The sequence below is a fragment of the Rhinoraja longicauda genome, chromosome 14 (genome assembly GCF_053455715.1).
Source record: "Rhinoraja longicauda isolate Sanriku21f chromosome 14, sRhiLon1.1, whole genome shotgun sequence".
Taxonomy (NCBI): Eukaryota; Metazoa; Chordata; class Chondrichthyes; order Rajiformes; family Arhynchobatidae; genus Rhinoraja; species Rhinoraja longicauda.
Window position 1 is genome coordinate 42,640,375 of NC_135966.1, and position 109,704 is coordinate 42,750,078.

Genomic DNA, 109,704 nt, shown 5'->3' on the forward strand with positions numbered 1-109,704 from the left:
CCTCACGATCATGCCCGCGACACCCCGGCGAAAGCCTAGTCACCGGCAGTCGCCTTAAAATCGCCTAAGTGGGATAGGCCCGTTTAGAGCAGGGGAAAGGGAAACGGGAGACATAGACGGTGATATAGAGATAGCACAAATGAATGAAAGATACGCAAAAAAGTAACGATGATCAAGGGTACAGGCCATTGTTAGCTGTGGGCTGGGTGAAAATTAGTTACAAAGAGGGTCAACAAGACGGCTTTGAATCTAGTATTCTATACTCAATACCTTGACTGTTTAAGGCTAATGTAGCAAAACATCATTACCACGCAGTCTACCCGTGACATCACTTTCAGAACAATGTCCTCTGCTCTACAACACTCCACAGCGCCCTGTCATTCACTGTGAAGGTTCTGCCCTATTAACCTCCCAAAATACACCTTCCACTTAGCTACGTTAAAAAAAACTGATCAAGAACCTGCTGTAACTTTTGATGTCAATTTTCACTGTCTACCATGCCACCAACTTTCGTGTCATGCCTTCAATATTCTCATTCAAATTGACATAAACAAATGCCAATGGGTTTGGCAATGATCCCTGAGGTACACCACTAGTCAGAGGCCTCTAATGTAAAAAACAACCTTCTACCATCACCCTCTGCTTCCTTTCATGAAGCCAATTCTGGATCCAGTTACCCAGCTCTGTGGATCCCATGTGATCTACCGTCCCCAACAGCACTGTTGTAGTCAATGGGGCTGACATTCAAGCCTGGGGTCAGCAGCTCCATCTAGTGTCTGTTCTGGTCACTACACGTTAGTGCCGATTATATATTTTTTTCTTCCAATTTTTGTATCCGTTCTTACTCTTGTTAACCCCTGCAATTTCAACATATCTACAGAGGTATATGGCTGATATATTGAGCATGCGTTTACAGTATCTTAAGACTGGAATTTCTCACTTTCTCTAAAATAAATGGTCGATTCATAATGGTTTCCAAGGCTTGGAATTTCCAGCAACTGTTACAGAAATACTTGTAATAATTTGGATCTCATTTTCTATTCTAATATGTATCCTGTGAGCTCAATTCTTAAACTGTTCCTTCTATTTTGAACAACAATTAAAGAAACTTTCATTTTCACGGGCTATCCTTGCTTTATCTACAATCTTTCCCATAAACCTGATCTTGCTGTCAGTTGATGGTCTCCTTAGAGAGCCATACAGTTTCAAAACAGGACCTTCAGCCCAACTTTCCGACACCGACCAACATGTCACATCTACACTACTCCCACCTGCCTATGTTTGGCCAATTTCCCTTCTAAACCTATCCAATGCATTTACCTGTCTAAATGTTTCTTAAATGTTACAATGGTACCGGTCTCAACTCCAGCTCACCCCATACACCCACTGCCCTTTGGTGAAGAAGTTACCCCTTGGGTTCCTATTAAATCTATCCCCCCTCACCTTAAACCTATGTCCTCTGGTTCTCGATTCCCCTACTCTGGGCAAGAGACTCTGTGCATCTACCCAATCTATTCCTCTCATGATTTTATACATCTCTAAGATCACCCCTCCTCCTCCTGCATTCCAAGGGATAGAGTCCCAGCCTACTCAACCTCTCCCTATAGCTCAGACCCTCGAGTCCTGGCAACATCCTCATAAATCTTCTCTGTACCCTTATTTCACAATCTGAGGAAGGGTCTCGACCCGAAACGTCACCCATTCCTTCTCTCCTGAGATGCTGCCTGACCTGCTGAGTTACTCCAGCATTTTGTGAAATAAATACCTTTGATTTGTACCAGCATCTGCAGTTATTTTCTTACACCTCTCTGTACCCTTTCTAGCTTGACACCATCTTTCCTATAACATGGTGCCTAAAATTGAACACAATGCTCTAAATGCGGCCTTACCAACATCTTATACAATTGCAACATGACCTCCCAACTTCTAAACTCAATACTCTGACTGATGAAGGCTAGTGTGCCAAAAGCCTTTTTAACCACCCTATCTATTTGCAACTCCACCTTCAAGGAACCTTGTCCCTGCACTCCTAGATCCCTGCTCTATAACACTCCCCAGAGTCCTACCATTCACTGCGCAGGTCCTGTCCATGTTAGACTTTCCAAAGTGTAACACTTCACCTTTCTCCGTGTTAAATTCCATTGAGCATTCCTCAGCCTACCTGGCCAATCGATCAAGATCCTGCTGCAATTTTTCACAACCATCTTCACTATTTGCAAAACCACCCACTTTTGTATCATCAGCAAATTGCAAATCGTGCCATGTATGTTTTCATTCAAATCTTTGATATAGATGACAAACGGTAATAGGCCCAGCACTGAATCCTGAGGCACACCACTAGTTACAGGCCTCCAGTCCGAGAAGCAATCTTCCACCATCACCCTCAGCTTCCTTCTATGAATTTTCTATCCATTCTGCTCTATCCTTGGATCACATGCGATTGAACCTTCCAGAGCAGCTTACCATGAGGTACCTTGCCGAATGCTTTGCTGAAGTCCATATATACAACATCTACAGCTCTGCCCTCATCTACCTTTTTGGTCACATCTTCAAAAAACTCCATCAGATTTGACCTCCCACGTACAAACCCACACTGACTATTCCTTGTCCATCTAAATGCATGTGTAAATGCTAGTATTTATTTTGAGAGGGCTTGTATACAAAAACAGGGATGTAATGTTGAGGCTCTATAAGGTGTTGATCAGGCCACATTTGGAATATTGTGAGCAATTTTGGGCACCATATCTGTGGAAGGATGTACTGGCTCTGGAGAGGGTGCAGAGGAGGTTTACAAGAATGATCCCAGGAATGAGTAGGTTAACATATGACGAGCTGGAGTTTAGAAGAATGAGGGGGGACCTCATTGAAACGTACAAAATAGTGAAAGGCTTGGATAGAGTGGATGTGGGGAGGATGTTTATACTAGTGGGAGAGTCTAGGACTAGAGGTGATAACTTCAGAATTAAAGGACGTTATTATCGGAAGACGAGGAGGAATTTCTTTAGTCAGTGGTGAATTTGTGGAATTCTGCCACAGAAGGCTGTGGAGGCCAGGTCACTTGATATTTTTAAGGCAGAGATAGATAGATTCTTAATTAGTACGGGTGTCCGATATTATGGGGAAAAGGTAGGAGAATGGGGTTAGGAGCGAGAGATAGATCTGCTATGATTGAATGGCAGAGTAGACGATGGGCCGAATGGCCTAATTCCACTCCTACCACTTATGATCTTATGATATCCTAACCTTCAGAATATTCTCTAGTAACTTTCCAACTAAGTTGCTCACTGGCCTATAGTTCCCAGCATTTTCCCTGCAGCCCTTCTTGAATAGAGGCACAACATTTGTTTTCCAGCACCACTTCTGTATTTAATGACAACTAGTACCCGCACTTTCCTCCCTAGTTTCCCATAATGTCCTCGGAAATATCTGATCCTACCTCGAAGATCTGTCTACCTTTGTATGCATTAGGACCTTCAGCACCTCCTCAACTGTAATGCTGATTGCTCTCAAGACACTTCTATTGACTGCCCCAAGTTCCTCCGTCCTCCTGTCTTTCTCCACGTTAAAAGCAAAGGAGAAATACTCATTGAGGACCTTGGCCATCTCCTGTGGCTCCACACAGAGGTGACCGCTTTGATTCCTGAGGGGGTCCCACTCTCTCTCTAGTTACCCTTTTCCCCCTTATGTATTTATAAAATCTCTTGGGATTGTCCCTAATGCTATCTGCCAGAGCTATCTCCTGGCCCTTTTTTCCCTTCTGATTTCCTTTAATAGTTTGCTCCTTAGTTTCTGAAACTCCTCCAGGGATGCACTTGATCCTAGCTGCCAATACCTGTCCCAAGCGTCATTCTTATTCTTGACCAATGGTTCAATTTCCCTCATCATCCAAGCTTCCTTACGTTTGCCTGCCTTCCCCTTCACTCTAACGGGGACGTACATATCCTGAGCTTTTGTCAGCACACTTTTTAAAAAAAAACACTTTTAAAAACATCCCACTTGGCTTATATTACTTTCCCCTCAAATAACCTGCTCCAATCAACTTGAGCGAGACCTTCTCTCATACCCTTAAAGTTGGCCTCACCGCAATTGAGCATTGTAACATGTGGGCCCTCTCTGTCCCTATCCATAACTATCTTAAACCTAATGGAACAGCGGTCACTGGCCACAAAAGGCGTCTCCACGAACACTTTGTTCACTTGCCCTTCCCAATTTCCCCAGACCAGATCAAGTGTTGCCCTCTCACGTGTGGGGCTCTCTACATATTCCCGGAGAAAACTCTCCTGAACACGTTTAAGAATTTGCACCCCATCTAAACTATTCATACAATGATTTTCCCAGTCAATATTGGGAAAGTTAAAATCCCCTATTACAGCTGTCTGCAATCTCCTGGCATATTTGCTCTTCTAATTCCTGTTGACCTGTTTGGGGGTCTGTAGTACACGCCTAACAAGATGATCATCCCTTTCTTGTACCTCAGCTCCACCCACATAGCCTCACGAGACCGAACCATCCGTAGTGTCACCTCTGACCACTGCCTCGACATCCTCCTTAACCAATAACACAACGCCCCCTTGCGTTGAAAAGTTATTGCAAGATGAATGGAATAGAATGCTGTTTACTGCAAACAGACCAATTCAATATTTGCTAAGCAGTAGAGTTATATTTAATACACAGCTATTAACTGAACGGGTTACAAAACTAACTTTGTATTTCATGGTATGTTTTATGAAGCTGCATCAATTGGAGTCATTTGTTTCACTCTATCACGTTGCATTGAAACGTTATTGCAAAATGAATGGAAATGATTGCTGCTTACGGCAAGCAGGTCAATTCAGGATTTGCAAAGCTGTAGTTATTTTTCATACAACAGCTATTTACTAAATAGTAGTAAATAATAACATGCTGTAACTACCTTTTCTGATGCATTTCACGAAGCTGCATTCATTAGATTAATTTGTTTCACTGTATCACATTGCATTGAAAAGTTTTGCAAGATGAACGGAAATGATTGCTGTTTGCAGCAAACGGGTTAATTCTGTATTTCCAAAGCAGTAGTAATAGTTCAGACAATGGCTATCTAATGAAAAGTAGTCAGTATAACATGTTGTAAACTAACTTTTCTGCTTCATGAATCTGCATCCATTTCAGTCATGTTGACTGTCGCTGCTTGCATTGAAATATGTAAGGATGATGGAATAACGTATCCATTTACACAAACGAATGGGGCCTCGAGCACCAAGAAGGCTTTGGGATACATATATTTCGAAGGTCCTAACCACTCTTCAAATAATGCCTCGTGATCATGTGTATTGAGTAGCCATTAAATATTTGTAAAGGATATGCGCATGGTCTTACAACCAGTGGGAGGAGTGCAATTAACTATTGGTAGTAACATTTATACTTTGTTGCAGAGTACAAAAGAGGGAAATTGTAGTGGAACAAATGGCAATCGTAAAAATTAAAATGAGGTTGAAAGGGTAACAGGACATCTGTTTAGTTGCCAGGGGATTGGATTGAGCTGTTTGTTGATCTGTGTCTGTCTGAGGTGCATGATTTATAACTAAGACCATTCTGAAGAAGAGGAAAATACGAGTGGCTACAACAGTATGCAACACATCAAAGGGAGATACTGTACATAAAGATCACATGAATCTTTGTCCCCAGCAATCATTGTATTTGATCCAGAGATGCTGCCTGTCCCGCTGAGTTACTCCAGCTTTCCGTGTCTAGCAGTCAGAGAGTTGTTAATCTGAGGAATCAGTCAGAGAGTTGTGAATCTGTGGAATCAGTCAGAGTTGTGAATCTGTGGAATTCTCAGCCTCAGAAGGCAGTGGAGGCCAATTCTCTGATTGCATTCAAGAGAGAGCTGGATAGAGCTCTTAAGGATAGCGGAGTCAGGGGGTATGGGGAGAAGGCAGGAACGGGGTACTGATTGAGAATGATCAGCCATGATCACATTGAATGGCGGTGCTGGCTCGAAGGGCCTCCTCCTGCACCTATTGTCTATCATTGTATTTGATTGCCTCTCTTACCTATGTGGTGCGTTTAAAGTTTTTTTTAACATTACCTGCTCTGGCCGTGAATCACACTCACACAAGTGCATGGGATCCAAGATGGGAAACACTAGCACAGGACATAGGACCTTGGGCAAGGATACCAGCCCAGGTTTCCCACCCCATGCTTCCTGTACCAGTCTCTGTGTTCCACTTTGTGCTGGGTGCTGGGCCCCGTACTCTTTGCAGGAGCCCATGCATGGATTTTGGGCACAGTACGCTGCACATTGGACCCCCTGCCATGAGCGTAGACATTTGTCCAGTTTTCTGCCCCAACCCCTGCACACTCAAGTTCTTACCAAGGTTTGTTGCTCTGGCTGGTGTGAAAGTCCATGCCTGGACTCCTTGCCCAGTGCCATGCACTTGTACTAGCCTGTGCTCTTTGCTGTCTTTTGCAGAATACAGGGCCAAAATACAGCGCAGGCTCATGTGCAGGGTCTGGGGCCTGACACCGAAGCATGGGCTCGCACTCAAGCTCTAGGAGGGCAAACCTAAGGTCAGGCTCACACGTCGCAGGGATCCCAGGCACAGGCTCGAGTGTATGCAGTGTCCATGGTAGGAAACCCAGGGAGGTGTTTGTGTCCCGTGCAGTATCCCGGGAAGAAACTTGGGCACTGACACGAGCACAGACTTTGTGATCGACAGTGCACTTGTCCTTTCCAAATACAGCAAAAGAAATGGACAAAAATATGAAAGTTACTTTTAATGAAATTATTTACATTGGACCCGTACCAAACGCTGTACCCGAATCCTGGGGAGCAGAGGCGTACTCACTCAGCCTCTGGGTTGTGCTGGAGCAGAACCAATCCCGAGACGGGGAAGCTGCCAGCACATTCCTTCCACTCAGCTTGCAGTTTTCATCTGGGGAAGTGAAAAGAACAAAAAGATCAAAGAAGCTGACCAAACACACTGAAACACAAGTCAGGAATAGATCAGGCTAGCACACTCACCCCTGGCCATACTCACATACACAGCCCAGGATACTGAGCCACTGACACATCTGCTCCAGGACAGACACACAAGGCATTTGATGAGGTTCAACATGGTAGGCAATTCAGCAAGACATTTGGTAAGCTATTCTGGAAGGTTAGACGTGGGATCCAGGGAGAGTTAGCTGACTCGATAGAGAATTGGCTTCATAGAAGGAAGCAGAGTGTGACGGTGCAAAGCTGTTTTTCGAACTGGAGGCGTGTGACCAACAGTGTGCCTCAGGGATCAGTGTTGGGCCCATTGCTGTTGGTGCTTTATTTCAACAATTTGGTTGAGGAGAAGACATGATTTGTAAGTTTGCAGGTGACACTAAAGTGGGCGTAAATGGTTATCAAAAATTACAGCAGGATCTTGATCAGTTTGGCAAGTGGGTTGTGGAATGGTAAATGGAGTCTGTCATGTCTGCATTAACCACAATGCCAAACTAAACTAATCTCGTCTGCCTCCACATGGTCTATATCCCTCCATTCCTGCTTGCTTGCGTGTCTGTGCAAATGCCTCTTGAACGTTGCTATCACATCTTCTTTTAGTACCTTCCCTGGCAGTAGATTGCGTAGAGTCATCCAGCATGCAAAGAGGCTTCTTAGCCCAATATTTCCATGCCGACCAAGATGTCTACCTGAGCTAGTGCTATTGTTTGGCCAATATTCCATTAAATCTTCACTATCCATGTACCTATACAAAATGTTTTATAGATTTTAATTGAATCTGCCTCTTTCGCTTCTTCTGGCAGCTTGTTGCATATACCCACCACGAACTGTGTGAACATGTTGCCCCACAGGACCCTTTAAAATTTTACTGGTCTCATCTTATAACAAGACCCTTTTGTTTTAGACTGAAGTAGGGAAAACACTGAGAACATTCACTTTATCTATGCTTCACATGACGTTATATACATCTATAAGGTCACACCACAACCTCCTGAGCTTCAGGGAAAAAATGTAATCGTCAGGCTGGGGCTTCGATGCCACTGGGGCACCTGTACTGGGGTTCCGACGTCAAAGCTCTGGTGCTGGCAGGGGAACTTGTACCGGGGCACCCACATAGAGACATGACCGTACTGGGGCACCCACACAGAGACATGCCCGTACCGGGGCACCCACACAGACAGACATGCCCATACTGGGGCACCCACACAGAGGCATATCCGTCCCGGGGCCTCCACACACAGACATGCCCGTACTGGGGCACCCACACAGAGACATGCCTGTACCGAGGCACCCACACAGAGACATGCCCGTACCAGGGCACCCACACAGACAGACATGCCCGTACCGAGTCTCCGAAGCAGACCGATGACCGTGCCAGGGCATCCACACAGGTTGGCGCACCGCACTGGGTCTCCAAACAGGCACGCGTAAGCCAGGGCTCCGACACACACAGCCACACTTGTACAGGGGCTCTTACAGACACACTTGTACTGGGGCTCTAAGGCACACAGACAACCTTGTACTGGGGCTCCAACGCACACACACACACTTATACTGGGGCTCTAACGCACACAGACACACCTATACTGGGGCTCTAACGCACACAGACACACTTATACTGGGGCTCTAATGCACCCAGACACAATTATACTGGGGCTCTAACGCACACAGACACAATTATACTGGGGCTCTAACGCACACAGACACAATTATACTGGGGCTCTAACGCACACAGACAACCTTGTACAGGGGCTCTAACGCACAGACACACTTGTACTAGGGCTCTAAGGCACACAGACAACCTGGTACTGAGGCTCTAACGCACAGACACACTTGTACTGGGGTTCTAACGCACACAGACACAATTATACTGTGTATTTATATGTACAGACACAGTTACATTGTTCTTTGACACACATGGACACACTGGTGCTGGGGTTCTTACACACAAACACACTTGTATGGATGTTTGACACAATGTCATATTCATAGTGATACAGCATGGAAACAGGCCCTTCGGCCCAACTTGCCCACACGTCCCAACTGCATTAGACCCACCTGCCTGCATTTGGTCCTTATCCCTCCAAACCTGTCCTATCCATGCACCTATCCTACTGTTTTTTAAATGTTGGGATAGTCCCAGCCTCAACTACCTCCTCTGGCACCTTGTTCCAAACACCCACCACCCTTTGTGTGAGAATGTTACCCCTCAGATTCCGTTAAAATCTTTTCCCCTTCACCTTAAACCTATATCCTCTGGTCCTCGATTCATCTACTCTGGGCAGAATACTATGCATCTACCCAATCTATTCCTTGATTTATACACCTCTATAAGATAACCCCTCATTCTCCTTGGCTCTAAGGAATAAAGTCTCAGCCAACTCAACGTCTTCCTTTTGCTCAGACCCTCTAGTCCAGGCAACATCCTCATAAATCTTCGCTGTACCATTTCCAGCTTGACAATATCTTTCGTATAACACGGTGCCCAGAACTGAACACAATACTCTAAATGCAGCCTCACCAACGTCTTATACCACTGCAATACCTGGTGGTGCCACATGATGGCAGCCTCGCTAGTAGTCTGTCTTGTCCTTTCCTTCTTTTGTTGTTCATAGTTTGTTGTTAAATGTATGTTTTAGTGTATCTTTAGATTTGCATTATGTGGGGGCAGGGGATGGGAAAACTTTTTAAAATCTCTTTCCTCGACGGAGATGCAACTTTTCCGTATCGTATCTCCATTCGCACAGCGGCCTAACATCGTGGAGCTGGCAGCCTCTTGCTGGGGATCGACTTTGGGAGCTCCAACCGCGGGAACCTGCGGACGTAACATCGTGGAGCTGGCAGTCCCTTTCTCAGGGACTGACTTCAGGAACTGCAACCGCAGGAGCTTCGACCGCCCCGACGTGGGAGCTTCGATTGCTCCGACGCGGGAGCTCCAATCGCCCCGACCGCCCCGACGCGGGAGAAAAGGAGGGAAGAAGATAAGACTTTATTGCCTTCCATCACAGTGCGCTGTGGTGGATGTTTATGTTAATTTTTATGTCGTTGTGTGTCTTGCTGCATTTTCGGTATGACTGTATGGCAAATTAAATTCCTTGTATGTTCTTACATACTTGGCTATTAAATTATTTGTATCTTGTATATTGAACATGATCTTCCAACTTCTATGCTCAACACTCTGACTGCTGGCGGCCAATGTACCAAATGCCTTTTTGCCCACTGTATCTGCCTGTGACTCCACCTTCAAGGAGCCATGCAGCTGCATTCCTAGATTCCTCTGCTCTACAACACTACCCAGAGGCATATCATTCACTGTGTAGGCCCTGCACATGTTAGACTTCCCAAAATGCAACATCTCACATTTTTCTGTATTAAATTCCATCAACCATTCCCCACCTGGCCAAATGATCAAGATCCTGCCGCAATTTTTCACAAAATTCTCCACTATTTGCAAAACCAGCTACTTTTGTATTATCAGCAAACTTGCTAATCTTGCCCTGTATGTTCTCATCCAAATCATTGATATTGATTGGTATGTTCTCATCCAAATCATTGAGGGCCCCACACCGAACCCTGAGGCACACCACTAGTGTGCCTCCAGTCCGAGAAGCAACCTTCCACCATCACCCTCTACTTCCATGAAGCCAATTTTCTATCCATTCAGTTACCTCTCCCATGCGATCGAACCTTCCGGAGCAGCCTACCATGCGGAATCTTGTCGAATGCTTTGCTGAAGTCCGTATATTCAACATCAAAAGCTCTGCCCTCATCGACCTTTTTGGTCACGTCTACATAAAAACTCAGATTAGTGAGACACGACCTCCCACGTACAAAACGATGCTGACTATTCCTGATCAGCCTTTGTCCATCTAAATGCCTGTATAACCTATCGCTCAGAATACTCTAGTAGCTTTCTGAGTACAGATGTTAAGCTCATTTAAGCTCATGTTAAGCTGACCTATAGTTCCCAGCATTTTCACTTCAGACCTTCTTGATTAGAGGCACAACATCCCCCCCCCCCCCCGCATCTTCCGGCACCTCTCCTGTATTTAAAGACAACTTGTAAATTTCAACCAGGGCTCCCAAAATTTCATCTCTAGTTTCCCACAATGTCCTCGGATATATCTGATCAGGCCCTGGAGATTTGTCTACCTTCATACATGATACTACCTTCAGCACCTCTTCGACTGCTCTCAAGACGCTTCCATTGACAGCCCCAAGTTCCTCCGTCCTCCTGTCTTTCTGCTTGGTAAATGCAGAGAATGTGAAAGAGGACAGGCTCCCATTTGCACTGTGTCACACATGAATCCAGGAGACATTTGCAGTTTGTTGTGCACCCCAATACTCACAGTCTCAGTGTTGATGGATTGGATCCTGCTGTGCAGTTCTTTCTCGCCACTCTGCGTGTGTGGCTGCGTGTCTGCACTATGGGAAACAAGCGTTACAACAGGGTGAGTAACATAAAATTGACTGGTTCAGTGAGAACAAAATTTTACATGCAGTTATTCAGAATAATTTGCAAAGATATCTGGTCCACAGTGTGCTGTTTTGTGCTTTACCCATCTGTGTTTAGTTTTTAGTTTAGTTTAGAGATACAGCGCGGAAACAGGCCCTTCGGCCCACCGGGTCCGCACCGACCAGCGATCCCTGCACATTAACACTATCCTACACACACTACGGACAATTTACACATACACCAAGCCAATTAACCTGTACGTCTTTGGAGTGTGGAAGGAAACCGAAGATCTTGAAGAAACCCATGCGGTCACGGGGAGAACATACAAACTCCGTACACACAGCACCTGTAGTCGGGATCGAACCCGGGTCTCGGACGTTGCAAGCGAGCAACTTGCAGCAACTTGGATGGATGCATTTACAACAGACGGATTGCAGCGAGGGTTCATAGTCTGACTCTTAGGAAATTGGTAAACTCTTTAAAACATGACTCTGTAACAAGCAAACTTTCTGTGGGACATGGCTGATGATGGAATGTCCAGACCCAGCAATGAATCTCTGGAATTATCTGCCCAAGATGGTTATGGAGGATATGCATATGCATAAAGAGTTATATATAGCATAGAAACAGGCCGTTCATGCCAACTAGCCCACACCAGCTGACATGCCCGTCTACACTAGTCCCACCTGCCTGTGCTTGACCCACAACCCTCTAAACCTATTCTATCCATGTACCTGCCCAAATATATTTTAAACGTAATGATAGTATCTGCCTCAACCAATGCCTCTGGCAGCCTGTTCCAAAAACCCACCACCCTTTGTGTAAAATAAGTTCCTCTTAAATCTTTCCCCTCACCTTGACCTACTCAATCTCTCCCTATAGGTCAGGCCCTCAAAACCTGGCAACATAAATCTTCTCTGCACCCTTTCCAGCTTGACAACATCTTTCCAGCTTGACAACAGCATTCCTACAACAGGGTGACCAAATGAACACAATACTCTAAATGTGGCCTCACCAATGTCTTGTTTCTGAGGCGCCCGATTAGCTTGCAGCCCAGTGGTATGAACATCGACTTCTCCAACTTTAGATAGTTCCTCTGTCCCTCTCTTCCCCTCCCCCTTCCCAGATCTCCCTCTATCTTCCTGTTTCCACATATATCCTTCCTTTGTCCCGCCCCCCTGACATCAGTCTGAAGAAGGGACTCGTCCCGAAACGTCGCCCATTCCTTCTCTCCTGAGATGCTGCCTGACCTGCTGAGTTACTCCAGCATTTTGTGAATAAATAACTCTCTCTAGTTACCCTCTTTTCTTAATGTACATAAAATCTCTTAGGATTTTCCTGCATATTATCTACCAGAGGTATTTCCTGTCCCCTTTCTGCCCTCCTGATTTCCTTAAGTGTGCTACTCAGTTGCTTCTCAACTGTAAAATAACCTTCCTACTTCTATATGCAATACTCTGACCGATCCGCTCATGATTTTATACGGCTTAAAAGATCGCCCCTCAACCTCCTGTACTGCAAGAAAGTCCTAGCCTGCTCTACCTCTCCCTATAGCTCAGGCACACGAGTCCTGGCAACATTTGCGTAAATCTTCTCTGCACTCTTTCCAGACCAACATCTTTCCTATTACAGGGTGACCAAAACTGAACAAAATACTCTAAATGTGGCATCACAATGTCTTGTAACATAACCTCCAGACTTCTATATTCAATACTCTGACTGATGAAGGCCAATGTGCCGAATGCCTTCTTGACCACCCTATCTACCTGTGATGCTACTTTCAATGGAACTATGTAGCTGCACTCCGAGACATTCCCACCCTGGAAAAAAGGTTCCGACTGTCTACCCTGTCTACCCTCATATTTTATATACTTCTGCACAGTGGCGCAGTGGTAGAGTTGCTGCCTTACAGTGCGAGAGATCGGGGTTCGATCCTGACTATGAGTGCTGTTTTTACAGAGTTTGCATGTTTCTCGCTAGTCAGCATGGACTCGGTGGGCTGAAGGGCATTTTTCCACGCTACGTCTCTAAACTACACTAAACCTTTTGCATGCTAAGCTGTTTCAGAAGGTTCGATCACATGGGATCCAGGTCAAACTAGCCAATTCAATACAAAATACAGTGAATACAGTGATGGCGGAGGCTTGTTTTTCAGGGTAGAGGCATGTGAAATAGTCATAATTTAATACAGCACTGGAAGAAGCCCTTCAGCCCATCTTGTCCATGCTTACCAAGATGGCCGTCTAAACTGACTCCTAGCCCATGTTTGACACACATCACTCCAATTGACACATATCACTCCAAAGCTTTCCTATCCATGTATCTGTCTAAATATCTTTTAAATATTGCTTTCGTACTTGCCTCAACCACTTCCTCTGGCAGCTCATTTTATGTATCGTGTGTGAAAAAGTTGCCCCTCAGGTTCCTATTTAATCTTCCACATCTCACTTTAAACCTGTGCCCTCTAGTGCTTGATTTCCCATCCGTGGGAATAAGACGGTGGGCATTCACCATATCTGTCATGATTTTATACATTTCTCCAATGTCTCCAATGCTCCAAGTAATGAAGTCCTAGCCTGCCCAATCTCTCCCTATAACTCGGTCCCTATTGTCCTGGTAACTTCCTTGTAGATCTTTTCTGCACTCTGTCCAGTTTAATGACATCTTTCCTACAGCAGGGTGAACAAAACTGAACAAAATACTTCAAGTATGGCCTACTTCAGCAATGTAACATCCCAATTTATATGCTAAATGTCCTGACTGATGAAGGACAGTGCTTTTTTTTAAACCACCGTATCTCCGTGTGATGCTGATTTCTGGGAACTATGTATCTGCATAGCAAGATCACCTTCATTCTACAACCATTCCAGTTTCCTACTGTTCACTGTGAATTACTACCCTGGTTTAACTTCCTAAAATACAACATCACTCACTTATCTGAGTTAAAACTCTATTTGCTATTCCTCGGCCCAATTACCCTGTTGATCAGAATCTGGCTGTTATCCTGATAATCTTCACAATCTACGGGACCATCCATTTTAGTGTCATCTGCAAACTTACTAACCATACCTTGTACACTCTCATCCACGTCTTTGAAATGGATGACAAACAATTATGGGCCCAACACAGACTCCAAAGGCCTACTATGAGTCACGGGCCTCCAATCTGAAAAAAAAACCCTCAACTATCACCCTCAGCTTCCCACCATCAAGCCAATTATATATACATGTAGTTAGATTAACTTGGTGATCTAGGAGAGCCTACTAAGTTGCACTAAGTGGCACCTTACGCATATCCTTAGATATCATTGACTTTAGTTATTTCTTCAAAATATTAAAAATATATAAATAAAAGGTAATTTAAGGTAATAAAGGCAATATAAAAGGCAACCATTGGACTGGCTGCAACATAAAATTGGTAAATTGAGCGACAAATAACAATAAGGCAGTCAGCGGAGTGGTCGTGTTGGGAGAGAGGCTGTGCTGAGGGTAAGTGCTGTGGAGAGGTAAAGTGTGATTCTTTGGCTTGATAGTAAGTGCTGTGAAGTTAAGTGTGAGTCTTTGGCTCAATAGTCTTTGGCGAGGGGGCTGAGGCACGGAGGCTATCAGCAGCAGAGAGGGGTATAAGTTTCAAGCAACTCTGTGAGTGTGTCTTGTTATTTAATTAGTACTTTGGCTACAGTAATAATGGCAGGCAAGTTGTTGTAATGTGTCTCTTGCAGGATGTGGGAGGTCAAGGACATTGCTGGTGCCCCTGACCACTACACCTGTGGGAATTGCGTGAGGGAACTGGAGCAGCAGCTGGATAACCTCAGGACCATCCGGAAAATTAGAGCTTCCTGGACGGGACCTATAGCGAAGTCATCACACCGTGGATACAGGAAGAGAGAAGGTGGGTGATGGCAAGGAAGGGAATTAAACGTGGAGTGCAGGAGTCCTTGATGGCTGCACCTATTCAAAAAAGGTATACCTTCTTGGGAGCTGTCGGGGCAGACAAAACTTCGAGTAGCAGCCAGGGCTGTGACTCCAACCCTGAGGCTCAACAGGGAAGAGTGGCGTCAGGCAGAGCCATAGTGGTGGGTGACTTGATAATTAAAGGTGCGGACAGGAGATTCTCCGGCAGCAGTCGAGACACCAGGGAAGTGTGCTGTCTCCCTGGTGCCAGGGTCCAGGACGACACGGAGCGGTTGCATTAATCCTCAAGAGGGAGGGGAAGCAGCCAGAAGTTGTTGTGCATGTTGGCACAAACGATTATAGGTAGGAAGCGGAAGGAAGTTCTGCAACATGAGTTTAGGTAAAAGGCTGAAAAGCAGGCCCTCAAGGATAGTTAACTCTGGGTTGCTTCCAGTACCTCATGCTGGTGAGGGTAAGAACAGAAAGATAAGGCAGATGAATGTGTGGCTGAGGAGTTGGTGTAGGGGGCAAGGATTTCGATTTCTGGACCATTGGGATCTCTACTGGGGCAGTGGTGACCTGTACAAAAGGCCCTAAGTGGAGGGGGCCCAACATCCTGGCAGGTAGGTTTGCTAATGCTGCACGGGTGGGTTAAAACTAGATTTGTAGGGGGGTGGGGTGGGATCTCACATAAGACAGAGGCAGGTGAGAGGTCAGAAGTCGGTACAGAGGGAGCTAAGAGACTGGGCTTGGTGAGACTGCAGAGTGTTGCATGCAGCTTTGGCCTCTAACCTTTCACACAAAGAGTGGTGGGTGTATGGAACAAGCTGCCAGAGGAGACAGTTGAGGCAGGGACTATCCCAACATTTAAGAAACCATTAGACAGGTACATGGATAGGACCGGTTTGGAGCGACATGGATCAAACGCGGGCAGGTTCGACTCATGTAGCTGGGCCATTTTTGGCCGGTGTGGGCAAGTTGGGCTGAAGGGCCTGTTTCCACACTATACCACTCTATGACTTGGACAATAAATAGAAGGGCCCTGTGAATCAAACAGGGAGAACCAGGATACAGGTACATAGATCCATGAAAGAGAAGACATAAGTACACAAGGACGCATGACTTGATCTGTCAGGCCGGAGTCAGGACGTCATGTTACAGCTGTACAACATGTCTGCACAGCCACACTGTAGTTACTGTATACAGTTCTGGTCATCCTGCTACAGGAAAGATGTCATTAAACTGGAAAGGGTGCGATCTCTAAACTGAACTAAAGATTTACAAGAATGTTACCAAACCTGGAGATATAAAATCGTGAGAGGCATAGACGAGTTGAATAGCCAGTTATTTCCCCAGGTCATGGGAGTCTAAAGGTGGAGGGCACAGCTTTAAGATAAGAGGGTAATGATTTAAAGGGGACCCGAGGAGCAACAGTTTGAGCGAACGACCAGAGGAAGTGATAGCCACATTACAGCACAAGAACAGGCCCTTTGGCCCAAAATATCTGTGAAAGTATGGTGCCATATCATATCATCATATATATACAGCCGGAAACAGGCCTTTTCGGCCCTCCAAGTCCGTGCCGCCCAGTGATCCCCGCACATTAACACTATCCTACACCCACTAGGGACAACTTTTTTACATTTATCCAGCCAATTAACCTACATACCTGTACGTCTTTGGAGTGTGGGAGGAAACCGAAGATCTCGGAGAAAACCCACGCAGGTCACGTACAAACTCCTTACAGTGCAGCACCCGTAGTCAGGATCGAACCTGAGGCTCCGGCGCTGCATTCGCTGTAAAGCAGCAACTCTACCGCTGCGCTACCGTGCCAAGACTATCTGTTATCTCCCTGCGCATAATCCATATCCCTCCATTCCCTGCATATATGTATGTGTATATATAAATGCCACTATTGAATATGCCTCAATCACCAACTGTTGCAGCGTGGTCTAGACACCTACCACCCTCTTTTTTTGTTTATTTTAGAAATACAGCGTGGAAACAGGCTCTTCGGCCCACCGAGTTCGCACCAACCAGCGATCCCCGCATATTAACACTATCCTATTCTTAGGACAATTTTATATCCATTTTTATACCAAGCCAATTAACCTACAAACTTGTACTTTTCTGGAGTGTGGGAGGAAACCGAAGTTCTCAGAGAAAACCCACGCAGGTCTCAGGGAGAAGGTATGGACTCGGTATAGACAGTACCCGTAGCCAGGATTGAACTTGGGTCTCTGGCGCTGTAAGGCAGCAACTCTATCACTGTGCCTCTGTGCCGCCCGCTCTGCGTAAAAAAAAAAAAAAATCAAATTAAATTTAAAAAAAGATGCCCTGAACATCTCCTTTTGCTCCTCTCAACTTAAAGCTTTTCCCTCTCGTATTTGAGTTTTCCACCTTGGGAAGAAGGGTCTGACTTTATTTATGTCACTCTTCATTTTATCAGGTCTCCCTGCAGCTTCCATCCAAGTCTGTTCAACCTCTCCCTGGAGCTAATACTCCCTAAGCCAGGCAACATTCTGGTAATCCTCTTCTGTATGCTTTCCAAAGTCTCCAGATCCTTCCAGTAATGGGGCAAACAGAACTGCATGCCATATTACAAATGTAGCATAACCAAAATCCTATAAAGCTGCATCATGACATCCTGACTCTTGTAGTATACTTATGCCCCAACCTATGAAGGTAAGCATACCCTGTGCTTTCTTTACCACGCTGTCCACTTGTGTTGCCAATTTCAGGGAGCTGTGGACTTGGACTCCCTCTGCACAGATCAATGCTGTTGAGGGTCATGCCATTAATTGTATATTTCCCCCTTTTATTTGACCTAGCAAAGGGCAACATCTCGCTCTTGCTTCGATTAAACTCCATCTGCCAGTTCTCTGCCCATTTCTGTATCTGATCTATATTGCACTGTATACCTTGAGAGCCTCCTAATAGTCCGCGACGCCAGCAATCTTGGTGTAAGCTGCACACTTACTGACCAAACGGTTATCGTTTACATATAAAACATTGTCATTCCACCACAACCCTCTGTCTTCTATCAGTAAGCCTGTTCCAAATCCATACGACCAAGTCACAGCTAATCCCTTACATCTGAATTTTTTGGATCAGCATACCATGGCGATTTTAACAAATGCCTTATCCATGTTGACAACGTCCACCATCCTACCCTCATCCATCACCTTTGTCACCTCCTCACAGCATTGTTCCGTTTCACAATATATGGCTATAATACACTCATGACTTAAAAAACTCAAATCAAGTTAGTAAGACTCGACCTGCCATGCCGACTGTTCCTAATTAACTCATTTTCCTCCAAATGGGAGTGCAGGTACACCTCAACTAACTGTGGCGTTACGTTCCGCGAAACCCATCGGAAGCCAAAAATATCGTAAGTCAAAATGCATTGAACACGTGGCCGGAAGCGAGCTTCGGTTCGTTTCCGTTTGCACCATCGCAAAGTCGAAATATTGTAAGTCGAAGCATCGTAAGTCGGGGAGCATCTGTAAATCCTATCCCAAAGAATCCTCTCCAATAGCTTCCCTACCACTAATATGAGGCTCAATAATTCCCTGGATTGTCTCTATTTTCCTTCTTAAATAAAGGAACAGCAGCAATTACTCTCTGCCCTCTGGGACCTTGCCCATGGTTAATGAAGACGCAAGGATCTTGGCGAGACTCCCGCAGTCTCCTCTTTTTTTCCTCACTTAATAATCTCGGATAAATCCCATTATGTCCTGGGGATTTATCCACCTTAATGGTCCTCGAGCTCCAACACCTCCTTTTTAATCTCAAACTACCCTTGCATATTAGTGTTCTATTTATCTCATTCAGCTCCACTTCCTTTTCCTTGATGAAAAGACATTTGGACAAGAACATGGATAGAATAGGTTTGAAGAGATATGCGCCAGGTGCCATCAAGTGGGACTAGCTTGGTTAGGCAACTTGATTAGCATGGACGACTGGGCCATGCCCTAACTGCCCTTTTCCCTTCCCACCATCCAGAGACCAAACAGCCGCTCCAGCAGAAGCTGTGATTTACTTGTATTTCCTTGGATTATACTTGGCATTTGCAATGGCTTTGGGACCACCCGCACCCAGACACCATGGCTGTCTGCACACACATAGACATGGGACAATGATTTTTATGTGCTGACACTGACTCCCTATGTGGAAGAATAATTAATATCCTTACTTATTTTTGATTGGAATTGAACAAGGTAACGAAAGGGTGCTTGGATGTGACAATTGGCATCTTTCATTGACCAGGTGCAGAAGAGGTTCGTGGGAATCGGCAAAGTAAGGCTAGACGTATTATCTTTTGTCTGGGAATGTGTTGAAGGGTCGATGGTAAACGTAAACATGAAATAGTGGAAGAGATAAGGAAGCTTGTTTTCCCTTTGCCCGAGGAGGGATGTGCAAATGCTGCTGAAAGGTGCATATGGAACCTCATGGGCCACCCTGAAAGATGGGCTTGCAGTTCTTCCCAGAGAAAATGGTGATTGGAGAACAAATGATAATCAACAGGAAAATGAGTCCCTCACTCACTGGTTGGCCCATAGAGGAAAGGAGGCTATAATAAGGGGAGCAAGAAAACATAGTGATATAGGGAAGGTGGTACAGGCGGCGGTGATCAGATTGTCTAAATCAATGGAAGTAGAACCCATGGTTGCAGTCAAGATAGGTGACTGCCATTTAGACCTTCTAGGTGATTCCGGAGCCACTATGTCCTCTGAGCCCCCCTCCGTGGACATCCCCGTCAGTCAGTCAATTATTAATACTATTGGGGTTGCCGGTGTCCCCATGATAGAACCTTTATCAGAACACACTCATGTTCAGGTAAATGGCAAGCCGCTTACTGATACTTTTATAATCTCTAGAACAGCCCCACTCCCGTTACTGGGAAGACAGGCTCTGTGCAAACTGGGAGCATTCTTACACTGTACTGCAGACGGCATGTTTATGGAACTCCCTCAAATGCAGACATATCAATTGTGAAATTTAATTAAGGAGGACGAACAAGGGCATAAGATGTCCATCCTACATTGTTGACAATTGAGTAGCAATCCAGTCAATGAATTAATCAAATCCATTGTGCTCTGTAAAGGGTGCAGGATTCAAAAGGCCAGTATTTGCAGTATATTGTTGAAACTAGCCAAGCACATAAGCAAACAGATTGCACTGCATTATATACGCGCCTCCCTAATCCCGGGTACCAGGAAAGAGTCTCCCCCTGGTTGAATAAACCAGAACAATTAACAGTGATCCCTTATTTGTTTTTTGTGGCCCTGGGATTAGGAATGGTCCACCTCTCTCGAAATCAAAGGGATCGATTTGAGATGGGAGACACTTCTGAGTCACATTTGACCGGAGCTACCTTTGGCATCTCTCGTTGACCAGGTGCAGAAGAGGTTTGTGGGAATCGGCAAAGTAAGATTAGACGTATTACTTCTTGTCTGGGAATGTGTTGAAGGGTGGACGGTGAATGTAAACATGAAATAGTGGAAGAGATAAGGAAGCTTGTTTTCCCTTTGCTCAAGAAGTTACAGTAGACCACCTGCGCCCCCTACCGCTAGTGGCATAGAAATGTTACTGTAAATGGGGGGGCTTGTGATTGGCTCAGAGAAGGAATGGTGGCGCGGGCCGCCTATAAGGTGAGATAGAATAATGTCAAGATGCCCTTGTATTGTCTTTGACTTGTATTAACCATTGAATACAATTAACATAAACAAAAAGAATGTTATGACTAATGAAATAATTGGTACCCATGTAGTTGATAGAATATTTTCGTAGAGTTGTATCTAACAAAAACAAAAGTTGTTTACTGCACAGTATAACTGTCGGCTAATTCTGCTGTGAAGTCAGAACTGGTGGGCAGTTTACTGCCACCATCTCTCCATGATATCATACAATAATAATCTGCGGTCTCCGCTTTTCATTTTCTATTAATTTCCCTCTAAATTCATTTTTTCCACACCCTAGCTAATGTAACATATTTGAAATGAACAGATTTATTGTTTCTCTGATTTTTGTGTATATTGTCATCAGTTTTTGCTGTTTTCCATGTTTCTGGCGATGCATTACTTGGCTTCCACAATATTGGGAAAACTGTACCTTGCAGCTCACTTCCTCCATCACAGGCACCGTTACAATCGGCCGCATGCACCTCTATCTTCTCTAACGGGAATGGCTGACCACAAATCGGACACTCGACAGCAGGTTTCTTAGATGGTATGATGGTGGCAAATTCAGCTTCATCTTCTATCAACAGCAGGTCCTCGGGCTCCTATGGTGCAGCAGGGAAAGAGGGGATCAGGGAGAAGAGGGATGATGAGAGAGAGAAGAGTGTACTGAGCCTACCAAATGTATTCATGAACCATGGGATATTTTCACATTGACATATGGCCGCACCTATCGAGATCATCCTAGAATGACGGTTTGCCTCGAACAGACCAGCACTGATATCCATAGTTTACTCACCTAACACCCTCCATTTTGGCCTTGTATTTCTGTTCCTTTTTTTGCGTGCATTAAGACTTCCACACATACTTGAATACCCAAGGTGCACAAGAAATGTTTGGGAAGGAACTGCAGAAGCTGGTTTAAACTGCAGATAGACAGAAAAAGCTGGAGTAACTCAGCTGTTCATTCAGCATCTTTGTAGAGAAGGAATGGTGATGTTTCAGGTCTCAACCATTCCTTTTCTCCGGAGATGATGTTTGATCCGCTGAGTTACTCCAGTTTTTTGTGTCTATCTTTAGGCACAAGAGATCGCAGGCACTAAAAAAACTTGAGCAAGAAACAAACCGTTAGAAGAACTCAGCAGGTCAGGCAGCATGTGGGGGGGGGGGGGGGATGTGGACAATGAGCAGTCTAAAGAAGAGTTGTGATTCATTGTGATTCGTAATGTAATCTGTACATTTCCCTCCATAGAAGTTGTCTAACCTGTTGAGTTCATCCAGCAGTTGGGTATTTGCTCATATTCCCAATTCTCACCTTTCCGTGCAAATAAATTGATTTGTTATTGGTTATGTGAAGATACAGTAAATTACCATTCATAACCCAAGCCCTCTTGCCCGTCTCACCGGAGTTGCGTCATTGTCAGATCCCGGAGGGTGTTCACTCTCCGGATGCATCTCTTCAGACAAGCTTTGTCGTGTGTCTGCAGAACAAACATTTTTGTTACATATCACAATGTTCATTATTTTTCTCCAGGGAAGACACTGAGTCGTACTATTCCAACGCAATAGAAACAATGCATGGATAAAGGGTCCTCGTTCGCCACAGGTGATGTCCTGAGGACTGCTAGCCAGTGTTGTTCATTTATTTAAGAAGGGAGATAAGAAACAATCCAGGATTGTTTCCAAGAATCCAATAATCCAAGAAACAATAGGTCATCGCACCAGTGGTCGGGAAACTATTGAAGAAAATTCTTAGGGACAGGATTTAATCTTATTTGGAAAAGAACAGGCCATTTGGGGATAGTCAGCATGGCTTTGGGCAGGCAGATCATGTCTTACACATTTGATTGAGTTCTTTCAGGAGGTGACAAGAATGCTTGATGAGGGCTGGCAGCAGATGGACTTTAGTATGGCATTTGAAAAGCTCCCTCATGGTAGGCTGATCCAGAAAATTAAGATGAATGGAATGCAATGTGATTTAATAGTTGTCACTCCAGACTGGTTTAACCATGTAAAACAGAGTAGTGGTGGAAGGGTGTTATTATTGCTGGTGGTCACTGACCAATGCAGGTCTGCAGAGATCTGTTCTGCATTCTTAGTTGTTTGTGATATATATAAATGACTATGAAACTGTAGGCAGGCATAAAATGCTGGAGTAACTCAGCGGGTCAGGCAGCATCTCTGGAGAGAAGGAATGGGTGATGTTTCGAGTCGAGACCTTCATTCAGACTGAAACTGTAGTTAATGATTTATAGACAACACAAAAAATGACAGTGTTACGGTCAGTAAAGAAGGCTGTCAAGGGATACAGCAAGATGTAGATCAAGTACACGCACGGACGGAAAAATAGCAGGTAGAGTTTAATCCATTATCAGATGTTGGGAGGTCAAATGTAATATGAAAGTACTCAGTTAATGGCAGGATCCTCAACAGCATTGATATATAGAGGTATTTGGGGATTCAAGTTTAGTTTAGTGATACAACGCGGAAACTGACCCTTCGGCCCACCGTTCATTACATTACATTACACCAGTACATTACACTACCCTACACACACTAGGGTTAATTTTTACATTTACACCAAGCCAATTAATCTACAAACCTGTACGTCTTTGGAGTGTGGGAGGAAACTGAAGATCTCGGAGGAAACCCACACGCTCACGGGGAGAACGTACAAACTCTGTACAGACAGCACCCGCAGTCAGGATCGAACCTGGGTTTCTGGCGCTGTAAGGCAGCAACTCTACTGCTGTGCCACCATCCTGCCCAGCAGAAGTTCATTGCTTCTTCAAAGCAGCAAACAAGTAGAAAAAGCATAAGGTACGCTTGCCTTCATTGGTTGGGACATCCAGTACAAGAGTTAGGAAATGATGTTGCAGTTTCATAGAATTTTAGTTAAGCCGCATTTCGATATTTCCTTTGCTATACTATGTTTCAAGCACGTATGTTCTGAGTGCAATAGGCATTTTGTGACCCAAACACAATGGATGACGGATGTACCATAACCCCCCGTTATAAGGGTACATGGGGCGAGGGGACGTGGTCTGGTATTGCCTATTGTCCGTTATAACCGAGTAAGTCATAGAGTGAGACAGCATGGAAACAGGCCCTTCAGTGCAACTTGCCCAAACCAGCCAACATGTCCCAACTACACTAGTCCCACCTGCCCGTGTTTGGTCCACGTCCCTCCAAACCTGTCCTATCCAAGTACCTGTCTAACTGTTTCTTAAATGTTGGGATAGTCCCTGCCTCAACTACCTCCTCTAGCAGCTTGTTCCATACACCCACCACTCTTTGTGTGAAAGGTTAGAGGCCAAAGCTGCATGCAACACTCTGCAGTCTCACCAAGCCCAGTCCAATTGTAGCTGAATATCCATGCTCCAACACTGGAAACCTCTTGTTATGAAGCCAGCACTCAACCTGTATGGTGAATTGCCTGTATGGTGAACCTGTATGGTGAAATAATGAGTGAGAGCAGATGGATAGGAAAGGCTTCAAAGGACATAGGCCAGAAGCAGGCAAATGGGTTGGAATGGCAACTTGGTCGGCAGAGGCAAGTTGGACCAAGGGCCTTCTTCCGTGCTGTATGATTCTAAAGGTCGGGAATTATTGACAAGTGATTTGTGCTGCTCTGTGTGAACAGCATGCACCCGTTCAATTTTCCACATTTTCAATCATAAGGTTTACACAGCCTTTACAATTTACAGTCGTAGCTTGCAAAGGTGGGTCTACGTTGGGAGCATAATGATCAGTGGACTTGGTGCTGATGATGTCATGATCTGCATTGTCTACAAACCCATGCTGCACGGTGGATGGGGTCTGCTAAGAGTTGATGCTTTATTTCAAGCTGTTTCTATCTAGGTTACTGAAAGCAGCCTTCTCACATAAGACCTAGTGTTAAAAAAAAGTAATCAGCCTACATGAACAACAGGACAGAGCCCACTAACCAAGCTTTGCTTACTTGTATCAATAAACAGCACATCATCCTCCAGGTGGCGATCAAGATTTGCAGAGGAACCAAACCGTCTGGTGTCCTCACACTCTTCTTTTTCACTGTGGCAAATGGAAGGAAGCATTCGCAAATTATGGAAAATACCTAGTCATACATTTCCATAAGCATGGAAACAGGCTCTTTGGCCCAACTTACCCTTGCCGACCAAGATGGCTCATCTGCACTGGTCCCACTTGCCCGCATTTGGCCCATATCCCTCTAAACCTTTCCTATCCATGTACCTGTCCAAATGTCTTTTAAATGTTGTTTATAGTCCTTGCATCAACTACCTCTTCTGGCAGTTTGTTCCGTATACCCACCACCTTCTGTGTGAAAAAGTTATCCATAAAGTTTGCAAATTTTTGCCCTCACCTTAAACCTATGTCGTCTGTCTTCCAGTCGGGTGGTTTTCCCTGCATCCCATGAGATCTAACCTTCCAGAGCAGCCTACCATGTGGAATCTTATCAAATGCCTTACTGAAATCCATATAGACAACTTCTACAGCTTTGCTGCCATCAACATTTTTGGTTACTCCAAAATACTCAATGAGAACACTATCTCTCATGTACGAAAAAGTGCACTGACTATTCCTAATCAACCCGTTTATCCAAATGCATATATATCTTATACCTCAGAATACTCTCCAGTAACTTGTCTGCAACAGATACTTGGCTCATTGGTCTATAGTTCCCAGGAATTTTCTTGCAGCCCTTCTTAAATAGAGGCACAACATTAGCCATCCATTTTATCAGGATGCATCACAGCTTGGTTTGGGAACAGCTCCATGCAAGACCACAAGAAATTACAGAGAAATGTGGGCACAGCCCAGACCATCAACAAACCAAGTTCCCTTCTATTGTTTCCATTTATACCTCAGGCTGCCTTGGTATAGAAGTGTGAAAACACACACCTCCAGATTCAGGAACATTTTCTTCCCAGGCAATCAGGCAGCTGAATCATCCTACAACAACCAAAGAGCTTTGCTGAACTACTATCTACCTCATTGGTGACTGCTTGGCCTATCCTTGATTGGACTTTGTTGGCTTTACCTTGCACTAAACGTTATTCCCTTATCACGTATCTATACACTGTAAATGGCTCGATTGTTATCATGTTTTGTCTTTCTGCTGACTGGTTAGCATGCAACAAAAGCTTTTAACTGTATCTCGGTACATGTGACAATAAACTAAACTAAACTGAACTGCTGACTCCTCACCTAATGATTTATATATCTCAGCCAGGGCATCTGCAATTTATTCTCTAGCTTCCCAGTGTTCATAAGACCATAAATCATAGGAGCAGAATTAACCCCATTCTCCTGGCTTCTCCCATAACCTTTGACAGCCTTCCTGATCAAGAACCTTTCAATCTGTGCCTTAAAAATACCCAATGTCTTGGCCTCCGCAGACGTCCATGGCAATTAATTCTACAGATTCACCACCCTCTGGCTAAAGAAATTCCTCCTGATCTCCATTTTGAAGGTATGTCCTTTTACTCTGAGGCCGTGCACTCTGAACCATTACTGGAAACATCCTTTCCACATCCACTCTATCTAGGCCTTCCATTATCAGGAGGCTATCAATGAGATTCCCCCCTCATCCTTCTAAACTCCAGCGTGTACACGCCCACAGCCTTCAAATGCTCCTCATATATTAACCCAAACATCCTCATGATCATTCTCATAAAACTCCTCTGGACCCTCTCCAACACTAGCACATCCTTCTTCAGATATGGGGCCAAAACTGCTCACAATATTCCAAATGGGGCCTCACCTAGGCCTGATAAAGCCTCAGCATTATATCCTTGCTTTTATATTCTAGTCCTCTCGAAAGGAATGCAAACATTGCATTTATCTTCCTTACTGCTGACTCAACCTGCAAATTATTCTTTTGAGAATCCTGCACCAACACTCCCACATCCCATTGCACCTACGATTTCTGAATATTCTCCCCATTCTGAAAGTAGTCTACACCCTTATTCCTTCTACCAAAGTGCATGACCATACATTTTGCTCTGCTGTATTCCATTTGCCACTTCTTTGCACACTCTCCTTACATGTCCAAGTCCTTCTGCAGTCTTCCTGCATCCTAAGCACTACCTGCCCCCCTACCTATCTTCATGTCATCTGCAAATATGGCCACATAGCCATCAATTCCCACAACCAGGTCATTAACATATAAAGTGACCCAACACCGACCTCTGTGGAACACCTCTAGTCACTGGCAGCCAAACAGAAAAGGCCCCCTTTATTCCCACTCTGCTTTCTGCCAGTCAGCCAATCTTCTATCCATGCTAGTATCTAGCCTCTAATACCAGGGTTCCTATCTAATACCAGGGTTCCTATCCTATCCTTCCCTTCCGAAACAGGATCCACATAACACGCACACACAAAATCCACAGTGCTTACTCCTCAGGGCAGCATAAGGTCCACCTTACATCCACCTCAAGGCACATGCCCACCTTGCCATGCCCATTTACAGAGAATGTTTATAGAAGACTTCCTTTACACTATCTCCTGGGATTGAGCTTGATCTGCTTCCACTCCAATTTTATGGGTTCTGAGCTGGGTTTTATGGGTTTGCAGATGATACAAAAGTGTGTGGTATTACAGTATATGATATAGTGAAGATGGTTGTCAAAAATTGCAGCAGGATCTTGATCGGTTGGTCGGGTGGGCTGAGGAATGGTTGATGGAATTTAATACAGAGAAATGTGAGGTGTTACGTTTTGGGAAGTCTAACATGGGCAGGACTTACACAGTGAATGGTAGGGCTCTGTAGAGTGTTGTAGAGCAGAGGGATCTAGGAGTGCAGATACATAGTTCCTTGAAGGTGGCGTCACAAGTAGATGGGGTGGTCAAAAAGAATTTTGGCACATCAGTCAGAATATTGAGTATAGAAGTTGGGAGGTGAAGTTGCAGTTATATAAGACATTGGTGAGGCCTCATTTAGAGTATTGTGTTCAGTTCAGGGAATATTGCAAAGTTTAATAAGCAATTACACAGGTACATGGATAGGACAGGCTTAGAGGGATATGGGCCAAACGCAGGCTGCTGGGACTAATGCAGATGGGACACGTTGGTCGGTGTGGGCAAGTTGGGCCGAGGATCCTGTTTCCATGCTCTATGGCTCTATGACTCTATGTCACCCTTGCCAGCACTATCCATCTCAAATAAACATTGAAAAGCCAATTCTCTACCAGTCTGCTAGCTCTCTCTAGATCCCATGCGATCTAATCTACCATTCAGAACCTTATTAAATACCTTGCAGAATTCCATTTAGATAACGCCTAGGGCTTTGCTCTCATCAACCTTTTTAGTTACTTCGCCAAAAAGATTCTGAGACACGTACAAAACCGTGCTGACTATTCCTAATCAGCCCTTGTCTATCCAAATGCAATTGAGGTAGCAGATCAGCCATGATTATGTTGAGTGTGGAACAGGCTAAAGGGCCCATAAGGCAAAACCCTATTCCTATTTTATATTGTAGACACAAAAGATTGGAGTAAATCAGCGAGTCAGACAGCATCTCTGGAGAAAAGAAATAGGTGACATTTCTGAAGGGTCTCGACCCGAAACATCACCTATTCCTTTTCTCCAGAGATGCTGTCTGACCCGCTGAGTTACTCCAGCTTTTTGTGTCTATCTTCGTTTTAAACCAGCATCTGCTGTTCATTCCTATATATTTTATGTTCTTCTATTTAGACAAAGCTCACAGCATTAAGTTCCTAGCTTTGTTACACACGAACCCGAAACACCCATACCTGTCCAAATGTCTCAAACGTTGTGACGATACCCATCTCAACTACCTCCTCTAGCAGTTTATTCCATATACCAACCACCCTTTGCTTAAAAAAGTTGCCTCTCAGGTTCCTACCAAATCTCCCCCCTCACCTTCAAGCTGTGTCCTCTGGTTCTTGATTCCCCTATTCTGGGTAAAAGACGGTGCAATTACCCTATCCATTCCTCTGATGATCTTATACACCTCGATAAGATCACTCCCCATCCTCCTGCGCACCAAGAAATAAGTTCTAGCCTGCGCAACCCCTTCCCAAAGCTCAGGCCTTCGAGTCCTGGCAACATCTTCATATATATGCTCTTTACCCGTTCCAGCTTAACAATTTCTTTCCTATAACGGTGACCAAAACTGAAGTCAATATTCCAAATGTGGCCTCACCAGTGTCATATACAACCGTAACATAACATCACAACTTCTATACTCAATACTCTAACTGATGAATGCAATGGAGTCAAAAGACTTCTTGACCAACCTATCAATCTGTGACACCACTTTCAAGGAACTATGCACCTGCACTCCTAAATCCCTCTGCTCAACACTCCCCAGTGCTCCACCATTCAGTTTAGATCCTGCCCTGGTTTGACTTCTCAAATGCAACACTCACACTTATCTGTATTAAAATCCATTAACCATCTTTCAGCCAAGCTACACAACGGATCAAGATCCTTCTGTAATTTTTAATAACCATTTTTGATAATCATCTTTGCCATCTATGATGCCATCTACATTCATGTCATCTGCAAACTAGCTAATTTGTACATTCTCATCTAAATCATTGATATAAACCACAAGCAGCAAAGGGCCCAGAACTGATCCCCGAAGCACACCATTAGTTACAGGCCTCCTGTCTGAAAAACAACCTTCCACTATCACCTCCTGCTTCCTTCAATGAAGCCAATTCTCAACCAGTCCGCGAGCTCTTCCTGGATCCCATGCGATCTACTCTACCATGCATAACCTCATCAAATGCCTTGCGGAATTCCATTTAGATATCGCCTACGGCTTTGCTCTCATCAACCTTTTTAGTTACTTCCTCAAAAAGATTCTGAGACACGATCTTGTATGTACAAAATCATGCTGACTATTCCTAATCAGCCCTTGTCTATCCAAATGCATATATATTGTATCCCTCAGAACACTCTCCAGTAACTTGCCTACCCACAGATGTTAGACTCACTGGTCTATAGTTCCCAGGCTTTTCTTCAACTCTTTTTAAATTAAGGCACAATATTAGCCACCCACCATTGTTCTGGCACCTCACCTGTATCTAACGATGATTCGTATATCTCAGCCTGCAATTTCTTCTCTAGTTTCCCACAGTGTCCTCAGATATATCTGATCTGGCCTGGGAGATTTATCCACCATCATATACCCTGAGACGTTCAGCACCTCCTCGATTGTAATACTGACTCTCCTCAAGACACTTGGCAGTTCCCCAATCTTCACATTTTTCTCTTTAGTAACCACAGAGAATTAAGGGCCTTGCCCATCTCCTTCAGCTCCACACATATATGGCTGCTTGGTGACATTTCGGGTCGTGACTCTTCTTCAGACTGTTGTGGGGGTAGGGAGGAAGAAAGTTGGAAGAGAGAAGGGGTAGAACAAAGCCAGGCAAGTGATAGGTGGAAACATGTAATGGGATCTTTTATGGATAGACAGATGGCTGGACAGAGGCCAGAGATGAACAGACAAAAGGTGAGATAAAGATAGAATAGTGTGAATTGTGAAGCCAGAGAAAGGAATGCAGATGGGAGGGGTGGGAAGAAATGGTAGTGAATCCAAGGGGAGGCACAGGGGGGAAGAGAAGTGGATTGGGGGGGGGGGGGGAAGAGAAGAGACAGTTTTGCCAAACACTTGTCCTCAGTCTGCCTAAGGCCTACTGGATCTCCTGGTTGCTAACCATTTTAACTCCCTTTCCCATTCCCATACTGACCTTTCAGTTCCCTGCCTCCTCCAATATAGAGTGAGGCCACATGCAAACTGGAGGAGCAGCAGTTCGTATTCCGCTTGGGTAGCCTATAACCCAATGGTATGAACATTGAATTCTCCAATTTTAGGTAATGACCAACCCCACCCCATCAATCTCCAGGTTTTGTCTTGCCCCTCGTCTCTTCCAGCTTTCCTCTTCTCCCTACAATCAGTCTGAAGAAGGGTACTGACCCGAAACGTCACCTATCCATCTTCCCCAGAAATGCTGCTTGACCCACTAAGTTACTCCAGCACTTTGGGTTTTTTTCTGTCCAACGTTTCCCTGTAGCTAATGCCCCGTAATCAAGTCTTCATCCTGGGAAACCTCCTCTCCTAACTCTGTGCCCTTACCTCCCCTTACTTCTGACCACTTAACGCCATTTCCTCAGCAAGCATACACACGCACACACATGCACAAACTCTTTCCTATGGAGCACATACATCTGTGACCACCAATTACTCAGCTTGCACATGCACACCCAACACTCCAACCACCTACCATGGAAATTTAATGACTCCCTGCATTCATACTACACAGCACCATCTTTATACGTACATTCCACACCACACCCTTCTTCCTCTGCAGATTTAGCTCACATCATCCTAACCCACCAAATACTGCAACTAACTCAGTATCATCTCTCTGCTCCGCACACTCAGGCACACACACAAAGTTCAATGCCATCTAATTGTGGCACACGGATAATCAACACTTTCCTTCACAGTCACAACTGGTATTCTGTGAAGAGCACAACAGAATGTGCATCGATAGGCTGCAGTCCTTGCAATCATAGTGCTCTGAATAGGTTCATATGGAATATTAGCAGTAGCAATTATTATCAGGGCAACAATGAGCCAATCCCCACAATCAACAAGTAGTTTTCTCCTTGTACCTGTTCTCTTCTCCGCCATCCTCCAGGATTTCTTCAGCACAAACATTTGATGACTGAAAACAAAAGAAGAGCAATGAAGAAAGATGTGCGTAGTGGTAAACCGTCTGACAGAATGACTGTCAAGGGGACTCTCTCTAAATACCTTGTGCTCCCACAACTGACCTCCATGCTTCCAGTAGGTAAAGACCTCATCTCCATTAATTACATGAAGCAAAATTTGTTAAGTATATCCAAGCAGGTTTCCTTAAACAGTATATGGGTAGTCCAACTAAAGGAGGGACCTTGTTTTGGGAAACGAGCCTGGCCAGGTGACTATAAGAAAATAACTGCAGATGCTGGTACATATCGAAGGTATTTATTCACAAAATGCTGGAGTAACTCAGCAGGTCAGGCAGCATCTCGGGAGAGAAGGAATGGGTGACGTTTCGGGTCGAGACCCTTCTTCAGACTGATGTCAGGGGGCGGGACAAAGGAAGGATATAGGTGGAGACAGGAAGATAGAGGGAGATCTGGGAAGGTGGAGGGGAAGAGAGGGACAGAGGAACTATCTAAAGTTGGAGAAGTCGATGTTCATACCACTGGGCTGCAAGTTGCCCAGGCGAAATATGAGGTGCTCTTCCTCCAACTTCCAGTGGGCCAGGTGACTGGTGTTACGGTGGAAGAGAATTTTGGAGTGAGTTTCACTGTACCTTAAATGGTACACATGACAATAAAAAACCTTTGAACCTTGATAGACAATAGACAATTACACTAATTGCGGCCTCACCTAGACGTCTTATACAATTGCAACATGCCCTCCCAAATTCTAAACTCAATACTCTGACAGATGAAGGCCAATGTGCCAAATGCCTTTCTGACCACCCTCTCTAATGCGACTCCACCTCAAGAACCATGCACCCGCACTCTTAGATCCCCCTGCTCAACACTACCCAGAGCCCTACCATTAGACTTCCCAAAATGCAACACCTCACATTTCTCTGTATTAAATTTCATCAATCATTCCTTAACCCACCTGGTTAATTGATCAAGATCCTGCTGCAATTTTTCACAAACATCTTCACTATCTGGAAAACCACCCACTTTTGTATCATTTGCAACTTGTTAATCTTGCTGTGTTGTTCTCAGCGGCACTCTCGGATTAATCTCGGAGGCACTCTACGAATTCCTTTTCTTGGGGTCCAGTACCAACCTGATTTTCCGGGTCTGCCCGCGTAATGAAATCCCCCGTGACCACCATAGCATTGGCTTTCTTACATGCCAATTGTATCTCCTGATGTAACTTGCACCCTATATCCTGGCAATTGTTTGGGCCCTGTAAATAACTCATATTAGGGTCTTTTTAACCTTACAATTTTTCAGTTCTATCCACAATGACTCTACATCTTTTGATCCTATATCACCTCTTGCTCAGGACTGAATTTCATTCCTTACCAATAGAGCTACCCCACCCCCTCAGCCCACCCGTCTGCCTTTCCGATAGGGCGTATAACTTTGAATTTAGATTAGCCCAAATAAGGTTATGTAAATATAAATAAATAAACCAAATTTGAAGTATTGCGTGCATTTCTGGTTGCCCGATGACTGGAATGACATGAAGGCTTTGGAGAGGGTGTAGAGGAGGTTTACCAGGATGCTTTCTGGATTAGAGGGTTTCAGCTACAAGGAGAGGTTGGGTAAAGTTGGATTATTTTCTCTGGAACATCGAGGTTGAGAGGAGACTTGATAGAAGTATATAAAATCATGCGAGCCAAAGATAAGATACTCAGCCAACACCTATTTTCCAGGGTAGAACACTGGAGAGCATAACTATAAGGTGAGAGGAGGAAATTTAATGGAGATGTGGGGGGGCAAGTTTTTTAACCTGAGACTGGTGGGGGGCATGGAACTCTTTGCCAGGGATGGTGATGGAGGTGTTTAAGAGGCTTCTGGATACACACATGGAAGTGCAAGGAATAGAGGCATATGGATCATGTATAGGCAGGCAAGATCAATTTAATTTGGCATAATGTTTGGCATACAAATTGTGGACTGAATGGCTGTGCTGCAGTGTTCAAACCCAATTTATCCTCCAACGGGACAAAACACTCCAGCTCCCCTGCTCGGTCCTCACAAGTTCATCAGTGATATGTGCAGAATTAGGCCATTTAGCCATCAAGTCTACTCCACCATTTAATCATGGCTGATCTATCTTTTCCTCTTAACCCCATTCCCCTGCCTTCTCCCCATTACCCCTGACACCCGTACTAATCAACAATCTATCTATCTCTGCCTTACAAATACCCATTGAGGGCCTCCAAGACCTTCTGTGGCAATGGATTGCACTGATTCACCACCCTCAGACTAAAGAAATTCCTCCTCATCTCCTTCCTGAAGGAACTTCCTTTTATTTTGAGGCTATGGCCGCTGGTTCTAGACTCTCCCACTAGTGGAAACATCCTCTCCACATCCACTCTATCCAGGCCTTTCACTATTTGGTAATTTTCAATAAGGTTCCCCCCTCATCCTTCTAAACTCCAGCGAGTACAGACCCAGTGCTGTCAACCCTCCTTCCTCAGCACCTGAGCACCCAGAGAGTAGGACCAGAGGTCAGAGCCTCAGAATAAAAGGACGTTCCTTTAGGAAGGAGATGAGAATGAATTTCTTTCGTCAGAGGGTGGTGAATCTATGGAATTCTTTGCCACAGAAGGCTGTGCAGCCCAAGTCAGTGGATTTTTTTAAGGCAGAGATAGATAGACTCTTGATTAGTATGGGTGTCAGGGGCTATGGGGAGCAGGCAGGAGAATGGGATTTTAGAATTTAGATTTAGAGATACAGCACGGAAACAGGCCCTTCGGCCCACCGAGTCCGCGCCGCCCAGCGATCCCCGCACATTCCCACTGGGGAGAATTTTTACATTTACCCAGTCAATTAACCTACAAACCTGTACGTCTTTGGAGTGTGGGAGGAAACCGAAGATCTCGGAGAAAACCCACGCAGGTCACGAGGAGAACGTACAAACTCCGTACAGACGGCGCCCGTAGTCAGGATCGAACCCGAGTCTCCGGCGCTGCATTCGCTGTAAGGCAGCAACTCTACCGCTGCACCACCGTGCGAACGGAAGAGATAGATCAGCCATGATTGAATGGTGGAGTAGACTTGATGGGCCGAATGGCCTGATTCTCCTCCTATCACTTATGACCTGATAAACAGTCACAACCCGAGGGCGAGGCCGCCCACACCGCGTCCCCCGCTTTATCCCAGTGCACCTGTGTCCGACCACCGCCGGCGTTCGGGCGAGTTTTCAGCGCTTCGCTGTCCCCCGAGGCCGAGTCCTCTTTCCCTCTGTCCGCCTTGTCCAGCTGCGCTCCGTGTCGGGCCGGGGCCAGGCCGGGCAGCAACGGCGGCCCGAAGTCGGCCTTGATCAGGGAGCGGCTCTGCGCCCGCTTTAGGCAGCGCTCGTACGCCTGCAGCTGGCACAGCAGGACGCGGGTGTACTGGTCGGGGTCCAGGCCGGTGGGGCAGAAGGGAATGCCCCAGAAATAGTTCACCGGCTGGTCGCGGGTCTCGTCGCCTGGCGATGGCGGTTGCGCCGCTCGGCCCGGGCTCCCGGTGGCAGCGGGCCAGCGAGTGGACGGCGAACCCATCGCCAGGGAGCCGGAGCGGGAGCCGCGGCCGCGCGCCTCTCAACGGCCACCTGCGCGCGCCGCATGGACAGCGTCACGGGCTCGGGCTCGCCGTGCACGCACAGTGTAAGCAACGGCAAAATGGGGGCAGAACCCGGTCACAGTGGCCCCAGTCCAGAGGACCCATGGGGGGCATCCAATGGCCCCAGTCCAGAGGACCCATGGGGGCATCCAATGGCCCCAGTCCAGGGGGTCCATGGGGGCATCCAATGGCCCCAGTCCAGGGGGTCCATGGGGGCATCCAATGGCCCCAGTCCAGGGGACCCATGGAGGCATCCAATGGCCCCAGTCCAGGGGTCCCACGGGGGCATCCAATGGCCCCAGTCCAGGGGACCCATGGGGACATGCAATGGCCCCAGTCCAGAGGACCCATTAAGTCCAGGGGAATCCAGTGGAACAGAGCAAGAGGATCCAATGTTCTCAGACCAATGCAAAAGATCCAGTCATCCCAGTGGGAAATCTAGCGATCTAGTCCAGTAAGGTAGACCCAGTGAGAGAACAAAGGCAGCCCCATAAAGCAATGGAGGGAACAGTCATCAGATTAGTCAGAGAGTTGAATGTGTGTCTCAAAGCAGGAGAAATGGGTTTGAGTTCATCAGACAGAGGTAGCTCCAACTGCTATAGACTTCACAAAACAGCATGTGTTCTCTTTCTAACAACTCGAATAACAATGACAGTAGCCTAGGTTAGTTGTTGTTTGTTACTCATATCAATGATTTGGATAGTAAATTTTCAAAAAGCACTAAAATAGGTGGCATCATAGACGGTGAAGAAGGTTGTCGAGATTACAATGCCATTTTGATCAGCTGGGTAAGTGAGTTGAGGAATAACAAATCAAATTAAATTTAGATAACTGCAATGTGTTGCATTTTGGAAAATCAAACCAAGGTATTGGCATGGTGAACGAACACAGTCTTTCTCCCAGTGTTGGGGAATCCAGAACAGGAGGTTATAGGTTTTAATCTGAGGGGAAAGAAGCCTGAGGGGCACCTTTTCCACGCAGAGGGTGATATGTGTATAGAACGAGCTGCCAGACAAAGTGGTTGAGTCGGGTACAATTACAACATTTAAAAGGCATTTGCAGTTACATTGATAGGAAAGGTTCAGATGCGATATGGATAAAATGTGAGTAAATGGGACTAGTTAGATTGGTCGGCTTCGACAAGCTGGGTCAAAGGGGCGGTTTGCATGCTGATTGATTCTGTGTAAATACTGGTGAGGAAGTGGTCTCTGGTGAGGGGAAACTGATAAAGTTAAAGAGAAAGGACAAAGGATAACACACAGTAGTGAAACGGGTAACACGAACACAGTCTATCAGGAAAAGGAAGGGACACAGTACAAACAGAAGGTTGTATCTTCCATCAGACTCTGTAAAGGAAAATTGTTAAAAAGATAAAACCAATGATACTTTCTTCAATTACACATTATGTTTGGCATAAAACAGATGAATTGATGGCACTAATGGAAATAACTATGTATAATCTAATGTATCACAAAAAGCTGGAGTAACTCAGTGGGTCAGGCAGCATTTCAGGAGAGAAGGAATGGGTGTCGTTTACGGTCGAGACTTCTTCAGACATGTATAATCTAATGATGATTACAAAGACGCATGAAATTGGAGTGTCCAGGATATTTACCTTTTGGAAGAAGTAGTCAAATTGAAAAGGAGTAGGGGGAAGCCATGTGAGATAAGACCACAAAGAGAAAGTTAATTCACTGGTGTAGTTGAGAAACAGCAAGCATTGGTGGAAATTGTCTGCAGGCCCCAAAAGAGAAATAGAAAATGCAGTGTAAATTGAGAAGGTAGAAGTGACTGTACAAGGATGATAGAATGATCACTGAGGACTTTAATCCACACTTAGAATGGGAGAACCATTCTAGATTAGGATCCTGAAGAAACAACAGGAAACTGGTTATGTTAGATCCAATTTTGTGTAGAAACATAGAAAATAAGTGCAGGAGTAGGCCATTCGGCTCTTCAATATGATCATCCAAAATCAGTACCCCATTCCTATTTTCTCCCCTTATCCTGTGATCCCATTAGCCCAATCTAACTCTCTCTTGATATCATCCAGTGAATTGGCCTCCACTGCTTTCTGTGGCAGAGAATTCCAAATTCACAAGTCTCTGGGTGAAAAGGTTTTTTCCTCATCTCAGTCCTAAATGGCCTATCCCTTATTATTACTGTGATCACTGGTTCTGGACTCACCCCAACATCGGGAACATTTTTTCTTGCATCTAGCTTCCCTAATCCCTTAAGAATCTTATATGTTTCTATAAGATCCCCTCTCATCTCAATTCCAGTGAATATAAGCCCAGTCCATCCATTCTTTCATCATCCCGGGAATTAACCTGGTGAACCTACGCTGCACTCCCTCAATGGCAAGAATGTCCTTCCTCAAATTAGGAGACCAAAACTGCACACAATACTCCAGGTGTAGTCTCACCAGGGCCCTGTACAACTGCAGTAGGACCTCCTTACTCCTATACTCAAGTCCATTCCCTATGACGACCAACATACCTTTTGCTATCTTCACTGCCTGCTTTCACGTAACCCTTGCTTTCCCTCTTTCTCCGCTCCCCCCCATCTTAGTTCTACTGTCCTCCTGATTAAATATTACTGATTGTATGCTGCATTGTCATTTTCTCTCAGCTGACAATAAACCATTCTATAGGGACAATAGAGAAAACGGTTAACTTTTAAAGAATACACAATTGACAAGTAGAGGCAATCTTAAATTGCTACAATCTTTAAAGCAAAACTAACAATAAGGGAGACTTTCCAGGCATGGTTACTTAGAGAAGTTGATGAGGGCAGAGATGTAGATGTGTACGTGGACTTCTGTAAGGCATTCGACAAGGTTCCGCATGGTAGGCTGTTCTCGAAGGTTAGATCGCATGGGATCCAAGGAGAGATAGCTGAATGGATAGCAAATTGGCTCCATGGAAGGAAGCATAGGGTGATAGTGGAAGGTTGCTTCTCAGACTGGAAGCCTGTGACTAGTGGTGTGTCTCAGGGTTCAGTGCTGGGCCCGTTACTGTTTGTCATCTACATCAATGATTTGGATGAGAACATACAGGGCAAGGTTAGCAAGTTTGCTGATGATACAAAAGTTAATGGTTTTGCAGATAGTGAAGATGGTTGTGAAAGATTGCAGCAGGATCTGGATTGATTGGTCAGGTGGGCAGAGGAATGGTTGATGGAATTTAATACAGAGAAGTGTGAGGTGTTGCATTTTGGGATGTCGAACAAGGGCAGGACCTACACAGTAAATGGTAGGCCTCTGAGTAGTATTGTAGAGCAGGGGGATCTAGGAGTAGAGGTGCATGGTTCCTTGAAGGTCGGGTCGCAAGTAGATAAGGTGGTCAAAAAGGCTTTTGGCACCTTGGTGTTCATCAGTCAGAGGATTGAGTATGGAGGTTGGGAGGTCATGTTGCAGTTGTATAAGACGTTGGTGAGGCCACATTTAGAATATTGTGTTCCCTTCTGGACACCATGTATTGGAAAGATATTGTCAAGCTTGAAAGGGTTCGGAAAAGATTTACGAGGATGTTGCCAGGACTAGAAGGGTGTGAGCTATAGGGAGAGGTTAAGTAGGCTGGGTCTCTATCCAATGGAGTGCAGGAGGATGAGAGATCTTATAGAGGTATACAAAATCATGTGAGGAATAGATCGGGTAGATGCACAGTCTTTTGCCCAGAGTAGGGGAATCGAGGACCAGAGGACATAGGTTCAAGGTGAAGGGGAAAAGATTTAATAGGAATCCGAGGGGTAACATTTTCATACAAACGGTGGTGGGTGTATGGAACAAGCTGCCAGAGGAGGTAGTTGAGGCTGGGACTATCCCAATGTTTAAGAAACAGACAGGTACATGGATAGGACAGGTTTGGAGGGATATGGACCAAGCGCAGGCAAGTGGGACTAGTGTAGCTGGGACATTGTTTGCCGGTGTAGGCGAGTTGGGCCGAAAGGACTGTTTCCACACTGTTTCACTCTATGACTCTATGTTAAATGTTGAAAAGGGAAAATCAATTAGCCTGGCATTAGTTGCAGTGGGGGGGGGGGGGGGGGGGGTGGAATGGGAGAATACTGTACAGGCAACCTTTAGACTGGAGATACATCGCGGAAATGAGCCCTTCGGCTCAGCGAGTTCGCGCAGACCAGCGATCACCCATACACTAGCACCATCTTACACACTAAGGACAATTTATAATTTTACCAAAGCCAATCAACCTACAAATCTGCATAGCTTTGGAGTGTGGGAGGAAACCAGGGCACTCGGAGAAAACACAAGCAGTCACAGGGAGAGTTTATAAACTCTTTACAGACAGCACTCATAGTCAAGATCCAACCCGGGTCTCTGGCACTGTAAGGCAGCAAATCTGCAATTGCGCCACTCATACAGTATAATAGAATGTATTTTACGCATGTTTGAGTAATGCATTTTTGAAATAATGTGCTTGTTTCTTTAATACCAAAACTTGATTACACACTTGTATTTTCAGAATAACGTACTCAAATTTATCGGTGACAGTGTATATACATTGCGCATATGTATAGCGCATATATATGTTTAATCCATGTGTTTTTGAATTACATGCCGCTTTTCAAGCACTCAACCCTCTGTAAAACAAGAGGTGCCTGTAATTGGAAATGATGCATTGACAAATAAAGGTGGAATTGGTCCGTTAGCAAGGATTTATGAATGGGAATTGTGAAAATGTATTACATTTTTTAATTGTAACAAGCAAATAGACAAGAATAGATATAGAAAATCATTAACAGCATTGATGTGGAGAAAGATTTTGGAGTCCAATTCCATTGCCCTATAAAAAGAGCATCATAAGTACATAAAGTGGAAAGAAGGTACATGGCATGCTTAAGACCGACCATAAGACATAGACGTAGAATTAGGCCATTCAGCCCATTGAATCTGCTCCGCCATTCAATCATGGCTGTTCTATTTTTCCCTCTCAACCCCATTCTCATGCCTTCTCCCAGTAACCTTTGACGCCCTTCCTATCAATCTCCGCTTTAAAAATAGTCAATGTCTTGACCTCCACACCCATCTGTAGTAATGAATTCCACAGATTCACCACCCTCTGGCTAAAGAAATTCCTCCTTATCTCCATTCTAAAGGCAAGTCCTTTTATTATTTTTTTTCCAGGCTGTGAACTCTGGTTCTCGGCTGGAAATATATTTCCCACATCACTCTATCTAGGCCTTTCATTATCTGGTTAGTTTCGATGAGACCCCTCTCATCCTTCTAAAATCCAATGAGTACAGGCGCAGCACCTTCAAACACTCCTCATACATTAACCAAATCATCCCTGGGATAATTCTCGTAAACCTCCCCTGGACTACCTCCAAAACCAGCACATCCTTCCTCAGATATGGGGCCCAAAACTACTCACAATATTCCAAATGTGGTTTCACCAGCGCCTTACAAAGCTCCAGCATTACAACCTTGCTTTTATCTTCCTGTCCCCTTGAAATAAATGCTAGCATTTGCCTTCCCTTTTGGAATCTTGCACCGGCACTCCCATGTCCCTTTGCACCTCTGATTTCTGAATTCTCTCCAATTTAGAAAGTAGTCTAAACCTTTATTTCTTCCACCAAAATGCATGACCGTACACTTTGTTACACTGTATTCTACGAGGCACTTATTTGCCCACTCTCCCAACCTTCTGCAGCCCCCCTGCTTCCTCAACACCACCTGCCCCTCCACCTGTCTTCGGATCATGCGCAAACCTGGCCATAAAGCCATCAATTCCACCATCCAGGTCATTAACAAATAATGTGAAGAGTAGCAGACTCAACACCGACCCCTGCAGAACACCACTAGTCACCGGGAACCAACCAGAAAAGGCCCCTTTCATTCCCACTTTTTACCTTCTGCCAGTCAGCCAGTCTTCTATCCATGCTAGTACCTTGCCTCTAATACAATGGACTCCTACCTTGTTTAGCAGTCTCACGTGTGGCACCTGGTACCTAATCAAAGGCCTAAAGAAAATCCAAGTAAAGAACATCTCCATCCCTCCCCCACCCAAGTCGTACCAGCTTCAAAGTGGTCTTGTTGAGTCTCATTGACTTTAACTCGTTCTCACCTAACGCAAGCTAACAATGGCCTGTTTCGTTCATCGTTACTTTTTTGCCTATCTTTCAGTCAACTGTTCTATATCACTCTACATCACTGTCTATATTTCCCTTTCCCCTGACTCTCATTCTGAAGAAGGGTCTTAACCCGAAACTTCACCTATTCCTTTTCTCCAGATGCAGTCTGACCTGCCAAGTTACTCCAGTATTTTGTGTCTATCCACTGATTCTCCTTTGTCTGGCCTGCTTGTTTACCTCTTCAAAAAAATTCAACAGATCTGTCAGGCAAGATCTCCCCTTAACGAAAGCATGCTGACTTTGACCTATTTTTATCATCTGCTTCCAAGTACTCCTGAACCTCTTAATAATGGAATTTACTTAATAATGGAATCTACAATTTCACCAATCACTGAAGTCAGACTAACTGGCCTATTATTTCCTTTCTTTTGCCTAGCTCTCTTCTTAAACAGTGATTTTTCAGTACCCTGGAATCATTCCTGACTAGTGATTCTGAAAGATCACCACTAATGCCTCCATGATCTTTACAGCTACCTCTTTGAGAACCTGGGTGAGGTCCATCTGGTCCAGGTGACTTTTCCCTCACTCACCATCAACAACACCATAGTCACATCTGTGGAGTAATTTAAGTTCCTTGGAACCATCATCTCCAGGGACCTTAAATGGGGGGCCACCATCGACTCCACAGTCAAAAAGGCCCAACAGGGGATGTACTTCCTGCGGCAACTGAAGAAACACAATCTGCCACAGACAATGATGGTTCAATTCTATACTGCTATCATTGAATCCGTCCTCACCTTCTCCATCATGGTCTGGTTTGGCTCAGCCACCAAGCACGACATCCGGAGGCTGCAACGGATCGTTCGCACAGCTGAGAAGGTTGTTGGCTGCAACCTTCCCCCCATTGACGAACTGTACACTGCAAGGGCCAGGAAGCGAGCGGGCAAGATCATCTCTGACCCCTCTCACCCTGGCCACAAACTCTTCGAAGCACTTCCCTCTGGAAGGCGACTCTGGACTGTCAAAGCAGCCACAGCCAGACATAAAAACAGCTTTTTTCCCCACGAGTGATAGTTCTACTCAATAACCAAAGTCTGTAGTCTCTTTTTTGCTCTGGTTTATTTTCACCCACATGTTTAGACCGTAATGGTATATCCTTATTGTTTTGATGTGTTTATGCTTTATTCTTAGTTGTTAACTGTATGTTTGTGTTGTCATTTGTGAGCGGAGCACCAAGGCACACTCCTTGTATCTGCATACTTGGCCAATAAACGTATTCATTCTTATTCATTCAAACCTTTCAACTTGTCAAGCAACTTCTCCTCAGTAATAGTGAATACAATCATTTCTGCCACCGGACCTTCTTGAATTGCTAGCACATTGCTGGTGTCTTCCACTTGGAAGACTAATGCAAAAAATGTATTAAGTTCATTCAGCGTTTCTTTGTTCCCTATGACTAGTTTAGAGATACAGCGCAGAAACAGGCACTTTGGCCCACCGAGTATGTGGCGACCATCGATCCAAGCACACTACATACTAACACTATCCTACACAGGCTAGGAACAATTTACAATTGTACCAAGCCAATTAACCTACAAACCTGTATGCCTTTGGAGTGTGGGAGGAAACTGGAGCTCCCGGAGAGCAGGTCACAGGGAGAACGTACAAACTCCATACAGACAGCACCTGTTGTCAGGATCGAACCTGGGTCTCTGGCGCTGCATGACAGCAACTCTACCGTTGTGTCACTCTGCCGCCCCTAACTTCTCCCTGTGATCTACTTGTGCAGCATCATTTTCCAGTGGACCATTGTCCATTCTTGCCTTTCTTTTACCCTTTACTTATATATATATATATATATATATATATTAATATATAAAATCATAGAGTATTACAGCATGGAAACAGGACCTTTGGCCCAATTTGCACACACCGACCAATATGCCCCATCTACATTAGTCCTATCTGCCCGTGCTTGGCCTATAAACCTCAAAACCTGTCCTATCTATGTACCTGACTAAATGACTCTGAGATGTTATGATTGTACCTGCCTCAACTACCTCCTCCGTCAGCTCGTTCCATATACCCACTACCCTTTGTTGTAAAAAAAAAGTTACCCCTCAGGTTCCTATTAAATCTTTCGCCCCTCACCTTAAACCTATTTTCTGTGGTTCTCTATCACCCTACTCTGGGCAAAAGACTCTGTGCCTTTATCCGATCTATTCCTCTCATGATCTTGTACACCTCTATAAGATCACCAAGTTGTGTAGGAAAATAACTGCAGATGCTGGTACAAATCGAAGGTATCACAAAATGCTAGAGTAACTCAGCAGGTCAGGCAGCATCTAGGAGAGAAGGAATGGGTGACATTTCGGGTCGAGACCCTTCTTCAGACTGATGTCAGGGGGGCGGGACAAAGAAAGGATATAGGTGGAGACAGGACGACAGTGGGAGAACTGGGAAGGGAGAGGGGAAAAGAAGGACAGAGGAACTATCTAAAGTTAGAAAAGTCAATGTTCATACCGCTGGGCTGTAAGCTGCCCAAGCGAAATATGAGGTGCTGTTCCACCAATTTCCAGTGGGCCTCACTATGGCACTGGAGGAGGCCCATGACAGAAAGGTCAGACTGGGAGTGGGAGGGGGAGTTGAAGTGCTCAGCAACCGGGAGATCAGGTTGGTTAAGGCAGACTGAGCGAAGGTGTTGAGCGAAATGATCGCCGAGACTGCGTTTGGTCTCGCCGATGTAGAGAAGTTGACATCTGGAACAGCGAATACAATAGATGAGGTTGGAGACCTCTATAAGATCACCCCTCATCCTCCTGCGCTCCAAGGAATAGAGTCCCAGCCTGCTTACCTCTTCCTTTAGCTCAGGCCCTCCAGTCCTGGCAATATCCTCGTAAATCTTCCTTGCACCCTTTCCAGCTTAACAATATCCTTCCTATACCAGGGTGACCAGAACTGAACACAATGCTCCAAATGTGGTCTCACAAATATCTTGTACAACTGTAACATGACCTCCCAACTTCTATATTCAATACTCTGACTGATGAAAGCCAATATGCCGAAAGCCTTTTTGATCACTCTATTTGTGATGCCACTTTTAAGGAAATCTGTACTTGCACACCTGAATCCCTCTGCTCACAACACGCCCCAGAGACCTCCCATTCACTGTGTAGGTCTTAATCCTTTTAGACCTCCCAAAATTCAACACCTCGCATTCCTCTGCAAAAACTTTTGGTATCTTCTTTTATATTATTGGCTACCCTAACTTGGTATTTCATCTTTTTTCCCCTTATTGTTTTTTTCGTTGCCTTCAAGAAATGGATGCCTTTAAGAAACAGTTAGACAGGTACATGGATAGGACAGGTTTGGAGGGATATGGACCAAACGCAGGCAGGTTGGACCAGCATAGTTGGAACAAGTTGGTCGGTGTGGGCAAGTTGGGCCGAAGGGCCTGTTTCCACACTATGACTATATGACTGGTTTTTAAAAGCTTCCCAAACCTCTAACTTCCCACTAATCTCTTTTGCTTTTATGCTATCTTTGACTTCCTTTGTCAGCTACGGTTGCCTCGTTCTCCCCTTGGTAAGCTTCGTCCTCTTTGGGATGCAAAGATGTCTCCATAATTCCTGCGAGGATCCTCTTACAATCATCTTTAACCAACTCCTCCCTCATGCTTCTGTAGTTACCTTTATTCAACAGTAATACTGACACATCTGATTTTAGCTTCTCCCACACTGCAGGTTGAATTGTGCATTGATTGAATTGATCACCGCCTCCTAGGGGTTCCATCACCTTAAGCTCCCTATTCAAGTTTGGTTAATTGCACAACATAATATCCAAAATTGCCATTTCCCAAGTGGGCTCAACCAGAAGCTGCTGTAAGAAACAATCTCGTAGGCACTCTACAAATTCCTTCACTTAGGATCCAATACCAACCTGATTTTCCCAGTCTACTTGCATATTGAACTCCCCCATGACCACTGTAACATTGTCTTTCTTACATGCCTTTTATATTTCCTGATGTAATTTGTGTCTTACATCCTGACTACTATTCGGAGGACTGTATATAACTCCCCTCAGAGTCTTTTTACACTTGCAGTTTCTTAATTCTACCCACAATGATTCTATATCTTCTGATCCTACGTTGTTTCTTGCTGAGGATTTCATTCCTTACCAACAGAGCCACCCCACCCCCTCTGCCCACCTGCCTGTCTTTTCGATTGGATATGGATATTCAGCTCCCGGCTGTGATCCTCATTCAGCAACGACCACAATGTTGCACCTGCCAATTTCGAACTGCGCTACAATCTCATCCTCCTTGCTTTGTATCTTGCTTGGATTTAGCTATAGCACCTTCAGTTCTGTATTTACCACCCCTCTTCTCAAAATGGTCCCATGTTGCCTGACGTTAGACTCTCTAAACTTCCTGTCCGATTTCTCATTCTGAATGAATGCATACTTTATTGTCCCATTTGACGTGTCATAGTGTGATTCTGAAGACTTTGGTAACCTCTCCTGCACTCCCCTTCCCTTTATCTTTATTCATACTTTTTCAATCTGTTGTAACCCCCCCCCCCCCACTTACTTTAAAGCCCTGTATACAACTCTTGTTGTGATTCACCAGGATCCTGGTCCCAGTATGGTTTAGGTGTCAGACCACCAGTTGCCGGAAAATCGGCGGTGGACCTTTATATGCATTCGGGTAGACTGGGCCGATTAGGTATAGTCAGCATGGTCCTTTACATGGGAGTTTGTGTCTCACAATTCTGATTTAGTTTTTTGAAGAAGTAATCAAAAAGGTTGATGAGGGCAAAGCCATAGACGGTGTCTAGCCGTAGACTTCAGCAAGGCATTTAATAAGATTCCACATATAGGCTGCTCTGGAAGATTACATTGCATGGGACCCAGGGAGAAATTCCCGACTGGATAGAAAATTGGCTTCATGGAGGAAGCAGAGAAGGAAGATTGTTTTTTGGACTGGTGACCTGTGATTAGTGGTGTGCCTCAGGGATTTGTGCTGGGCCCATTGCTGTTTGTGGTTTATATCAACGATTTGAATGAGAATGTACGAGGTCTGATTAGTGAGTTAGACACAAAAAGCTGGAGTATCTCAGCGGGACAGGCATCATCTCTGGAGAGAAGGAGTGGGTGACGGTTCTGGTCGAGACTCTTCTTCAGTCTGAAAGGTCTCCACCCGAAATGTCACCCATTCCTTCTCTCAGAGATGATGCCTATCCCGCTGAGTTACTCCAACTTTTTGTGTCTATCTTTGGTTTAAACCGGCATCTACAGTTCCTTCCTACACTGATTAGTGAGTTTGCTGATGACACTAAAGTGGATGGTATTGTAGATAGATGGTTATCTTAGATAGGGCGGCACGGTGGCGCAGCGGTAGAGTTGCTGTCTTACAGCGAATGCAGCGCCAGAGACTCACTACGGGTGCTGTACTGATCCTGACTACGGGTGCTGTACTGATCCTGACTACGGGTGCTGTACTGTACGGAGTTTGTACGTTCTCCCTGTGACCTGCGTGGGTTTTCTCCGAGATCTTCGGTTTCCTCCCACACTCCAAAGACATACAGGTTTGTAGGTTAATTGGCTGGGCAAATGTTTTTAAAAAATTGTCCCCAGTGGGTGTAGGATAGTGTTAATGTGCGGGGATCGCTGGGCGGCGCAGACCCGGTGGGCCGAAGGGCCTGTTTCTGCGCTGTATCTCTAATCTTATCAAATATAACAGCAGGATCTTGATCAGTTGGGCAAGTGAGCTAAGGAATGGTTAATGATGTTTAATGCAGATAAGTGCGAAGTGTTGCATTTTGGGAAGTCAAACCTGGGCAGGACCTTCACATTGAATGGCTGGGCCCTGGGGAGTGTTGTAGAGCAGAGGGATCTAGGAGTGCAGGTGTACAATTCTTTGAAAGTGGTGTCACAGCCGAATGGCATGGGGAAGAAGGCTTTCATCACCTTGGCCTTCGTCAATCAGGGTATTGAGAATTGAAGTTGGGATGCTATTTTATAGTTGTACAGGACATTAGTGAGGCCACATTTGAAGTATTGAATTCAGTTTTGATCATCCTGCTGTATGAAGAATGTTGTTACACTGGAAAGGGTGCAGAGCGGATTTACCAGGTTGTTGCCAGAATCTGAGTGCCTGATCTATAGGGAGAGATTGGGCAGGCTGAGACTTTAGTCGTTGGAGTGCAGGATGATGAAGGGTGATCTTAGAGAGGTGTACAAGATCATGAGGGGAATAGATAGGGTTCCCAGAGTATTTTACCCAGAGTAGGAAATCTTGGTCAGCATGGGCAAGTTGGGCCAAAGGCCTGTTTCCATGCTGTATGACCCTATAGCTATAAAATGTGTGGTACAGGTTTTCCAAGAGTGGTGGGTATTCTGGAACACACTACTAGCGGTGGAAGTAGAAGTAGATACGACAGTGATGTTTAGGAGGCTTTTGGAGAGGCACATGGGTAGGCTGGGAACGGAGGTTTATGGATCATCTGTAGGCAGGGAGATTAGTTTAAATGTTCAGCATGGACATTGTTGGCCAAAGGGCCTGTTCCTGTACTGTACTGTTCTATGTTCTAACAGGTTACAGAGTCATAGAGTCCTACAGCATGGAAACAGGCCCTTCAGCTCTACTAGCCCATGCCAACCAAGATGCCCCATCTACACAAGTCCCACCTTCCTGTGTTTGGCCCACATCCCTCTCTACCTTTCCTATCCATGCACCTGCCCAAATGCCTACTAAATGTTGTTATAGTACCTGCCTCAACTAACGCCTCTGGCAGCTAGTTCTATATAACCACCACCCTCTGAACTTAAAACCTGCCTTGCAGGTTTCTATTAAACCTTTCCCGTCACCTTTAATCTATGTACACTGTTTCAGTTTTAGTTTATTGTCACGTGTACCGAGGTACAGTGAAAAGCTATTGTGCGTCTGTTGAAAAAACAATACATGAACAACAATACAATCGAGCCATCCACAATGTACAGATATGTTATAAAGGGAATAGCACGAATAATGTTTAGTGCAAGATCAGGCCAGTAAAATCCGATCAACGATAACCTGAGGGTCTATAATGAGGTAAATAGCAGTTCAGGACTGCTCTCCTGTTGTTGGTAGTTGCCTGATAACTGCTGGGAAGAAACTGTCCATGAATCTGGAGGTGTGCTTTTTCACACTTCTATACCTTTTGACAGATGGGAGAGAAGAGGGAGTGGCCAGGGTGCAACTCGTCTTTGATTATGGGATGCGTCCACAATTCTCTGCAATTTCTTGTGGTCTTAGATGCTGTTCCCCAACCAAGCTGTGATGCATCCTGATAAAATGCTTTCTGGGGTGCATCTATAGAGGTTGGTGGGAGTTTTTGGGGACATGCAGAACTTCCTGAGCCTTCTAAGGAAGTAGAGGCGTTGGTGCACCTTCTTGGCCATTACTTCAATATGGGTGGCCCAGGAGAAGTTGTTGGTGATATTTACTCCTCGGATTTTGAAGCTTTCAACCATCTTTACTTCAGTGCCATCGTTGCAAAACGGGGTAAGTGTAACGCGTCACTTCCTGATCATTATCTCCTTTGTCTTGCTGACATTGAAAGGTTGTCTCTACACCAAGTCATGAGGTTCTTGATCCCCTTCCTGTACTCCGTCTCATCATTATTTGATATCCCGCACTCAATGATGGTGTTGTTTGCAAATTTGTAAATTGAATTGGATTATAGTTGTACAAGACGTTGGTGAGATCGCATTTGGCATACTGTGTGCAGTTTGGACACCCTGCTATGGGAAGGATGTCATTAAGCTGGAACGAGTGCAGAGAAGATTCACAAGGATGTTGCCAGGATTCAAGGGCCTAAGTTGTGAGGAAAGATTAGGCAGGGTAGGACTTTATTCCACGGAGCACAGGTGGCTGATCTTATACGCGTGTATAAAATCACGAGGGAATTAGATAGGGTGAATGCACAGTGTCTTTTACCCAGAGTAGGGAAATCAAGACCCAAAGACATAGGTTTAAAGTGAGCAGGACAATATTTAATAGGAACCTGAGGGGCAATGTTCACTCAGACGGTGGGGAATATATGTAACGAGCTGCCAGAGGTGGTGTTTAAAGAGACAGGTACTATAACAGCATTTTAATCTAGAGACAGCATTGAAACAAGTCCTTAGACTCCCCAACTCCACGGCTACTATTGATCACCCATTCACACTAGTTCTATGTTATTTCACTTTCTCATCCACTCCCTACATATGAGGCGCAATTTACAGAGACCAATTAATGTGCATGTCTTCAGGAAGTGGGAGGAAACCGGAACACCCGGAGGAAACCCACATGGTCACAGAGAGAACATGCAAACTGCACACAGACAGCACCCATGGTCATGATCGAATCCAGGCCTCGCATTGTGAAGCTGCTGTGTCACTGACACTAGGACAGATACATGGATTGGAAAGGTTTAGAGCAATATGGACCAAACAGGGAAAATGGGACATCTTAGTTGGCATGGATGAGTTGGGGCAGACGGCCTGCTTTTGTGTTCTATAACTCGAAGTAGTTTAGAGAAACAGTCCCTTTGGCCACCGAGATGGCGTCGACCAAAGATCACCCATACACTAGTTCTCTGCCCACTCTCCCAACCTGTCCAAAACCTTCAGCAGAGTCCCTGCTTTCTCTACACTACTGCCGTTGCACATATCTTTGTATCATCCGCAAACTTGGCCAGAAAGCCTTCCATTTCTTCATGCATATCATTGATATACCTTGTGAAGAGTAATGGCCCCAGCAACGACCCCTGCGGAACACCATTAGTCACTGGCAGCCAGGCAGAAAAAGCCCCCTTTATTCCCACTCCTTGCCTTCTGCCTTTCAACCAACCTGCTATCCATGCTAGTATTTTCCCTCTAATAACTTGGGATCTCATCTTCTTTTGTAGCCTCACATATGGCACCTTATCAAATGTCTCCTGAAAATTTAGATAAAGAACATCCACTGACTCTCGTTTGTCTATCCTGCTATTTACTTCCTCAAAGAATTCCAACAGATTCGTCAGGCAAAATCTCCCCTTTACAAAACCATGCTGACGGGCCTATTTTATCACGTGCTTCTAAGTACTCCGAAACCTCATCCTTTATAATGGATTCTAAAATGTTCCCTACCACTGAAGTCAGGCTAACCGGCCTATAGTTACCACTCCTGCTTTGCTCCCTTCTTGAACAGCGGAAGAATATTTGCAATTTTCCAATCGTCTGGAACCACTCCTGACACTAGTGATTCTTGAAAGATCATTACTAATGCCTCCACAATCTCCAAAGCCACCTCTGTCAGAACCCTAGGGTGTAGTCCATCCGGTCCAGGTGACATATCCACCTTCAGCCCTTTCAGCTTCCCAAGCACCTTCTCTGTGGTAAGAGTCACTCCACCAACCTTCACCCCTAACTCTCTTGAATTTCAGGCATGTTGCTGGTGTCTTCCACTGTGAAGACTGATGCAAAAAACTTATTCAATTAATCTACCATTTCTTTATTTCCCATTATCATTTCTCCAGCGTCATTTCACAGTGGTCCAACATCCACTCTTGCCTTTCTCTTACTCTTTATATATCTATAGAAACTTTTGCTATCCTCTTTTATATTATTGGCTAGCTTACCTTCATATGTCATGATTTCTCCCCATATTGCCTTTTTAGTTACCTTCTGTTGGCTTTTAAAAGGTTTCCAATCCTCTAGCTTCCCACTAAACATTGCAACATTATATGCCTTCTCTTTTAGTTTTATATTGTCTTTGACTTCCCTTGTCAGCCACGGTCGCCTCATTCTCCCTTTAGAATCTACCTTCCTCTTTGGGATGAAAAGATCCTGTGTCTTCAAAAATAGTCCCAGAAACTCCGGCCATTGCTGCTCCACTGTCATCCCTGCCAGGGTCCCTTTCAATCAACCTTAGCCAGATCCTTGCTCATGCCTCTGTGGTCTCCTTTACTCAACAGTAATACTGACACATCAGATTTCATCTTCTCCTGAGGGAGGAGGGATAAAACATTGATGATGGCAGGCTGGGATTATGGAAAGGAGACTTCATTGTGAGGGGCTTTCATTGCTGGGGGCATTGAATCCAAGAGTTAGGAAGTCATGATGCAGCTCTGTAAGACTTTGATTAGCTTTGGGAGTATTGCGCGCAGTTCTGGTCACCGCATTACAGAAATAATGTGGAGGCTTTGTAGAGGGTGCAGAGGAGGTTTACCAGGATGCTACCTGGATTAGGGAGTTTCAGCTACAGGGAGAGGTTGGATAGACTTGGATTGTTTTCTCTGTAACACCGGATGTTGAAGGAAGACTTGATAGAAGTACATACAAGCATGAGAGGCAGAGATAGGTTGACAGCCAGAACCTTTTCCCAGAGTGGAAATGTCCAACACCAGAGGCCATAGCTATAAGGTGAGACAGGGAAAGTTTAATGGAGATGTGCGGAACACATTGCTATTCATGGTGGTGGAGGCGGCAGAAAATATAGTGGCATTTCAGAGGTGTATCAATAGGCATATGGAAGTGCAGGGAATAGTTGGATATGGATCAAGTACAGGCAGATGAGATTAGCCCATCATATACGGCACAAACGTTGCATTTCGAAGGGTCTGTTCCTGTGCTGTACTGTTCTATGTTGTGGCAAAAATGGGTGAACAGGAGGGGGGAGCGAGAGACAAATAGAGATAAGGGAGAGAGAGAGAACACCTGAAAGTGTTGGGTTGGATGAGGGTTACTTAAAATTAGAAAATTCAGTGTTCATACTGAATTGTAGACGCTTTTGGCAATATATGAGATATTGTTCCTCAAGGTTGCATTGGGCCTGATCCTGGCAGTGCAAAAGGTTGGGGTGGACAGATTGGTGTAAGAGTGGAAGGGGAATTGAAATGTCTGCAACTGGGAACTCAAGTGCTCTGCAAATCGGTTGCCTGATCTGCACTTTGTCTCGTGATGCAGAGGCCACATTGGGAGCACGGGATGCAGAGGCCACATTGGGAGCACGGGATGGTTGCTGAAGATGGATGAGCTGCAAGTGAATTTTGGTTCCAGTGGAACAGCTGTTTAGGCGACAGAATGATTGTGAGAATGGAGGTGTAAGAACGTGTGTGGCACTTCCTGGTGCCGCGGGAGAAAGTGCCATGGGTCAGGGAGGGGTGGGTGGGGCAGGATGATGGGAACAGACAGTCATGGATGGAGCTATTGCATTGCAGCTGGCTTAAAAGATGAAGAATGATGTACACAAATTGCCGGAGTAACTCAGCTGGTTAGGCAGCATTTCTGGAGGAAATGGATAGGTGACGTCTCAGGTCGAACTGAAGAAGAGTCCTGACCTGAAATGTCACTTTACCACTTTCTCCAGAGATGCTGCCTGACCTGCTGAGTTACTTCAGCATATTTGTCTATTTTTCATATAAACTATCTGCAGTTCCTTGTTATTACATGAAGAATGATGTGCTCGACTTGGAGATTAATAGGGTGAAAGGTGAGGATGAGTGGAACTCCATGTCTGTACAGAGGGTGATGTGTAAGGGCAGGTATATGATACAGAGGAAATGCAATATAGGGCTCCATCAACCACAGTGAAAAGGAGCCTTGTTTCCTGTAAAAGGCGGATGCTGTGGGAGTCAGTGGGTTTGTCGTAAAAGCCAGTTGATGATTTATCCTCTGAGCTGGAGACAGAGAGATCATGAAAAAGAGGGAAAAGGTGTAAGTATGCCAAGTTGATTAAGTCAGAGATTCCAACATGTTGAAAGAAGAAAGCCAACTGTGTGGGAAGGAACTGCAGATGCTGGTTTACACCGAGGATTGACACAAAATGCTGGAGTCATTCAGCGGGACAGGCAGCATCTCTGAAGAGGAATGGGTGACGTTTCGGGTTGAGACCTTCTAAGAATAAATTTGTGGAATTAGCTGACCAGCTACTCAGTCACAGGCAAATGCTAATCTCATCTTTCATCATGTGCAGCAAAGAGCCAGTCCACCTGGAAGAGTCCAGACAGGATTTCTGTTCCATGCTGACTGTTCCTTTCAGTATGTGGCACTTGTATGAGCATTGTTTTCATCAACAACTGGAACCATGTTATTGAATAATAATAGTCTTGGTACATTTATTTAGCATGCAACAGCAAGTGAAAACGTTGGCAAGGCATGAGTGTAACACAGTGACATAGAAGGGAGCTTCTATTATTGATTGCTCTGTTACTGACTTTGCAGTGTGGAGATTGTGCTACATTCACCCACAGTTATCAGTGTCAGTACTTTATCCCAGGGACAAACTCCTTCGCATTGGGGTTCAAATTGCTTCCAGTCTGCAAACAAAAAAGTCAACAAAGTATAAGTCAATCACTTCAACTCAGAGAAAACGCTACTGCATCAATTTGTATAGCTGGCATTTTTGCACATTGATAATTCCACCTAACTCTAACACAAACATTCCTTCAAGCCCATAGTCATTCAAAAATCACAGCTGATCATATCTTAGCTGAAATCCATACTTGTTTCTTCATCAGATCATTCAATAGTCTTATCAAAAATATTTTAAACTTCTAAATAGTAAGTTATATTCAAACGATAACTTAATGTGGCAGGGATAGACACAAAATGCTGGAGTAATTCAGCGGGACAGGCAGCATCTCTGATGAGAAAGAATGGGTGACATTTCGGGTCGAGGCCCTTCCTCAGATCCTTCTGATGTGGCAGGGCCCTGACCACACTGTATCTAAAATACTGTAGGCATTTCTGGTCTCCTGATCTATGAATGCATGAAGTTGCCACAAAGGGAGTGCATCGAAGAATCACTGGTTCTGGGTTTGCCTTTTGTTTTCTAGTTAAGGTGAAAGAGAGATGATACAGGGCTCAGTGAGCAAAATGCAGGGAGGGTGATCCGCTAGCTGAGAACACTGGAACCAGAGGACACAGTTTCAGGATAACTAGTCAACCACTTAAACAAAGATGAGAATGTACAAGCATGATTAGTAAGTTGTGTAGGAAGGAACTGCAGATGCTGGTTTAAACTGAAGATAAACACAAAAAGCTGGAGTAACTCAGCGGGTCAGTCAACATCTCTGGAGAAAAAGAATATGTGACGTTTCGGGTCGAGACCCTTCTTCTGAAGAATAAGTGGAATTTCTGAAGAAGGGTCTCGACCCGAAAAGTCACCTATTCCTTTTCTCCAGAGATGCTGTCTGACCAGCTGAGTTACTCCAGCTTTTTGTGTTTATCTTTATGATGAATAAGTTTGCAGATGACCCTAAAGTGGGTGGTATCATATTTAGTGAAGATGGTTAACACAAATTACACCAGCATCTTGATCAGCTGGGCAAGTGAGCTGAGGAATGGCTAATTGAGTTTAATGCCGATAAGCATGAGTTGCATTTTGAGAAATCAAACCGATCCCTGGGGAATGTTATACAGCAGAGGGATCTAGGAGTGCAGGTATATAGTTCCGTAAAACTGGTGTCACAGGTTTTGGGTGGTCAAGAAGGTTATCGGTTCATCGGACTTCATCAGTCAGGGCATTGAATATAGAAGTTGGGATGTTGCAGTTGTGTAACATGTTGCTGAGGCCGCATTTGCAGTATTGTGTTCAGTTTTTGTCACCCTGTTATAGGAATGATGTCATTGAACTGGAAAGAGCGCAGAGAAGATTTACATGGAGCTGTAGGGAGAGGTTGGGCAGGCTAGGACTACCCAGAGTAGGGGAATCAAGAACCGGAGGACATAGGTTAAAGGTGAGCAGGGGAATGATTTAATAAGAACCTGAGGGGTGACTTGAGGATTTCTAGGGGCTAGAAATCCAAACAGTGTAACTTACAATTCAAAAATAGTAACAATGAAGATGGTGCATTATAAAGTGGCAAGAAGATTTTAATGTCAGGTGGCATTAGGTTAATAGAATTTATTAGAAATAGGGCAGTACAGTGGCGCATCTGGTGGATGTGTGGCCTCATAGCGCCAGAGACCAGGGTTCGATCCTAACTACGGGTGCTGTATGTGCCGAGTTTGTACGTTCACCCCGTGACCGCGTGGGACTTCTCTGGGAACTCCGGTTACCTCCCACACTCCAAAGATTTGCAGGTTTGTAGGTTAATTAGCTTCGGTACAATTGTAAATTGTCCCTAGTGTGAAGGATAGTGTTAATGTATCGCTGGTTGGCATGGACTCGGTGACCCAAAGAGCATGTTTCCACACTGTATCTCTAAACTAACCTAAACTAAACTAAATGAATTCCCATTGGCAAAAACAAAATTCCAAATGAGGTTCAATGGAAGGAAAAGACATGTTTAAAATGAGGGGGACCTGGGGGCTGAAGCTGAAGCTGTGGCAGCAGTGCATGGCAGCAGATATAAAACACAGGAAATATTGGGATATATTCAGCCACAAGTCATTAGTTAGCTCACAACTGGCGAACCTATCTGCCGTTCTGGTGTCACGGAGAGGGTTTGGGATTATTATTATTGTCAGGTGTACCTAGATAATGTAAAGCTTGGTTTGCATGCTATCCAGTCACATCATTCATTACAGGAGTACAATCAAGTCATATGCAAGTACAGGAGGGGCGAGGAGAAAGGCTATGGTGTTATAGTTGCAGAGTAAAGTCCCCGGTTTGCAATGAGGTAGGTTGGAAGATTGGGATTATACCCTAGCTCAGGGGAGGACCATTCAGTAATCTGATAACAGCGGGGAAGAAACTATTTTGGAATTTGGTGGTGTGTTTTCAAGATGTTGTATCTTCTGTCCAACAGAAGAAGTCAATGAGCGCGTGCAATGAGCAAAAAAGTGGTAGAAAAGTTTTTCCACCCCCATTACGAGCAGTGTGAAGAAGGGTCCAGACCTGAATCTTCACCAATCCATTTTTACCGAGATACTGCCTGACCCACTGAGTTATCTAGCACTTTGTGTCCTTTTGTGTAAACCACCATCTACATGTTCCTTTTTTCTACACTGAAAAAAGTCCTTGATTGAGTTGACTGCTTTCCTGAGGCATAGCTGGAAGTGTAGCTGGAGTCAATGGTGGGGAGGCTGATCTGTCTGGAGGACTGGGGTACATCCATAACTCTCTGCAATTTCTTGCAGTCTTCAGCAGAGCTGTTGCCAATCCAGGCAGATTATTTTTGCTCAGTTGCCCCTCTGATTCCCTTCAGGAGAACCCAACTGATTTTGTTTCCACATTCCTAGAGGTGGTGAATCTCTAATTAATGAAACACTGGGGAAAAAATAATGTAATAAACCTATTGTGGAATGGGTGATATTTGCAGAAATTCAAAGCAGCGAAGGTGGGGATGGACTATTCGGGAAAAGCAGTGTGTTTGAATGGCACTCCACCCATTACTTAATTTCTGCCCTTATCCCCCACCCCGATTCACCATCAGTGCACCGTGATCACATTGTATGCCTGCACGGTGCACTGCAGAGATTTACCCAGGCTTAATTTGGTAGTTCCTGCCAAACCCTAAATCTCCACTACATGGCAGTATAAGAGCAGCAGGGCAGAAGGAACATCACTACCTGATTCTATTTCATAAATAAGCCTGACGTGGAAAACATTGCTGCTGCTGGGTCTAAATCCTGGGTCTCCTTTCCTGTGAAGTACTTTCATAACACAGACTGCAATGGATCAAGGGATTGAGGGAGTGGGAGATCAGAACCCGTGATGGACTGACTGGCTTTTTGCCCACTGAGGGATTGGTTATAATACTGACTGCAGCCATGCAGGACTGATTAATCTGCAGGACAGAGCGACCAGAATAATGTGGATTGTATCGGGAGCAACCTACAAGGTACAAACATTAAGTAGGAAAAGTTTTATGATTCTAAAGGATGACTATAACAAACAAATTCAACTTGTGCAGAATACTAAATTTGTTCTTCGAGTCATCAAGTCATACAACATGGGCCTTCGGCCCAACTTGCCCGCGCCAACCAACATGCTCCATCTACACTAGTCCCACCTGCCTGCTTTTGACCCATATCCCTCCAAACTTGCCCTATCCGTGTACCTGTCCAAATGTTTCTTAAACGTTGCAATACTGTCGGCTTCAACTACCTCCTACGGCAGTTCGTTCCATGCAACCACCACCCTTTATGTACAAAAGTTATCCCTCAGGTTCCCATTAAATCTTTCCCCCCTCACTTTAAACCTATGTCTTCTGGTTCTCGATTTCCCGACTCTGGACAAGAGACTCTGTGCGTTTGCCAGATCTGTTCCTCTCATGATTTTGTACACCTCTAAGAATAAAGCCCTAGCCTGCTCAACCTCTCCCTATAGCTCAGTCCCTCGAGTCCTGAAAACATCCTGGTAAATATTCTCTGAACCATTTGAAACTTGACAACATCTTTCCTATAACATGGTGACCAAAACTGAACACAATACTCTCTTGAGTGTTTTATTGTCATATGTCCCACATAGAACAATGAAATTCTTACTTGCAGCAGCACAACAGAATATGTAAACATAGTAATCTATAAACAATATATATACATACACATAAAAACAAATAAACAATAATAGTGCAAAACCAATGCCCCGAAGTCTATGTAGTTCAGAGCTTGTGTACGAAGGAAACTGCAGATGTTGGTTTACACCAGAGATGGACACAAAATGCTGGAGTAACTCAGCGGGACAGGCAGTATCTCTGGATAGAAGAAATGGAAACAAGGCCGTGATGCAACCAGTCAATATGCTCTCCACTGTACACCTGTAGATGTTCAAGAGAAACCTCTCTGACATATCAAATCTCCGCAATCTTCTCAAGAAATAGAAGTGTTGATGGGCTTCCTTTATAATTGCATCAGTGTGCTGGGTCCAGGAAAGATTTTCAGAAATATGCATGCCCAGGAATTTGAAGCTTTTGACTCTTTCCACCATCATCCCGTCGAAATAGACAGGTTTGTGGGTCCTCATCCTTCCTCTTCCAAAGTTCACAATCAATGGGCGGCACGGAGGCGCAGCTGCCTTACAGCGCCGGTGACCCGGGTTCGATCCTGACTATGGGTGCTGTCTATACAGAGTTTGTACGTTCTCCCCGTGACCATGTGGATTTTCTCCGAGATCTTCGGTTTCCTCCCACACTCCAAAGACGTATAGGTATGTAGCTAAATTAGCTTGGTAAATAAAAATTGTCCCTCGTGTGTATAGGATAGTGTTAATGTGCGGGGATTGCTGGTCGACGTGGAACCGGTGGGCCGAAGGGCCTGTTTCCGCACTGTATCTCTAAACTAAACTAAACCAAAGTTCCTTAGTCTTACTGACATTGAGAGCCAGGTTGTTGTGTTGGCACCATTTGGTCAGTCGGTCGATCTCACTTCTATACTCTGACTCATCATCATCTGTAATTCGTCCAACAACAGTGGTGTCATCGGCGAACTTAAAGATGGAGATCGCACTGTGTCCGGCTACACAGTGGTGAGCATAGAGTGTAGAGCAGGGGGCTGAGCACACAGCCTTGAGGTGCTCCCGTCCTGAGGGTTATTGTGGAAGAAGTGTTGCTGCCAATTCAGACTGTGGTCTGTTGATCCAGTTGCTGAGAGATGCGCAAAGACCCTGTTCTGTGAGCTTGGTAAGTAGCTTGGAGGGGCTGATAGAATTGAATGCTGAGCTGTAGTCTAGAAACAACAGCCTGACGTATGTGTTTTTATTGTCCAAGTGATTCAGTGCAGAGTGGAGAGCCAGTGAGATTGCATCCTTCGTTGACACGTTGTGGTGGTAGGCAAATTGTAATGGGTCTAGTTTTTCACAAGTGGTAGGAGCAGATTTATGCAATTCGGCCCATCGTCTACTCCGCCATTCAATCATGGCTGATCTATCTCTTCCTCCGAACCCCATTCTCCTGCCTTCTCCCCATAGCCCCTGGCACCAACTTCACTATCTACAATACCACCCACTTTAGCATAATCTGCAACCTTGCTAATCATGCCATGTACGTTCCTATCCAAATCATTGATATAGATGCCAAACAGCAATGGGCCCAGCACTGAACCCTGAGTCACAGGCCTCGGGTCCAAAAAACATCCTTCCGTTGGATCCCATGCAATCTAACCTTCCAAAGTAGACTACAATGCTGAACTTTGTCAAATGCTTTGCCGAAGTCCATCTATACATCTACAGCTCTGCCATCATCAACCTTTTTGGTGATATCTTCAAAGAACTCAATGACGTTTGTGAGACACAACCTCGTACAAAACCATGTTGACTATCCCTAATCAGCCCTTCTCCATCTAAATGCATGTATATCTTATATTTCAGAATATTTTCTAGTAACTTTCAGACTACAGATGTTAAGCTCACTGGCCTGTAGTTCCCAGCATTTTCCCTGCAGCCGTCCTTGAATAGAGGCACAGCATTTTCCACTCTCCAGTCTTCTGGCACCTCACCCATATTTAATGATGACTCGTAAATTTCAGCCCGGGCACCTGCAATCTCCTCTCTAGTTTCCCCCAGTGTCCTCGGACATCTCTGATCAGGCCCAGGAGACTTGTCTACCTTCATACGTGTCAGGATCTTCAGCACCTCTTCGGCTGTCATACTGACTGCTCTCAAGACCCTTCCATTGACTGCCCCAGGTTCCCCAGTCCTCAGGGCTTTGTTCACAGTAATAAGAGGAGAAATATTAATTGAGGATCATGATTCCTTAGGGGTCCTATTCTCTCCCTGATTACCATTTTTCCCTTTAGATACATAAATTCTCTTGGGGTTATCCTTCATGCTATCTGCCCGAGCTATCTCCTGTCCCTTTTTTGCCCTCCTAATTTTTAGCTTGCTTCTCAGATAGAAGTGATTCTTGATGGAATTTAATTTGAATTTGAAACTAATCTTTGTAAATGCTATTTTAGCAAACACTCGTCCCTAGATGGAGGAGTTCCCAAGTAAACAACGTCACCAGTTTCATTCAGATGTAAATTGGCTGGATTCTCACAGAAAATACCACTAGGAGGCAGTATAACCGATACGTTGGACACGGTGACGTGATTCACTCTTCCAGTCAGAGGAAAGAATCAATTTTTGTCAAGTGAAGCATTTTTGGAAGTTAAACCAGGGTTGGGGACAGGGTAGTGAGGTACCTGGATGACATGCTTGCCTTCATCACTGAGGCATTGAGTATATGAGTTGGGATGTCATATTAGAGTTTGTACAACACATTGACTGAACCACACTTTTCAGTATTGTGTACTAATCTGGTCGCCACACCATTAGCATACATAGGCATGATGATTAGCATAGATATGGTGGGCCAAAGGGCATGTTTTATGCTGTACAACTCTGACTATAACACTGCGCAGGAGATTCTTGCAGCTATTTTGAGAAGGTTTGTATTGAAATTGGAAATGTCGGAAGAGGGCAAAGTGCAGGCTTTGGAGAAGAGGGTGAGCAGCAACATGATAAGGCAATGTAGGATATTTTATTTTCCTTCAATTATTAAAAGAAAGAGTTATGGCAGTCGGTCAAGTGGTTTTGTTTAGTTTATTTAGTGTAGATTAGAGATACAGTGCGGAAACAGGCCCTTCGACCCCGTACCTGCAGAAAGAGGGAAATGTTGTTCCTCCAATTCACATTGGGTCTCACTCTGACAGTGGAGGAAGGCCCAGGTCAGAAAAGTCAGTGTGGGAATGGGAGGGGGAATTAAAGTGTTTAGCAACCGGGAGATTGCGTAGGCCTGGGCGGACTGTTCAGCAAAACGATCGCCCAGTGTGCGCTTGGTCTCGCCGATTTATAGGCTTAGAACAGCGGATACAGTAGATGAGTTTGGAGGAGGTGCAAGTATGGCCAATTGGAGGAACAGCACCTTATATTTCGCTTGGGCAGCTTACAAGCCAGCGGTATGAGTATTGATTTGTCTAACTTCAAGCAACCCTCTCTCTCCGTCCCTCTCCCACCCTAGTTCTCCTACTAGTTTCACTGCCCTCCTGATTAATTTTACTGTTTGTATGTCTCATTGTTACCTTCCCCTCATTCAGCAATGAACCATTGTACATTTCCTTGATCATCGGCTGCTTTGATCTGTTCTTTTCACATTACATGTTCTTTGAAGCATGCAGAGATGGGAAATATTTAGAAAGAAATGAAACGTGCAGACAGACAGGAAAAGAGCAGAGGAACGGGAACCATGCAGAGGGAAAGGAATCACACAGGGAAGAGCAGAAGTGCGGAAAATGAAAACAATTGTGGATGAGGGCTCTATCAACCTGGAGGAGAAGGCTTCACTTTGATAACGCCCGAGGCAGAGATGAAGGAAGAGATCTATCTTGGCTTGCAAGTCCACTGCTTCTTGAAACACCAGTAGATATAGAAGTAAAGAAGGCCTATGGCACACGGTCAGGCTGTTGAGTATAAAAGTTAGGAAGTCATGTTGCAGTTGTATAAAACGTTAGTTAGCTACATTTAGAGTATTGTGTGCAGTTCTGATCCTGATAAGGATGTGTGGGCTTTGGAGAGGGTGCAAAGGTTTCGCCAGGATGTTGCCTGGATGAAAGAGTATGAGGTTTAAGGATCTGGATTGTTTTCTCTGGAGCGTTGGAGGCTGAGGGAAGACCTGATGGAAATTTATAAAATTATGAGAGGCAAAGAAAGAATCTATCGGTCAGAATTTATTCCCCAAGAAGGAAGTGTCAAATTCTAGATGGTTTAGATTTAAGGGATTTAAAGATGTACAACGCATGTAATTTTACACAGAGTGGTAGATGCTTAGAACATGCTCCTGGGCTGGGGGGAGTGAAATTACTTATGACAGCAATATTTAAGTGGAATTTAGACAGGCACATGAACTTGCAGGAAATGGATATCAGCCACATAAAGGCAGATGAGCATCATGGTTAGCACAGCCATTCTGTTCCTGTTCTATGGTCTAGATCTGTAAACAAGATTCACCAGGCCCCTGTATAACTGGAGCAAAGCATCTCCACTCTCGTATTCATAACCTCTTAAAATAAAGACTGGAAACACTGTAGGTAAGGGATATATCAACAAGGAGTAGAGGGCCTCGTTTTGATAACGGCGGCAGCAGAGAAGGAGAAACAGAGGAAAATATCTACCTTGAGGTGCAAGTCCTTAGCTCCTTGAAAATGGCACCACCAGTAGGTGAGGAATTAAAGAAGCCACACAGGCACACTGGCCTTCACCACATTGTCCTTTGCATCTTAATTGTTTTCAAAATCCACACACAATTATAGCGCTATGAGGATACCCTGGAGCCTTGAACACAAACATCTCCCACCATTTAAAAACTGGATGAGCTCATTTTTAGCATATTATGTGTAATCCGTTCTCTTTGCCTATATCTCCCTAATGCCTCTATCCTCATCACAGTCCACACTGTCTTCCCCTTTTAATTACCAGCCAAGCTGGATACGCATTACTTGATCCCCTATCACTGATGTGAACCATTGGGGTTCCTTCACTAGTATCTGGACCCCACTGGTCACGGCCTTCCAACCTCAACATGACTTGTTTAATCCCACTCTCACATTTCTGTTTGTTAACCAGTCCTCAACCTACATTAGTACATCACTTATAATCCAGTGCGCTCTAATTTTGCACCCAAAACCTCTTTGTGGTGCACCTTATTGAAGGCCTTCCCAAAATCCAAATACAAGGTATCAACTGGTTTCTTCTCACCTATTCTGCAGTAAACTCAAAAAACTTCCAACAAATTTCATAAATCTACATTGCTCCCATCCAACCTTATCTTTATTGTCCCAGCCTCCTGATACACATTCTTAATAATAGATCCCAGCATTTTTCCTTCTATTGATATACTGGAAGTCAAATTAATTGGTCAACTATCCCCTTCCCTATCCTTTCCTTTTTTTAAGCAGCGAGGTTACTTTGCTAAATTCCAATTGCACAGAACCATTCTAAAATCTTTGGAATTTTGTAAGATAACAACCAGCTCATGCACAATTAAGGATGCATGGAATCAGGCTGGCTGATTTATTGCTTTTCAGTCCCATTAATTTCTCCAATACTAGGTTTTTACTAATTCTAATTTCTTCTCCTCATTCTCGTGAGACCTGTAGTTCTCCAATATTTCCGAAGGTTTTCTGTGTCTTCTTCCCTGAAGACAGATACAAAATATTGTTTAATTTCTCTATCTTTTCCATATTCCACCATATAAAATTAATCCTGTCTCTGCCTGCAAGGGATCCACTTATCTTTTCCATTTTACCCAGGTATGGAAATTCTTAGTGTTGCTTTCGATTCTCGCTCATTTTCATTCATATTCTACTTTCCCTTTCCTTATCAATGCTTCAGTACATTTTAGTGGAATGCTGAAATATCCCCAATTCTTGGTATACTGCTTTTCCTTTATTGTATATATGTATGTAAACATATGTATGTATATGCATGTATGCATGCATGTATGTATGTCTTTCTTTTTTTCTGTCTTTCTGTCTTGTGTACGAAAGAACAGATGCTGGTTTAAACCAAAGACAGACACAAAGAGCTGGAGTAACTCAGCAGGTCAGGCAGCATCTCTGGAGAGAAGGAATAGGTGATGTTTTGGGTCAAGACCCTTCTTTAGACTGAGAGTCAGGGGAAAGGTAACCGAGAGATATAGATGATTATATAGAGAAATATAGAACAAATGAATGAAAGATCTGCAAAAACATTACGATGATCAAGGAAAGGTGGAGCCTACAATGGTCCATTGTTGGCTGTGTGCTCGGTGATAACGAGTTTTACAGACAATGAAACACAACAGGACAGTAAATCTAGTACGATGACTAGGGTAGGGGAGGGGTGGAGAGAGACAGGATGCAAGGGTTACTTGAAGTTAGAGAAATTCATATTCATACCGCTGGGTTGCAACCTGCCCAAATATGAGATGTTGTTCCTCCAAATTGTATTTAGCCCCACTCTGACAATGAAGGAGACCTAGGACGGAAGGGTCAGTATGGGAATGGAAAGGGTAGTTAAAGTGTTTGGGAGATCGAGTAGGTCAAGACAGATCGAGTGAAGGTGTTCAGTAAAAAGTTTGCTCGGTCTACCTTTTGTCTCGCCGATGTACGAGTTCACACCTGGAACAACAGATACAGTAGATGAGGTTGGAGGAGGTACAAGTGAACCTCTGCCTCACCTGAATGGACTGTCGGGGATCCTGGACAGAGTCGAGGGAAGAGCTATAGGGAGAGGTGTTGCATCTCCTGTGGTTGCTGGGGAAGGTACTTGGGGAGGGGCTGTTTGGGTGGGAAGGGGTGAGTTAACCAGAGATTTGCGGCTGGGACAGTCTCTGCAGAAGACGGAAAGGGGTGGAGATGGGAAGATGCGACTAGTGGTGAGATCCCATTGGATGTGGCGAAAATGATGGAGAATTATGCATTGTTTGCGAGGACTGATGGGGTGAAAGGTGAGGACTAGGGGGACTGTCCCTGTTGCGACTGGGGGGGAGGGGAAGCAAGGGCAATGCCCTCTTGAATGGTTTATTGTTAGCTGAGGGGAAGGTGACCACACGGCATACAATCAGTAATATTTAATCAGGAGGACAGTAGAACTAGTCAGAGAACTAAGATGGGGAGGGACAGAGTAAGAGGGAAAGCAATTGTTATGCCTTGGGTGGAGATGGGAAGATGTTACTGGTGGTGGGATCCCATTGGAGGTGGCGAAAATGATGAGGACATTCGGATGTCCTGGTATGGAACACCCCATCTTGGGCACTGATGCAGCGTAGACGGAGGAATTAGGAGTAGGGGATAGTCTTTGCAGGACAGAGTGTGGGAAGAGGTGTAGTCTAGATAGCTGTGGGAGTCCGTAGGTTTATAATAGTCGACAGTCTATCTCCTGTGATGAAGACGGTGAGATCAAGAAAGGGGAGGGAGATGTCAGAGATAGTTCAAGTGAATATGAGTGCAGGATGGAAATTGGTAGTGAAGTCCATGCTTCTGCTTGGGTTCAGGAGGTGACACAGATGCAGTCATCAAAGTAGCGATAGAGTACGGGGGATAGGGCCAGTGTACGCTTGGAACAGAGATTGTTTGACATACCCTACAAAGAGGCAGGCATAGCTGGGGCCTATGCGAGTGCCCACGGCTACGCCTTTGATTTCAAGGAAGTGGAAGGCATTGAAGAAGTTGTCAGGAGTGAGGACCAGCTCTGCTAGGTGAAGGAGAGTGTTAGTAGAGAAATTGGCTGCTTCTGCGGTCGAGTTAGAAATAGAGGACTAAGGTCTTCCTGGTGGGGATATAGGTGTAGAGTGACTGAACGTCCATAGTAAAGATGAGGGAACAAGGGCCTAGAAAATGGAAGTCATTTCCTTTTTTCCCCTTATTTTTATTGACTTCTTTTCTCCCCGTTACCTGCGTGGGTTTTCTCCTAGATCTTCGGTTTCCTCCCACATGCCAAAGACGTACGTACAGGTTAATTGACTGGGTAAATGTAAATGTAAAAATTATCCCTAGTGTGTGTAGGATAGTGTTAATGTGCGGTGATCGCTGGGCGGCGCGGACTCGGTGGGCCGAAGGGCCTGTTTCCGCACTGTATCTCTAAATCTAAAATAAATCTAAAAAAATCTAGATGGACACAGCTGGACCACATGTCCTGTTCATATTTCTTGCCTTAAAGGGATGTGTATAACATATAAACTGCATTATCTCTTTAAAAGCTAACCACTAATTTGTTGCATTGCCTTCAGTATATTTTCCCAATTTACGATAACCTTCTACGCTCATACCTTCCCAGTTCATTATTCAGATTTAAAATCCTGGTTTCAAATTCATACAACACGTTATCATGTTATGATCACTGTCCCCTGATATTCCTCTTAATTAACCAATCACGACCTCTCATTACACAAAACTAGATAGTTCATCCAACATTTTGTGTCTTTTTTTGGATGTACCAACATCTGCAGTTCCTTGTCTTTCCTCTAAAATTAGCCCGTTTCCTGGTTCTTTGGTATCTTGATCCATAAAATAATCTCTTACAAAATCCTTGAATTCACCCGCTGCTACTACTACTGATCAATTGGTTCGTCTCATCTATGTGTAAATTGAAGTCCCCAATGGTCAATGTATCACCCTTTTACAGACACCACTACTTTCTCAATTTATACTGTGTCCTGCATTGCCGTCATTCTTTTAGGGACCATTAGACATCTCCCACTCTCACAAAATGAGTGTGCACGGTTTTTAATGTAATATTCTAGTGGCACTGGTGATTGGTCAACAGAAAGAAAACAGAGTCAGAATAAACTACTCAAACTGATTTCACTATTTGATTTCCTCAGCTAAGATTCTCCTACTCAACTGTATACTTTTTTTATCAGACTACCACTCTTCCCTTTATGTTTTTTTGTATTTCCTCCAAAATTTAATTATCTTGTTTTACTTCATTTCCAATCTTGGTCATTTTGCAACCACTCTGCAATGGCTAATACACTTAAGCCTATTTAATTCCTTTTGTGCCATTAATTGGCCTACCTTAATTTGAATGCTATTTGCATTTAAATAAGGAATTTCCACCTTAGTTATTTTATTAATAATGCCCTGCTCTGACTCTATTTGAAGACACATTTTTGTATATATATGTATGTATATATATATATATATATATATATATATATATATATGCACTGTCCCTTCCTGCAAGATGCTGATAAGCACTCTCTGTTCTAGTGTACTCCCCTTGGTGTCCAAAAGGGGAGGGGTGGGTCAACAGTGGTAGAGCAAAAGCAAAAGGAAATTACGGGCAGGAGAGAGAGATAAACAGTCAGAGTAAAGGAGAGAGTGTGCCAAATTGCACATAGCGAGGCAGCCGCAAGGACATCAGTGTAGGACTAGATCAGGGAGTGATTGAGATGTGAAAGGTATCAGGATATGAGGGGTAAATGGAGCCAAAGAGTCAAAGTCCAACAGCATGGAAACAGGCCCAGCTTGTCCAATGGCAACCAAGATGGCCCATCTAAGCCTTTCACGTTTGCCTGTTTGACCCATATCCCTCTAAATATTTTCCTGCCCATGTACTTGCCCAAATGTATTTTAAATGTTGTTATTCCATTTACCTCAATTATTAACACTGGCAGTTCGTACCATATGCCCACTACTCTGTGTGGAAAAAGTTCTCCCTCAGGTTCCCATTAAAACTTTCTCCTCTCATCTTAACCCTATGTCTTCTAGTTCTTGATTCCCTTACCCTGGGAAAGATACTCTGCATTCACCTTATCTATTCCCCTCATGATTTTATACACTGTAATGCAATCACCCCTCGGCCTCCTGCGTTCCAAGGAATAAGTCCTTGCCTATCCAACTTCTCCCTTAAGCTCATGCCCTTGAGTCCTGGCAATCCTCGTAGTCTCCATTTTCCAGCGTAATGGTATCTTTCTATAACAGATCAAAACTGAGCACAATACTTTAATGCTCCACGTGCAGCCTCACCAACATCTTATATGAATGTAACATAATGACCCAAGTTCCATGCTCAATTCCCTGAATGATGTAGGCCAACATACCAAAAGCCTTCTTCACCACACTATCTACCTTTGATCCCACTTTCCGTGAGCTCGGTACATGGAATTGTAGATCCCTCTGCTCTACAATACTCTTGTGGACAGTACTGTTCATTGTGAACATTCATCCCTGCTTTGACATCCCAAAATACAACAGCTCACACTTATCTTAATTATACTCAATTCATCATTCCCCTGCCCACTTGGACAGCTGATCAAGATCTCCGAGTGATTTCTGTCAACCATCTTCACTGCCGATGATAGCACTTACTTCAGTGTCATCTGCAAACATATTCATCATGCTTTGTACATGCTCATCCAAATCATTCATAAATGACAAGCAGCAATGGCCCAGCAGCAATCCCTGATGCACACCACTAGTCACAGGCTTCCAATCTGAAAAACTAACATGAACTACTACCATAGTTGGATTAAAAGGCATTGGATTACTAGAGAGTCTATTCCAGTGTTGTAGCAGCAGCAGGAGAGTTCAAGATGCAGCTGCTGGATTGGTCAAGTGATCAAACTTGGCTAATTGAGCAGCTAATAAAAAGGCAAGTTGTAGCAGAGGGACCTAATGGGAGTGGCCATGTTGGGAGAGAGGCTGTGATGAGGTGAAGTGCAGCATTGAGGGGAAATGTGATGCTTTCGCTCAAGAGGTTTCGGCGAAGAAGCTCAGCTAAGGAGGACACGAGGTAAAAGTACTTAGTTTAGTTTAGAGATAAAGTGTCAATAAAGGCCCTTCGGCCTACCGAGTCCGCTCCGACCTGCAATCACCCATACACTAGTTTTATCCAACACACTAGGGACAATTTTGCAGAGGCCAATTAAGCTACAAACCTGCATGTCTTTGGAATATGTGAGGAAATTGGAACACCCAGAGGAAACCCACGTGGTCACGGGGAGAACGTGCCAACTCAGTACAAACAGCACCTGTAGTCAGGTTCAAACCTGGGCCTCTAACCCTGTAAGGCAGCAGTAGTATGCTGTGCTGCTGTTCCACATTGTTGTGTGTGATTATTGTGCTATTTTTTCCTTTGGTAGTGGTAGTTTTCAGTAATGGTGGCAGGTAGATTGGTGCCATGTTCCTCCTGCAAGATGTGGTAAGTCAGCAAACGTCTGGTGTCCCTGATGACTACACCCATGGGTATTGTGTCAAGGTGCAGCTCCATACAGACCATGTTAAGGAACTGGAGCTGCAGCTGATATGGGCTCAGGATCATTGAGGAGAATGAGAGCTTCATGGAGAGGAGTTATAGAAAAATGTTCACGTCTAAGGTACAGGAAGAGAATAGGTGGGTGACCACGAAGAAAGGGAGCAGAGAGTGCAGGTGACCATTTCCCTTCAATACAGGCATACCCTTTTGGATTCTGTTGGGGGCATGACCCTTAAGGGGTGAAACAGCAGTAGCAGTAGGGCTGTGACACTGAGCCTGGCTATGAGGCACAGCAGCAAAGGGAAATATCAGGCAGAACCATAGTGGTAGGCGTCTCTATAGTTAGGGGAGCAGACAGGAGATTCTGTGGCAGCAATGAGACTCCAGGACTGTGTGTTGCTTCCCTGGTGCCAGGGTCCAGGATGTCTCGGAGCAGCTGCATGACATTGCAGGGAGGGTGAGCAGCCATTAGTCGTTATGCATGTTGGCACAAATGACATGGGTAGGAAAAGGGATGAATATAGGGTTAGGCAAAAAGGGTTAAAAAGCAGGACCTGCTGGATAGTGATCTCTGGATTACTCCCAGTGCCACCTGCCAGTGAGGGAAGGAACAGGAAGATAGAGTCATGGAGTGATACAACATGGAAACAGGCCCTTCGGCCCAACTTGCCCACACCGACCAACATGTCTCATCAACGATAGTGCCACCTGCCTGCATTTGGCCCATATCCCTCTAAACCCATCCTATCCATGTACCTGTCTAAATATTTCTTAAATGTTGGGATAGTCCCTGCCTCAACTACCTCCTCCAGCAGCTCGTTCCATGTACCCACCACCCTTTGTGTGAACAAGCTACCCCTGAGGTTCCTACTAAATCTTTACTCCTGCACCTTAAACCTATATCCTCTGATTCTCGATTCCCCATCTCAGGCTCTGTGTAGATTGTGCGTCGACCCAATCTATTCTTCTCATGATTTTGTACACCTCTGTAAGATCACCCCTTATCCTCCTGCGCTCGAAGGAAGTCCTAGCCTGCTCAACCTCTCCTTATAGCTCAGGCCCTCCCAACGTCTATACTCAATAGATAGGCACAAAATGCTGGAGTAACTCAGCAGCTCAGGCAGCATCTCTGGAGGAAAGAAATAGGTGACGTTTCGAGTCAAGACCCCTGTTCAGGCTGAGAGTTGGGGGGAAGGAAACTGGAGGTATAAAAAGGTACAGAACAATCAGAGATGACCCAGGAAAGGTGGAGCCCACAATGGTCCATTGTTGGCTGTGGAAGAGGTGATAACAAAGGGATACGGACAGTGGAACTGGCAGGACAGCTAGGATGGAGAGGAAACGCAAGGGTTATTAGAGATATCAATACTCATACCACTAGATACTGCCCAAGTAAAATATGAGGTGGTTTGCACGTGGTCTCACTGACGGTGGAGGAGGCCCAGGACAGAATGGTCAGTATGGGAATTGGAAGGGGAGTTAAAATGTTTGGCAACCGGGAGATCGCATAGGCCAAGGTGGACTGAACGAAGGTGTTCAGCGAAATGATCGCCCAGTCTACGTTTTGTCTCACTGAGAAATAGGAGTCCACACCTAGAACAGTGGATACAGTAGATGAGGTTGGAGGAGGTGCAAATGAACCTCTGCCTCACCTGTCGGGGTCTCTGGGCAGAGTTGAGGGAGGAGGAAAACAGACAGGTGTTGCATCTCCTGCGGTTGCAGGGGAAGAAGGTACCTGGGGAGGGGGTGGTTTGGGTGGGAAAGGATGAGTTAACCAGGGGATTGTGGAGGGAACAGTCTGCAGGAAGTGGAGAGAGGTGGAGGAGGGAAGACCAATGTGCCAAAAGCCTTTATTACCACCCTATCTACCTGGGGTGCCACTTTCAATGAACTATGTACCTGCACTCCTAGATCCTCTACAACACTTCCCGGAGCCCTACCATTTACTAGGTACTTCCCATGTTAGTCCTCCCAAAATGCAGCTTCTCACTTTTCTCAATATTAAATTCCATCAACCATTCCTCAACCCACCTGATCAAGATCACAATTTTTGACAGCCATCTTCACTATCTGCAATAACACAAACTTTTGGGTCATCTGCAAACTGGCTAACCGTGCCATGTACATTCTCATCCAAATCAATGATATAGATGACAAAGAACAATAGGCCCAGAACCGAACCCTGAGGCACACCACTAGTCACAGGCCTCCAGTCCGAAAAGCAACATTCCACCATCACCCTCTGCTTCCTTCCATGAAGCCAATTTCCTATCCATTCAGCTATTTCTCCTTGGATCCCAAACGATCTAACCTTCCAGAGTAGCCTTTCATATGGAACCGTGTCAAATGCCTTGCTGAAATCAATATGTATATCTCCAGCTCTGCCTTCATCAACCTTTTTGGTCACATCATCAAAAAATTCAATCAGATTCATGAGACACGACCTCCCACATACAAAACGATGCTGACTATTCTTCATCAGTCCTTATCTATCTAAATTTCTGTATATCCTATCCCTCAGAATACTCTCTAGTAACTTTCTGACTACATATGTTAAGATCACTGGCCTATAGTTCCCAGCATTTTCCCTGCAGCCCTTCTTGAATAGAGGCACAATATTTGCCACCTTCCAGTCATCCTGCACCTCCTCCTGTATTTAATGACGACTCATAAATCTTGGCCAGGGCTCCCCCTCAGTTTCCTCTCTTGCTTCCCACAATGTCATCAAATATATCTGATCAGGCCCGGGAGATTTATCGATCTTCATACGCATCAGGACCTTCAGCACCTCCTCGACCGTAACACTGATTGCTCTCAAGACATTTCCAATAACTGCCCCAAGTACTCTGTCCTCCAGTCTTTGTCCACGGTAAAAGCAGAGGAGAAATACTCATTGAGGACCTTGCCCATCTCCTGTGGCTCCACACAGAGGTGACCACTTTGAATCCTGAGGGGACCCACTCTCTCTCTATTTACCTTTTCTTTCTTTACAAAAAAATTCTTGGGATTATCCTTAGTGCTATTTGATAAAGCTGATAGGACAGATGAAAGCGTGGCTGAGACATTGGTGCAGGGAGCAGTGATTCAGATTTTTGGACAATTGCGATCTCTTCTGAGGCCAAAAGTGGCATGTACAAGACGAATGGGTTACACCTAAACAGGAGGGGAACCAATATACAGGCGGGCGGGTTTGCCAGTGGTACATGGGTGGGTTTAAACTAGTTTGGGGGGGGGGGGAGGAGGGATGTAAGGAAAGTGAGAGGCTGGAAGTCGGTATGGAAAGTGATGAAAAACAGTTCAGTGGATGGAATAGGCAAGAGCACAGCAGGGATCGAGGAAGGACTGTTGCATTGAATTGCATTTATTTCAAAGTGAGTCCTGACATTCAAGACGGATAAATTAGGGTATGGATAGGTCCGTGTGACTGGGATTTTGTAGCCATTACAGAAACCTGGGGACAAGAGAGGAACAGGACTGGCAGCGTAATATTCCAGGGTACAGGTGCTACATGAGAGATAGAGATAGAGATAGAGATGGGGAAAAAAAGAGGAGGAGGTTAGTTTTAGATTTAGAGATACAGCGTGGAAACGAGCCCTTCGGCCCACCGAGCCCATACCGAACAATGATCACCCGTACACTATTTCTATGTTATCCCAGTTTTGCATCCTACACACGAGGTGGCCATTTACAGAAGCCAACTAACCTGCTTTATTGTTGCGTCATCAATTAAGGAGAATATCATGGCAGTAATCCAAGATAATACGAAGATAGGTGGAAGGGCAGGTAGCGTAGCGAGAAGCAGGGACTCTGCAAAAGGACTTGGACAGGGAGAGTGGGCAGAGAAGTGCCAGATGGAAAATAGCATAGCAAAGTGCAGGCATGTATTTCAGTAGTACGAATAAAGGCGTAGAATATTTTCTAAATGGGGGGGGGGGGGAGAATTCAGAAATTGGAGGTCCAAAGGGACTTGGGAGTGGTAATACAGAATTTTCAAAAAGACAATTTACAAATCAGGTGTTCGAGAGGGTCCAGTGGAGAATGGAGATTAGACAATAAACAATAGGTGCAGGAGTAGGCCATTTGGCCCTTCGAGCCAGCACCACCATTCACCGTGATCATGGCTGATCATGCACAATCGGTACCCCGTTCCTGCCTTCTCCCCGTAACACCTGACTCCGCTATCATTAAGAGCTCTATCTAAGTCTCTCTTGAAAGCATCCAGAGAATTGGCCTCCACTGCCTTCTGAGGCAGAGAATTCCACACCTTCACAACTCTGAGTGAAAAAGGTCTTCCTCATCTCCGTTCAAAATGGCCTACCCCTTATTCTTAAACTGTGGCCCCTGGTTCTGTACTCCCCCCAACATCGGGAACATGTTTCCTGCCTCTAGCGTGTCCAATGCCTTAATAATCTTATATGTTTCAATAAGATCCCCTCTCATCCTTCTAAATTCCAGAGTGTACAAGCCCAGTCGCTCTAGTCTTTCAACGTACGACAGTCCTGCCATTCCAGGAATTAACCTCGTGAACCTACGCTGCACTCCTTCAATAGCAAGAATGTCCTTCCTCAAGTTTGGAGACCAAAACTGCACACAATACTCCAGGTGTGGTCTCACTAGGGCCCTGTACAAACGCAGAAGGACCTCTTTGCTCATATACTCAACTCCCTTGTTATTAAGGCCAACATTCCATTGGCTTTCTTCACTGCCTGTTGCACCTGCAAGCTTCCTTTCAGTGACTGATGCACTAACTGGTCTATAACGTCCTGTTTTCTCTCTCCCTCCTTTCTTAAAAAGTTTCACAAAAATCATCCCAGAAATGAAGGGAGAGAGGGAGAGAGAGAGATGCAAAAGGAGCCAGAGTGAGAGCAAGGACAACATAGCCAGAAAAAGGGAGCGAGTGACAGAGAAATGCCCACATACAGAAAGGAACAGATCCCTCTTCCATTTTGTAAAGGTTGTCTAAAACAAATAAATTACATTATATTCTACTATAAAGCAGCCACACAACACGGTGTCATCCATGGTTGCCCTGCACCATGTTGTCATTCAGATATGAGCTCGTCCTTACCACGATGTTCTCCAGTGATCCGCTGCTGTTGATCATGAGCCCACTGAGTTGATCCTGGATCTGTCCAATGGTCTGGGGAAGATCCCTTGCTGGAATAAACCATTCATGCTCCTCCTCTTCCTCCAGCATTTCCTGAAAACAGCGCTCGATAAATTCTTCCTCCCATAATTCCTCTACAATCTAGGATCAAAGAAACGTTTGGGAAATCCTTGTTATACCAGAAACCTGACTTCTGCACATTTACAAATGAGCAATGGTTTGTAGTGACTGCGACAAAGGAGCAAAGTGGCTGAAGTACCAGCCTGCTCAACCTCTCCCGAGAGCTCAGGCCCTCGAGTCCAGGCAACATCCTCATAAATCTTCTCTGCACCATTTCCAGCTTAACAACATCTTTCCTGTAACATGTGACCAAAACTGAACACACTACCCTAAATGTGGCCTCACCAATGTCTTGTACAACTGATGAAAGCCAATGTACTGAAAGCCTTCTTGACCACCCAGTATACTTATGATGCCACTTTCAAGGAACTATGTACCTGCACTCCTAGATTCCTCTGCTCTACAACACTCCAGAGTCCTACCATTCACTGAGGCCATTACTGACTCTAATGATTCTTGAAAGATCATTACTAATGCCTCCACAATCTCTACAGCTACCTCTTTTAGACCCCTGGGCTGTAGTCCAGGTGACATCCACCTTCAGAACTTTCAGCTTCACAAGAACCTTCTCCTTAGGAGTAGCGAATGCACTCACTTCTATCCCCTGACCCTCTTGAATTGCTGGCATGTTGCAGGTGTCATTGACTGTGAAAACTGATGCAAAAAAATTATTCAGTTCATCTGCCATTTCTTTGTTCCCCATTATTACTTCTCCAGCATCATTTTCCAGTAGTCAAATGTACACCCTTGCCTCTCTTTCTTGAAAGATCATTACTAATGCCTCCACAATCTCTACAGCAATGTACACCCTTGCCTCTCTTTTACTCTTTATGTATCTGAAAAAACTCTGATATTTTTGGCTAGCAAGCCATATTCTATATCCTGAAGTGGGCTGGTAAGGCTGGTGGTGGAAGCATATGCTACAGAGGCGTTTAAGAGATTTTTGCATGGGCAATATAAGTATGCAGCGAATGTATGGATGTGGATCACGTGCAGGCAAAAATAATTTGTTTGATTTTGCATCATCTTGAGCACATAGGAGCCGAAGGACCTGTCATTGTGTTGCACAGTTCTTTGTTCCATCTCCATACATGTGGCAATAATAATTTAATGTCAACGTACCCACCACCGATATCAGGTTCATCAGTCTGTAGCTCCAGGTTTTTCTATGCAGCCTTCCTTAAATAGAAGCACATTAGCCACCCTCCATTCTTCCAGCATCTCACTAGTACCTAACGATGGTACAAAATTCTCTGCCAGTAGTCCAATAATTTCTTCCCCAGCTTCTCTCAATATTCTTTGATACACTTGATCAGGTCCCATGAATTTGGAGTCATGGAGTCACAGAGCGTGGAAACAGGCCCTTTGGCCCAATTTGCTCACACCAACTAACAAGTCCATCTACACGAGTTCCACCTACCTGCATTTGGCCCATATCCCTCTAAATCTATCTTCTCCATAGAGAGGGGGCTGTTAGTAGGTCAATTAACTAAAATTGCAGAATTCAATGTTCATACCATTAGATTGTAAGCTATCCTAGCGGAACATAACGTCCTGTTCCTCTGGTTTGCATGCAGCCTCACCCTTGTAATGGAGGTGCCCGGACAGCATAGTTGTTGAAGGTGAGGACAAGTTGCACCAGGCAGAGGTGAGTGTTATGAGAGGGAAAACGGTTGGGTCTCTATTCATTTAACACCTCACCCATATCCTATTCCTCCACAATTAAACAACCTCATTCTCTCCCTGGTTCATCTTTTGCCCCGAATATCCCTGTAGAACATCTATGGGTTCTCCTTTACCTTATCAGCCAAATCTATGTCATGTCCCTTTTTGCCCTCCTGGAATAGTGTTTCAGTGTCAGAAGACCAGGTAGACTGGAATTGGTTCTCTCGAGTGCTGGAGGACAGAATTGAGGTGTTCAAAATTATGAAAGGCATTGATAGAATAGATGGAGAAATAATTTCCCCTCAGTAGAGATGTCTATCATCAGACATCATAGATTAAGATAGGACAACTGCATGGATTTAAACAATATTTTTTGATCAAACAGGACCTCCTCATTAGATAGTAGAGAAGGTGACTCATAACATTTAAGAAGTATTTGGATGAGTACTTGAAATGCCATGACATAGGAGGCCACAGGAAAACCCCACAACAACGGGATTAATATAGACAGGTGGGCTCAGACTCTTGATTTCATAGTTTATGACTTAATGATGAGAAAGGTTGAGAGAGTTATGGGTCAAACGGGGCAAATGGGACTAGCTTAGACAAAGCATCTTGGTTGTCAGTGGACAAGTTGGGCCAAAGGGCCTGTTCCCTTCCCGTATTATTAAAGCAGAAAGACAGCGGTAGAATTAAAAGAGAGCAGTTTGGGAATCGGAGAGCCAGCCGGTATTGACCCCGAGGCCGAGCAGAGAAGAGGCACAGCCGCTAATCAGAACAAGGGAAAGTAGAGCAGACTATTGGGAGCGGCTGTGTTGGGAGAGAGTGTGTGTTGAGATGTTTCAGGGCAAGCGTTTGGGTTAGGCTCAGGAGGCTTTGGTGAGGAGGCTGAGCAGAGGTAGAGAGTAAAATAAGATGTCATTATTTTCTTTTTTATGAGTTCCTCTCGTGGTAGTGCAGTGAGAATGGCAGTTTGGGCAATGGTAAGCTGCTGTTGCAGGGAGGGTTCCAGCTCCCCTGAGAATTACATCTGTAGCAGTTGCCCAGCTGCATAATTTAATTGTTCTATCTGGGACATATGACAATAAAACACTCATGCCTTAACTCTTCTGGACCGGAGGTGTCCTCTACAAGAGGGACAAGTTGCACCTGAACTGAAAAGGGACCAATAACCTTTGCTGGGAGGTTCACTAATGTTTCCTAGGAAGGTTTAAACTAGAGTGGAAGAGGGGTGGAAACCAGATCAGAACGTCAGCAAATAAAGAAATGATGGGAAGGTGGAACTTACGACCAGTCAGTCTCAAAGGAAAGGCAGGCAGAGAGAAGTGAAGGAATATGGTGAAACTGATGGTCTGAAATATGTTTATTTCAATGCAAGGAGTGTTGTGGGTAAAGCAGATGAACATCAAGCAAGGATCAGTGCTTGGAACTATAATGTTAAGGCCATTACGGAGACATTGGAGAGGACAGGACTGGCAGCTCAATATTTCTGTGTTTCAATGTTTCAGATGTGATATTAGACATAAAGTTGCTGCTTTACTTATCAGTGACAATGTCACGGATGCACTCAGAGAGGACGTGCTGGAGGTTTCTTCCACTGAGGCAATGTGGATAGGTGCTGTAGGTGTGATTATATTGCAGGCCTCCCAATAGCCAGCGGGAAATATAGGAACAGATATGTAGATAGATTACGGAATGATGCAAAAGCAAAAGTGTTGTCGTGGTGAGCAACTTTAACTTCTCAAATATTGACTGGGACTTGGTGCAAAGGGCTTAGACGGGACAGGATTTGTTAGGTGTGTCCAAGAGGGTTTCCTGAAACAATGTGCGATAGTCCAACTTGAAGAGGGACCCTACTGGATCTTGTATTGGGAAACAAGTCTGGCCAGGTGACTGGTGTTTCTGTGGAAGAGCATTTTGGGAACAGTGATCACAACTTCATAGAGTTTTAAGATCGTTATGAAGGACAAGTTTGGAGTTTGGGGGAAAGTACTAAATTGGGGTAAAGCAGATTACAGCATTATTATGCAGGATCTGGGGACAGTAAATTCAGTAACGCCAGAAAGTAAAACCAGTCTGAAGAAGGGTCTCGACCCGAAACGGCACCTTTCATTCTCTCCAGAGATGCTGCCTGACCCGTTGAGTTACTCCAGTTTTTTGTGTCTACCTTCAGAGTAAATTGGGAGCAGTTATCACATCTGACATGTAGAAGTCGCTTAAAGCCCAGCTGATCAGAGTTCATAACTGACATGTTTCAGGAAGGAGGAGGGAAACATATGGCAAAATCAGAGAACCTTGGATGACCAAAGAGGTGGCAAATTTAGTCCAAAAAAAAGCATATGATGAAATCAGACAGAGCCTTATAGGAATATAAAACAGGCTAGAAAGAAAATAAATGGGCAATTAGAAGGGTCAAAAGAGGCCATGAAATGTAATTGGCCTGTCAGATTAAAGAAAATCCCAAGGCTTTTGAGATGCACATTAAAAATATGAGGGTAATCAGGGAGAAGATAGGGAGGAATTTATGCTTGGAGTCAGGGGATGTAAGCAAACTACTGAACAAGTACTTTGTATCTGTATTCACCAAGGTGAAGAACACAGAGGACAATGAAATCAGTTGGATGAAATAGGCCCTTCATCCCACGCCGACCAGCGATAAACCCATACACTGGCACTATCCTACACACAAGGGACAATTTACATTTAATAGAAGCCAATTAACCTACAAACCTGTACGTCTTTGGTGTGGGGGAGGAAACCAGAGCACCCAGAGAAAACCCATATGGTCACAAGGAGAACGTACAAACAGCACCCGTAGTCAGCAGTGTTGCAGTGCTCATTTTTTAGGTGCCGGAGCTGTCACTGGTGCCAGAGCGGCCGCTGGTAAATTCCCCACGAGTTAAAATTCCCCGCTGTTTATTTTGAGATTTTTTTTTTTACAGAGGTGCCGGAGCGGCGCTCCAGCAGCATTGCACCCCTGGTAGTCAGGATCAAACCCGGGTCTCTGGCACTGCAAAGTAGCAACTCCACTTCCACTTGCCACCTAATGATAACCTAGTTAAATAGGCTAATTGCTTAAACTTCCGAAGGAGAGCAGGAGATTGTGATTTTCAACGGGTATTTAAGGCAGGCCTAAATAGGTGAAACCATGACTATCAAATTGTGGAGCAAAAAAAATCTGTATGGTGCAGTTAGCCAGGTGAAGAGGGACTGCCATATCATATCATATCATATCATATCATATATCTACAGCCGGAAACAGGCCTTTTCGGCCCTCCAAGTCCGTGCCGCCCAGTGATCCCCGTACATTAACACTATCCTACACCCACTAGGGACAATTTTTACATTTACCCAGCCAATTAACCTACATACCTGTACGTCTTTGGAGTGTGGGAGGAAACCGAAGATCTCGGAGAAAACCCACGCAGGTCACGGGGAGAACGTACAAACTCCTTACAGTGCAGCACCCGTAGTCAGGATCAAACCCGTGTCTCCGGCGCTGCATTCGCTGTAAAGCAGCAACTCTACCGCTGCGCTACCGTGCCGCCCAGTTTATAGAGGAATTTGAAAACAAGGGTAGAAATTTCAAAATCAAAGCAACGCTCAACCAATAAAAAAAATCAACACGCACAATAGCGATCAGTGAATTGGCTGAATTAAGATGAGGATAGCGGAGCTTCGGATGAACCAAATTGCAGGGAAAGTTGTAAATGCAAGATTGGCCAAAAGACAAGTGAAGTAGTTGAGTACAGAGAAAACAAGAAAACAAGTGAGAATCTTTGCATAATATATGCTGAGGCAGAATTGGGCAATTATACAGAGATAATGGATGGGTCACATAGACGAAAGCCCAGCTGAGTGAAGTTAAACAGAGGGAATTAACCTCCAAAGAGTGGACAGATACAAGGATGGAGTCTGTGGATTGAAAAGTGAGTTGGCAATGGGAATCAAAGGACAATGGTTTCAGTCTTCCTTTTTGTAAGCATCGATGACCCATTGAAGATGTTACATTTGGTTCTACCTCCATGAACATTGCCCTACTAATTAAGAATCTCTAGCAAATTTTGATTTCATCCTTTCATTGCAGAATAGATATTAACCAAACAACATGAGAGTGGAAAGAAGGAGAGGAACTGGTGATGGCTAAGTAGACCCAAGTGTAAGAACCTCAGTCGGTGCTTTAGGATAATGATGTAGGGGGGACATCAGAACAAAAGTAGGAGAAATCCAGATTCCAGATATATGTGTGGGGTGCTGGTGAGAAAATATCATTGGACATATCGTAGGTGCTTCTGTGATAGTGCACTAACCACACCGCCTTTACCCGAGATGTAAACAGCACTGTTCTTGTCGGCCTATTTTGTCTGCCTATTCCTGCGCTCTGAACTTATTTTTCCATACCTTGACTCTATCCTGTTTTTTCTCACCCAGTTTCTCACCGAGGCACGAGTAGAGGATCTCAAACTAAACGCAAACTGGAGGAACAGCATCTCATATTTTGCTTGGGCAATTTACAACCCAGTGGTATGAATATTAATTTCTCTAACTTCAAATAACTCTTGCATCCCTTCTTTCTCCACCCAAGTCGTACCAGCTTCAAAGTTGTCTTGTTGAGTCTCACTGTCTACTCGTTTTCACCTAGCACACAGCTAACAATGGATTGTTTCCTTTCTCATCTTACTTTTTTGCATATCTTTCATTCATTTGTTCTACATCTCTTTAAATCACGGTAGGAAAGAACTGCAGATGCTGGTTTAAATCGAAGGTAGACAGAAAATGCTGGAATAACTCAGCATCTCTGGAGAGGAATGGGTAACGTTTCATCTGAAGAAGGGTATCGACCCGAAACATCACCCATTCCTCTCCAGAGAGTTGCTCCAGCATTTTGTGTCTACCCTCTCTCTACATCAGTCTATATCTCTAATTTCCCTTTCCCCTGACTCTGTCTGAAGAAAGGTCTCGACCTGAAACGTCACCTATTCCTTTTCTCCAGAGATGTTGTCTGACCCACTGAGTCACTCCAGCTTTTTGTGTCTATCTTCGGTTTAAACCAGCATCTGCAGTTCCTTCCTACATATTTCCAGATTATTCTGTTTTCAATAAATTGGGTTTGGGGAATTTTCCTGTCTTAATTCTAGAAAATATATCCTCATGTTTGTATAAATATACATGGAAAGCAGCACAGCAAGCCGGCAAAGGTTCGTTAGCAGAAAAGACAGACTACTTGTCCAAGTCATGTATCATGGGCCTGATCTCATAATGTGCATACACTGTATATTCATTATATGCATTTTAAGTGCACAATAGTTTGATATGTTACATTGACACTAATCAATCTAGTTTAAATATACGTAGGTTACATACTTACAGACAGTAAATTGCAATTGCTGGAGCAAGTTTCTGTTGCATCTGAAAATATATAATCAGCCACAGCAGTTGTTACCTGTCTATTGAATTCCTCTTCGTTTTCCATCCACATGTACTCTGCAAAGGGATTATCGTCATCGAACGAGTGACCATTCAGTATTACGTCGTCATTGTTGATGCTCGGAATATTCTTGTTCTGACTTGGGTCTTTCATTCTTGCTACCTATTAAACAGAGGGGTTTGGAGAGGTTGTGTGATCTCCAGGCATGAACCACTGCCTCTGGTGCCGTGTGGTTAGTTCCTGCAAACTGGGTTTGATCCTGGCCTCTGACACAGCATGGTTTGCAAATTCTTCCTGTGATCCCTCACCCACATCCCAAAGACATGTCGATAGATTAAATGACTCCTGTAAGTTACCCCTCGTGTAAGTGGGTGGAAGGAAAATCAAGGACTGTTAATGGGCATATGTGAAAAAAAATAGGTTGCAGGACATGTGAGGGATAGGAGTGACTCCACAAGTCAGCATTGCATCAATGGGCAAAATGGCCTTCCATGTTGTGAGAAACATAAATCTGCATCAGCCTATCTCCTGTGAACATTGACTGACATTGTCTAAATGCATCTTACCTCACCTGGTGAACTTGTAAGCATAAGAGTTTGGTCTAAAAGATTTTTAAGATTATTATTCATTATAGTGTCCAATGGGACCTGAAATAGGATTATGTAGGATTTGTATGAATGAGATTGATGATCAGTACAGACTGAATTAGCCAAAGGGCCTGGCTCTTTCTGATTTTGGCGAACATTAACAGTTTCTTATCTCACTGACCAGCAATTCTGTTCCCAGCTAAATCGCTTTTATCTTGATTATCTCTGAACCTGAATGATTCATTACCATCCTGAACATGACATGATGCTACTCACGTCCTCTTCTGACATTTCCTGTGCATATGAAGCGTATTACAACCCCAATTCCCTGACAAACAACAGCATCGTCCCCAAAGTTGAAGCACTGTTCTCGTTAGAGTGCGGGAGCTGAACTGTGAAAGTTGCAGCGACGAGCCACTCACTGGGTGAAGAACACTGTGGTGACCGAGCAAGTGGCGAGGAACACTGTGACCCAGCAGAGGCAGCACTGGGAGAGTGTTCGTTCATCCACTGGGAGGCGAGGGAAACAGTGGGAATCAGGGGCGACCTTGAGCTGGGGGGGGGGGGGGGGGGGCTCGGGGTAGAGGGGGGGGGGGGGCTGGGTTAGAGAGGGGGGAGGCTGGGTTAGAGGAGGGGGAGGGGGGGAGGGAGAGGGAGGAAGCCCGGGTTAGGGGGGAGTGGGAAGCCCGGGTTCGGGGTGTGGGAGCCATGGTTCGGGGCGGGACTGTATCGCGGTGTTTCTCATTGTGGCGCTGGGCTGTTGCCACCGTGAGCAGCTGCCCGCATGCAACGCTCGCTCGCTCGACTGTGTATCACTCACTGTGCGTGCTCAGGCCGGCTTCAATCCACAAGCTTACTGTCGCAGGGCGGCTCAGTGGCGCTGTGGCCAAGGCTCAGCAATGCTTCACCACGATTACTCCAGACTCAGCCCGCACACAGCGAGCAGCGCGGCCTCACTGCGTGGCCGCAGCTCCCGTCTGTGACATCACAGTCTGCCCCTGCTGCAACAAACTGGAAGCGCAAGGGCCGGACAGTCAAGTTGCCTCTCCCCTCACACAACCCCTCCCCTCATACACCCCCTCCCCTCACACACACCCTCCCCTCACACACAAACCCTCCCCCTCACACACCCCCCTCCCCTCACACACCCTCTACCCACTCACAACCCCCTCACACACACCCTCCCCTCACAGACCCCCTACCCCCCACACACACCCCTCACACACTCCCTACCCCCTCACACATTCCCTACCCCATCACAAACCCCCTCCCCTCACACACACCCCACCCCCTCACACATCCCCTCCCCTCACACACCCCCTCACAGACCCCCTACCCCCCACACACCCCCTACCCCCTCACACACCCCCTGCCCCCTCACACACCCCTACCCCCTCACACCCCCCGTCCCCACTCACACACCCCCTGCCCCCTTATTCACCCCCTCCACTCACATCCCCTACCCACTCACACACTCCCTACCCCCTCACACATTCCCTACCCCCTCACACACTCCCCCTCTCACAAACACTCCCTACCTCCTCACACACACTCCCCTCACACACACTCCCTCCCCTCTCACACACACTCCCTCCCCTCTCACACACACTCAATCCCCTCTCACACACACACAACCCCTCTCACACATATTCTCTCTCACACACACACAACCCGTCCCACACACACACATAACTCTTCTCACACACTCCAACCCCTCACACACACACTCCAACCCCTCTCACACACACTCCTTCCCCTCTCACACACACTCCTTCCCCCCTTACGCACATTCCTTCCGCTCTAACACACCCTCATACCAAATCACTCCTCATAGATAGACACAAAATGCTGGCGTAACTCAGCGGGACAGGCAGCATCTCTGGATTGAAGGGATGGGTGTCGTTTTGGGTCGAGACCCTACTTCAGATTCCCTGTACCAAGCTCATCCCCTCTCATACCCATCTCCCACACACATTTTAGCCCCAGGCTCCTGATCAGTGGTCACTCAGCACGGAATGGGGAGGGGGTCTCCCTGTCGGTTTGCTCCTGGGCCTGGCCAAGATGGCCGCTCGTGGGTCCAGGCTGTGGGCAGTCGAGGGTTCTGCCCGAGCCGACTGCCTGCCCCTCTTCCAGGCCTACGTCCATGCCCGCGTGTCCCTGGAGAGGGAGCACATGGTGTACATGGGGACTCTGGGGGGCTTCCATGAACGCTGGTCACCACGTGGGCTGAAGTGTATTGTTATGTAAGGTTCACAACATTGTCATTTGATAACTGTTTGGTGCTTGCAAACTGCCAATGGCAGTCTTGATTTTTTTCATTACTCTGTATTTGTGATTAATTGAAGAATTCCTTGTGAAGGAAAAAAACCCTCCACACATACTCACCCCAATCCTACGACCTAACACACACCTCTGGACAGGTGCATGGGTAGGACAGGTTTGGAGGGATATGGACCAAGCGCAGACAAATGGGACTAGTGTAGCTGGGACCTTGTTGGCCAGTGTGGGCACATTGGGCCGAAAGGCCTGTTTCCACACTGTATCGTTCTATGACTTTATGACTCTACTCCCTCCCAACATCTTAATTTCTGGACCTTTTCCTTCACCATCACCTTGGGCTCATCCCACCACACCTTCACACATGGACACAAGATGCTGGAGTAGCTCAGGACAGGCAGCATCTCTGGATAGAAGGAATGGGTGATGTTTCGGGTCGAGAAGAGTTTCAACCCAAAACATCACCCATTCCTTCTCTCCAGAGATGCTGCCTGTCCCACTGAATTACTGCAGCATGTTGTGTCTATTATCGATGTAAACCAGCATCTGCAGTTCCTTCCTACACACTTTCACACATGTTGTACACTTTCACCCCCCACTTACCTCTCATCTCCCAGCTCAATTCAACCTCTCCCCACTCAACCCAACCCATTCTTACCAAACCCATGTTTGTGGTCTGTGCAGTTTTATTCTTCCATTTTCAGCAGTTTTGCATCACCTGCTGGGTTATTGAAAAGTCTGCAGGGTATGGTGGTGCATGTTGGCAAGCCCAGGTCATGGTGGCAAGTGGCCATGACTGAACCTGCAAAGCTTCATCAGCAACTGATATAGTGTTAAATAGTGTTTAAATATAATATAAATTATATAATATAATAAAATATATAACATAAATAATATTGTCAAGATAGTGTTGTGGTCAGGTTTACTAATGAATATTAAGGACAAATTGCAGTACATGTCTGGTTCCATAACGCAAATAGGAGAAAATGCGATTGATGAATTAGGAAATATTATTTGCATAGAAAAGCCCAGAAAGGTTGAAGAAGGGTCCTGATCCAAATGTCACCTATCCGTGTTCTCCAGAGATGCTGCCTGACCTGCTGAGTTATTCCAGTACTTTGTGTCCCTTTTTTAAGCCAGCATCTGCGATTCCTTCTTTCATTATTTGTATTATGCGGACCGAATTGGTTATAACCCGATTTCGATCGAGAACTAGAGAACTACTTGAACATTACTTTGGGAATTGATTAGCAGAAAAAAAGCGGTCTTCAATTTAAATAGTATAGGGAACCAAAAAATTGTTTCTATGTAACCTTCCTGCAGGATTGAAACACCATTGTTTCTCAAAAATGCAGCTGCTATTTTAACTGAGGGTGGCCATTGAAATTAACAGACATCTATTGACACTTATGCACCAACACTAATAAACAATGTAAGGTACAGCCTTTAGTATTTTTAGCTTGCAGTAACAAAAATAAACATTACTATTGAAACATCTTTTATTTTTTTAAATCCTACAGGAAAACAAACTTGGGTATTGTGAGTCTAAAACTTTGTGGTGTCAAACTACCTTTCCAACTTTGACAAAATTGTCTTTATAATGTGCTTTTCCAAAATATGAAGTTTCTTAGGAGCATAGCATTAGAACAGAACTACTGGTACTGGGAATGTGAAGGAAGGAACTGCATATACTGGTTTACACTGAAGATAAACACAAAATGCTGGAGTAACAGCAGGACGGCCAGCATCTCTGGAGAGAAGGAATGGGTGACGTTTTTGGGTCGAGAGGTTGGATCCGGGTTGAGTCCGAAGAAGGGTCTTGACCCGAAACATCACCCATTTTTTTCTCCCCAGAGATGCGGCCTGTCCCGCTGAGTTACTCCAGCATTTTGTGTCTATCTACTGGTACTGGGAATCTGAATTAAAAACAGAAAATGCTGGAAATGCTCAATGACTCAGTCACCACATGAAGAAACGGAAAATATTTCAGGAGAAGTCTCTTTCTTACTATTGAGTAGACTACCAGTTTCAAGTTAAAAAAAAAATACAGTTCAGATAGTGAAATGAAGTTACATTGTACAGCTCCTATGTTGGGACTCTTCGGCCTACTGTGTCCACAGTGACCATCACATACATCCCACCTTATCTCATTTTATAGGACTTGGTCCACAGCCTACTATAGCTTGGTTTATCACTGGGATATACACCTGAACGGACAACCTATATCATTGCAGACCTTGCACTTTTGTTAGCAGCACTTGTTCTGTAACTGTAACACTATATCACTGTAATACTAAACTCTACACTCTGATATTTTTCTCTTTGCTTTACCTGTTGTACTTGTGTATCGCTTGATTGTTCTCATGTGTAGTATGATTTGACTGGAAGGCATGCAAACAACGTTTCACACTAAATGTCAGCGCACATGACAATAATAAACCAATACCCTCAGACAGGTTTCAGGTTTCATCACCCTTGGGGTGGATGAACATTTCTTCCTCATAACTCATCTATATCTCTTTCTTACTTTTCTAGTTTTCAAGAAAGCACCCCAACCCCTCTAATTCCTCCAAGAAAGCACCCCAAACCCTCTAATTCCTTCAAGAATGGACCCAATGCCTCTACTTCCTCCAAGAAAGCACCCCAACCCCCCTAATTCCTCCAAGAAAGCACCCCAACCCCTCTACTTCCTTCAAGAAAGGACCCAATGCTTCTACTTCCAAAGAAAACAGGAAGTTTGGCATGTCCCCAATAACTCTCACCATCTTTGACAGAGGCACCTTAGAAAGCATTTTATCGGGATGTATCACAACAAGGTTTGGGAACAGCTCCATCCAAGGCCGCAAGATATTGCAGAGCATTTTGGATGCAGCTCAGACCGTCATACAAACCAACCTCCTTTCCCATGACTCCATTCTACACTTCATACTGCCTCGGCAAGGCCACCAGCATAATCAAGGACGAGTTTCATCGCGGTCACTCCCTCGTCTCCTCCCATCAGCAAGAGGTACAGAATTGTAAAAATGCACACCACCAGATTCAGGGACAGTTCCTTCCCAGCTGTCAGCAAACAACTGAACCATCCTATCAACAACTAAAGAGTGGTCCTGAGCTACTATCTACCTCATTGGAGATCCTTGGACTATCAATAATCGAACTTTACTGGATTTTATCTTGCACGATACATTATTTTCTTTATCCTGTATCTGTACAGTGTGGACAGCCCGGAGGGGGGGGTGGGAGGGGGGGGAGGCGGTGGGAGGGGGGGAGGAGAGGGTGCTGCACCAATGCAAGAGAGGTTTGGGCCCAACAGATCCACTTGGTCCAGTTTAGTTATAAAAGGCCATGTAATTTTCTTTAATCCAACTTGCCAAAAACATTTTATGGCCCTGTTTGGCCATTCTAATCGCTCACTTGAGTTCTTTCCACCTTTCTTTATATTCCTCAAAGGCCTTATCTGATTCCATTCTCCTAAACTTTGCATGCACTTCCTTTTTCTTTTTGACTGAACTTACAACCTCTGCTCATCCAAGATTTTCTTACTTTGCCATCCTTATCCCTACTCCTTACTGGAACATGCCAGTTCGAAGCTTTGATTAACTGGCCACATTAGATGCGGACTTGCCCAATAACAACAGCTCCCAGTGTGCCCTCTCATGCTCCTGCCTACAAATGTGGTCATTTACCTATTCAGTACCATCCCACAAGGTCCAGCCTTATTCATATTCAAAATAATCTTAAAACACTGTTGTGATCACAAATGCTCTTCCACTGAATCACCAGTCACCCGGTCAAGATCATTTCACAACAGAAGGTCCAGTATGTTCCCTTTTCGGGTTGGACTATGTACACACTGTTTCAAGAAACCTTCTTTGATACACCTAATAAATTTTGCTCTGTCTAAGCTTTTGGCACCATTCACTCACTAAGCCAACCCTGTTGCTTTGGTATCCGTTGATAATAGAAACAAATAGCATGGAAACAGGCCCTTTGGCCCAACTGCCCACGCCATCAATGTTAGTCCCACCTGCCCGCGTTTGGCCCATATCCCTTTAAACCATTCCTATCCATGTACGTCCAAATGTCTTTTACATATTTTTGTAGTATCTGCCTCAACCATCTCCTCTGGCAGCTCATTCCATATACCTACCACCTGCTGTGCAAAAAAAGTTGCCCTCAGCTTCCCATTAAATCCTTCCCCTCTCAGCTTAAACCCATGTCCTCTGTTTCTTAATTCCCCAACTCTGAGTAAAGGACTCTGTGCAATCTGTCTATATATCTGTTCGCATGTTTCCCATTTAATATTGCAGGGCCTATCACACAATTCCATTCGAGTGTTTTCTTGTTATTAAGCTCTATCCATTTCGCTTCAGCAGTCGTACCCTTCAGTCTGTCCCCTACAAGTGCTGCTGTGACAGTAGAGCAGCTTCTCATCTCTTTTCTGTTCATCTCCATCACATCGGAAAAATCAAAACTCCGGAATATTTAGCTGCCAGTTGTGTCTCTTTCACAACCATGTTTCTGCATCATAGTCTCAAGCACAAATCCAGGATCTAAGTTCATCCGCTTGCCCCACAATACTCCTTGCATTGAAATATACACATTTGAGCCCAACAGCCTTGCCATATTCCTTCACCTCTCCCTGTCTGTCCTTCCTTTGAACTTACTGGTCCTAATTGCTACTTTCCCATAAAAGGACACAAAGTGCTGGAGTAACTCAACTGGTCAGGCGGCATTTGGAAAACATGGATAGATGACGTTTCAGGTCAAAGACCTTCTTGGTCTAGGACTCACCAGATGTACTCTTGTGCTAGGAGTCACCAGACGTAGATGCGGTACTAAATCTGTTTTCATCAAGGCGAAAGACATGGAGGTTAGTGAGATCAGTATGGAGGATGCTAATATGCAAGGGCAGTTTGAGATTAAGAAGGAGGAGGCATTGGGCTCTTGAAGAGCATTAAGGTGATTACATTTCCCCAGCTGATGGGATTTATCCCAGGCTATTGAGAGAGGCAAGAGAGGAGATTGCAGGAGCCTTGAAAAAGATCTATGTATTTTCTCTTGCCACAGGAGAGGTCCCAGAGGACTGGAGAATAGTCAATATTGTTCCATAGCTTAAGTATGGTAAATATTCCAGGTTAATTGACTATTTCAATCAATGATACTGGGTTAACGGAAAGTGGTCTAAATGGCTGGAGTAATAGATAAAACTAATGGAGTAAGAGATAAAACTAATAGATCAACAAAGCTGACGGCATCCTGGGTTAATGCAATAACAGGTTACTCCATGTAACAGGTTTTAACAGTAGGTATTCCAACTCGCTGAAGGAATGGAAGGTGTCCCAGGTTTCTAGTGCAACAGAAGGACACGGGTTACTTGGAAAAGAGAGGCATTTCTGGAGGACCAGGTTCAGTGGCAATGTTGAGTCCTGTAATAGGAGTACCCATAGATACCCTTTATTACTATAGAGTATTGCAAGGTGGTTCAGTTTACTGGAGTAATCAAATAGATTTCAGTTTAAAGGAATAACAGAAGGCACTGCAGGTCACTGGAGTAATAGATGATACCCAGGCTCTTGGAGCTACAGAAAGTACTCGGAGGTCATACCAGGCATTCCTGGTTATCATTAATAAATGATTCTCCTGATTAATAGAGCTGCAAAAGACATTCCATGTTAGTTGATGTGACAGAAGATACTCGTGTTGAATGGAGTAACAGAATGCTATCCAGGTTATTGGATCCAGTAAACTGATTGTTTAGTAAACAGGTTGGTTAGTAAGTTTGCAGATGACACCAAGATTGCTGGAGTCTCAGACTGTGACGAAGGCTGGAGCAACAAAAGCATTCCAGTTGGCTACAGAAACAGGAGGTACCCCAAAATGAACCTCAGTTTGCTGGATAAGTTCAAGTGTTCGAGGTTACTAGTATAGTAGATGGTACTCCACTTTATTGAGATAGCAGGTAGTATTCCAGGTTACTGGAGTAACAGAGACACTCATTTTGGAAAAAAGAGAAGATACACCATGTCACTAAAGTAACCAGATATTCCATGTAATGGAGAAATAGATGGTGCTGCAGGTTACTGGAACAGCACAAGGGGCAGTCTGTATTTAGACAATCTAGGAAACTGGAGTATCAGAAAGGATTGTACTTTACTGGAACAACAGATTGTACTTTAGGTTTCTGCATGCATCCCACAGGCTACCAGTGAAGCAGAAAACTTCTGGTTTGTAGATTTACAGAAGGCCATTTGGTCCATTGAGTTTATGTTGGTTTTCAGGGCATCCTCATGAATCTCATTCCCCCACATTTCCCTGTAACCTATTCTCTCCTGCATGCCCATCATCTCCCCGATTCTCCTGCCACCCACCTACCCAGGGCTAATTTCCAGTGATCAATTAACCTACTAGCCTGCACGGGGAAGCAGAGGGGGGAGATAAGGGGTGGGAAGACGTGGGGAGGGGAGATTGTTCTGAGGTTGAGTATGATCCCATTTTATTGTCTGGTTTTGCCTGGCCTGGAACACCATATTTCATAGACATTTATCTATCAATAACCTAGTTTTAGCCACATTAACAAAAGGAAGGACGCAGTGTGTATTGTGTTAAATGTACTATCAGAGGTTGTATGCAATGTGTGAGCTGTCTTGGCGCTGAGTCGATTGCCTGTTGTAACAGGCTGCTGCTGCTGGCTGCGTGACATGGCCCCTGCAGACTGCTATTGTAAGTACTGACATCATCGCCTGGCTCTGTTCCAGCCTCACCGGGAACCAGTTTCATAACCTCGTTCTAACTCTCTCTGGCTCCGCCTCAGTCTTTGCACTTTGTCTGCATCGATGTGAGCGCGCAGGCAACCTTGGCTCTGAAAGTGCTTATTGTGTAATGTGGTGAATTAACGCCCTGGGGGGGAGGGGGGGGGGGGTTAGGTGTGTCAATACAAACGGCCACTCGCTTCTGAACTGTTTACCGTCACATGACTTTTACCCATTAAGCAGCCTGAGAGGAAGTTTCCATCGGGCCTGCAAGGGCCATATATGGAGTGCAGGAATCTCCCGATAAGGAGGTTCCTGTTTCCACAGATGGTGTTTCCTGCCCTGCTTGTGCAGGGCTGACGCTGATCCATCGGCAGGGACTGTCTGAGCGAGTGATGAGGAGGCGGGCAAGGAGGAGGAGACTGCTGTATTTGTCAACCGATGGGATAGTGGGCTGGCAGAAACGAATAAATCTGATAGCACGGTCAAATCATAGTTCCATACAGGGCATTCAAAACAATCTCTAAGTAAAAACGACTTAACCATTCAATTACTAATTCAGCTTCGCAGCTTGTTCAGATAAGGCATCAAATGGCGATTGTGAGCGGCAGAGATCTGCTCTGACTGGTTTTTCCTGGCACACCTCGACTGTTGTTTTTATGGTGTGACTTTCAAGAGTGTTTGATTGTCAGATGTACCAGATAGAATAATTACATTCTTACTTGCAGCAGCACAACAAAACATGTAAACATAGTACACTGTAAATAATATAATAAACGAGAAAAAAAAGTTCAGTGTGTGTATATATACACATACAACATATACATTATATATATAATATTTTTAATATATATACATATGTATATACTCACGTGCATGTAAAAAACAAACAATAATAGTGCAATAATAACAATAATAGTCTATGTAGTTCAGAGCATATTTGGAGGTTGTAGTGTTTAATAGCCTAATGGCTGTAGGGACAAAGCTGTTCCTGAACCTGGACGTTACAGTTTTCAGGCTCCTGTACCTTCTACCTGATGGCAGGGGTGAAATGAGTGTGTGGTGCGGGTCTCTGGTGCTGGATGCCTTTTTGAGTCAGCGATTCCAGTAAATCCTTTCGATGGTGGGGAGGTCAATAGACAATAGGCGTAGGAGTAGGCCATTCAGCCCTTCGAGCCAGCACCACCATTCAATGTGATCATGGCTGATCATTCTCAATTAGTACCCCGTTCCTGCCTTCTCCCCATACCCCCTGACTCCGCTATCCTTAAGGGCTCTATCTAGCTCTCTCTTGAATGCATTCAGAATTGGCCTCCACTGCCTTCTGAGGCAGAGAATTCCACAGATTTACAACTCTTTGACTGAAAAAGCTTTTCCTCATCTCCGTTCTAAATGGCCTACCCCTTATTCTTAAACTGTGGCCCCTGGTTCTGGACTCCCCCAACATTGGGAACATGTTTCCTGCCTCTAACGTGTCCAACCCCTTAATAATCTTATACGTTTCGATAAGATCTCCTCTCATCCTTCTAAATTCCAGTGTATACAAGCCTAGTCGCTCCAGTCTTTCAACATATGATAGTCCCGCCATTCCGGGAATTAACCTAGTAAACCTACGCTGCACGCCCTCAATAGCAAGAATATCCATCCTCAAATTTGGAGACCAAAACTGCACACAGTACTCCAGGTGCGGCCTCACTAAGGCCATGTACAACTGCAGAAGGACCTCTTTGCTCCTATACTCAACTCCTCTTGTTATGAAGGCCAACATTCCATTGGCTTTCTTCACTGCCTGCAATACCTGCATGCTTCCTTTCAGTGACTGATGCACTAGGACGCCCAGATCTCATTGTACGTCCCCTTTTCCTAACTTGACACCATTCAGATAATAATCTGCCTTACTATTCTTACCACCAAAGTGGATAACCTCACACTTATCCACATTAAACTGCATCTGCCATGCATCCGCCCACTCACACAACCTGTCCAAGTCACCCTGCAACCTCATAACATCTTCCTCATAGTTCACACTGCCACCCAGTTTTGTATCATCTGCAAATTTGCTAATGGCACTTTTAATCCCTTCATCCAAGTCATTAATGTATATTATAAATAACTGCAGTCCCAGCACCGAGCCTTGTGGTACCCCACTGGTCACTGCCTGCCATTCTGAAAGGGACCCATTTATCCCCACTCTTTGCTTTCTGTCTGTCAACCAATTTTCTATCCATGTCAGTACCCTGCCCCCAATACCATGTGCTCTAATTTTGCCCACTAATCTATGTGGGACCTTGTCGAAGGCTTTCTGAAAGTCAAGGTACACTACATCCATCGGCTCTCCCCTGTCAATTTTCCTAGTTACATCCTCAAAAAATTCCAGTAGATTAGTCAAGCATGATTTCCCCTTCGTAAATCCATGCTGGTCAGAGCAGGTGATGGACTGGGCAGTGTTCACAACTTTTTGCAGTCTTCTTCGCTCCTGGGCATTCAAGTTGTCGAACCAGGCCATGATGCAACCAGTCAATATGCTCTCTACTGTACACCTGTTGAAGTTCAAGAAAATCCTCTCTGACATATCAAATCTCCACAATCTTCTCAGAAAGTAGAAGCATTGGTGGGCTTTCTTTATAATTGCATCAGAATGCTGGGTCCAAGAAAGATTTTCAGAAATATGCATGCCCAGGAATTTGAAGCTTTTGACTCTCTTCACCATTATCCCATCGATACAGACTGGTTTGTGGGTCCTCATCCTTCCTCTTCCAAAGTCCACAATCAGTTCCTTGGTGTTACTGACATTGAGAGACAGGTTGTTGTGTTGGCACCATTTGGTCAGTCGGTTGATCACACGTTTATACTTTGACTCATCACCATCTGTAATTCGTCCAACAGCAGTGGTGTCGTCGACGAACCTGAAGATGGAGTTCGCACTGTGTGCGTATAGAGTAAGTCAAGCAGGGGGCTGATCAAGCAGCCTTGAGGTGCTCCCGTATTTATTGTTATTGAGGAAGAGGTGTTTCTGCCAACTCGAACAGACTGAGGACTGTGGATGAGGAAGACAAGGATCCAGTTGCAGAGAGATGTGCATAGACCCAGTTCCGTGAGCATGGTAACCAGCTTGGAGGGGATGATGGTATTGAATGCCGAGCTGTCGTCTATAAACAACAGGTAGACACACACTGCTGGTGTAACTCAGCGGGTCATGCAGCATCTAAGGAGAGAAGGAATGGGTGATGTTTTGGGTCGAGACCCTTCTTCAGACCCATATGTGTTTCTATTGCCCAAGTGGTCCAGTGCAGAGTGTAGAGCCAGTGAGATCGCATCCTCCATTGACCTGTAGTGGGTCGAGGTTCTTGTTGAGGTAGGAGTTGATATGCACCATAACCAACCTCTCAAAGCACTTCATCACCACGGACGTTAGTGCCACTGGTCGATAGTCATTGAGGCACGTCACCTTACTCTTCTTGGGCACTTGTATTATTGATGCCCTCTTAAAACAGGTGGGAACCTCAGACCTCAGTAATGAGGGGTTGAAGATGTCCGCAAAAACTCCAGCCAGTTGGTTTGCACACGTTTTGAGAACTCGACCAGGTACACCATCAGGTCCAGACACTTTGCTCTGTGCATTATTTCTTTGCTGAACAGACAAAGAGTCCAGACCTGAAACGTCCTTTTTATCCAGAGATGCTACCTGACCTGCTGAGTTACTCCAGCTCTTTGTGTCTACCTTAGGCAATAACATTTGGCTTCTCAATTCCACCTACAGTCCCACAACCATTACTACAGAGGTTTTAAAGCAATGGTGATGCAGCAATTACACCAACTGCCTCACAGCTCTGGTGACTCATTTATAAATCCTGTTACTGGTAGATCGTGTGGTCATAAGGGCTTTCAGTACCATTGTGACCATGCGGGTTTCCTCTGGCTGCTCCAGTTCCTCTTACCTCCGGAGAATGTGTCGATAAGTAACATAGCACATAGAACACGGGGCAGCAGTAGAGTTGCTGCCTTACAGCGCTTGCAGCGCCGGAGACCAGGGTTCGATCCCAACTACGGATGCCGTCTGTACGGAGTTTCTATGTTCTTCCCGTGACCTGCGTGGGATTTCTCGAGATCTTTGGTTTCCTCCCACACTCCAAAGACGTACAGGTATGTAGGTTAATTGCCTTGGTAAATGTAAAAATTGTCCCTGGTGTGTGTAGGATGGTGTTAATATGTGGAGATTGCTTGTTGGCACGGACCCAGTGGGCCGAAGAGCCTGTTTCCTTGCTGTATCTCTAAACTAAACTAAACAGCACAGAAATAGACCCTTCGGCACACAATGTTTGCGCCCAACATAATAGTTAGTTGAACTGATCCCATCTGCCTGAACGTGATCCATGTCTCCTTATTCCCTGAACTTCTATATGCCTATTTAAAATCCACTTAAATGCCAATATCATATCTGCCTGCACCACCCCTGGCAATGCGTTCCAGGCCCCTACCACTCTTTGTGTGAAACAATTGCCCACCTTTGTCGCCTTTCCCCCTCTCACCTTATAGCTATGCCTGTTAGCATTGGACATTTCCACCCTTTGAAAAAGGTTCAGACTGTTTACCCTTTCTAAGCATCTCATATTTTCATATGCTTCTATCAAGTCTTCCCTCAGCATTTGCCTTTCCATAGAAAACTATTTTAGTCTGTCCAGTCACTCCCTGTAGCTGAAACCCTCTGCAGCATTCTGATAAACCTCCTCTGCACCCTCTCCAAAGCCTCCACAAGTTGCCTGTAGTGGGGCACGCAACACTCCAAATGCAGCCGAACCAAAGTCCCATGGAACTACACCCCATTGAGTTCTATAGAGTTGTAGACACAAGGAACTGCAGATGCTGGAATCTTGACCAAAAAACACAGCGGTCAGACAAATCTCTGGAGAAGATGGATAGGTGATATTTTGGATTGTGACCCTTCCATAACTTGTCACACTGACCAAGATGCCACACCTATGTTGGTCTCAAAGAATTTCATGATGGTGGATGTCACTGGACAGTAGTCATGTACGTGATCTCTCATGAAGCTGATTGAGTTTTTGAGGAAGTAACTGAAAAGGTTGAAGACGTTGTCTACATGGACTTCTGCAAGGCATTTGACAAAGTTCCGCATGGTAGACTGCTCTGGAAAGTAAGGTCACATAGGATCCAGGAAAAGCTAGCTGAATGGATAGCGAATTGGCTTCATGGAAGGAAGCAGAGGGTGATGGTGGAATGTTGTTTTTGGGACGGGAGACCTGTGACTAGTGGTGTGCCTCAGAGATCAGCGCTGGGGTTTGTGGTTTATATCAACAATTTAGAGGAGAATGTAGGCATAATTAGCAAGTTTGCAGATGACATGAAAGTGGGTGGCCTTGTAGATAGTTATCAAATGGTTATCAAAAATCACAGCTAGATAAAGGGTTTCAGCTGGAGGCAAAGGTTGAATAAACTTGGATTGTTTTCTTTGCAACATCAGAGGTTGAGGGGAGATTTGACAGAAGTATATAAAATTATGAGAGGCACAGATAGGGTAGACAGAACCTTTTCACAGGGTGGAAATATCCAACACTAGAGGGCACAGCTTTAAGGTGAGAGAGGGAGAGTTCAATGGAGATATGCGAGGGTACGTTTTTTTACACAGAGTGGAGGGGGCCCGAATCACACGGAGGGATGGTGGTAAAGGCATTACGAAAGCAGCATTTAAAGGGCTTTTGGATAGGCACATGGATATGCTGTATGCAACGACTGATGGGGTGGAAGGGGAGGACAAGGGGGACTGTCCTTGTTACGAATGGGGGGGGGGGGGGAGCAAGAGCGGAGCTGCGGGATATCGAGGAGACCCTACTGAGAGCCTCATCTATAATGGAAGAGGGGAACCCCCGTTTCCTAAAGAATGAGGGCATCACCGATGCCCTGGTATGGAACACCTCATCCTGGGCGCAGATGCAGCGTAGACGGAGGAATTGGGAGTATGGGATAGTCTTTACAGGAATCAGGGTGGGAAGAAGTGTAGCTATGGGAGTCAGTAGGTTTGTAGTAGATGTCGGTCAATAGTCTGTTTCCTGTGATGGAGACCGTGAGATCTAGAAATGGTAGGGTGGTGTCAGAGATGGTCCAAGTGAATTTGAGTGCAGGATGGAAATTGATGAAGTTGATAAAGTCAGTGAGTTCTGCATGGGTGCAGGAAGTAGCACCAATGCAGTCGTCAATGTAGCGGAGGTAGAGTTCGGGGATAGTGCCAATGTACGCTTGGAACAGTGATTGTTCGACATACCCTACAAAGAGGCAGGCATAGCCTGGGCCCTTGCGAGTGCCCATAGCTACGCCTTGGATTTGGAGGAAGTGGGAGGAGTTGAAGGAGAAGTTGTTGAGGGTATGGACCCGCGCTCCTAGGCGGAGGAGAGTATTGGTAGATGGAAATTGGCTGGTTCTGCAGTCGAGGGAGAAATGGAGGGCTTTAAGCCCTTCCTGGTGGGGGATGTAGAGTGACTGGACATCCATAATAAAGATGAGGGAATGGGGGCCTGAAAAACGGAAGTCATTGAGGAGACGAAGAGCATGTGAGGTGTCTTGGTCTTAGGTAGGGAGGGATTGGACCAGGGGGGATAGGATGGAGGCGAGGTGTGTGGAAATTAATTTGGTGGGACATGCCCACTGCCATGACATCCTCCTTGAGCAATAAAGCAACACTCCTCCTTGTTTACCCCCATCTCTATCTCTCCTGTAGCATCTGTACCCTGGAACATTAGGCTGCCAGTCCTGTCCCTCTTTTAACCACATTTCTGGTTAACCACAACGTTCCAGTCGAACGTACCTAGTCACTCCCTGAGCTCATCTACTTTTTCCGTCAGGCCTCTCGCATTAAAATACGTGCAATTCAAACCAGGTCCTTTCTCACTACTGACCTTTCTCCTATATTCTGTCCACTAAACTTTCTTTCCTCACCATCCATACCATCATTCAGCCTCTCACCTGTCTTGGTCCTGCATAGGATCCCACCCCCCCCGCCAATCTCGTTTAAATCCACCCATGTAGCAATAGTGGACATACCTGCTACGATATTGGTTCCCCTCGTATTAAAATGCAACCCACCCCTCTTGTACAAGTCATCTCTGCCCCAGGAAATATCCCAATTGGCCAGAAATCTGAATCCCTGCCCTCTGCACCAACTCCTCAGCCACACATTCAGCTCCCCATCTTCCTGTTCTTACCCTCACCAGCACGTGGCACTGGAAGCATTCCCGAAATCACTACCCTGGAGGTCCTGCTTTTAAGCCTTTTATCTAACTCCCTATACTTATTTTGCAGTACCTCATTCATTTTCCTACCTATATCACCTATTCCTTTTCTCCAGAGATGCTGTCTGACCCGCAGAGCTACTCCAGCTTTCCCTGATTAGTAAAGCAACTCATCCACTAATTTATCTCCCTCTCTATCACATCTCAAACACTGAAATGCTGGAACGTTGAATGGCCAATCCTGTCCCGCCCGCAACCAAGTCTCCATAACAGTCACTGCAACGTAGTTCAAAGTGCTGATCCAGGCTCCATTTATCTGCTTTACCCACGATACTCCTAGTGTGTAAAGAAACACACACCAGCCCCACAGTTTCTTCACCTTCCTTCACCTCTCCCTGTTTGTTCTTTCTTTCAGCCTTACTGATCATAACCTTTATGTTCCATCAGTTGTCCTTCCAACTCCAACTCTCTCTGCTCTCTTGCCTTCACCTCAGTCGCTCTCTCTGCTTTCACTCTTAGCCTGGCCCATATCCCGCTAAACTTTTCCTATCCACAGCCTACTGACCGAACGGCTGTTACTGCTCTCCCCTGAGTGGTGACCTCCCCCCTCCACCAACATTATCCAAAAGGTTATACTTGTTTTGGATGGGAATGGACACGGTGGATTCCTGCACTCTCTGCCTGCACCCTTTCCTGATGGTCATTCAGCTACTATCTGTTGAAACAGTAGGTGTGACCACCTCACTATATCTCATGTCTATTATGCAGCCATACTCCCATTATTTCAGATTTTTGCACCTGCAATGCTTTGGGGGAATTTTCATAAACTGCATCGATAATTGCTCGAATTGACAAAGTAAAGGTATTTCTGTGTGTGGGTTTTGGGCTATTTGCTTCCATTGAGCTCAGTGCAAGGAAGCTTGCTTTTTGTGATGGGTATTCATTTCCTGGGGTTAAATATACGAGTTTATGATTACAGAGTTTGCCACAATGTTTGCTGGTGAGCCTAATATCAGTAGTGAGAAAGTTGTTGGATGGGACTCTTTAGTTTAGAGATACAGCGTGGAAACAGGCCCTGTGGCCCACTGAGTCCGCACTGACCAACGATCACCCATACACTATTTCAATGTTATTCCAGTCTTACATCCTACACACTAGGGGCAATTGACAGAAGTCAATTAACCTACCATCCAGCATGTCTTTGGAATGTGAGAGGAAACCGGAGCACCCGGAGGAAACCACGCGGTCACAGGGAAGTTATGGAGGGTTGTTTTCTTTTTGATTGGAGGTCAATCACTTGGATTGGAGCATGGTTCAATACTGGGGACAGTGTGTTAGTGCTTTCAATAACATTGCATCAAATTTACAAATGCCGCCAACATTAATGGTACAGTGAACAGTGTGGAAGAATATCTACGTTTACAAGATCTAGATCAGATGGGAAAGTGGGCTAATCCTATCCATGTACTGTCCAAATATCTTTTAAATGTTGTTTATAGTACAATATTGTTTGGGGCAGCATAGTGGCCGAGTGGTAGAGATGCTGCCTTACAGTGCCAGAGACCCAGGTTTGATCCTGACTATGGGTGCTCTGTACTGAGTTTGTATGTTTTCTCTGTGACCACTTGGACTTTCTCTGGGTGCTCCAGAGTCCTCCCATACTCCAAAGTAATAGAGGTTTGTAGGTTCATTGGTGTCAGTAAAATTGTCCCTAGTGTGTTGTATAGTGTTAGCGTATGTGTTGATCGCTGGTGGGCACGAAATCGGTGGGCCTAAGGGCTTGTTCCCACGCTGTTTCTGTAAAACCTAAAGAAAAGCAAACTTTAAAGTCTACCTGCCTCAACTACTCCCTTTGGCAGCTCGTTCCCTATACCCACCTGTGTATGAAAACGTTGGCCCCACAGGTTCCTATTAAACCTTGATAGACACAAAATGCTGGAGTAACTCAGCGGGACAGGCAACATGTCTGGATAGAAGGACTTCCTTCTATCTAGAGATGCTGCCTGAACTGCTGAATTGCTCCAGCATTTTGTGTCTATCTTCATTGTGTCTATCTTGTGTGTCATTGTGTCTTTGTATCTATCTTCCTACACATTCCTATTAAACTTTTCCCCTCTCACCTCATCTATGTCCTCTGATTCTTAATTCCCCTGCTCTGGGTAAAAGGCTGTGCAACTACCCTATCTATTCTCTACATGATCTTATACTATTTCAAAAGGATCACCCCTCATCTTCCTGTGCTCCAAGGAATAAAGTCTTGGAGTGCCCAACCTCTCCCTGTAGCTCAGGCACTCAAATCCTGGCAACATCCTTGGAAATCATCTCTGCACTCTTTCCAAATTAACAACATCTTTCCTATAACCAAAACTGAACTAAATATTCCAAATGTGGGCCTACCATTGTCTTGTACTACAGTAACATAACATCCCAACTTCTATATCCAATATCCTGACCGATGAAGGCCATTGTGCCAAAAGCCTTCTTGACCACCAAATCTATCTGAGACACCACTTTCAAGGGCTTATGTACCTGCACCCCTAGATCCTTCTGCTCTACAACACTACCCGGAGCCCTGAAATTCACTGTGTTGGTCCTGCCCTGGTTCGACGTACCAAAATGCAACACCTTGTACTTACCTGCATTAACCTCAATTAACCCCTCCCCAATCTTTGCACATCCCTAATCCTGGACTTTCCACTTGTCATTTTAATTTTCTGTTTCATGTATCTTGTGTTTTTGACTGTTGGCAGACCAACTACCCTCCTGGGATAAATAAAGTTCGATCGTATCGTATCGTAATGTATTAATGCTCACTCTGAAACTCCTGGAAGTGATTGAAAATCTAAGTATGTGTGAGTGAACAGGCCTGCTGCAGACATGGGCAAGGATTGGCTGATGGACATCACTGCTTCTCAGTAAGGGAATGGCCCAGAAGACCGCTGGGGCCTTTTATTCAAGGCTTTGACTGTGAGTGAAGAACACCCACCCTTGGACTCTCCTGTTGCAGATGCATGAGATCCACCAGCACTCTCTGTTTACACATGGCAACCTTTAGTCTCCACAGGTGCCGAACACTAATTGTTGCAGCTCTGGCATTTTGCAGATCAGACCCAACCAGCTCCACCTGATGAACACCACACCAATATGCAGTAATTTAATGTGTCCTGTGTTCACAGCTGGTTTCATGTAGCTGACCATACCTTGTGCTAGTTACCAAGGTAAGGCAGCACACTTGCAATGTACAGTAATTGATTGTGTGAGCCAAGGGCACAGATATATATGCTGCAACTGGTGGCGGAATCCTTCATTGTTCAAACTTCATTGTTAACCGCAGATCGGAGTTTCCTGCTCTGGCCTGTAGAGATTAAAGTCGTCATGCAGTAACGCAACAGCATTTCTTAGCCATTTAGATGGTCTGAATGGTTATGGTTGAGGAATAGCTGGCGAGTAAATTTGGAGTAGGAAGGAACTGCAGATGCTAGTTTCCACTGAAGATAGACATAAAATGATGGAGTAACTCAGCAGGACAGGCAGCATCTCTGGAGAGAAGGAATGAGTGATGTTTCGGGTCAAGTCCCTTCTTCAGACTGAGAGTCAGGGGAGAGGGAAATTAGAGATCTGGAAGGTATGGTGTGAAAATGATAGATCAAAGGGAACGTAGAGTATGGAAATACTAAGGAATAGATTATTGTTAGCTTGGAGAGGCAGCAACAAGTCATATAATATAAAATTTAATGAGGACAGTCAGACTGGTCAGAGAACTAGGATGGATGGAGAGAGAAGTTACTTGAGGTTCGAGAAATCAATATTCATACCGCTGGGGTGTAAGCTGCCCAAGCGAAATACAATGGAAGAGGCCCAGGGCAGAAAGGTCAGTTTGGGAATGGGAGGGGGAATTAAAGTGTTTAGTGACTAGATCATGTAGGCCTAGGCGACTGAGCGGAGGTGTTCAGTGAAATGATTGCTGAGCCTGCACTTGATTTCGCCGATATATAGTCCACACCTGGAACAGCAGATACAGTAAAAGAGGTTGGAGGAGGCGCAAGTGAACCTCTGCCTCACCTGAAAGGACTGTTGGGGCCCCTGCATGGAGTCGAAGGGAGGTATAGGGACAGGTGGAGCATCTCCCATGGTTGCGTGGAAAGTACCTGGGGAGAGGGTGGTTTGGGTGGAAAGGGACGAGTTAACAAGGGAGTTGCGGAGGTAATGGTCTCTGTAGAAAGCGGAAAGGGGTGGAGATGGGAAGATGTGGCTAGTGGTGGGATCCTGTTGGAATTGACAAAGATGTTGGTGGATTATGTGCTGTATACGACATTTGGAAACTGGGTCTGGCTGGTCTATGAAACTACTTGTATGGCACGCATTCGTTTTTTGGGGGTTGAATAGAGGAGTTTAGGACCATAAGACAAGAATGATCCCAGGAATGAGTGGGTTAACATATGATGAGCATTTGACAGCACTGGGCCTATATTCAATGGAGTTTAGAAGAATGAGGAGGGACCTCATTGAAATGTGCAGAATAGTGAAAGGCTTGGATAGAGTGGATGTGGAGAGGATGTTTCCACTGTTGGGAGAGTCCAGAACTATAGGTCATAGCCACAAAATTTAAAAATGTTCTTTTAGGAAGGAGATGAGGAGGAATTTCTTTAATCAGAGAGTGGTGAATCTGTGAAATTCTTTGCCACAGAAGGCTGTGGAGGCCAAGTCAGTGGATATATTTAAGGCAGAGATAGATAGATTCTTGATTAGTACGGGTGTCAGAGGTTATGGGGAGAAGGCAGGAGAATGGCGTTAGGAGGGAGAGATAGATCAGCCATGATTGAATGGCAGAGTAGACTTATTGGGCCAAATGGCCTAATTCTGCTCCTATCACTTATGATAAGACCATATCTTTCCGACAGAGGGAAAGTGTTACTGCTAAAAAAAAACTTTTCTATTTCAGGATTCCAAGACATGCAATTTTCCCCTCCATAAATTATAACCCAACAAACTTAAGAGAAATCTTTTAAAGATTTATTTTTCTTCAGGGTATATTGTACACCAAATATCCGCTCGGCAGTAAAGCGCATTCCATTGTGTCAGAAGCGTGAACAGGCAGGTGCTCCGTTTACAAACACTACATTGAAATGTATCCACCAGTTAAACGCAAATTGGGAACATACAAAAAAATACACGCCTACTCGGTAGGAAACAGAAACATCCCGGCTCTGAATCTATTTACACTCAGATTACAAAAATATACTTTAGATATTTTTTGCATACTTTCGAGAGAAATGCGTTGGCATTTCTTCCCTCCACTCTAACAGCAAAGTGCCTTTAGTGACCAAGTCTCCTTTTCACCTTTAAGGCTTTGATGCGTCACATCCACTAACAAAAATACATGTTAGCAAGCTGCACATAAAAGGCACACAGACTTATCAGAACTTTACCGAAGAACAAAGCAAGGTTCAGCCACATGGCAACCGCGGAGGCAGCTTCCCCGGTATAAAGAACATCTCCGGTACATGCTGGTACACGGCATTCCAACAGCATTTCATTGTGTTGAAGGGATCGGAGACAGCATTGCACGATAGAAACATTAACCAAATTGCTCTGTTCCATTCCAGACAATACAGGATGGAATACGAAAAGTCATACTCCCCTCATGTAGACAACCGTACCTGCAGAACGCTGAGAGGGGCACTGCTTGGCACATGTACACAAGAGCATGAAGAAGTCTATTTATATAAAAACATGTCCATTCCCAGAGACCTGAACAACTTCAGATTTAAATTGTCCTCGGTGTAAGTGTCGATGACATTTCCGACGTGGCCGGGCTGACTGCATGAAAGGTGGTGGTGACTGGAGAGTCGAAGGATGCGCTCACAACTGCGCACGGATACGTGTTGGTGACTGGAGACGCAAAAGATGTGTTCACGACTGCGGAGGGATACGTGCTGGTGACCGGGGCGTCAAAGGTGCTCACTACTGAGGGGGGATACGTGCTGGTGACTGGGGAGTCGAAGGAAGTGCTCACTACTGAGGGGGGATACGTGCTGGCAACTGCAGAGTCGAACGAGGTGCTCACCACTGCGGATTGATACGTGTTGGTGACCGGGGAGTCAAACGAATTACTCACGACTGCGGAGGGATACGTGCTGGCAACTGCAGAGTCAAATGTACTCACGACTGCGGAGGGATACGGGCTGGTGACCGGGGCGTCGTATGACGTGCTCACGACTGCGGAGGGATACGTGCTGGTGACCGGGGCGGCGTACGACGTGCTCACGACTGCGGAGGGATACGTGCTGGTGACCGGGGCGGCGTACGACGTGCTCACGACTGCGGAGGGATACGTGCTGGTGACCGGGGCGGCGTACGACGTGCTCACGACTGCCGACAGGTATCCGCTGGTGACCGAGGCGTCGAAGGAGGCGCTGGCGGTGTTGTAGGTGTTGGCGCCGGGGGACTGGTAGGGGATGGCGGTGGGGTTGGAGCCGGACATGCACATGGCCTTCTCAGCCTTCTTCTCCTTCTGCCGCAGGTGTATCTTCGTGTGTCTTTTCCTCTCGTCGCTCCTTGCGAACTTCCTGCCGCAGATTTCGCAGGCGAAGGGCTTCTCGCCGGTGTGGGTGCGGATGTGCGTGGTGAGGTGGTCGCTCCTGCTGAAGTTCCTCATGCAGATGCGGCACTGGAAGGGCTTCTGGCCAGTGTGGATGCGGATGTGGCGAGTGAGTTCATCCGACCGCGAGAAGCGGCGGTCGCAAGTGTCCATCGGACAGGCGTAGGGCCGCTCATGAGGAGGGGTCTTGCTGGGTCGGTTGGGATATTTCCTTAATCGGGACGGCTTGATGAGTTGAGAGTGGTAAGTGTTTATATTTTTCAGCTCCGAGCAGCTGGTCTGGTTGGCGATGGCTTTGATGGTGGAGAGCGGGATGAGAGAAGGCTGCGCTCTGGGCTCCAACGTTTGGAAAGGCTTTTGCTCGGAGCTGCTGACGCTCATGTCCTCTTGCTGGGAAAACATATAGTCTGGGATCATTGGCAGTTGGAAGTTGCTGCCACAGTTCTTAGTGTCGGAGAAGCTGGGGAGAGGGTAGTGAACGGAGCTGGCTGGGCTGGGGAAGCCCTGGGGCTGCGCCTCCGTGAACATATCGGGACTAGTGTTGGCGAAGGTTGTGGAAGCAGAGTAGTTGGCACTGGACTGGCTTTGCTGGACCGAACAACTGATGGGCTGGTTGGACGAGGCCGCGTTTGAACAAGGAGCACTCATACTGACGATGCCGCTGACCAGGCTGAAGAGGGGCTCCGGCCACAGGCTGTTGTTGCTGGAAGCGGGCTCCAGCGAGAAGCGGCCGGTGTAGGTGACGGGTGGAAGCCTGCAGTTCTGGGCTGCGTAGGATTCAATGATGGACTTATCATCATTGGGCGAAATGTCGGTGAACGTGTCTGCAAAGAGAAGTGGAGGTTATTTTAATAAATCAGATCAAACATACATCACTGATATAACATTAGGAGGGTAAATGTGGCACTACGTAATTAACCTGTGGATATTCTTGTACGTAAATCCACCTCTGTGCACGCGCAGTGTATTTGTTGTGTGTATGTGTGTGAGCCTGTTTCCATTTGCAGACACACTTCGCCGCATTCCTGCCTTGCTATATCTCAGGAATAACTTCTCTTTTAACATTATCACAGCGGTCAGCGATGGCGACCCAATAATCAGTCTAAAATGTGTGGACTGTCCAAGGAAGGTGGAGCAGTGGGATTTTTGAGCTCCAGGTTTGTCACCGTGGTGGTCGGATGTTGAGGGGCGGAGGGGGAAGGGGGTGCTCAAGAGGCCATAGTGTTTGTACCTCTGGGTCACATCAGTAGTTTTCCCCCCCCATGTTTATCTCTGTATAAATTTCTCTGCAATCACATTCAATGCAGTGTACTTTGCACATTGTGTACATTTCACTGTGCTCGTTTATTTGTGCCTAATTTTTATTTTGGTGTATAAATCTCTGCAGCTCTTGGTCGTGTAAAAGTATATATCACTGAACTCGTTTATTTATGTGCCCTTTGACCATCGCGATACATTTTCACCAAGCGCGTTTATATATGTTTGTAGTTCCCTGTCCCACTCCGGTGTAGATTTCGCCCCGTCCAGTATATTTCCGAGCCCCGTGTTCATTCATTCCCTGTAAATTGTACAGCGTTTATTGCTTTGTGTGTGTGTGTGTGTGTCCTTGCCTCTTGTTCATTCGTTGACCGTTTCACTGTTCCCCATGCGCCGTATCTGACTGCGTGCAAGTCGGCGTTTGGATTTCCCTGTGTATATCAGGACTGTCCTCCCCGCGTATTCCCTGCCCTCTCCCTCACTGCGTGGCGGCGTGTCCTCGCACTGCACAGGAATCAAGGAGCAGGGCATTTCCTCGCACCTTCTCGGGGTTTCGCGTCCGAACGATTGGGCAGTCCTGGCCATGTCGAGGGCAGCTCGCGTGTGGCCGCTGACGGTCGGTGTCGGTGTCGGCGATGCATGGACTGCGGGTGGAGGTGAGATGCCGGGGCTCGGTGCGGGAGGTAATGCCCGCGGAAGCCAGGGACTCACCTGCCGGCAGATGCTCGAACTGCTCCAGGGGTTCCCCATAGAACGGCTGGTCGGTGGAGGCGGTGACAAATGTGCCCGTCATCATCACATCGTCCAGCTTCGGGTAGGAGTCCAGAGCCTGATAAAGCTGCTCGGGAAGCAACGATGGCAGACTGATCTCCGCCTTGGTTACCATTCTCTCTGGCTAGCTGGCTAGCGGCGCCGGGCCGGGCTACGGGCCGGGGCAGAGGGTGCCGGACTGGGCAGGGTTTCTGCCGCCGCCACCACCACTACTACCACCGCCTGTACTGCTGCTGCTCCGCTGGGCTAGGCTGGGCCGAGCTGGGCTGTCAGCACGCCGCTGCTCTGCGCTCTCTCCCCGCGGGATGAATGCTATCCCCGCCAGCCGCCGCTATTTAGCGGGCTAGGCGCCGCCCCACCGCTGACGTACATGCCCAAACATGGAGCGCAGGAAGCCCATGTATGGGCAGCGGCTCTTCCACGGCCACCGCTCCGTCACGTTGCGGGGGAAGGGGAGACCCCGGGCCGGGGAGAGATCACCTCTCCTGCCCTGCAGTGGTGACCACCGGGCTGCCCGGCGCGTCCGTCCCGCCGTCCCGTCCCGTCCCGCCGCCGCCGGGAGAGCTCCCCGGAAGAGCCGGGGCTCCGCCGGACCATATTTGGTGTCGCCGCACCCCGGCCCATATTTGGGCATCCGGCGGGTCCCGGGCCCGGACCAAATATGGAGCTTCCGCCGGACCTGGCGGCGGAGAAGTGCTGAGCCGAGTGTGCTGCTGCCAGCGACCGGGGCACGGTGCAACCCGGGCACGGAGCAACAACCCGGGCACGGTGTAACTCGGGCACGGTGTAACCCGGGCACGGTGCAACCCGGGCACTGTGTAACCCGGGCACGGAGCAACCCGGGCACTGTGTAACCCGGGCACGGAGCAACCCGGGCACTGTGCAACCCGGGCACGGTGTAACTCGGGCACGGAGCAACCCGGGCACGGCCCCCGGCCACAGGCTCATACAACACCCGGCACAGGCCAGCGGCCCAGTGCCCTCTGGCAGCCCAGTGCCCACTGGCGCCCCAGTGCCCTCTGGCAGCCCAGTGCAGCTCGGTGAAGGAGGGTCTCGACACGAAATGTCACCCACTCCCTCTCTCCAGATATGCTGCCTGTCCTGCCCCGCAGGCTTACTCCAGCACTCTGTGTAAACCAGCATCTGCAGGTCCTTCCTACACGGCGTGACCTGCCCCCGGCCCCAGTCACAGAGAGGAGCCGCTCCTAGACCCGGGCACACGGGCAGAAGCAGCCCACTTCTGGATACGCTGCCCCGTCTGCCCAGCGCTGCTGCCGGTGTGTCCCGGAGCCCGCCCCCTGCTCCGCTGGCGGGCCCGCCCCTGTCATATTCATAGGCCGTGCTCTCGTTTCCTGGCCCGCAGCCCAGCCCCTCCCGGCCCGGCCCCTCCCGCCGCGCTGCCAGGCACCTGGGCTGGCGAGCCGGTTCCCCGCCGGTGCTGAAGGCCGCCCGGACGAGGGCAGTACATGTACACAAAACGCTGAAGTAACTCAGCGGGACGGGCAGGATCTCTGGAGAGAGTGAACGGGTCACGCTCCGGGTCGAGACCCTTCTTCAGACCCGAAACGTCACCCATTCCTTCTCTCCAGAGATCCTGCCCGTCCCGCCGAGTTACTCCAGCACATGTGACAGTCTTCGGTGTAAATCAGCACCTGCAGTTCCTTCCTACACAGTACATGTACAGTTGGGGTATTTGTGCTGGCGCTCCCACACTTCACCAGCGCAGTCGGAACAGGAACGTGAGCTGGCGAGCCTTATGTCGCACCTGCCAGTCTGCTTGTGCTCCTCTGTACCGGGCTATACTTTGCTGTATCTTCATCAGACCCCCCCACTCGCACACGCAGACTAGATATTAAACTTTCACATGTGATTGGTAATTGGCGAGCGTGGGCGCCGTCTCAGACACTGACACTGAGACTGGAACTGCAGCGTTTGTCAGCACGGGCTTCCTGCTTCGCTACAGACAGCATCAGCAACCATCTTCATGGGAGTCGGGCGGCTTCCCCGTCAGAGATTCCACCTTATCATCAGCCCACGCTTGTCTTTTCTAATCAATAAACAATGAATGGAAATGAACACGCAGAAATAAACAGTTGTAGAGAGGCAACTGTCAGGAAGAAAGGGGGGGAGCGAGGGGATGCGGGAGGGAGGGAGGGGATGGGGGAGGAGGGGAAGAGAGGGGGGAAGAAAGGGGAGGGGGAGAGTGGAGGGCGGGGGGGGGGAAGAGGGGAGGGGAAGAGGGAGAGAGACGGGGAGAGAGGGAGGGGAGAGAGACGGGGGGAGGGGGGGAGGGGGAAGAGAGGCGGGGGGGGGGGGGGAGGGGGGACTACCACTTCAGAGCATGAGGTAGCGGGGGGGGGGGGGGGTAGGGAGGGAGATGCAGGTCGCCTCTGGGCAGTGCGAGACGCAGTTCCCAGTCAAGCTGGCAGCTGCGCTGTCGATTCCATCCTCGGCTTTCCTGCCGCAACCCCCGCGTTTGCCAGTAAATCAAAGTAAGCACCAGGCGAGGTGGAGCTGTGTGCGGCGGTCCGAAACCCGGGACTTGCCATCGAGCAAAACTGCATTCGGTGTATCTGGTCACGGCTAGAGTCAGATCCCCCGAACTCCCGTCCCGTGTCCCCCCACCCACCCCGTGTACCTCCACCCGCCCCGTGTACCCCCACCCCACCCACCCCGTGTACCCCCGCCCCACCACTCGCCCCGTGTACCCCCGCCCCGTGTACCGCCGCCCCACCACTCGCCCCGTGTACCCCCGTCCACCACCTTCTGCCCGCACACACACTTTCCCTGGGCTCGTACCACCAGAAGCGCTACACTGTACCCGACTGACAGTCAGAGCGGGTTCCTTAATC

General features: G+C 45.7%; 3 protein-coding genes across 7 annotated transcripts; all 3 read right to left on the reverse strand.

Moving 5' to 3' along the window:
* Positions 1-6,754: 6,754 nt before the first annotated feature.
* On the reverse strand, positions 6,755-35,338 carry uimc1 (ubiquitin interaction motif containing 1). 3 transcript variants are annotated; one of them, XM_078411773.1, is made up of 8 exons: positions 34,902-35,338; positions 31,657-31,709; positions 24,968-25,059; positions 22,411-22,487; positions 21,440-21,611; positions 17,537-17,612; positions 11,323-11,398; positions 6,755-6,914 (listed from the first exon to the last, which is right to left on the reverse strand). In XM_078411773.1, exons 1-8 carry the CDS (start codon positions 35,277-35,279, stop codon positions 6,897-6,899), a joined length of 942 nt encoding a protein of 313 aa, XP_078267899.1. In that variant the 5' UTR covers positions 35,280-35,338; the 3' UTR covers positions 6,755-6,896. The 3 variants fall into 3 exon arrangements, with proteins under 3 accessions (XP_078267899.1, XP_078267900.1, XP_078267901.1); XM_078411774.1 differs by lacking the exon at positions 17,537-17,612 and having other exon boundaries at positions 11,323-11,393; XM_078411775.1 differs by lacking the exon at positions 17,537-17,612 and having other exon boundaries at positions 6,772-6,914.
* Positions 35,339-46,629: 11,291 nt separating this feature from the next.
* LOC144600231 (polyadenylate-binding protein-interacting protein 2-like) lies at positions 46,630-82,938 on the reverse strand. 3 transcript variants are annotated; one of them, XM_078411779.1, is made up of 5 exons: positions 82,771-82,933; positions 81,379-81,525; positions 74,112-74,291; positions 64,435-64,464; positions 46,630-53,759 (listed from the first exon to the last, which is right to left on the reverse strand). In XM_078411779.1, the coding sequence occupies exons 2-4, from the start codon at positions 81,514-81,516 to the stop codon at positions 64,459-64,461; spliced, it is 324 nt and encodes a 107-aa protein (XP_078267905.1). In that variant the 5' UTR covers positions 81,517-81,525; positions 82,771-82,933; the 3' UTR covers positions 46,630-53,759; positions 64,435-64,458. The 3 variants fall into 3 exon arrangements, with proteins under 3 accessions (XP_078267905.1, XP_078267904.1, XP_078267903.1); XM_078411777.1 differs by lacking the exons at positions 46,630-53,759; positions 64,435-64,464 and adding exons at positions 57,580-61,767; positions 63,457-63,500 and having other exon boundaries at positions 82,771-82,938; XM_078411778.1 differs by lacking the exon at positions 64,435-64,464 and having other exon boundaries at positions 82,771-82,932.
* Positions 82,939-103,249: 20,311 nt separating this feature from the next.
* Positions 103,250-107,170, reverse strand: LOC144600232 (early growth response protein 1-B-like). Its single transcript, XM_078411780.1, has 2 exons — positions 106,793-107,170; positions 103,250-105,648 (listed from the first exon to the last, which is right to left on the reverse strand). The coding sequence occupies exons 1-2, from the start codon at positions 106,965-106,967 to the stop codon at positions 103,991-103,993; spliced, it is 1,833 nt and encodes a 610-aa protein (XP_078267906.1). The 5' UTR covers positions 106,968-107,170; the 3' UTR covers positions 103,250-103,990.
* Positions 107,171-109,704: the final 2,534 nt, after the last annotated feature.

What these genes read in the sequence shown, in the direction of transcription:
- uimc1 (XM_078411773.1), bottom strand. Translation starts at nt 35,279, where the DNA reads ATGGGTTCGCCGTCCACTCGCTGGCCCGCTGCCACCGGGAGCCCGGGC. An exon ending in GATGGCGGAGAAGAGAACAG is followed by an intron (nt 25,060 to 31,656) that starts GTACAAGGAGAA and finishes CATTTGCCACAG; the next exon opens with TGAAAAAGAAGAGTGTGAGG. An exon ending in AAGTTCAATCCTGGCTACGG is followed by an intron (nt 11,399 to 17,536) that starts GTACTGTCTATA and finishes TGTTTCCCATAG; the next exon opens with TGCAGACACGCAGCCACACA.
- LOC144600231 (XM_078411777.1), bottom strand. Translation starts at nt 81,516, where the DNA reads ATGAAAGACCCAAGTCAGAACAAGAATATTCCGAGCATCAACAATGAC. An exon ending in AAGAGGAATTCAATAGACAG is followed by an intron (nt 74,292 to 81,378) that starts GTAACAACTGCT and finishes CTTTGATCCTAG; the next exon opens with ATTGTAGAGGAATTATGGGA. An exon ending in GAAATATTGGAGAACTACAG is followed by an intron (nt 61,768 to 63,456) that starts GTCTCACGAGAA and finishes TATACTCAACAG; the next exon opens with CCTGACCGTGTGCCATAGGC.
- LOC144600232 (XM_078411780.1), bottom strand. Translation starts at nt 106,967, where the DNA reads ATGGTAACCAAGGCGGAGATCAGTCTGCCATCGTTGCTTCCCGAGCAG. An exon ending in GTTCGAGCATCTGCCGGCAG is followed by an intron (nt 105,649 to 106,792) that starts GTGAGTCCCTGG and finishes TTCTCTTTGCAG; the next exon opens with ACACGTTCACCGACATTTCG.